General features: G+C 39.4%; 1 protein-coding gene across 1 annotated transcript; it reads right to left on the reverse strand.

The window, feature by feature from the left end:
* Positions 1-47,456: 47,456 nt before the first annotated feature.
* Positions 47,457-118,874, reverse strand: ELL2 (elongation factor for RNA polymerase II 2). Its single transcript, XM_042944046.1, has 12 exons — positions 118,543-118,874; positions 101,349-101,396; positions 76,165-76,286; positions 70,997-71,160; positions 64,128-64,387; positions 60,600-60,724; positions 60,356-60,443; positions 57,950-58,523; positions 55,282-55,348; positions 51,687-51,858; positions 49,568-49,612; positions 47,457-49,477 (listed from the first exon to the last, which is right to left on the reverse strand). Exons 1-12 carry the CDS (start codon positions 118,687-118,689, stop codon positions 49,361-49,363), a joined length of 1,929 nt encoding a protein of 642 aa, XP_042799980.1. The 5' UTR covers positions 118,690-118,874; the 3' UTR covers positions 47,457-49,360.
* Between the last annotated feature and the right edge of the window lie 25,305 nt (positions 118,875-144,179).

Genomic DNA, 144,179 nt, shown 5'->3' on the forward strand with positions numbered 1-144,179 from the left:
GCAACAGCGAACCATGGCCTCCAGGCTGGTGAGGAGCCAGGTGAAGCCAGTAGATCATGAAGGAGCAGAATGGGAGGAATTAATGGCAAAATGAAGATGAAAAACTGGTTGTGGTTAGCAGAGATTAAAAATCATATTTAAATAAAAAAGAAGTTTATGCTCAATGACAGGGAATTCTGGCTCCTGGACACCTGGTGGGTACTTGACTGCATGACTAAATATGAGTAGCTGAAACAAAACAAAATTTAAAAACAACAACAGCAACAACAAAAAAGCAGTTTCATGCCATTCTTGGGAAACCCACTTTTCTTTGGCTAAAATGACCCTACAACGAACTGAGGCCTGAGGTCTGTTTGACCAAGGAGGCAGTACTAGAGGAAAGCAAACCTCCTAGATCAATTAGTCACCAATACGTCAAAATCTTAAATTAATGTTTTCGGATTATCAGATGTACAGCACCTGCCTTCTGTAGCCGTAGAAGCTACGTTCAGGTGTAACCGGTTGTGAAAAACATTCCTGAGCCCTGAGGGACAAGCCCCAAAGGCAGTGAGTCACAGGGCCGGAACCCCTGTAATGGGAGGACAGCTGCTGCGCCCATGCAGAGGCCACTGCTGGGCACAAGTGTATGGAGTGCCATTGGGAAGGACTCGTCCAGAGCGCTTGGGGTAAACCTAAAAGGAGCTAAAACTGGCAAATAAAGATCTGAGCAGACAGTAACGACTGAACAAAATCACCGGAATGGTAGGAGATGAATCAAGAGGAAACAGCTGCCCCTTAGCCCTTCCTTGCCTGCGGGCCCTCCTGTCATCCCCTTCTGCCCTGCATCCTGCCCCACACAACAGCCTGCAGGGTTCAGACTTCCTCCACAGAACATGAGGCTTGACTGGAGATAGACAGCAAGTCTATTTGTAATAAGAACGTTCTTCATTGGGCTTCTGGTTAGTCAATTTTGACCCATCCATAGGCTGGAAGAGGGTGCAGCTGTTAACAATGAAGAGGGAGCTACGTATGTGCTGAGTTCTCTGGAGTCTGAAAACCCAATGGCAGAATCATATATATAAGACAGTGTCTTCTGTACAAATATAAAAGTGTAGGCTATGGGAGTATTATATGTTTGTGTGTGATATATACACATATATATGAATGAGATATATCTATGTATCCTAACATGAAAGATTTCTGAGTGAAAAACATAATCAAGTATTACAAGATGCAAAATAATATCTGTATATAAAATATAAGAAATAAACGATATTGGTGCATGGATCCATCTACTACATATGATGTCAATGCCTAGAAAGGAGGGTCGTAGGATGCATTGCAAATGGTGGGTAGAGTAGCCCACCCCCCTTCTGAGGGGGAAGGTCATGGGAAGGATGGCACAGGTCCTCAGCCTTGCTCTGTGGATGTCTGTATTATTTGAAACTTGTTTCATGTCTTACTGATGTAAGAAAAATAAGGAAGAACAAAGACCAAAAATGAAAACTGTGTGATCACTCTTGAAACCCTCTTGGGAACTTGGAGAACTGAAAGGTGATAATACAGACATGAGGAGACACATCCCACATTTATTAATCACGACTGTGGTGGGAACTGACCAACAGAGGGTCATAAAAGGAAGAGGGAATGCCCCAGGCCAAAATCCCTCACTTCCTCAGTTATGAGGCCACCAGAAAGCTGCGAAGAGGCTAAATGACAAAGTCTGGGTCAAACAGTCAGAATCCCTCAGCAGCTAGAGGGCAGTGGGGAAGGGAAGAAAAACCAACTGCAGCCTTATCAGGACTGTGGAAGAGTAATTTCTGTACAGTTTTCAGAATATGGAATTTTAAGGATTCTCTTTTGGACTCTCAATTACTAAAAAATCGAACTATTTTTAGAGAAGGCAGATTGTCACCCCATGGCTTGCAATGCTGGAGCCAGAACATGAGGCTGTCCTGTGGTCCTGTAGGGTAGGGACAGGTGCCAACAAAGGCCAGTTTGTGTGTGATAGAAATAGCACATGCTCAGAAAATGAGGGTATTTTGTGAAAATGAAAAAATCATCCTGCAAGAGGAAACATCTGAGTCTTGGCTCAAACTACGGTGTTGCATGCGTGGCTGGTCTCAAGGGTCTCAAACAATAGCACTGATGAAATGGCTTGGAGACCCAGCCTTCAAGGCCTTTCTTGTGCTCAGGGTGAGCATCACCTCACTCTAACTGGATTTCTGGGACCCCTCAGGCACACGGAGAGTTGGGAACTGGAAAGGGCTACATGGAAGTCTTCTGAATCCCCTCTGAAAGTCTGGGGAAATGTGCTTGTTAGAGCACGTAGGTTAGAAATATTGGTGCAGAGCATTGTCATTAGGGAAGGTTAGGGGAGGGACCAGCCCTGTCCATTTATAGCAGGACAGAGAGGGACAACTTGAGTGATGTCTCCATCCTCCGCAAGCCTGATTGACTTCAAACCCTTCCTAAGGTCTTCATTGCCTCACGAGTAAATAGTCACATCGTGTCAACAGCAGGGGAGTTGGTGTAGAACTCACAGCTGGCGGAACTGGTGAAGGAAGGGGAGAGAGCTGGCATGCTTATCTGTCTCTGTGGATGTGGGGAGTGCAGCACAGAAGGGAAGTCCGGGCCTGGCCAGCTGGGGAGATGAGGGTGTGCAACTCAGTTGTCGGGACCCTGGATCCCCAGTGCACAGCTTTCTGCAACCCTGCTCTGCCATTTCATCACTGCCCTGCTCTGCCACGTCCTACCTAGCTACCGAAGCAGAAGGGTCTCAGTTTTCCTCTAAAGTCCTAATGAGGGTGACTGGGACCTCCACTTCCAACACCTGATACTGAAAGGGAGACACAGGAGGAAAAAGGGCCCTAACACTAAAAAGGGGACATTGGCATCTAAATGTGTTGCTCTGGAGACTGTGTAGAGCATGAATTCTTGGAGAACATGCACAGAATGTTTACTTGAGGATATGCTGGGGGGATATAGAGGTTGGGATTAGGAAACCAATCTATGGCACTGGTGAAATTAACAGCTTTAGGTTTATATGGGTCTGTCTGCACATAAGATGCACCTGAGGAGATTTAAAAATATACCTGCCTGGGTCCCACCCCGGACTAGTTGAATCAGAACTGCTTGGGTTTATGCTCCCACTCAAGACCTTCCTTCCTCAGAGGAAGACTCAGAGATATGTCCCTTCCAGGAGGCAGGAAATCCTCTTTGTGTTCAGGCTCACTTGCCAGACGTTGGGAAGCTTACCTCCCCTGTGAGGTGCTTTTTTTACAGTGGAAATTTCTCCCTTAAGTCAATAGTAAATTGGCACTAAATTCAGGAAAATGGGTCTCAGCTACCCTAGCTAAGAAGTGCCCTTACCTCCTTGTGAAAGTATCCCTATTTATTTATCGAAAGTATTTCCCTCTTTTTATCGAGCAAAGATTGAGTACATTCATCCAGCATACTGGATTAATAACCACCATGGAGAGATTTTCTGTGGTGCAGTTAACTTCCTTTTCCCCCTTATAGGCAGGACAATCAGGCCTTTGTGTTCTGAGTTCTGGATTATCTTGTCCTGGATTGGGAAGGGGTCAGTGTATGCTCTATTGGGTTTTATGATGGAAGTACTAGTTTTGAAACATTAGGAGCTGGAAAAAGGAGGGGATGGGAAGTGGGCTTTGAAGGGAAGAAGGGAGGGGCCTGGCTCTGATGGCAGGGGGAGGGTGGCAGGTCTTGAGAATTGGGAACCTGTGTGCCTCTCACCATCCAGCATCCTCAGCTGTGATACACCAATGTGAAGTGCAGGAAGGTGGCCTGGAGGTGTTGAGCCCATTTGAGGATGCTACAGATGGAGCCGAGAGCCTGGACAATGTGCAGGGAGATGGGGATGGCTACCACGGTGCCCTCAGGGCTCCTGCCCAATGTTCCTGGATCCTAGAAACTTTAGAACTCTAGAGTTCTTTGATGATCCCAAAGTAGGGATGGAGCAGGGTGGCGGGGGACATCCAGGTTTCATTTTCATTAGAGAAACTAAGCGATGTGGCAATTCTTATGCCCTAAGGTAGTGGGATGATTCCCACCGTGCTCAGAGATTTATTGGTTTACTGGTAGGTCATTGAGGGAGGAAGTTTCCATCTGTGGCTTTAAAAGAGGGGGTAGAATTGACGTTTGATGTGCAGAGAAAGGAGGATGCATGAACAGAGCCCGCAGAGCTAACAGTGTGAATGGGAAAGGCTGGCAGAGGAGCTCCTGGTAGCAGGTGTTCAAAGAGGGACTCTGGGACCAGAAATCTCTACAGTTTTCTGCGGGGTGTAGATATGGAGCCCTCCTCTGCCTCTTCCAGGACATCTTCAGTAAAGTTGAAACTTGTTCCCTAATGCTTTTGTGTGGGCAGCTGCTCCCCCTTCTTCCTCGTTAGAAATGTTTCAAAGTTAACTCTGGTTCATTGCTACCAAAAATCATTTAAAAAGACATGCTTCTTCCTACTCCTGACCCCAAGCCTCAAGTGCCTCTCTCTAAGTGCAACTACATTTCTGGAGATAGTTGTTTATGTATTTTTAAAAAAATTTTTTTTAACGTTTATTTATTTTTGAGACAGGGAGAGACAGAGCATGAACAGGGGAGGGTCAGAGAGAGGGAGACACAGAATCTGAAGCAGGCCCCAGGCTCTGAGCTGTCAGCACAGAGCCCGACACGGGGCTAGAACTCACGGACTGCGAGATCATGACCTGAGCCGAAGTCGGCCGCTTAACTGACGGAGCCACCCAGGCACCCCTATGTATTTTTTTCTTAAACAGTAGCATAGGACTGTGAGTAAGCTCACTGTTCTGCCCTTGCTTGGGTCAGGAAGACTATACTTCTGTCCCTCCAACTCAGCTTTGTAAAGGCTACTTAATTCCATTTAATGAATGAACCCTAACACGTGTAACCATTTTCCTACAGTTGGAGTTTTTGGGTTATTTTATTTCTTGGTCACATGAGTGTGTTCTTTCCCAGAACTGAAAGGGAGCTGGGGTTTTGCACCCACAGTCGGAGGGGAGTCGGGAGCTTGCAGTCAGATGACTGAGAGAGATTAAACTCAGGAATTGTTAATATTGGGGAACTTTGGGGCTTTTTCAAAAGCCCAGGAATTGGAGATTTGACGTCATCTTAAAGAGATCTCAAGAGCTGATTGTTCAGGTTTCTGCTTCCTCAGAATCCCAGAAGTACCTTGACTACCTTCCTCTAACATGCCTGTAGTAGGATCTAGAGGAAGGGAGCTCGCCTTTACATTCCCTGGAACACTTACCCACAGATTCTCCATACAGTTTGATGGCATTAAACATACCTTATTTTTTGTGAACAAAAATACAGCATCTGTTTTAGTGTTTTTATTTATTTATTTTTCTCTGAATCTACCAGTGGAGAAGTGGTCCTTGTGAAGACCTTCTAGTTATTTCTGGGAATCAACAAAGGGTTCTTCACATGGACTTAATAATAAATCCTTTCAGCAGCCACATTGTATCCATGAAAGTTTTTAACCTTCCTTCTGACTCTGGCCCCACCTCTTTGGGGCCCTTCTGCTCTTTTTTTTTTTTTTTTTAAATGTTTATTTTTGAGAGAGAGACACACACACAGAGTGCAAGCGGAGGAGGGGCAGAGAGAGAGGGACACACAGAATCCGAAGCAGGCTCCAGGCTCTGAGCTGTCAGCACACAGCCCGACGCTGGGCTCAGATTCACGAACCCTGAGATCGTGACCTGAGCTGAAGTCAGACACCCAACCACTGAGCCACCCAGGTGCCCCTGCTCTGGACTGAGCAGTGCTCCTCACTTCTGACATGACCTGAAGGCTCAATGCCGGCATGTTCACAGGAGGGGCCAAGGTCCCTGCCATGTCACCAAGCTCCTCGTTTCATCCATACAAGAGCAGAAGTGCTCAGGTTTGGGTGTTGGCTTCTCCCAGGACTGGGTCAGTGTTCATGGATTATGAAACCAAATGGCACACCCCCTCATGACTTCACAAGCTTCCTTTGGGAGGACTAAGTGGGTGTATGCTGTATAGAAACCCACTAAGTTTCCTAATAGTTGAATTTTGAGATGAGTAGCAGGGTGATGCCCCCTGATAGAAACACAATGGAGTGTAGGTCCTCATTCTGACACACAGTAGCCCTCTTGGCTGTTGTTACTCATGGTAGAAAATTCCATTCCCTTGTACAAGAAGAAATTGTTAAGGAAGGAAGTTTTATGTAAAAGAAAGGAGAAAGAGAATCATGCAACCTCCAGTTTTTTTTTCTTCCTTACTTGGTGGAGGTCTGTGGCTATTTTCACAGAAACACTAGGACCAGCTTTAGTTGTTTGCATTTGTGGTGGCGGGAGCAATGCCCTCAGTAGTACTGCAGGACTCCTGGCTGGGTGGACGAACAGATGTTCTGGTGGTAGTCACCAGCATGCTGTAAGGACCAGGAGCATTTCTGATTGGTTGGGGCCCATGCCATCTGAGCTGTTAAATATTTTAGGTATAGTTGGGCATATTGTGAAAATCATATTCAATTTTACAATAGTTTTATAGATGGAAAATAGAAAAGGGGATTTCTCTTGTAATTCAAACTACAGGAAGTGAAGTTCAGTGAAATCCTTTGACTGTTGACAATGGTGACATTGGGGTAAAGCAAAAGACAGATGGAAGGGAAGAGACCACTGGGGACCAATCCAGACTTTGGGACAGTGGTAGTAAGAATTTTGCACTTATCAGAAGGGCACTTGAATGCAATAAGGTTGAGAAACACTCAGTTACATAAAACAGAGGTGATTTTGGCTAGGCATCAGCTGGGGTAACAGGTGGAAAGTAACCTTATTATAATAACCTCTTCTGTGTATGTTGACTGTGGGGGAGGGGTATATTGTCAGACATCGGGATTGAAATCACTCATCCCTGTAACCACTGGAGGTGCAAATGGTGTTCTTGAGTCTGGGGGCTCCTAAGTGGTCTTCCAATATACCCTTGTCTGGTCTTGTCATTCTGTGCCTTTAGGCTTCCATGCTGAAAAGGGGCTTTCTGAAGCAGAGATCCATGGAGGACAGTGCATAGTGGACAGGAGCATGGTTTGAGTGTCAGGCATACCTAGTTTCAGTCCCTTGCCATCACTGACTGGTCATGTGAATTCAGGCAGGTGACTTCATCTCTCCAGCCCCCAGTGTCCTCTTTTATGGACAATATTAGATTGGACAATATGGGATCCTCCCTCAGAGGAGAGGTGAGGATTACATGACATAATATACTGAAGTATTTTCCATAGTGCCCAGCCCACAGTAAGTGCTCAGTAAGTGGTAGCTGGTACTGCTAATATCCGGGGTGGGAGAGAGATTCTAGGGGTTCCACTTTCATGCATGTAAGAAGAGACAGAAATGTTATGAAGGTTCTGGAACTTCTTAAGTTTAGGGACCTGCAAAGGGTGGTGATCAGGAATAATGAGCATGAGAAAACTAAGACTTCTGAATCTTAGCTTGTTTATTTATTTTTGGGAGAGAGAAAGCACTAATGAGGAGGGGCAGAGAGAGGGAGACGGGGTCTCCAAAGGGGGCTCTGAGCCATGAGATCATGACCCAAGCCAAAGTCAGATGCTCAATTGACAGCCACCCAGGCGCCCCAAGACTTCTGAATCTTTGAATAGTTCCCAGTCCTCAGTATATCTCTAGTTCTAATGAAGAAGAAAATCTTGCTCCTCGTCTTCAAGAGTGTCAAAGGTAGCTGGAAAGATGTGTCCTAGGCCCAAAATAAGCAGAGGAAAAAACTCCCAGGAAACAGAAAGAAAAACGAAACAGCTGGTAACCGGGACCTATAGGAAGGAAGAAAAAGTAGCTGACAATCAGTCAAGGCTCAAAATGTGGCCCTGAGGATCTGGTCAGTCTGTGGTACTTCCTGACACAGTGGATCCTGGAAGTAACCCTCCCCGCATGAGCTCAGTCCAAGTTCAGCGCTTACTACAAAAAAACGTTTGTTTAATGATCGCATAGTTGAATGGGCAGGGTAGCTTAGCTAATGGTTCTGTTGACTGCCAAAGGTATCAGGTGTGCATTATCCAATCAGCAGGGGGAGCAGCAGAGCTGAGTAGGTGGTGGGAGTAGCCAGCTGTGGTGTTTGCTTGCTGGGCGTCCCTTCTTCCAGCAGCAGAACCTATCTTTCCCTTTTGGAGAACTGCTCCTGTCCTACTAGTGGCCCTTCGTTTGGGTTCTACCCTTTAAGACTCAGTTCTAGCAGGACACGACTTCTGGTGAGTTCTCAAATCCCACTGTGGGGGTGGGCATGCGACACAGGCTGGCCCATCAGAACCAAACCAGTATGTCCAAAGTGAGGCACGTGATACCACCAGAGCCGATGAGATGCAACTCCCTGGAGCTATTGGGATACAGGTGTTCTGTTCCTGGAAGGCTTTACGTTTGTATACCTCCACCTGTTGACATTTTGCCTTCCCTTCAGGAAAGTCTGAGTGATGATGAAATCAGCCAGAATAAAGTGGAGACAAGAGAGGGAGAAATAGGTACCTGATAAACTTATTGGAACACCTGCCTCTGGTTCAGCATGATCCAACCCTGAACCTTTCCATTGCCTGGGCTTATCAAGTCTCTTTTTGGCTGAAGTTGGTTTGAGGTGGGCTTCTTTCACCTAAGTATAGCAGGAAACTTAGGAGGAACTTTCTGTTTTCTTTTCACAAGGGTAGTAGAAAAGCAACAGGGTCCTTTTCCTTGCGACCTAGATAATAGATTTCCCACCATTTTTAAAGAGTTGATCTTTCTGTGCTCATTCTTGGTTTTCCAAACTCATTTCTTGACTTAAAGTCTTGAACCTACTCTGGAAATAATTTCACATTTTCTAAAATAAGGGGAAACAGAAGTTGGTGAGAATGAGGAAAAAAATCAAACTGAGATAGGTTTTTTTTTTTTTTTTTTTTTTTTTTTTTTTTTTGCCAATGTCTGCTAGTGTATCCACTGCCAAGCCTGGATCAGGGGCTTGATCAAGCTTGGATCAGGTTCCCAGGAAGGAATGTTGCCTTTTTCTTCATTGTATTTTGACAAAGAGTAGGAAATGGCTTTAAGAAAGTAAGTGAAAAAGATGAAAAAGAAAAAAAAAATGCATCTGGACTATGGACATGAGTATTCTGTTACTTTTCAAGATCTATGGCTGTGTGTTTGGGTTTAGTAAGTATGAAATATATGTTGCATCTGAGGCTCCATGCCTGTGTCTCTGCTAAGAAAAAAATGTATATCTTAATTGAACCTGTGAGGCAACTGTAAACTGCCTTTAGGTTCACCTGGCTTGACAAATATTCTTTTTTTTTAAATTTTTTTTGAGGTTTATTTATTTTTTGAGAGACATAGAGAGAGCACAAGTTGGGGAGGGGCAGAGAGAAGGAGACACAGAATCTGAAGCAGGCTCCAGGTTCTGAGCTGTCAGCACAGAACCCAATGTGGGGCTTGAACTCACAAACCGTGAGATCATGACCTGAGCCAAAGTCGGACACTTAACCGACTGAGCCACCCAGGCGCCCCCAAAAATATTCTTTTTTAGCCCGTGGGTCAGAAGAAATTTGGTTCTTTCTTGTTCCTTCTTCTCTCTTTTTCATCATATCCAAAATGTTCCCTACTGTGTGTGACTTAGGGAAGGTTCCTATCCTGCTAAGTGTTCTCATTTGTAAAATGAGAAGTTTGGATTAGACCAGTGGTTCCAGCTTAAAAAGCAAGCAAACAAACAAACAACAAACAAACAAAAACCAGAAACAAGCGTCAGGGTTCTTCAAACATGGCTTGTGCAGAACTCAGCCTTCCCAGGGGACTCCTGAGGTAACTCCTTGAAGCCCTAGGACTCTGAGGGACTGTTTGGGATGCCCCCTCCCCCTAGATGTTTGCCAAGGCCTTTCCAGCTCCAAGCATTACACTTCTGTCATTCTAAGTGCCACCTCCCATGAGACTTCTTTCTTGCCCTGGTCTACGCAGATCACATCTTTTTCTGTGCTGGTGTAGCATTTGGGAGTATAGCACACACACCGTGGCCCATGTTTGTACCCTGACCTAGATATGGAGGTCTGTCTTTTTTTGAAGTTAGTATGTCCTTGTGTTTCTTTTGGGAAGTGGCCCAGAAGTTACTTGAGAGACTGAATGTAATGGAAAGAACTCCAGGAAATGGGGAGAGAAGTTTGTTCACAGATTGGGGCAATCTGGATTTTTGCCTCCTGTGGCAAGCCGCCTGTCCTGGCAGAGGCTGAGCTTCTACCCCAGACCACATACCAGGGCAGAGCAGGGCCATCCTACTGGAGGCCCCCACAGTGGTCCTTTGCCTAGACCTTCTTTCCCTAGCGCACATGCCAGTCAGGCTGTGGTAGTTGGAAGGTCATGGAAGAGCTCTTTGTGAGCTGGTTGCTGGCCTCACCGTTCAGCATCACTGGGCCAGTCCCTGGAGTGGGAGATTAAGTTACTATTGAAAGCATGACCAGGAAGAACAGCCTGGGCCAGTCACTTCTACCCCACCCACCTTAGTCATTTCCTTACCACTGTGGGTAGACGTCTGCTTTTCTGAATAGAGTACCTTACCACTATCGTCCTCGCTCTGGGGATCTGGGTCAAGTTTATCGGGCTTAGAAACATACTTCATAGGGTATATGGTACAGTTTCATTAAAATCTGGCCGTGTCCAGTGTGGGGACTAACCTAGGACGTGGTGAAAGGCAGATGCTCAGGTAGAGACGTTAATGTGTGAGCACCACCTAGTGGTGGTGAAGAATAATGTGTGCGATGAATGAATCTGAGGAATCTTGCCAATGGGTGGATAGTAAGATAAATAGTATTCAGGAATCTTTGATCTGTAAAAACAGTTTTGTTGAGAATATGCTTTAAAGAAAAATTATAATAAGCATACTAAATTATATACACTAGTTATACTAAACATAAACATAATTTTAGTTTTTCCTGAATGATTCCAAAGACATATGAGTGTCCATAATGAAGACCGGTTATTATTATAGAATGCTGTAAATGTAACAGATTGGGGAAAAATATATATAAGAAATGCCATCCCATCTAAGGTTTTATTTTTTAAAAAAATTTTACTTCCAGAAATAATGTACCATGTCACCATTGAAAAAAAGAGGCTTATATAAAGAGCTAAGAGATATTAAAAGATAGATGTAAGATGTAGAACAGTATCAATAGAATGTTGCAATTCACATGGGAAGCACAGAAAAAATATATATGTATAGAAATCCATACATACATATATACTATATACACACACATATATATTTATGTGTATATATGTGGGATTTACAATATATCAATACACACTTGTTTTGTTATCCTGGAAGGATACCTAATGAACCAATAATTGTGGTGGTCTCTGGGGAAAGGAACCAAGGGACTGAAGAAAGGAACTGAAAGAAAACACACACATACATAACACACACACACACACACACACACACACACACACATTTAATTTGTTGATGCTTTGTTTCTTTTATAACTTTTGTATTCTGGCAAGTAATATGTTACATATTCAAATAAAGAAAAAACTTAAATATAAAGTGCTTAATAGTACTTATCAATAAATAGTAGCCATTATTATGGTTATTGGTAGTAGCAGTATTAGCAATAGTCATAATATTGTCAGTTTTCACTTCCTCCTAGAAAAGCTGTATGCAGAAAATAAATCTGATTCTTTGAGCTCTTTGGTTATTTGCATCCTGGAGAAGTGGGATTGAAGATACTTTCCAAGCTAATTAATTCAATTGCCTAGAGCTCAATGTTAATGAGTCTAAGGAAAGGGTTCTCAGTGACAAGATTCTTAATACCAGCCTATAAATGACTATCATCATTTATAAGAGAAATTAGGAGAAAGAATATAGCTGATTCAATGGAAATTCATTGCTCAAAAATAAGTCAAGCTGCCAGAAGCTCTTTTGAAATATTGAATCTTAGAATCTTTGTGTTGTAAAAAGTCTCAAAGTTAATACAGTCCTGTACTTATTGTTTTCTTGGCCATGGAACTCTTTTCTAATGAAATCTTATTCTGCACTCTATATTTAGGTTTGTAACCCATAGCGTTTGCAAGAAGGGAAGCTATGCAGTTGTCTGTTTGAATTCAGTGTACATATGAGGTATATCTTGTGCTGCATCAGACTTTTACAACAAACATACTGATGTATATAATAATTATCATTAAAGTAATTATCTTGAGAGGCACTTCATGTATTCCAATGGCATGTCATTGATCTTTAAAATTTGGGGACTCCTCTTTTGGAATTGCCTCTTTATCAGTTTTCACTGGTGAGGCAAAAATCACATTACTTTGGGCCATACTCCTTTGGAGCTAAAAACTCCGTTATGCAACTTGGCCAACTTTCTTAGTCATCACATTTATTAGAGATTGTTTATTTCTAAAAATTCAATCTCCCCAAATTAGGCAATGGAACTGTTCCTCCAACTCCAACAGATGCTTCAAGAGAAGGAGTTTAAGATGCAAGGAAAGGGATAGACGGGCAAACAAGTGCAATAAATTTCCACTTAGAAGACGTTCCTCATGTGGGGCTTTAAAATGGTGGAGTGGGTAAGTCTAGGATGGGTGGAGGGGATGCCAATGAGAAAGTCTTTAAAAAGAGGAATCCCACTCACTCCTTCCAGATGGTTTTGGTATAATGTGTAAAATTGTAGAGAGACAGAAGATGCAAAAATTAAAAGGCAAATATATTCTTTTCATCATAAAATATTCAACATGAACAAAGCAATTTGCTGAGGTTAAAGGCAGATCTCTAGTTAAACCTAGCATATAGTCATAGTACTAATCACAGTACTTTTTGAATTAATATTTGTTCATTTAGTTTAGGTGGAATGGAAAAATAAGCTTTACAAATATAATTTAAATAACTTGAATTATTTTAAATAAGCAACCTACATCAATAATTGGTTTAGAACTCTGCCCAGCTGTTAAGAGGTTAAGAGTGTGGGCTCTGAACTCCCCATCCAGGTTCAAATTCTTGACGTTGGGCAAAATACTTAACATTTCCTGTGCCTCAATCTACTGCTCTGTAAAGTGGGGATAATAATAACTGCACTATCTGAAAAGGATGCGGTGAAGAATGTAAAGGGAACTCTTCTGCTTACGGCAGTGCTTGCTTAGGAGAGATCACAATTGGCAGTGTGTTTTTCACAGCTGGCTCTGACTAGCTGGAGCTGATAAAGGACCATGACCTTGGATTGACCCTGAGGCATCAGACTTGTGGTCCTAACTGAAGATTTTCCTAAATAACGGGCAATATGGTTTGTTTTAGCTGTGTTTCAAGCCGTGGACTCATTCTGTCCTCTCCAGAGTACTAGATTTCAGTCCTTAGTTAGCAATAACCACATGAATACGTCCTTACCCTCAGGACTTTAAAAGCTCTGACTTCTGGGGCACCTGGGTGGCTCAGGTGGTTGAGTGTCAGGTCATCATCTCGCAGTTCATGAATTCAAGCCCCACATCAGGTTCTCTGCTGTCAGTGCAGAGCCCGCTTCAGATTCTCTGTCCCCATCTCTCTGCCCCTACCCCACTCGTGCTCTCTGAAAAATAAACATTTAAACAAAAAAACAAAACTCTGACATTTCCCTCTCAGTGACCTCTTATTTACTCAGTGAATTTTTTTTCACTAGCCTGTATTCGTTTGTGTGGCAAATCAATAGACTCAGCTTTTATTTTTATCTATTTATCCATCCATCTGTCCGTCAATCTATCCATCCATATATCTATCCATCTATCTCTTCTCCACTTATTCATTACCTCTGATGGCCTTTTTAAAAGAATTTTTTAAAAGATTTTATTTTTAAGTAATCTCTACACCCAAAGTGCGGCTTGGATTCACAACCCCAAGACCAAAAGTCGCATGCTCTGTTGATGGGGTCAGCCGGGCACCCCTTACCTTTGATGGTCTTTGTTTTACTTGTTGACAGGCACAAATAAATTAGCATATGTAAAGCACTGAAATGTGACAGTTATTATTATCTTATTCACTCACTGGTATCTTGTGTATATTATAACAATAACATGTCACTGAAATATTTTAACTCTATCTCTGTACAAGTATACATGAATAATAACACAGACTTTAGATGATAGAATGTTTCTAACTCAAATTTGTAAGTATGATGTGGTATTCGGGAGCAGGAACAGGAGCCTCATTTAGCATCTAGAGAAATGGCTAGTAAGATTTTGAGTCTGACCGACCAGTGGGGATGAGGCTTACACATTCAGGTCTAAGTTCAGGGTCAGACACTGACCTTCAAAAGATCTGTCATTCTGATTCTAACTTACGGGTTTTTGAAAATTATCTCTGAACTCTTTAAAGAAACAGGGTTAAAAGGCAGTTTGTTGGTATACAAGCTTCTACAAAAAACCTGTTTCAAAAGCTCAGCATATGCGTGCGTGCACACAACATAGCCTTAGCCTTTTGCTGTAGACTCCTAGCACAGCACACAAGGACATGCCTTTGTTACCAAGGAAATGACTGTTTCTCGGAGCGAAGAGATATTGAGGACACTTCTCAGTAAGTGATACAGAACAAGGCCCTATTATTTCCTAGACCTGCTGGTTGTTGTAACCTGAAGCTCTCTGTCCTGTCCCTCTCCACCTGGCCCATCAGTGCTATGGTGGCAGCAACCAATCCTGGCTTTCTTGGTCAAGTCCACCACATAGCTGACAATCCACCTTCTCTTCCTACTTTCTCAGGCAGTTGTGGCACATGTTTAAACTGACTAATGAAGAAAGGTCTTAGGCAATTTTGAATCAGTCTCCGAGTGTGGCAGAAACTTCAAACACAGATGTGGCCAGGGTCACTGACAAGGTCAGGACTCTAGATGCCATTGCCTTGTGGTCAGATAACCTGTTTCTGCATGTCAGGTATAGGACCATTGGGGACTGTATGACAAAGACGATAATAGGGACACTCAGGGACATCACAAGCTGGGAATCAGCTTTGCCTCACATGTGAGTTCTTCTGCTTCTAATGGTCCTTTTAGTTGAAATTAATTATTTGGAATCTGCACTTCCTGACAATTGTTCACCTGACATGACTGCAGCTCCTTTCCCCAGATCAACACTGGAGAAACCGTAGAAGCAAGAAAGAAACAGATTTTTAAAAATTATCAGGAAACCACCCGCCTCCATAGTCTTCTCCTGAGGGTGTTGCAAATGGGAATGAATAGGAGCAATGGTTCTAGTGCTTGGGGCTCATCACCTCCCCTTTTCTTTTCTTTTTCTTTTTTTAAACATTTATTTATTATTGAGAGACAGAGACAGGCAGAGCATGAACATGGGAGGGGCAGAGATAGGGGGAGACACAGAATCCAAAGACAGGCTCCAGGCTCCAAGCTGTCAGCACAGAGCCCGACGCGGGCCTCGAACTCACAAACTGTGAGATCATGATCCGAGCAGAAGTTGGACACTTTACCGACTGAGCCACCTAGGCGCCCCGTCACCTTCCCTTTTCTTTTTTTTTTTTTTTTTTTTTTAATATATGAAATTTATTGTCAAATTGGTTTCCATACAACACCCAGTGCTCATCCTAAAAGGTGCCCTCCTCAATACCCATCACCCACCCTCCCCTCCCTCCCACCCCCCATCAACCCTCAGTTTGTTCTCAGTTTTTAAGAGTCCCTTATGCTTTGGCTCTCTCCCACCTTCCCTTTTCTTAAATGCTTTTCCTGATGTGCAGTACCAGAGAGCGGCCGAGTCCCCCTTTCAATATAAGCTCAAAGGAAAAAAAGACCAAAACTGGACAGTACATACTACACAAGGCAAAAATATTAGAACAAACAGAATGAGGATATAAAATGAGGTTGATGTAAACATCCTGAAGGAAATGAGAATATATTAGTAATTTGAAACAAGCATAGGAAATCATAATAAGAATCAAGTGGAAATATTATTTTTTAAAAAGTTGAAATAAATAACACAATATATAAGACAAATAATAGGATAACTATAGTTGAAGAATAAATTAGATAAGGTTAAGGGAACTTTCCCAGAAGGGAGGAAGAAAGGAGAGACAACAGTATGAAAAGAAAGCTAAGATATAAGGAGGAAAGAAGAGGTGCTAATAACATCCAGATCACAGGAGTCCCAGAGAAAGAACTAAAAACCAAGTACAGGAAATATTTGAGGAAGTGATGGAGCCACATTTCCCAGAATTAAAGAACTTTAAAGGTTCTCAGATTGACTAGACTCGTGGGGTACCACACAGAGAGAAAGAAAAACCCATCCCTACACAAATTTTAGAGCAATTAAAAGTTTCATAAACCACAGGAAAGTCTGAAAGCTGCTAGAGAGAAAGCAATCATCTTGTAAAGGAGCAAGAATCAGATGACAACAGATTTCTCACAACAGTACTGGATATAGTTAACAAATGGAGTAACCCACTGCCAACTTAGACCCTTGTATTCCAGCCACATTCAGATGGGAGGGGATTTTCCAAAAGAAGGAGGACATTCAGATCCTGGAGGAGGGTGAATGACAAATGTCCACTATGGTAGCTTTGGCAAGTTTCTTTAGCTCTCTGAGCATCATTTCTCTAGGAAAGACAATGACCCTGTGAAGTCATCAATCCATCCATCCATCTATCCATCCATCAGCACACATTTATTGAGAGCTGTTCTAGTTATCTATTGTTTTATAATTACCCCAAGGCTTAGTGACTGAATCAACCATTTTATTATATATCATGATTTTATGAATTTGGAATTTAGGCAGGGTAAGCTTAGCTGAGTGATTCTTCTGCTCCATGTGGAGCCAGCTGGGGTTCTTTGGGACATTCAGTTGGTGGCTGATCTGACCTGGATAGTTCAAAATGGCTCTGTTTGGAAGGGGTGGTTGGAAGGCTGGGATCATTTGGGCTCATCTCCCTCTCCATGTGGTCTCCACATGGACTGTCCAGTAGGATAGCTGCATTTTGTATGTGAAAGCTCAGGGGTTGAGGACACCAAGTTCTCTCTCTCTCTCTCTCTTTTTAATATTTTTAAATGTTTAATTATTTTTGAGAGAGACAGATAGATCATGAGTGAGGGAGGGGTAGAGAGAGAGGGAGACACAGAATAGGAAGCAGGCTCCAGGCTTCATGCTGTCAGCACAGAGCCCCGTGCGGGGCTCACATTCACGAACCATGAGATCATGACCTGAGCCAAAGTCGGACACTTAACCAACTGAGCCACCCAGACACCCCAACACCAAGTTCTCTTTAAGGCTAGGCTTGGAGTTGGCATAATGTCACTTCCACTCTACCCAGTTGGTCAAAGCACAGGCCAGCCCAGATTCAAAGAAAGGAGAAATAGACTACATCTCTTGTTGAGAGTTGTCAAAGAATTTGCAGCCACCTTTAATCCATTGTAAGAACCAACTATGGACCAGGCATGCATAGGCCATACGAAAATAAATAAGACATGGCTTTGTCTTCAAGAAGCTCATAGTCACAGTTACATGGCAAACAAAACAAATGAAAGTAGTAAATGAGATCAAAGCAAAGATGCATTGTAAATTGCAAAACACCTCTACTATGAAGATTTACTCTAAAATAGGATATTACAGACTCCTCTAATGCTCTCTAATATCAGTTACCATTTCTTGACTGGTTTGCCAGGAATCAAGAACTTAGCTAAGAGTTTTCCCAGCATAATTTTCCCTACCTCTCAAAAGAACACTTCAGTTACAAGTTGTACACAGTAGAATCAATGCTTCTTGCTTAATTACACATCTTGAGATCTTGTTAGATATCAGCACCTATCACTCTACTGCCCATCAACACCATTTTATAGATGCTTCTTAAGATGCCCAGACAGGCCTCTGGCTACTTAAGGAAAGATTTTCAATTCATAGTGACTCACCCAGCTAATCTCTCAAGGCTCTGTTTCCTTCTTCTCAAATTTTTTATTTTATTTTACATTATTTTAAAGTTTGTTTGTTTGTTTGTGTAGAGAGTGCACACAAGGGGAGTAGAGGTAGAGAGAGGGAGAGAGAGAATCCCAAGCTGGCTTGTTGTTGTCAGTGCGGAACCGAAGCAGGGCTCAGTCTGCTGCCCTCTCCTGAGCTGCGAGGCAACAAATTGTAAGACTCCAAAGCTGACAGAGGTGAAGACATATTTAAAGGTCCTTGTGTTTTATTAGCAAAATGTATTAAGTTCCTACTGTGTATAAAGAACTAGACAACAGAACACTTGGAGCAAATACATTTTCTGCCACAGAGACTAGTCACCCAGAGAAGATTTTAAAACCATACGTTTGTTTCACCTGGTTGACAAAGTGATACATAATAAAAACAGACAAAATTGTAATGTAGAAAATTTGAAGAGTGAAAACAAAAAAGAAATTAGTCATAATTGCATCATCCAAAACATGGTACTGTTAGCATTTTGATTATTTCCTTCTGGTTTTTCATTTATTTGTTTTTAGTTTGTTAGCAAAAGTAATGGACTTCATTCTTCAGCACTGTTTTAGGGTCACAGGAAAATTGAGCAGACTTTATAAATACTTCCCATATATACTTCTTCCCTGCACACAACTTGCCTCATTTGCTTTTATAATTGATGAACCAATATTGAAACACTATTATTAACTGATATCCCTTTGTTTACATTAAGGTTTATCTTTGTGTTATAGGGTTCCGTGGGTTTTGACAAATGCATAATAACATGTATCCACCATTACTGTATCCTACTCATTAGGTTCACCATTTATGTTTTGTACATTCACATGCACACAGCTGTTTTTCTCTGCTTTTCTGTCACAGCCTGACACAAGCCTTCCTTTACACAATGGCGCTTCTCCTCTATGTGGTAGTAAACTCTCACAAACATCGCAGAGTATAGCGGCCTATACTTAACCATTCCCCTAATGGTGGACATTCATGCTGCTGACAGTTTTTCAGATGTCATAAGGTATTTTAAAATCAGCTCATGGAAATAGCTTTCAGGATGTAGATAACATTTAGAAAAAAAAATATTTTTAGAAAGAAACGTGTTGTGTGGCATCTCCCGGCACCTCCTAGACAAAAGGTTTTTGTGTGAAGGCTTGAGGCCTGTGCCACCTAGAGTACCAGCGTCCTCCTGCTCGCTGCTGGAGTGTGGGGGGCGGAGGGGAGATGGGGAGGATGGGCCTCGTTAGGAGGCCAGGGAGAGAGAGACTAGCTGCGTCTTAGCACCCCGTTTCCACAGTGAAGCTCAGGCTTCTGCATTCACTCCCCTCTCACCTTTCTCCCTCCAGCGCTCCTCAGAGCCTTCACTATTTTCTTTTGCTCTTAGGACTGATTGGCCTAATGGGGAAATAGCACTGGGGTTGGCAGAAGCGACCTTGGGCTGTACAGGACAGCTTTGATGAGCGTGTCAGTCTGGTGAGCTAGCCGGGTCAAACTGCCTCACAGAAACCCCAAACTATATAACTCCATCTGGAAAGTTTTCACCAGAGGGCAAAGCCTGCGAAGGTAATATCCCTTTACTATTTCTCATAAAAGTGCATGCCAGAAATAATGAGAACAAGTTGGGTTTTGTGTGTGTGTGTGTGTGCTTTGTTTTTGTTTTGTTTTGTTTTGTTTTGTTTTGTTTTGTTTTAGCTGTGGAGCTGATAACCGTACAGCTATATCTGCAGAGCCCTGGAACATAACAGCACTTGCTCATACACCAGTTCACATTACCCGACAACAGTTTAGCGTGGTGGAGGTCATTACTGCCACTTTACAAAGTGAGAAGCTTTGGTGTATCTCAAGTTCTCAGAGATGCCGCCATATGCCGTAGGCCGCCCTTCACGTCTATCCCACGGGTTCACAGCTGGTATGTGGAGGAACTGGAAGCTGAATCCAGGACAGTGTTTTCCTCGTCCGCCCCAGCTACCTAAGAACGGGGCAGGCCACCTTTCATACCCAGGGATCCTATTCCGAGACACGTGTGCAAGCCCCAACCTAACAGCCCCCACAGGGCACCGAGAGCCACTTTGAGAGGCCTTGTTTGTCTTTGCCCTGGGAGTCTGGTCTGTACCCTGACCTCTGACCTAGAACTATTTGTTCCAACCACTCTTAGTCTGTCATCCTGGCTCAAAACAAAGTGAGAGAAAGTTCTCTCTTCAAGCCCCGCTTTCATACTCAAGGGGTCAGTGAAAATGAGTGGTGTGGTCATGTGGCTGATGAGTCATTTTGGCCCTGAAATACCAAGTTAAAATATTCTATAGTTCAGGGCCTATCCGGGCACTAACAGCTGGGGAGCAGTAAACATTAGGAGCATAGTCTTTGGGCCAGAGAGACGTGGGCTTGAGTCCTACCTTTACACCTCTGAGCTGTGTAACCTTAGGCCACTTAAACTCTCTGGGCCTCAGTTTCCATATCTGTAAAGCAAGGCTAAGCCTCGTGCTTATCGTATAGAGCAGTTTCCACATCCGCCTCTATCGTATAGAGGATTACATGAGGGAAAACAAGGTAAAGTACTTAGCCTACTGCCTGGCATGAGTAAGCCCTCATAATACTGTTTTTATTATTCAGTCACCAGGAAAACCCAGAGGAATCAATCTGTTGGGTCACAGGTGTTCCTAGAACTGTCTGCAAACACTTCCACGTTGTCAAAGCAGCCCTATTCTTCACGAAATACCTTTGCTTTTGTCTTTCAGGCCTCCTGCTTCAACAAATGTCCACGGTTTTAGGTCAGTAACCTGTAGGTAGGGAGATTCACCTCATAATTGTGACACATGTGAGTTATATCTCTGAAGCGCCAAAGAGGTTCTGGCAAAAACCCACACATGCAGGTTTGTCTGAGTTTCCCGACATACCCATTACCAGCCTGTTGGAGGTGGTTGAGGTTTGATCGCTGGCTTCTTCCCACAGTGGGCTGGAGTTTACTTCATGTCAGAGTCTGCCCTTGATTTCCTCCCCCGTGACGACCAGTCTTGCCTGGCCAGGGGGATTGTGACAGTCTTTGCTTCCATGCGGGTGAAGTCTTTTGAAAAGGGAGAAAACTCATTAGTTTGCTGTCATCCTCAAATGTGCTTAGGTTATGAGTAATTCTGCCACGAGAGCCAGGGCCCTGGCCGTGCACTTGGCTGAGACTGTTTTATCTACTTGTACAGGGTGGTGGGAGATTAAATGGGATAATTTACGAAAGAGTGTCTGTCCACTGTAGACTTCCCTACAAATCCAACGAGGAAGATGACGATGATCATGCTTTTCCCACCTCTGAGAGATCACCTACAGATACCCTCAAATGCACAACCACACTGTATCTAGACACACATGCGTGTGCACACACACCACACTGCATTCTATAGTGAAGAAAGGATTGCGTTTGCCCTTGAGGACTGGTTTGGATAAAGAGTGCATATTTCCGCTAGTGTTTCTATTCTCCTTCCCGTCAGGCCTGGCTGCTGCCTCAGAGCAAACGGGGCACCGACAGCGCTCAGGTCTCCGCGGTCAGCTCCAGTCTGCTGCTCCATCGACCGGCGTCCAGCAGGTGGCGCTGCACCCCGCGCGGCCCCAACCGGCCGGCCCACGCTCCCTAGGAGGCCCAAGAGTTCCTGGGAAGTCGGGATGTGGGTTTTCGGCGGACTCAGAGCTGCAGCCACGGCAAACGCAAATGCTGACACACCGGCTTGACGAGGGCCTTTGTCAGAGGCACGGGGGATCTGGCGTCACCGCACAATGGAAAACAAAGTGCTTTGCCTGCCTGGCCAGATTTTACATTTGCTCACCATTGATTCTGGGGCATTTACAGGCAGAATGAGTTCATGTGAAATTTCAGGCCCTGTCATGACTCAGATTCACTTTCTGTAAACCAGAGTCAGCATTACACTTCCCCTCATTTTGGGCCATTACTTGAACTTTTAGGAGACCCATTGTATTTGTGCTCACTGAAGAGCTTTGAGGATTTCCTAAGCACTTTTATTTTTTTAAAGGGTACTTTCATTTTTTAAAACCATCTTGGGGCAGATATGTATTTTGAGATATGTCACTCTTAGCTCCAAAAATAGGTTTGCCTTGTATATTATTTACATGTTCAAAAGTGTGCCATTTAGAAATTCAAGTGAAACTTGCGAAATACTATTCTGGCAGGAAGCCCAGGAGGGGATTGTTCTCCAAGATGATGATTTGGTTGGTGCAGGAGCAGGAAATGTGGGTGAGGAGGGAGTGAACTGAGGGGACCTCCCAGAGCTTTTTTTTTTTTTTTTCTACACCTAAAGAAAAAAGGTAGATGACTGGAGTTGATCTGTTCTGAGGATTATGGCAGAATTTTGGTATTGGGGAAAAGACCCAAGATGGGGTTAGTATTGGAGAGAGAGAACAGACCTGAGAGGATCTGAAAGGGGTTGAGCAGGTGATCTGGGAGCCTATAAGCCTGGGTTTACAGCAGGAGAAGCACCTGAAGAGAATTAACTTGAATTAACTTGGGAGGAGGGTGGCACAGGAAAGCTTTTCACCTTCGGGAGAGGGGTGGGAGCAGCAGCAGGGCTGGACAGGAAGGTACACTGGGTAGCATCTGGGCCATGCAAATGTGATTCTCTTACCTGCCTCTTGCCAGCATGTTGCTCTGACTCTTCCTTCTCCCACATAGAGGGAAACCAATTCTGGAGAAGTTCCCCACATCCTCATTCTTAGTTTCAGCTAATTGTTCCTCCTGGATTTTTCCTACCCTGACCAATCCCCTTTCACACCTTTTACACCTTGTGTAATCTCCAATCTCATTGTTCCCTAAAAATTCTCCTACAGAAATCTATATATCTGGTTAATTTTGTTGTGCTTTTATTTATGTTTTTTTTTTTTTTTTTCCCCTGGTTTTGGGTTCTTGTAGGTTTTTATTGAGAAAAATGATCTTTGGGGACTGGAAAAGGTAAGGGAAACCCTGGTTTCTCTTGAGCTCCCTTTACCTTCCAGGGCTCCCTGGTGGGGGAGGAGGGAGGAGCTCTCCAGCTGCCCCAAGGTCTACTGCTTTAGTGGAATTGGATAGGGGCCCATGGGAGAGGTGTGAGTGCAAGCGCTGAGCTCCTTTCAGACACGAGGATGTGGATGTGTCAGGTGAGTGAGCAAACAAAAACACAAACACTTTGAAAACCAAGTCCAGCAGAGTTTAGCTTGGTCCAGATAAACTCACCCCCATCCCCACCCCTTAGGGCGCACAGGAAGAATGATGCTTGTGTGTGTAATATATTCTCATGGAGGTATGCAATGTTATGAGTAATTCTTGTCTTGTGATGTCACTTCTATGCTGTTCTTACTCAGAGAAATGTATTGGAGTTGAAGAAAATGAAAGAATTTGGACTCTTTATAAGCGTGTCTGTTTGAGTGTGTTTTATATGAGACAGGAAATAAATGGAGACAGAAACTTTGCTAAGACATGACTGATCCCAATTTATCAGTATAGCAGGTAAGAATAAGGCCAGAAAACAACAGTCACCCACACAAAGTACCATGCTTTTGTGTGGCATTTTGTAATATGTGACCTTTGTAGAGTAAATAGGTCAGGCAAATTCACATCATTTTGGAGATGATGAAACAAAGACTTTTAGAGGATTTATGTGAATTTTTTAAGACCATGGTATGTCAGAAGTGCAATGGGGTATTTCAGCTTCTGATTTATGCCTTTAAACACCTCTTACCCTTTGGGAGGTGAGTGGGGAAGACCAGGTGCAGGTGTGAATCGTGCCTCATTCCATTTTCAGAGAGGCTGAGGTCAGGTGTCTCCTACAAGTCAAGAGGGCTTGCCAAGAGGACGGCCATGTTCCCCAATGCTCAGGTGAGCGTGCTCTGAGTGACAGTGTGTGATGAATGGAGCATTTGTGAAGCACGCAGGCAGTAGGCTGGCTAGAATTGTGTTGAGTATTCTCAGGTTGACAGCATTGGTTTTATGTAATTTGAGACGTGTGTGGCATGACAGCCAGGCTTTTATCACTCACCCCTTTCCCCTTCCTGAGAATTGTTTGTGTTGTTGAGATTCCCGGTCTGTATTTTTAGCATCTGATTCTCCATGGTTGCTCAAGTATCTGTGGCCATGTTTTACTGACTCACGCAGATGTCCTGATGCCCCCGATAAAACTGATGACTGCTGAATGGAAAGCACTCCGCGTGGAAAGCCAGGAATTGTTCCCATAGCTTGCCTTATTAGTTCCAGCTGATTTTTCAGAACAGGGTTTGCAGAGAGCTTAACTTTGAGAATTAGAGTTCTGTTAGCTTTCTTCATGCTAAATTGGGGGGGGGGGGGAAGAGGTGATATTCTGGGGTAAAGCAAAAGGGATTGGGCGCAGCAGATATTCATACAGCATTTCTTTCAGTGTCCCCTCTCCTTGCTGCTGCTTTTATGCCAGCTGGAGTTCCCCAAGCCCCGCGTCTGTGGGCAAGACTACATGGTGAAAGAGCTGAGTCACAGCTTTGCTTCTCTATAATTATAAATTTTTATCACCTCATCTGACATAGAAAGGGTGTTGGTTGTAAATGAAACACACATTAGGAATAAGCTCTTTAGATATAGCAAAAAAACAAAAACAAACAAAATCCATACAAAAAACAGCTTTCACAGAGTGAAGGGTCTTCCCCGCCGCCCCGGTTGTTAAGGTCATGAAGAGACAGAGGAGTCATTTCTCCTTCTCACCCATGCAATCATGAAAATTAAAACATCAAAATAAGCAACACTATACATTTCTCATCAAACCCTCTTCTAGTTGTTTTGTTTAATGTCCTCAGTGCACATGCCTGGATAACCTACCATGCCAGCTGCCACCACCCCATCTTTTCTCCCATCTTCTTTGCTGTTCTCACCGTCTCTCAAGACCTTATTCAAAATCACCTTCAACATGAAATCTTGTCTCCCTAGGAGATAATGTTTTATGGTACATTATTGTGCTTCTGAATCTTAAAAAATTGTTCTCATGTCATTCTCTGTGTACATCACATCTCCAACAGATTGGAAGTTCTTCTAGAGTAGAGGTAGTGTCTTCTAATGTCTTATTATTATTATTTTTTAAATGTTTATTTACTTTTGAGAGAGAGTGTGAGTGGGGGAGGGGCAGAGCAAGTGGGGCAGAGGATCCAAAGTGGGCTCTGTGCTGACAGCAGACAGCCTGATGTGGGACTCAAACGCACAAATCACGAGATCATGACCTGAGCTCAAGTTGGGCAGCTTAACTGACTGAGCGCCCAGGCATCCCTTCTAATGCCTTTTTATTCTCTTTGTGTGTCTTCCTTCCATGGGGCAGTCTGTAGTATGAGTAGCATCCAGTCTCAAATGTCTTTCTTTTCCAACTTAGACCAATCAAGATGCCCCCTAGCCACGCTGAAAACGAACTCCTTTGCCAACTGTGTGTGTAAACAACCCCTGAAAATAGCCAGGACATGCAAACCAGTGAAGTTTCCTATTCCACCTCTACCCAGATATGACCTTGTTGATACCATCTCCTGTTAGATGGCAGATATGAATGTTTCTATTGCTTGGTTGCTATTTGCTACACGCTTCCTGGACAGGTTTCTAGGTAACCTTAATGGCTGTGCTTCTGGAGAAGGAGGAGTAGAAAATAATTCACCTCTTCAGTAAGTGGTTGTAAAAATATAACCGCATTTAAAAGCTTTTATAGAGCAGCTCTCTTCTTCCGGTGGCTGAGGCCCTGTTAGCTTTGAGATAGGAGCCCCCATAGTGCTTTGTTCTTGGCAACCTCTGACTAGGACAGAAGGCAGATTTAAAGGCCAGAAGGATCGATTTTTTTTTTTCAGTGGAGGGCTTTCCATGAGGGGTGTGGGAGAGGAATCACTCGGGGAAACAGTGGTCAGTGAGGCTTATTCTCTATCTGCTCCTCATTCATGTGTAAGGCTGAACAAGCTCCTTGTCTCAACAAGTGAGTCCCAGACCACGGAGGGAAGCAGTTTATCCTGGAGGTCCTAGGCTGACGGGGGACCTGGATGGTAAGAGGTAGGGACTGCCACAGCCTCTCCTCCCACTCACATTCCCATCAAAACTTGCAGGGCGAATGTCCCCAAATTGCATGTGTGTTCTGCTTTGATGTGGCCACAGTGTGGCCACCCAGGCTTACTCCAGTGCAGCTGGATCCCATGGTTCAAACTAGGCCTGACTGTCCAATTTTGGAAACTGGGAGGCGTTTTCCCGTCTGTCAGGACTTGGAGTTTACCATCCCTAGAGCATTGAGTAAGAACCTCATGTTTACAAAATCCCCAAGCCCCATGATTTCTTCCTGCCAGGTCTGGAGAACAAGTAGGCACATAATGTCAAGTAGACCTTGCAACTGCTGTCCCTTCGTACCTGCCCAGCACAAAGTTACCAAGGAAAAAATAGGTATAGGTGAGGTGAGGGATGTACTTGTTTGAGCCTTGAAAATAGAATTTTAAAATTCTCACTGAAAAGTCCCTGGATTTTCTGCCTATAATTTTATTTTTTCCAAAACTATTTCTAAAAGCCAAATATAAATCGAATTTAAAAATGTACACTGTATTTTAAATGCTTTGGGTAATGTAGGGTTTTTTTTTTTCTTTAAAAATTTTTTTAATGTTTTATTTATTCTTGAGAGAGAGAGAGAGAGACAGAGCATGAGCGAGGAAGGGGCAGATGGAGAGGGAGACACAGAATCCAAAGCAGGGTCCAGGCTCCGAGCTGTCAGCACAGAACCCGACGTGGGGCTTGAACTCACAAACCATGAGATCATGACCTGAGCTGAAGTTGAATGCTTAACCGACTGAGCCACCCAGGCGCCCCCTTTTCTCTTTCTTTAAGAAGTGCTATTGTGAGTCCTCTAAACGATGTACACTCTCAGGATGCCTCGGTGGCTCATTCGGTTAAGTGTCCCACTCTTGGTTTCAGCTCAGGTCATGATCTCATGGTTCATGGCTTCGAGCCCTGCATGGAGCTGTGCTGTCAGCATGAAGCCTGCTTGGGACTCTCTCTCCCTCTGTCTCTGTCCCTCCCCCTCTTGTCCTCTGTCTCTTTCAATAAATAAATAAACATTAAGAAAAGATATATACTCTCCATATGATTTATTTATTTATTAATGTTTATTTTTGAGAGAAGGAGAAACAGAGAGTGAGTGGGGGAGGGGCAGAGACAGACACACACACACACAGAATCCAAAGCAGGCTCCAGGCTTTGCGCTGTCAACACAGAGTCCAACGTGGGGCTGGAACTCATGAACCGTGAGACCATGACATGAGCCGAAGTTGGATGCTTAACTGACTGAGCCACCTAGGTGCCCTGTCCATGTGATTCATGTTTTGTACAAATTTATCTATATATTTTTAACACATTTTTTTGAGAGTGAGCAAGAACAAGCTGGGGAGGGATAGAGGGAGAGGAGGAAAGAATCTTTAAAAATTTTTTTTTCACGTTTATTTATTTATTTTGAGAGAGAGAGGGAGGGAGGGAGAGATTCCCAAACAGGCTCCATGCTGTCAATGCAGAGCCCAATGCAGGGCTCAATCCCACAAACAGTGAGACCATGACCTGAGCTGAGCTCAACAGTCAGACGCTTAACCTACTTAGCCACCTAGGCACCCCAAGGATGAGAGAGAATCTTAAGCAGGCTCCACACCCAACCCAGAGCCCAAGGACTTGGGCCTCAATCCCACAACCATGAGGTCATTACCTGAGTTGAAATCAAGAGTCAGATGCTCAACTGACTGAGCCACCCAGGCGCCCCTCTCTATTAAAGTTTTAAAACCAGGTATTCCATATTTGACAATATCTAACAGCTACTAAATCAACCCCAAATCTTCTCTAGGTTTTTTCACCCTTTGGTGTCACCTTGAGCAGAAAACCACTTTTTCAGGGCAGCCCTGTGCCCATCCATATTGACTCTCATGGACATATTGATCATGAGCTTTTCCACCATAATGTGCAAACTGCTTCTCATGGTTTACAGAGAGCTTGGTTACATAGCACCTCCTAGGTCTTAAAGTTAAAAATATCAATGTCCATTTTATATAATGGATCTTGTGGGACCTAATTAAAATATGCACATAAGTCTTTTATAAGACATGAGAGGTAGGGGTTGTGCAATGTTCTATCTGTGAAGACGTAACCAGGTATATTTTGGTGCTCATCAACTCCATGAAGATAAAGATTCCAAACAACCACCAAAATATCATTTGGCTTTGAACATTGAAAGTGGTGGGTTTCTATAATTTCCTTAGATAATTGGGGCCACGCAAAAGTAAAACAACAGGAGCTGAAAAGTTCATGTTAAGGCAGATTGAGGCTCACAAAGTCCCACATTTCCACCAGGAATAAATTCTCTGAGTCACATTAGTATTGGGCAGAAGATGTACTAAGGGGGGGGGGTGCAAAAAAAGGACTGTAGGACACAAGGAAGCCTAACGGCTTTAGAGTCCCCACAAGTAAAAAATACTAAGATTTATTCTCCTCTCAGGAAAGTGGGTGATGGGCATTGAGGAGGGCACCTGTTGGGATGAGCACTGGGTGTTGTATGGAAAGAGATTTGACAATAAATTTCATATTAAAAAAAAGATTTATTCTCCTCTCACCCCACCATATATATAAATATATCATTTGAAGTCACGTCAGAAACGCAAAAAAATTCTCCCATGGTAATCACCTGGTTGATTAAAATGTTTTTAATTCTTCCTTTTTCTCTGAATTGCTGCCACCGTCAGTACGTGCTTGGTCCGCCTGTTAGCTACCTTAGCACACTAGCAAGGTGGGGAGATGAGGAGAAGGGCACCTATGGAGGTGGTCATTTGACAGAATGTAGGGCTCTAGCTGGAGTGTCATGCTCCTGCCCAGCCATGGGGCAAACAGAATAAAGACACGGCCGGCAAGAACTCTAGAGTGGGTGGATTTCAAAATGTGTAGAATAGGTCTCGTAGGTCTCAAGCACTGGGTACTTAGTTTATAATTTGCACACATTCATTTTCTGGCTGGAAGGCTGGAGGCAAACAGACAGCTCATTAGGAAAATAACTGAAGAGCTAAATATAATGGAGGAAGTAGGCAGCAGGTCCCAGACAGAAGAGCATGGCTCACAGTCCTTCACGGCAGATCAGAGGCCAAGCCAAACCAATGTGTCTGTCCCTCAAAGGTCAACACTCTAGGGCTTTGTCAGACCAGGAAGGGAACAGAGTTTCAAAGGGCCTTTTGTGGAACACACACAGCTCTGGCCCCTGAGATTCAAATCAGGATCTGGAAACCTGTGTAGCAACCACTCACATGCACACTGCTTAGAGACCGGCAGGGCCCTCCAACCTCCTTTTTTTTTTTTTTCCTTTATATGCACACCAACTTTCCCTGTAGTTGGGAAAGAGATTAAAAAACAAAACAACCAAAAGATGAAGTTATTTACTTATATTTGAATAAAGTCAAAGAATGTTACATAATTTTTTTGGATATTATTCAGAAAACTATATAGGAAATACTGTATATTTAAAAACCACTGAAGACATTATTATTATTTGTATCATAGGTCATATTCCCTAGTGGGTAATACAATATACATATATTATGTTCCAATACATATAAGTGAAAACCAAACCTATGAATAGATAAGCAATAAACTTGTTAAAAATTGAGATACAACTTAAAGTAGATTCTAAATGGTTTCTTTTGCTTTAAAGCAGTTTCTTTTGCTTTAAATGGCCAACATTGCTTCTCTGTCCTCTATCTTGAGTCAGTGTTAGAAACATTAGGAAGTGCTTATGTTTACTGTTTTGCTTCTGAGTCTCATTTAGTTTTCCATTAGTACACAGTTCTTTGTTTTGTTCAGTTTTCTAGGGCAGTACCCTCAAGGGCTCTGGGCTTTTCAGATTTGGGGTTGTGTGGAGAAGCCCACACCCCGAGAGTGGAAAGCCTAGCCCTCTGCTCTGGCTGGTGCTCTACTTTCTAATTTGGGGTGTGTGGCTGGTTCCTTATGTTCTCTGATATTCAGCTCTTGTAACTGTTTTTGGAGTTGTTAAGGACATTGAACCAAATAATGACCATATAAACCCTACTCACATGTAAATTATGTGTTATTCTTAGTAAAGTTTCTATTTTATTCCAAGACAAAGAGCCACTGGTAGTCATTCATTTGTTATACAGTTTATTCCTATCATTCATTTTACATGCTTTCCCTTCTATTTCTGTCCATGGTTCCCTTCAAATTTTATAAGTTTAAAACGATGTCGTCATTATTGAATCATGACTCTGAGTCAGCCACTGAAAATATGAATCAGCTGAAATTAAGGGAAGAATTATCTCAAGTCCAGTAGGACCTGACACTATGGAGTCAACTTCTCTTGGAAACAAAGAACCTTCTTTCATTGTAAAGTTCTAACTGAAACCCTGAGTCAAAGGAATAAGCTAGAACTTCTAGGGCCAAGACCAGGGAACTCAACAGGCAATAAACAAAGAGCCAGAGGAATTTACAAATAGCTGCAGAAGGCAATTTTGAACCTGCAGGCCTAGTAACCTATAATCATTCCTGAAGACAAGAATATCATAATCTCAGCAAGCTGAATAAAGGAGGCCAACCAGCAAATCAAGCCTATGGTTATGCAATAGCTTGCCTTGCAGTTCTGAAAGCTTGCTGACGGTAGGTTCTCTTTCTCTCCACCCTTTCATTGAAGTTCCTTGACCCAGGAGAGTAGAACACTTGTTAGAAGCCCATGTCTAAATCAGATTTCTTCAGCTTTAGTCATTATCATTTGCCATGTTTCAATTGAGATGATGTATTTATAAACTAGCAATTCAAGTTCATCTGTGAAACCCTGGCGCATGAAGTCTCAATCTTTGATTTTGAGCCATAGTCCTGTTGGGAAGTCTTGGTGGAGCCTATGGACCATTCCTCAGAATGATGTTGTTAAAAGTACAAAATAAAATAGGATGCTAAGGAAACAAATTGTATTGAAGAATATTTTAAAAAATCATATGTGAGACAGTAATATAGATGCTGCTTTATTAATACATTAAATAAGATCTGGTGGGTTTAGTAAGAATTGTACCTTCAAAGTGTTGATGGATATTAATGATATTTCAGGGTACTGGCAAATACTAATGGTGACAAAGTCATAAGGAACTATTGTAGTTTGTTACCTATCTTAATAATTAAAAGAACAGCTAAATTTCAGTTATAGGGTAATGAAGATAAATAAGTGGGTTTTTCTTCCCCCATCCAAATTTTTAGACCCCTTAAACTCTATCCCAAGAGCCCCTTGGGTGTTTGTGGACCTGAGGGTAAGCAGCCCTGCCAGAGGGGTGTCTTTGCTGCTGATTCAAAGGACAGACTCACGAACTAGGAAGAACAGCTTTACTTAAAATCTTCTTAGTGTATCTCCTTAAAAAACCCAACTCTACCAGCTGATTCCCAAACGTCATACTTCTGTTCAATGGAAAGAAATGAAAGTGAAATTCATTTGGTAAGTAGAATATATAATTATTTTGTGCTTTTACTATGGTTACCAGATATCCCTATAACAGGTAGTCAAAGTATTAGACTACTTGACAAAATAAACTTTCAGGGCCATCTTGACTTTATTTGAGGGCTTCCAGGCCCCATAGGAAAGCTGAGGAGATTAGTACAAACATGGGCTGACAGCCAGACAAAGGTGAGTGAAGGCCCCAAGTAAAGATCTGACGTGAAAGTAGGAGCCAGAAGAGGCAGGAGACATCCGAGCCCAGGCATCGATAGGAGCCCAGGCTGGGCAGAGTCTTCTAGAACTCCAGCTCCCAGGCCTGGGCAGCCACACAGTGTGGGCCAAACAGACATTTTTACCAGTTTCACAGTGAACGCATTTATAATAATTTCCCCAGCGTGAATGGAAATACCACATGAGTAGAAGTAAACACAGAACCTGCCATTTCTTGGTTTGGGAGCATTGGTTCTTTTTGGGGGTGGGGAGCCTAAAAGGAGGCAAATATGTACTAATATCCACAATTTGGCAATATACATATAGTGTACTTAAGGCACCAGAAGGATTTAATAGATCCTAGAAATAATATGTTCTATTTCATCTTTTCAGTGATGTAGTTTTAAATTTCAGCATTTTTGTTTTAGGAGATGTTGCTACCATGCTTTCTCTTAATGTGCACATCTTTTGCAGATTAGCATCAACCAAATTTCATATGCATACATAAATACGTATGTACATAAAATATGTATTATATATGCACATATGTATATGTATGTATATCTGTATAGTTTAGGGTTTTTTTTTTCTTGTTTTCTTAAGGGTATTTATTTATTTTGATGGAGGGAGGGGCAGAGAGAGGGAGACAGAGAATCCCAAGCAAGCTCTGTGCTGTCAGTGCAGAGCCCCATGCAGGACTCAAACTCCTGAACCATGAGATCATGAACCGAGCCAAAGTCAGATGCTTAACTGACTGAGCCACCCAGGGCACCCCTGTATAGTCTTTGTATGTGTTACTAGCAAATACCTGGAAAAACATCACTTTTAGCAAATAAAGGATAGTAGAACAAAGGGATGATACCTGAGCGCTCTTGTTTGTTTGTTCCTGAGTCACATGCACAGTATTTCCAGACATATGTCTGAGAGGGTGACACATGCTTTGATAAAGGTTGAATCAAAACCAGATGAGCGAACTGTTATGAATAGAAAAGGGAATTCAAGTTGTGTAGTAGGTTTAGGAAATTGTGAAAATAACTTCTAAAACGGTAAATAATGTGTGGCCTAGCCAGTGGACAGTACTCGGGGTGATGGAAGGGCTGCCAGTGTCTCCAGGAAGTGGACTCGTTTGGCCTCTGCCGAAGGCAGAGATCTGGGAAAGCTGGTGCTCCTCTTGAGAAATGGGTGCTTTGAGGGAGCAAGGAGGCTGCTTTCCAGGTTAGCCTAGCTGTCGTCTGTGTGCTTTGTTCAATGCTGCGTCTTTCATAGCAGTCTCTGTGTGCCCCATGGCATTCTCAGAGTTTGTTTTGGTTTCTAGGCTTCTGAGAAGTGGCGTAGTCCCACTTTGGTCCCAGCTTGGTGGTTTAGTGTAAGCTCTCTCCAGCCGTGTTTGCACCATCCTCTGCACTCACGTGTGGTGACACTGGCCTCTAGAATCCTCTCGTTTTCCATTCTCTGTACAGAGGGCTAATGGTTAAAGTTCCCGCCATGGTTGTATCCAGGGATGGAATTTCAAAATCTAACTACAGAAAATAGACCAACATGAAGATTCCCTAGAACTCATCTTTGCAGTGTTGTAAATGGAATTGTGACACATTTAGGGCCCCTTGCTGCCATGAAGAATGTATTCCCTGCTTTTCTTTATAGAAGCTATTTCCTTCCTGGAACATTTGAAAAACCATTGCACACAGCGTTCTGGGAGCTGGGGGGAGGATTAAGAATGACCTTTAGCGGAGGAAAGAGGCCGCTCAACTAGAGGAGATTCTGACCTATTTTTCTTTTTGTGTGTATAATGTTGCATGTCTATGGAAAACACTGGCAGGGTCCCAAGGCAGCATCAAACAGACTCTAAATATTCTCAGCGAAATGGCCTCCAGTCAGTACAGAAATTGTCTAAATACACAGCAGGGTAAAACCCAGTTCAAGTCAGTTAAAGGTGTCTCTCTTTCATAGGGCTGGGATTTCTTAATAAAGGAAGGAGCATAACATCAGGTATACATTATGATAATACTATTTCCTTACACTGTTTATTACTTAACAGTTTGTGGAGCACTTTCATGATGGTCTCATTTGATTTTTCAGAGATAGAATTAATAGAGCAATGATATAGTTAAGAATTATGCAATTATATGGCAGGCAGGTATAATTAACAAGGGGTGAGAACACTCATTTAAAAAAAATCCTCCCATGTATTAAATAGTTCATATAACAGACATGGCAATTAAGGGGTGAAGCCTGATAAACAGAGTTAATTTGGCCAGAAAATAAACATTTATAAAAACTACCTGCTGTGAGCCAGGCACTGTGAGGGGATGTTGACATGCATCATTCCACTTGGTCCTTACAACAGGTTGGTAGTATTGGGTATTTTTACCAAAGGCAAAACTGACAGAGGAGTTTTTTCACTGAGAGACATGGTAATTGTACGATTTGAGAGATGAGCCTGTCTCTGTAAAACTCCAAAGCACATTGTCTTGTCATCACGTCGCCCTACCTCAAGTTATGTAGGGTGCATGTTGCTTATCAGTTTTTCTTTCCCTTTGATTTTTGTCCTCCCTTCAGTTGACCTGGATCACACTCTTCCATAGGTCCTGTCATCATCATGACAGCATCATAATAATAGTGATCATTCCTTGGCCTTATTTAATGCATCTTACTATTGTTACTTAGAGATTTCTCATCTTACCATGTCATACTGTAGCGTTCCCTGAAAGAAGGCCTTGAGTCTTATTCATTTTTGTGTTTTAAGCAGCATCTTACATACTGTTCTGCATCTAGTATTTACTCAATACATTTGTATTCTAAGTTATTTAGTGGTGTAAATGACTCATGCCAACGTTACATTCTAGTCCTATTGATGATTTGTGCTGGGGGCAGGGAGCCTTCAATAAGCATAATAAATGTTTAGTAAGTGATTTTGAATGAAACTAAGTAAAGCAAAATGCTCATAATCCAGGGAGCCTGTTAAGCAGGGAGTTTGGGGCGGGGTTGGGGGCGGGGGGAGTGATCTAGCTAAAAGATGATGGTGTAAAGTTGTGTGTTCTGTAAACGTAACCCTTCCGTGAAACCTACAAAATGGATGAAGTTAGACTGGATGAAATTTTGATGGGAAAAATCCACCTTAAGTAAAACTAGGAAATTGCTAAAATCTCAAATTACATTGTCATCCAAATATGGTGAATCTGGACCAAGTCAAGGGAGACTGGAAAGAGCCGAAACACACCTTTTGGGTTCTAATTAGGATTCAAAGTTTTCTGAAAACAAGTGATATCAGGGTTTCAGGTGATGCTCTTTTACTCAGAGCAAGGACTGAGGGTGTGGATGGGGTACAGGAGAAATCCAGACCGTCCCTTCAGGGGTTTGCTCTACAATGCAGAGAGGATGGTCAGAGATGGAAAGGAGTTACTGGGCAAGACATACTTATTTCCCAAAGTAGAATTCCTCTTTAGGAGGTGAGGCAGGAAGGATGAAAAGGTGTAAGTGGCAGCCAGCTTTGTGGTAGTTGGTTGATTCAAACAAGCAGCTATAGATAAACATAAATAACCCAATAAAAGGTTAGAGAGCTGGGAGACTCCACCATGGTCTTTATATTTTGCTTGAGCAATCTGCTCACCCGAGAGGTCAGAGAACATTGAGAATATGGCTAAAAACTATTGAAACCCAATAAAAATCTGATTTGAAGCCTGTGGCTGTTCTAGCTAACCCCCTGACTCTTCTCCATAATTAAAAGAAATAGCAAGTTCAGGAGAGAACAGCATTCCTTTTAGAGCAGAGTCTATGTTTTCAGGTAGACTTAGGTCCATTAATAATACCAAAAACAAATAAAAATAAGGAACAAAAAGGAGCAAAGAAACTCAAAAATCAGAAGGCAAGTGAAGAATACTCTTTAGAAGAATTATTGCAGCAAACCAAAGCATTTCAGATGCATATTTACCTGCACCCTGAAAGAACTTTTAAAAATACACAAGGTCTTTGTGAAATAATTCTAAGGTGAAATATAAGATCAATGAAGAATAGGCAAAAGAAGACAGCGTAAGCTAAGAGTGATGAAAGAAATGGAAGATAATAAAACTATCCTAGAAATGAAGATCACATTAGAATAGATGTTTGCTGAAAACATATCCAGTGATGCAGAGGTCAGACTAAAGAGAATAAAATAGCATTTATGGGAGGGATTGCCAAATAAATAAAAACTAAGTAGATAATGACAGCCAGACAGCATATGGGATGATGGTGTTCCTGAAGTAGAGAACAGAACACATGGAGCAGGAAATAAAAATATCACAAATAAAATGAAATAAAACTCCAAGGAAATAAAGCATGATCTGACTCTGTACATGGAAAGAGATCTTAAGGGGAAAAATACTCGTAACAGAATAATCAACACGAAGATACATAGTGAAGCTACTTGAACTTTAAGGACAGTATAAGAATCCCATGGGCATCTTGGCAGAAAAAGCATGTTTCCTACAAAAGAGGGAAAGAACAGACTGACCTCACATTTCTCAGTAGAGATATTTAATTAGGGGAAAAAAGTGCACAACAAAATCTGGTTAACCATGAGATGACTCAAAAAAAAAAAAAAAGTCTCAGGAAAAGGTAAGGGTGAGAGTCAAAAAACTGAAGTGGACCCTTAAATCCATTTAATTATAGAACGGAACCAAATGCACACACTTATGTTTAAGAACACAACATAACTAATGTAAATCCTAAACATAAAGTATCATATAAACATATAATAGTCCAAAATTGTCAGTATGGAAATTTGCTTTTTGCTTCTCTCATTCATAGCATGGAGATATAGTTACCATCAAAGGTTGTTGAACTCAAGAAACAAAATGTACTTGATGACTTTTAGAGACTGATGTACAATATTTAAATTTTTTGCACTTGTAAATGATTCCTGAACATCCTCTGAACACTCTTTATGTTTTGTGGTTCTCTCATGCTTAAAGATTTGGTGAGTGAGGTAAGGTAAAGTAGGGATATCAGCAGGGTTACTGACTAAAATGTCAAACTGTTCAGTTTAAATGTTTCCATTGTGGGTGAAGATTTCAATTTTTCACTATTAGGAATAATCCTGAATCTCACAGGTGATGAAATCACAAAGTTAGGGTATAAGTGCTAGGATACCATGCAGCTGTTAAAAATAATGAATTTAGCCAACAGGGACTAACATGGAATGATGTGCAAGTAGGGGTTACTGAATAAAAAATTAAGTGGCAGATTGTAGTTTGCTATCCTATTTGGACAGAAGAGAGAACTGTGTATGATACTGTGTGTGTTTAATGGCTCTGGAGCTTGAGGGAGATGAGTGAGAACAGGGGGCTTCTGCTTTTTATTTACTATGTACTTTTGGAAATTTTTGTCAAGAGGTGAAAGGACTTTTTTTAAAAGAACAGATAAAAAGACAAAGGACATGTGTTAATTTGTTATTGGGTGGCCATAACAGTCATGTTATGAGTTAGGAAATTGATTTGCTTAGGAGTGTCCTTTAAGATTCTGTTCCCACTGCTGGGGGAGACGGGGGTACTTAGTCTGGCTATGAGGGAGGGCATCCCACCGCCCAGTAGAACACAGGAGAAGGGGATGGTTACAGTCATGGATGGGAGCCTGGGAGGGCTGCCCGTCATGTGGAATGGCCTGAACTCAAGGGTGGTGTTAGCAGAAAGGGGCATTTTCATAGCAGACTGAGGAGACTAACCTGGTTGAAGAAGCCAAGGCAATGAGGAACACCTGATTCAGAGTGCAGCGAGGGGAATGGAAGTTTCACCCACTGTAAATGGGGGTTTACTTCAACACTCTTACAGGGAAACTAAATCTCAAGGAAGCAGAACACGAGTTGGCTGTGAGGAACCTTGTTGGGTCCCCTTAGTAACTAGGTAAGTCTTGAGGGTCGGCACCAAGTCCAAGAGGGCAAGCCCCTGAGGCAGGAAGTGGGGAACAGTAAAGCAACCAGATTGGCATTCTTGTCCTGGTGTTGATAGAATGTGACCCCTCTAGGCCTGTTTTTTCTTGGTGGGATATCCCACCTCATGCTACAAAGGTTTAAAGGTAGGATTGAGAGTATGTGCAAAAATGCCTGGAAATGGCACAAAGCAACATAGGCTGTAAAATGGTCTCTCAGAAAACATCTACCTTGCTTCCCAACTTTTGCTCATTTTGATTACCAGAAGTGCTCTTTTTTCAGCTTCTCTGACCTTTTGGCCTCTTTCTCCACTCCTCTTGTTTCGGTTTCCTCTCTGCCCACCAATTACCTCCTTAGAATCACACCATACAGATGGTTTGCCTGGCTGCTGGTGGCAGAGAGAAAAGGCTGGCTGTTACTTCTTTTTCTCAGAGAAATTGCCTCTGGCTGATAGGGCTCTATCCCTGTGGCCAAAACTTCTTGCTGTAACCCCAGAAACCTCTATCAGTGGAGGGCACTCACCAATCTTGGCTCTCTGTGCACTCATTCTGCACTAGCAGAATTCTCCAACCTCAGGGGAGAAGAAGGTGGTCTGGCTAATTCCTGGGTAAGATGGTTACTTTCCTCCCCAGCTTACACTTTGCCATGTGAAAGCTCTTGGGCCCGTCTGAGATCGACTGGCCACTAAACTGATATGGGTCTATTTTGGAAACTTTCCTCAGAACTATTAGCAATATGAGAAGGCCACCAGATAAGAACCCCAAGTACGAAAGTGCCTGAGATAAGGCTATAACCTCAAGTGCTTGGACCTGAGGAGTGAATTGCATCTGGGCTTTGTGTCCACAGAAATGCTTAGTAAGGGTGAAGCAGCAATTGAGAAAAGTTCAACGACAAAAAAGCAAGACCCTAAATGGCTTTTGTTAATGAGAAGCGATTTGGAGGAACATGCATTCAGCGAGTGGTAAAGGCCTTCTTCTCAAGGCCTTGCCAGCGTGTTCTCTCTTTCTGGTACAGTCTCCTCTCATCCTGCTTCTCCTCATCCTCCAGGTATTAGCTTCCATGCCACCTCCCCAGGGAGACCCTGCTCCATTCCCTCATTGCCTTATGCCCCCTCATTATTCATTCTCATAGCTACCCTTTGATTTTGCAGCATTTACCACAAGTGGAATCAAATAATCTGTGTCATTCGCATTGGTCTGGTTCAGTGAGAGATTCCCAGCACCTAGCACAGTGCCTAGGTGCACATAAATATTTGTTGGGTTAATGCACTGGGGCCATGACTGAAAATCCACACGCACACATAATAGGGTTGAACATGGGACTCCTTCTGACAGCTTTGGTGGAAGTCACAAGGCAACAACAGATTGCTGTGCACCCACAGCTGTAAAGCATGATGCTACATCACATATGCAGGGCTTGCAGAAGTTGTCAAAATACCCAGTTTTGCTCCCCTTAGCTTTTGGCTCCTCTAACTGGCATAAGGGCTTTTAGTTGAGAAGTCAGCTGATGTGAGAAATCCGAGGGCTTCCATAGAGGGCTGGGATTGTGCTTCCCCTTACCACAGGTTAATGATAGCAGCTTCCTGAAGACCACTTGGATGTTGGCATGGATATAGAGTAAAAGAAACCTGGTGCACTGCTAGTGGCAATGTAAGTTGGTGTAGCCACTGTGGAGAACAGTATGGAAGTTCTTTTGCAAATTAGAAATAGAGCTACCATATGATCCAGCAATCCTGCTTTCTGGATATTTATCCAAGGAAATTAAGTTCTCAAAGAGAAATCTGCACTCCTATGTTCACTGCAACACTATTCACGATAGCTAAGATATGGAAAGAAACTAAATGTCCATAGATGGACGAATGGATAAAGAAAATGTGGTGTGTATGTATACACATCACACACAGGAATATTTCAGCCTTAAAATGAAGTCCTGCCATTTGCAACAACATGAATGGACCTGGAGAATATTGTGCTAAATGAAAAGCCAGAGAAAGACAAGTACTGTATTTTCTCGTTTACATGTGTAATCTAAAATAGCAAAACTCGTAGAAGCAAAGTAGAATGGTGATCACTAGGGGCTGGTGGAAGGAGGAGATGAAGAGGCGTGATGGCCAAAGGGTACAAAATTTCAGTTATGCAAGTTCCGGGGATTCACTATACAGCATGGTGCCTGTAGCTTACAGTACTATATCATATACTTAAAATTTTGCAGGAGGGTAGTGGCACCTGGGTGGCTCAGTTGGTTAAGCATCTGACTCTTGACTTTGGATCAGGTCATTGTCTCCTGGTTGTGGGACTGAGCCCTGCATTGGGCCCCGTGCTGGGCGTGGAGCCTCCTTGGGATTATCTCTCTCCCTCTGTCTCTGCCAAAAATAAATATTTTTAAAAAGTTCCTAAGAGGGTAGATCTAATGTTAAACATTCTTGCCACATACACAAAAATAATGTTAGTAAAGGGTGTGAGAGGAAACTCTGAGAGATGATTTGGTATGTTTGTAGCCTTGATGGTGGTGATGGTTTTATAGGTGTATCCTTCTCCCCAAACTCACTGAGCTTTTTACCTGTCAGTCATATTTCAATAAAGTGGTTTAAAGACACAAACAAAATCCCTTATTTGTGATTCCTCAAGTTTGGGGGACACAGAGGCTAGTATTTGCCTGAAAAAATACACAAAATGCCCCTAAAGCAGGATGGAGGATGCATTTGGGAAGTTGCTGCACTCTGAGGGTGGCAGGCCCAAAGTGCTAATTTTTGTTTATGGCTGGGGTGGGAGGGTGGATGAGACCAGATGGAAGACTTCTAGTTGCCGTGTTGGTGTGGTTTAGAATGAGGCCATAGGCAACTGGCTTCCTACCTGAAGAGGAAGGTGTGTGTGTGTGTGTGTGTGTGTGTGTGTGTGTGTGCGCGCGCACGCACGTGTGCAGGCATGTTTGCGCACACAAGCACGCTCTTGGAAAGGCTGGCTAAAGAGGCCCTGTCAAAACCTTGCAAGGCTGGAGGGCACCTTCCAAGGTACCTGGGATGGGTTCTGATGATGCCTGTAGGAAGTCAAGTCCAGGTTCGGGAGGTGCTAAGATCTCTGCGGCCCTTAACTCTCCTCCCTACCATCTCCTCCATCAACCCTGGAGGTGGCTGAGTGGTGGGAAAGTAGGGAGGGCAGCAGGAAGCACTTGGCTTCCAGCAAGCCTAAGCTGGAAGAGGGGAGAGGCTTCAATTTTAAATGCATTTCAGAGTTTTGGCTGTTACAGAAGGCTGGACTTAGTAGTTACTGAAAGGAAACTGATTCGAAGAGTGACCACAGGGCTTATCAAGAGCAACTGTCCTGGAGGGATTGAGATCTGCCAGAGATTTCCTCCCTGAAGGCAAGGAAACAGCTGCCGGAGTGTGTTTGCAGGGGCATGTGTGAGAATACATAGTGTTGCTTTATGATTGCCCCACCCGGTCCCTCTCATTGAATGCACCCATCTCTCTTGAATCCTTGCGCAACTACGGAAGATAGGTACTATCCTAATTTATCAGAGATGTTGGAAGGGAGATCTGGGGAGTAGGCAAATTGCTCTGGGTCACAGGTTGGTGAATCTCAGATCTAGGACTCTATTCTTTACTCTCTATACCACAAAGCATTTTCAACTTCCCGCACTTTCACGTCTTGCTGACAGGTCTTTGGTTCTGAACTCGCTTTCTCATCTATAAGCCAAGTCATCTGTAACCAATGACAGGAAAATGCTAAGATGTTAACAGAAGGGAGGAGCCATAATAGTTCATTCAGGCAAGAGCAGTGAATTAAGAGAAGGGAGGAGCAGGTGAGGTGGTGATGACTGGTTACCAGGGCAATAAAGACTTGTCATCAGTGGCAGAGAGAGGAAGGAAGATGGGGGAGGTGAGGAGGTGACTTTGCCAACAGTCCCCAGTGTGCTCTTATAGCTGCTCTCAGCTGCACAGTTCTGTGGCTCAGGTGGCCCCAAGACCCCTGGAGACCCTCTTGGCACTACTTTGACAAGGATGACTTAAATGAACTCTGCCTTTGAGAGGAGAAGGAAAAGCTTCCAGGTGTAAGAGAGTCTTTTCCATAGCAGGCTTTTCCCCAAAGCCTCTTACCTGAAATGAACTGTGCCAACCCGCTCTGGCACCTGCCTGGGCAAGAAGCACTCAGGCTTACAGACAACAAGGCTCTTTTTAAAACTCTCCTGTATGAAGACAAATGGAAGAAATAATTAATAGAATATTCAAAGTTAAGCTCAAGTTTGGAAGAAGTGCATCAGCACTAAGTTACTGGTAGCCATGTTGTTAAGTGAAGCTAACTGACACTTGGAAAGATTCACAGAGAAAACTTACTTCACAAGGCAATAACTTGTAGAGTCTTGAAAATGTTCTGGGCTGTGTTTATCATACATAGGGGCTCAGTCACAGTGATACAAAGATCTAAATGAACCTAATAGGATTTTTAGTCCTGCTTTTAGGCTGCTTGTTTGTCAGGTATATTGTAACAAAACTTTGCAATCCAAATAAAAGATGGAAAGACATAATTAGAAAATAGTGAAAAATATATAGAAAACTTACTAGGTCCCATGCACCATTCTACCTATACATTATCATAATCCTCTGATGTAGGTACCGTCCGCTTCACGGATGGGAAACAGGCTGCAGGGCTTTATAAATTTGCCTGTGGTCTGTAGTTTGTGAGTGGCAGACCAGGACTCTAAGCCAGGCTGTCTGGCTTGATCGCTCTGAATCACATGTGTACGGTGTGCCTTGTTTGGTACTTTATGACTCTTTGTATTGTTGGCCATTTGTAGCTATGGGCTGCTCTCAGTCCCTCCCAAGGAAGAGTGTATAAGCTCCTGGGGTCTCATCCTGCTCTGTGTGGCCGTCATTTAAACATCTTCGTTTCATCACCTATGAAATCCAGACAGTTCTGGATGCTGTTAATGGGCTCTGCTCGTTCTATCATTACAGGAATCCCTAAGTCCTTCAGTTGTCCTCAAAATGTCTATGCTTGGAAGATTACAGAAATGCTAGGCATAAAATAAGTGTAACCAAATCTCATGTCGAATTTAAAGAAATGTCAGACCAGAGTTGCTTTAATGAAGATAAAAAAATGATATATAACATCTGTAGACTGCTGTCCTCTACCATGTCTTTGACAAGTGGGAGAATAGCTATAGAAAAAATATAGTAGGAAATGAAATCAGAACCTGTCAGTTATTATAAATAAAAGTAACTTTTAAAATCAGTTCATTTTATATTACAAACCATTATATACTGTTGAGATGCTTAATATTCCAGAGGTGACTAGAGGTGTGAATGCCAAAGTTGGAAAGAGACATCCCCTATGCAGGTGTCCAGTTTGTTAAACATGACAAAGGGACTCTCAAAGTAAGGTCAGTCTGCCATTGGTAACTAATTCCTAAATCACGAATTTGGGAGATATGGCAAGGCACATAGACCTAACTGACACAGCAGACTCTTGTAGTAATCCAAATCCTCTGGCCATGTTAATTTTAAATAGGACATATATGAATAGCCTGCCTCATTTATTCTTTGAATAAATTATTATTGAACACCTCCTCTGTGCCAGATCCTGGGCTAGGATCTGGGAACAGCCTAGAGAACAAGATAGTCTCTACTCTCTTGGAACTTATTTAATAATACAACTAGTTGTTAGTTATAATTGTGATAAATGCCACAAAGGGGAAGTAGAAGATGAAAGAGAGCATATACCATCATGGCCTGAGTTAATCTGAGATAGGTTGGGGAAGGCTTCCTGGAGGACGTGATGTTAAGGGGAGATCTTGAGTGTGGGGAGGACTTAGCTAAGTGGGGAAGGGGTGGAAGATGGACCTTGTGGGACAGAAGGGACAGCAAGTACTGAGTAAGGCCTTGGGATAGGAGGAGCACCTGAAGGCAGGTCTGTGTGGTGTTCAGAGGGTGGGATCAGCAGGTGATGAGGCTGGCGAGGTGAATCACGCTGCCTGTTGATACCACGGTGGAATTCTGTAAGCCCTTAGGAATCCCTAAGTCTAGGAAGGCAGATGGCCATTCCTCTAGAAGCCCGAGCTTTAGAACTCAAGCGTAGTGGCTAATCACATGAGCTCATCTTTAGGAAGCACTCTCCTACATTTCACAAACCCAGAAATGGAATTCTTCTTCATCTACAAATACCCATATTGCATCAAGGATCTAATTACAGTAAGACAAACCAGCCTGGCTGGCCAGTTGAATTCAGTAGGCAGGAGTTATAAATGACACATCTCTATTGTCATGCATAGCAGAATCATCTGACCCCAACTTGAGGATTGAGCAATCATAAAATAACAGAGCTACTTCCTGCCACTGCCAGTCTCCTGTCCCAATCTCAGAAAGGTAAAACCAGTGGAGCAGGTCTGCATAGGTCTTGGCATTCAATAAAACAAACCCCAAACACTCCACCTGGAAGCCTCAAGCCTCTCTCTGCCTTTGCCCCCACTGTAATCAGTTGAAAAGGACTCATTCTTTTTTTTTTTTTTTAATTTTTTTTTTTAACGTTTATTTATTTTTGAGACAGAGAGAGACAGAGCATGAACAGGGGAGGAGCAGAGAGAGAGGGAGACACAGGATCCGAAACAGGCTCCAGGCTCTGAGCTGTCAGCACAGAGCCCGACGCGGGGCTCGAACTCACGGACCGTGAGATCATGACCTGAGCCGAAGTCAGACGCCCAACCGACCGAGCCACCCAGGCGCCCCAAAAAAAGGACTCATTCTTACCAGAAAACTAATACTCCCACAAATTCTCCCTATTGCCTTCAGCAGACAATCCATAATTTAGATGGCTGTTTTTCATGGAACTCCCCTGTGCTTTATAAACAACGATGAAGCCTCTTCCATGCCCCAGTAAGAAGGCATGTTTTCACTTTACCTGAGGAAAGGGGTTAAAAGACAAGTAGTGTTAAATGTCCAGTGGGGGAGGGCTACGGACGCAATCATAACATTGGGGACCTCATTTGCTTGTGAGGCTCTTTGTAGACCTAACCAGAATCACTGCTGGCACCGACCGACCGATTGTTCTAGGTTTTCATATCAGCGTTTAGTTGAGGATTTCTTCCTTTCCCTCCTATTATTCCTTCAGAAAATGTGTAAAACCTGGAAGTTAAAGATCTAGCTAGGAGAATATCCTTATGTCTAATTCAGACTGGTTAGCCTCTGGAGCAGGAGTCTGTTACTGAGATGGCTTTTTTTTTTTTTTTTTTGAAAGATAGTGAGCACAACCGAGGGTGGGGCAGAGGCAGAGGGAGAGAATCTCAAGCAGGTTCCACACCCAGCACAGCGCCTGATGTGGGGCTTGCAGGCTCGATCTCACAACTGTGAGATCATGACCTAAGCCAAAATCAGGAGTCGGGATGCTTTAACCAACTGAGCCACCCCGGGGCCCCTGAGATAGCTTTTTACTATGAAGAAGAGATAGTGTGATTCCAGACCCTGCCTCCTGTCTCCACCTGCACTGTCCCAGTCTCCTTCAAATAGTCTGTTAAGACTGCACACATTCAAAAACAAGGGAAACATACTTTTTCTTAAAAAGTACTTGGCCTTCCTTCACATTTGCCATTTCTGACAAAATCAACTTACAGACAATAATCTACTAGATATTACCCCACCCCCCACATTCTAGTCTCCTTTGAATCAAGAGTTTGTCTAGCCTGTGTGGTGTCACTGGAACGGTCACTTTGTGAAGCTCATTGTAAGGTACCAGCACATGAGGGGCAATATGGAGAAACGGTTAAGAACGCAGATGCCAGGGTCAGGTTTCCCAGATTCCACTGTTTACTAGCTGTGTCATGGATGAGTTTCTTAACTTCTCTAAGCCTCAGTTCACTCACCTGTAAGATGGAGATAATAGGGTTGAGGTGAGGAGTAATGGGACAATGCACGTGTAGGAAACGCTTAATCGGTACATGATTCTTGTTCTCCAAGTAGATGTTGCCTCTGGAGGGCATGCCCTACACTTTGAAAACAGGCAGGTCCTGGAGCAAATACCCTGCCCCCACTTCCTAGAGTCGCCAACAAGAAATAGCTCTGTCCCAGGAGGATCATTTACATTAGGGCATCAGAGAGCACTCTGTTAGGGGTTTTTTGTTTTTGTTTTGAAAGATAAATTTAAGAGCCTTGAAAGGAGACAAAGGAAAAACAATTCCCAGAATTGCAAAGTTAACATTTTTATTGAACTGAAATTGGTGTAGAACAAAAGGGACCACCACAGCTGCTGAAAAGTCCTTGTGACATTTTATCTTTGAGGGTCCTAACATGGTTTGGGTGGAACAACTGAGAAACAGTGTGTTACGTGTGTGTGTGTGTGTGTGTGTGTACACACACACACACAGAAATACTTAGAAATGAGCCTCACATCCTTTTTTAGTTTTGGGTTACAAAGAACAATGATAACATCTTCTGTTGCCTTCATTTAGTAGTGTCAGTTAATATTCTTTCACAAAAGGTTCCTCAAAATGCTGGCTAGAATTTCCCCCCCATCCGGTACACATAAGAAAAGGATTCAGTAACACTTAGGCAAGTAATAAACCATAAGAACTTCAATAGTAGTAAGGGCATATACCACGCATACATGACTCAACACTCACACTGCCAGAAATACAGTGAACTGGCTAAAGAGTTTCAGCCAAGTTCCAGAAGCAGAGAATGCACTAGTGGAAGGGGTAAGGCAACCAAGGAGAGTGTTGGAACTGATGGACCACTTGTGTCTAACCATTTCAGCATCTTGCTTCCAGCATGCAAGTATCACATTTGTTTTACATCATGAGGTGAAATGCTTTAAGGGAAAAGAAAACTATAAAGTTTAAAAGATCAGAGATGAAAGGAAATGAATACTGAATTTTTACAGTCACTGTGCATGGAGCAATGATATAAACTGACCACACCAATTATTTTTGTGAGAGCAAGTATTGAACCACCATCAAACTCAAGAGTTGGAAGTTACCCCCAAGTATTCCAAGGGAAATAAATAACAAGATAGGAAACAGAATCCCTGCTTAAAAAACAAAACCACATCTAGTGAATGTTGCTTTTGGTTTGTACTCAGTCAGCTGCTCATTCAATCTGGAGTTAATCTGGTGTTGGTAAAAATTTCCAAAAGTGCTTCAAATTATTTTAGATGAAATGTGACAAATGCACACACACGCGCACACACACATACACACACCCCTCATTCTCTCATCTTGATAATGCTGTTTTATACTTACTGTGTCTCTCAAAACAACTAAATAAATCTTTCCACTAGAGTAACTGGTACTAAGTGGCCACTCATTCCTGTAGCAATTATTTGAGGGAATCTAAAAATCTTGCAGTAGATAAAGGATGACTATAAATATTTTACTAGGCTCATGGCCATCTTCAAAATAGCAGATTCAGAGATTTATAGCTCAAATTTGCGCCGACAAACACACATTTTGCAAGGATCTGCCCAATGTATATAACAAATATCTAAATTAAGGCTTTTATAGGTAGGTGGTCAGGTCTGTGAATGTGCAACGCTGGATTTTCATGACCTATCTCCAGCTTCCATTATCACCCAATCTGTAAACCAGAAGATGTGCTGTTGTGGGTAGGTGGGAGCTCCAAGGGCTAACAACCAGGGAAGGCTTGTTCGTAAACAAGATCTGAAATAAGAGTTGGCAGTGAAGCAATTGAGAGGATGCCTCATATCATGTAGAGGGAAGAGTGATTTGTACCTGCTGACATGGATAGGCATGAGATTTAGAGACCTAAAGGTTTAGTGCCATTACTAAACCAATGGTCCTCACACTTTGACTTGCAAAAGTCACCTGGAGCATATTTAGGAAAATGTGGATACCTGGGCCCTATACCCAGAGATTCTAATTTGGGTGATGCAAGTGTTTGTCCAAGTACCTTGCTTTTGAAAAACACTGCTCATAGCAAATAGCAGCAATCTTTGATTAAAAGGCCAAGATGTCCAAGAAATGACACCAGTGAGGTCATTACCTATAGACAAATCCCTCAGGAGACTCCACCATAATATAAGGAACACATTTATTCCCATTTCCTATCTTTTTTTAACTCAAAGTTTGAAATCAATGAAAATTTAGTAATGATTGTACCAATTCTGAGGTAAAAGGAAGAGCACCAGGGATCTCAATGCTAAAAGAAACCAATTCTTTAGGACGTCTGTGCTACAGAAAAATCAAATTCCTGTAGTAATGTTACAGAGTTATAGTGTACAGGGTCTTGTATCAGTCTTTGTATCGTCTTTTACTTCTGCATACATTTCTATATTATCTACTTTTTCCAGTTAATGTTTTAGAAGAATTCAAAGAGAAAAGTTCATCTACATGCTCTCAGGTTCTCTAGATACCAACATTTTCTGGTTTATACCGATACACAACAAAGTTACTTATTTATTTATTTATTTTTTGGATGCTGGAGACAAACATCTTTATTAAAGATACTACCAAAATTTTGGCAAACATTTCAAAACAGATTTGTAAACATAATGCTTCCCTTTTCAACTGGCAGCACTTTGAAAAGACAATACGATAAGACAACACAACTTGAATCAACATTAGTTCAAAATCCTTATATTTTTGACCACATAACTTATGTTCCCACATGATAAAACAAATGATAGTTTAAATCAACGTCAACAGATAAACTCCATGAAATGAAAGTTTGTGCTGTTTGATGAATCACAGTATGTTATGGTTAAATATATCTGCTCTTTTTTATATTCCTGGCTCCCAGGATGAAAAAAAAATCTTTAAATATACATTTCATGTAGGTAATAGCTTCTCTGCATATCTCTCTTCAAAAAATACTTTATAGCAGTATATAAATAGGTTACCTACATGTTTAATTTTATAATTTTGCCCCAAAACTATAGATCTGTTTCATTTTCATAACATATTGATTTTGCCCAACATTAATAAAGCTGACAAACTGTTGAAATGGAAATGCTTTTGTCTTCCACGATAGAAGTAGCAATTTGACAGAAAAAAAAACAAAAACAAAAAACCCTACAGTAACACTCGTCTGTTGTTTAACCTGAGCGTTTGGCCTACTGAGAGTAGCAGCTTTTTTCCTCCATGCACGCTCACATCCACACCACCTCTGCACACATACTGGTCGAGCACACGCTTTCAGACGCTGGTAGGCCACAGTATACTTCCCATTGCTCTAACCAAGTGGGAAGTAGTGTAGCTAATGATTAACCACACTATGTACACAACTAGCAAACACCTTAAGGCAACCATTGCAATGGGGGGTTAACTTGCAGGGCGGATTTACTGTTCTAGATCAAGTCAGCCTGTATGTACATATGTGTGCATATTTATACACATACACATACACCTTTCTATTTCTTAACCCTCCAAAACAATGTTTTAAATTTTTTTTTTTTGTATTTTGTGCAAATTTCTAAATATTCTACCATTTAAGGCAAAGAGTTTGCATTAAGAAAGGTCAGAAAATAGGCTTATGTTTATCCAAAAGCATTTCACCTTGCACATTACTGTTTTTTTTTTTAAACACACATAACTTTGAAGTATGGACATTGGATCCCCAATATCTTAAAAAAATCATTTCTAATGACAAACATAAGTTTTTAAGGAAAAGAGCTGATTTGAAGTATAGACACTGGATCTCCAATATCTAAAAAAAAATTATTTCTATTGACAAACATAAGTCTTGGGGGTGGGGTAGGCATGGGAAGAAGGACCAGAAAAAGCAGCTTCAAAAATGCAGGGAAGCAAAGTAAAATGGAAAAAAAAAAAAAAAAAAAAAAAAGTAAATAACTCAAGTTTACTAATACTGAAACTTTCAACAAGCAAAGTTTCATTTTTTTAGCATCTTAGAGCAACTCATTTGGAATTTTAAATAAATAAGCTTAAGTTTATTCACATCTTCTGGTCCAAGCAGAGATCTAGTGCCATGACTCTGCTTGCTGTTGGTCAAATTCACCTATTAGTCTTTTGATGTGAGCCAGCTTGTTATGAAGATACTCGCATCTGTATTTTTCTTCATGATAATTGGGACTGGACTGCAGAGGAAACAGACGGGAGGAATTAGGTTGCAGAATTTATAATACTGCCCCAACTACGGGTCAGAAACCCACAGCGATGATTCCTACCTGCTTGATCTTCTGATATTCTTGTAAGACTTCTTCATGAACATTCTACAAAATTAAAAATTAAAATCAGAAGGGAACAATTTTTTTTTTTTTTTTTTTTGGCAATATAAACAGCTAACACACATTCAGCAAGGGTGGGGAAATACTGATGATGGGAATGTAAATTGGTACGCTCTTTAAAGAAGGCAATTGGCAACTGCTATCAAAATAGCAAATGCAAAACTGACTCAGCACTTATACTTCTCTTTCAGATTTGCTTGCTCCTGAGTGAAATGCTGCACGTAGAAGGTTATTTGCTGCAGTACCGTTTGTAAAGCAAAAGACAGTAAAGAAAATTTAAATGTCCATTAATCCATACAAAGGTATACGAAAAGGCCATTAAAAGGGGTAAGTGCTTCATGTACTTATATAAAGTTCTCTAAGATGCATTATATTGTTTAGTGAAAAAAAGCAAAGTGCAGAATGACTTACACATTTTGATATCATTTGTTTGAGAAGAAATATAATACATTCTAACAACTTCCTTCTAAGATGCACGTTTCCTCTCATTTTAATGCAATCAAATAATGTGTGACAGTTTAACTTACTGGAACAGAAGACAATATGTACATATTGTAACTGATGACATCTTAGATTCAATTACATATAGCACACAGGTGAATTTGCTTGTGTATATACATGTGTATATACATCTTACACACACAAACCTCTGAAAGAATGCACTGGAAACCAGTACCATTGATTGCTTCTCAGGAGGGAAATTGGGTGGCTAGGGAAGATGGCTAATACTTATCTAACCTTATGTACTATGGACTAAGCAGTTTCCAAATACTTACGTTTATTCTGCACAACTCTATCTAATCACTTTATTTTATGGATGGGGATTCTGAAGAAAGTTAGGTAATTTGCCCAAGGTCACACAAATATTCAATGGTAGAGCTGGGAATCAAACCCTGGCAGTTTAGCTCCGTAGCCTGCTCCTAACCACTAAGCAATCCTTGGAATTACATTTTAGTTTAAATATAATCATGGTACACTGGTAAATAACTACATGTTAAAAAAAAAGAAAGAAAGAAAGAAAGAAAGAAAGAAAGAAAGAAAGAAAAAAAAAAAAAAAACAAAACACCCCACCATATCAATGACCTCTTGCACCCTCAAACACAAATTCCTCTGGCAAAGTCTTCCATAACTCTAGGCAGCCTGTTTAAAGATTAAGACCCACTAATGGAAGGCATGGTCTTTAGAGCACAGATGCTCTCAGGTTGTTTTGCCAATTGTGGGAAACCCATTCACGTTCTCTCATGTGGGTCCCTGTCAGAACAACAGTTACTAGGCCAGAATGAAGGCATCGTCTATGGTTGTGAATTGTGACAAATTTATCTGGCCTACATAAGGAGGGACACATTCATTTGTATTAATCCTTTTGCTTGTAACTATGAGAAAGAACAACCAGTATGTGGGTCTGGCTTTTACTGGTTTGCCAGCTATGGTAATACTACTAATTAAAGTAGGGAAAGGAAAATGGCTTAGTATCTGTTAACAAATGTCAGTCTTTGGAATAGCTGGAAACACCAAGCTTTTCTTCACTTAAGCCCCAAATCTCTGTGGTATTAAACCCTTTTTATATGTTATGTCTATATCTTCCCTATTCTAGGCCAGATTGAGTTTTTTTCTAAAAAAACATAGACTTGAAATAGCAATTTTTGGGAACAGCACAAGATCTAACAGCTATGGTCTGAGTTGGCAATGCAGTTAAATATTTCAATGAATTCCAAATCAACTTTTTTCCTATTTAGTTGTGTTTGCTTTTTACCTTGATACTCTATTATGTTATAGTAAATACATAAGCCTCTATTACATATTTTATACATATTATGTTATATAAAGTTATTTTCCACTGACAGAAATACAGTTCGTTGTGTTTACTTATTTTAGAGAACTATTTCAAATACTGTATTTAGTTTCCTAGCTAATTTTCAATGAAGACCAAAAGCTGCAGAGAGGCTGGTTTGCCAGAGGACATTCTCCAAAGGCCAGTGGGATGCCTGGGGGTGGACCGGGTAGAGAACAAAGAAGGTAAAATATGGAAGTGAGCCTGTCTAGGAGCAAACATGTTTACCTGATACTCTTTTGAGCCCGGAGAAAGCCGCTTTCGTTGTGCATCAAGTTTGATAAATCGTCTAGCTACAGTCTCCATCCTGGCATGCAAGGCCCTGTATTCATCATATTCAGCATTGAAGTCATCCTTGTAATTCTGGCGTTGCTCATAGGAGACGATAGCAATGTATTTTCTAATAAGAAAAAAAAAATATATAAATGGAGAGAAACTACAGAATAAACATAATGCACAAGTCTGACATTTAAAACAAATATTTAGAAACTGTATCCAAGCATGTTTCCCTGGATTGAAAGTTGCCCTGCCACTGTTTGCTGCCATGTCACTCCTTCAAAGAACTTTCAGGTGAAATTATCCCACAGGAGAGCTTAAGATGTTCAGTGAAGGAAAGTTAAATGTGAAAAGAACACGGTGGCAATGGAATTGAAGTGTGACTAGAAAACAACGCTTATACAGATTTAGCTTCCTAAACCTTTCTCTATCCAAAATAATTCACCACCACTCTAGCGGCAGAGGCCAACCCATCTGTTCCGAGTCACACGGAAACAGAAGGACTTGGTGGGTAACATGAAACCAGGAGAGTGTCACCCAGTCACTAAGTAAACGCTGAAGTCAAAGCTCTCTCTAGTTGTGCGGCTAAGAGGAGGTCTGTCTTTTGGCCGTTTACACCTGCTGCCAGTAAGGTGCCTCAGGCTTGTTCCCTCTGCCTCTTTCCTCCCATGTTTGACTAGGCAAATGTATAGAATACAAAAGGGAATGAATAATTTTCTTCTTTTGAAATGACAGACTGGAAGAAAAAAAAAAAAGAAAAAAGGGCATATCTCTCTAGGTCTTTTCAGCCCTAAAGGGTCATATTCTATGTAACTGAACGTCAGTGTCATAGTATTATTCTAACTTAGTTTCTTCACGAATCTATTTTACTTTAGGGTGTAAATACCTCTAGGGAACTGGTGAGTGAAGGCCATTTTCCCAGCGTGTCAGTTTATTCAGTGGTAAGCAAATTAAAACATCATTTTAATATTAAAACACAGTATTATTTGCTTGTGGCTCTGGGAAGTGGGATCACACCAGGGGCTGGCCTGGGTCTCTGTACTCTGTGTTCCTGGAACGCATTCCATGGAATGCTAAGTTCCCTTGACTTTCTGAGATAAAAACTGACATTCCAAAGCAATTCCATCAGGGGCAGGTGCTTCAGCACTCCCGGACATGCACAGATATTCTTAACTGTGGGAAAACCTTGGAGTTCAGTCCTTCACAAAAATGGTTTTAGATAACCTTACCAGTTTTATTTAAAATGAGATGGCACAAATGTCTGGTTGGCAATGTGAGAAAAGTGATGCAACTGAGCACTTAATGTCCTCATTAATATTTTTATTCATGCCAAGTTAGCCTCTGTGGAGGTTCGGTTTCTAAGTGTGAGGGAGACAGCACTGGTATGCTGATGTCTCTGATGTAAGAAGAGTGTGGTGAGCCAAGCAGTGACGCAGGGCTGTCCTGATGTCACAGCGGAGGAAGCCCGGGGCGGGAAAGAGCTTCCTGGGGACAAGTGCAGGTAAGCAAAATGGCTACACTGCTCAAGAAACTCTGGCTTAATGTGTTCTATGAAATATCCTGCTTTCTCAAGATCACACACAAGGCTACACCCTCAGTATTTTATTTAATAATTTCCTTAGGGAAAAACACCAATCTGGCCAACAGTTGTGTTGCTATTATAGAAGATTATTTGGTTATATTGGCACTTTAATGAAAGGCATTTCACTATTTTTAACAAAAATTGTTATGGTTCTACAGCTGGCTCTAAATGCAATGACGGAATAAAATTTTAAAGGGTTTGGATATTTCACAGCCACAAGTAACAAAAGTATTCTTATTATATAAAAATTAGGGATATTGTGGTTTAGGTATGAATTATTCAGAGGCTGATCATTAAGGTTTTATTGTATGTCTTTTTGGTTTTCTTAAGAAACAGCTTAAGTTCTGTAATTGCAGTGATTTTTCTGAAAATCCATGCTTTCTCACCATTTTAAGAAAATTGGCTATAATCATATAAGACAGTTTTGTGACAAAATAAATTGCTTTTACTTTAATAAATTAAGCAAACAATTACACAGGTTACATACTTTTGTGATTTTTGAGAGCCAGAAACGTGACAAATGTGCCAAAATGCACTGAGGCAGATGCAGTGACCATCCCTTAGATTAGGATGTTAAAAACCACTTTTTAAATATAGAATTAACTGGTTAAGTTGACAAAGCACAGCAACATCCTGAGTGCATGAGGAAAGGGTTAGAATTCTTTTTTAGCCTCCCCACACGATTCTGTCACATAGAACTAGTTTACATCACTATTACAAAAAAGAGGAATTCAAAATCCACCACAAGAGAATAAGAGCACAGTCCTGCAGTTGTCAACGGAGGGGGCCGACTTCCGCAAGACTTTTAAGAAGTGGGTTTGCAGTAGAAGAAGCGAACCCCCTCATCAGTGGAGCCAGACGCTATGCTGTCCCCCAAGCAACCTTCCCTGGGCCAGCTTGGTGGTGGCCACTTTTCAAAGCTCCCCCACGCCCCGAACTCTAAAACCATATACCACCTCCGATGAGAGAGTGCTCGGTATGGTTTCTTGGGTTCTTTTTAGTCAAGAGATGATAACCAGCATTATGGTTTCATGCTGTATCATTCCCCAATAAGTATAGCTTTCACACTACTGTTAAGCAAAAGTAACACATTTTAAGTATATTCTTTACTCTGGAAATCAACATTTTGTGGTATACGGAATGCTAAACAGCACAGTTTAACTTTGTCCACCATGAGATGCTAATAGAGAAAAAACGTTCATACAGCTCAGAGTCCATTTTCCAATCTACATTCAAGTTATTTTGCACACTTGTTCATTTTCAAAGCTATCTGCAGTCAAATCTGTTTGTTCTTCCACTCTCCATTTTTCCAGGCTCTTGCAACTTAATTATTTCTTCTTACAGAAGCCTTTGAGTCTATAAAAAAGCTAGAATTATGTCTACAAGTTATAATTTTTGTGATAACCAGTTACAAAAATGTCCCCAGCTCAGCATTTAGCAACTTGTTGTCATAACGAGAAAAACATTATAACTGGTACTAAAGTGAAATGATCTGATTTTACTCTTCTCTCCTTTTAAAATTAATTCCATGGCATAACTTTATTTAAATGAAAATCAGTCTATCTCTACTTTGTATTAACTGTGGAGATTTAAGCACTTTATCAGTAATAAACTCTCTCTTTGGGGCAACAAGTGAATGTGCATTGATAGACTGTCAGCTTTGAAGAGTCAGACCCCTGAAATCTTCCATAATCAAATGCCTGACCTGGCTACAGAACAAAGGACAGGCTTCTCTATACTTAAAGGCCACAGAGCAGAACTCAGCGCTGGGGGGAGACACAACCTGCTTAGGCAGACAGGGGTGGATTTGGGACGAGCAGGCTTAATGGCAGCCTTTCAAATGCAGGGGTGGCTCTGGGACTCTATTTCTGGAACTTCTTTTCTCATTTGCAAATTATGGGAAAAGAATTTGCAAACTTTCTAAAATTAAACAGTTCTCTCCCATTGGCAGACATCTGAACTTACATCAAATAATCTGGGAGTTCAATTGTTGAAGAAGGCTCCGTGGAGGCAGTGCAGCCCTCTTTAACTCCTACAAAGAAAAAAAAAAAAAAAATCAAGCTTTCACCCAACAGTATGGTTATAAAATGCCTATAATTCTAAAATAGATCAGAAACATCTGGAACACTCTTCCTCAAATTCTATTCTTCCATCTCAATAAGCAACAGTGAGCAAGGAATACAATTGCACACGAACAACAGAGGCCCTGTGAGCAGGGCCAGCAGAACTGACGCCAGGCATTGAAAGCGCCCTGGCTACCGCAGTGTCTGCACAATAAAGGAATTCCGTCTTAACCCAAGGTCAGTCTTCTATTCTTTCAATAACAGTTGTGGCATCTGCCCAGCAATTCAAAGACTGTGCTGGCAGATGCAGCCACACAATGGAAGATACAAATTTTACATCAACATCTACTTTTCATAGGATTCGAACAAGGCAGATGAGACAATGAAGTCAGGTAGCAGACCGCTTCAGTCACTGTATTTTATTGCTACCCTTTTTGTATGCAGACAGTGGAAGGGGTAGGAAGTTTTCCCATATGGGTTTTGAAGTAATTTAAAATAAGTCATTACTGAACACCGATGTACACTCCTTTGGTCTCTTATCTCTAAATCTCATATTACTACACAGATTTGTTTAAAAAAAAAAAAAAAAGACAAATAAAGTGCCAGTCATTCATGGCTATGCTATGAAAATGTGTAAAATCCCTCACTCAGGATTCTATTTGTTTGAACACAACCAACATTTCCTGAGGGTAAGTTTAGACTTTTTATTAGGGTAACTTTTTATCATTCAAACTAGAATTAAATTAATAACTCACATCCTAACCCTGCCTGCTGGCAAAATGGACATGTTCAATATAAAACAAAAGTGAGTATTTGATAATTCCTTAGTTCAACATTTTAAAAGACCAAGTATACGAAATAAATTATGCAGACTCTGTGGCCTTATTGTTGTGTGTGTGTGTGTGTGTGTGTGTGTGTAGACTTTGAGACTCCCCCCACTCCTTTTTTTTTTTTTTTTTTTATAATAGCCTGAGTCTTAAAGGAAAAGGCATTAAGTGCATGTCACCTGGCTTCTTCTTTGCCATAGATCTAGATAAATTCCAACAGATTCAGGGGATGTGGGTCTAGATCTATCCTCAGTTTGTGATAATCTCAAATGGCTTTGAAAGGTACTACATCCTTAGTGAAGGATTCAGAGACTCAGTCTGTTTCTTCAAGTCTCCAACTCTGAGAACACTCAAACTTTGCTGTACATCTCAGCATACTGGGATCCAATCCTCCCAGCACTAGCCTGACTCAGGATCACCATCTCAGCATTGGAAGTGTGTGGACTGGGATATACCCAGGTATACTAACTCTGAACACAAGGTGTTATTACTGCTTGCCTCTTCCTGACTTGGCAAATTTAAGTACAACAGTGTTTGAGGGAAAAAGCTTACACCTACCTTTTGGGTCACTATATAGTATCACACCGATCTAAATATTTCAACAGATAAGCTGTGATGTGCAGTATAGTCAATCCAGGTCAGTGAAGGCACTGCATTTTACTATGCTGCAAAGCTCCTCTCATGTGGTAAAAAATGGTCAGTTAAATCTAAGAATTACAGACTTCCAGTATTATGGGCAAATTACAGAAAGGCAACACTCTTTAACCTCTTCATTAAAGTAACTTTTCTAAAGTCATATTTTCCTCGAGAATTTTGCTTTGGTTATGCCGAGTTTAAAATTGGCAGCAATGCTAAATGAGGGGCTTGAATCTTGGAATGCTGTTTGGGGAACATTAAGGTTTAGAGCACAACTTTTTTTTTTTAAATAAGAAAAATATAATTTTGTTACTAGGTGTTAAAAATCATTACACCTTAGGTAAGTGGTCTTCCTATGATTAGTTTTTCTTTAGAAGTAAAGCATTATTTTAAGCTTCTTTGCATCTCTAGGTTATCTGGCTTTTTAAGTTTTCAAAAGCTTGAAATGGTTAAATTTTACTAGTGCTAGTATACTAAAACAGTGTTCTCAAAATTGAAAAAATAATTTCTTAAGCTCTATCAAGCAAATTGCCAACAGCCTTGCATAAGACAAATTGCTTGCTTTCCCTCTGAATAAAGATGATGTTATGGATCTACATATGCAATCTTACTTTGCTGGTTTTATAAAGAATTTGACATTTCCCCTGTGTTAACATTAATTAAGGCAGGGGTGACCCTGTTTCTCTGGCAAAGAAGGAAAAGAATTATTTTTATCGCTAATTGTGTGTCTGGTAAAATTAGTTCACGAATGGCAGAGAATAGGTCACGTTGAGGTTGTGCAATACCCTGACAGTTATGGAAAAGAGCAACAAAGTCTACCTTTTAAGAGGGGGTCTCTAGAGGATAACAGTCATTTTCAAATGTTACCATGTTATTATCAAATTTAGAAACTATGTTTAATAGTTGGTTAAAAAGAGACCAAAAATTACTGATGTTAAATATAAGAAAAGAAAAATCTGCTCCAAAGCACAACACTAAGATTATTAACACAAGGTCATTTGACAAAAAAGCATTACTAATTATATAAACAGCATAATGTCCCTCACGATAGTCTGCTCTGCCCGATCATTTAACACATGTAGTTAGTTTTACAAATGTAAAGTGTACCTTCATTGGAATCTGGACTGGAGTTGTTCAGCTTGGCAATTTCCTCTTCTTCTCTTTTAAGGTCCTCTTCCTTTTCTTCAGTCATCTCAATGTCGTGCTTTTTAATTTGGTCCTTTTCCTTGTGTTTTTTAGACTTCTTTTTGGACTTTTTGTGAGACGTTGAATGGGTTTCTTCCATAGGCTTTGGACACTTTAGTAGAACTGAACCAGGGGGTAAGGTTTCCAGAGAAGTCCTAGAGGTATATTTGTCTTGCTGGTCCTCATAGATACTACTGTTTTGACTAAAACTGTCAACAGGTAGGTCTTGAGTCCCCCGGCCTTCTGGAGTGCTAGGGGAATTGGAGTTAGAATTTACAGTCTGAGGAGGGTTGGAAACGGGCAGGTGGGTTGAAGGCAGTGGTGGAGGGGTAGGGATGGCAGCAGCTGCAGGAGGCGGCAGGAGGCCTGCAGCAGATTTTTCACTCGTGGGATTCAAATGACCATTTAATGTTGGCGGCACTCTATTTGTCAGGTGAGATATTCGAGCTTTCTTATTCATTAAAGGATCAATGAAATCTGAATCTAAAAGCCGTTTCTGTTGGGGAGGGGCAGAAAAAAAAAAGAGCCACTTTGCATTAAAACTCAATACGTGCATCATTGGCTACCATATGAACAACTGTACTTATACTTTCTGATCATATAGCCCCACCCTAAGTTCTTCGAGAGACTATGCCATTTATGTGGACTGTACCACTTAGGAGAGTACTAAGAAGAGGTAACCTTCTTCCTCAGAGGGCTGTGGCTGACCTAGTTATATTAAAAGAGAGGAAGGAGAAAGCAGTTTGTACCATTTCACTCGGTGAGGACTAAGAAGGGTAGGTAAAGGGCAACAAAAGCCTACACTTATTTAACCTCCTCTAATGTGCTAACATGCTCTACTTATGAATATTTTGGCTGCCATTTATTATTTTACCTGTCTTAAAATGGGAACAGCCAGCACCTTGAAAGTAATTTCTCTAAGTATCTCTATTATTGCTGAAATGCTATTCAGTTTTTTTCCCTCTAAATATATCTCTTCATCAGATTGGAAGGTAAGTTTTAATAACTAGTCCATAAAAATGATATGGAATTAGTATTTCAGAAATTTAAAAAATTATGCTAATACTATCCCAATCCAGCAATAACAATATTTAAATTAAAAAGGGAATTCAGATAGTCGAAAAGTACAAAGCATACATCCAATGTAATAATGTGGCCTAAGCTTCACCTTGAAAAAAAGTAACAGTTAATCATCCCATTAATTATTCTGTTTCCAATTTAGCACCATTGATTTGGCAGCCATTACATAATTAGATTACAGTATAAATAACTTCATGGCAGTTGGCATTAAAAGTGAGGATTCTATAGACAATGTACATGCAAGGACAAAATTACTTTTATTTTGTTCTCCCTCTGTTCCTCACAATAGGTTTCTAACAGTTTTTGACATGTGAGTAGCCTTTTGCCCACAGCAAGCTTACTGTTGTCCACACATCTGTCCTGTCTCCCGAATCCTTGGGAGGAGGGTCCAGAGAGAGGAGCACTGTGTGAGCAGCACTGGGGTAGATAGGTTTGTCCCACTGTCAATCCCCAAATCAGGGAAAGGGAAATAAAGAATCTTTTGGGGGAAATTTTAAGCTGGAAGGAGTGAGGTCTAATTGGAATATTCTGACTGGGATTTAATTGAAAAATACGTTAAGGACACACATGTATGAAAAGGACAGAATTTTTTATTTGCTTATTTTATAAACATTTTTCCTTAAGAATATTTTTCTGGAACATGTTTCAGGTAGTATTAAATGCCTCCAATTTTCTTTTTTTTTTTTTTTTTTTTTTATTTATTTTTGGGACAGAGAGAGACAGAGCATGAACGGGGGAGGGGTAGAGAGAGAGGGAGACACAGAATCGGAAACAGGCTCCAGGCTCCGAGCCATCAGCCCAGAGCCCGACGCGGGGCTCGAACTCACAGACCGCGAGATCGTGACCTGGCTGAAGTCGGACGCTTAACCGACTGCGCCACCCAGGCGCCCCTGCCTCCAATTTTCAATATAATCTGAGACTGAATACAGGACTGGGTAAGTCTTCTAGGTAGTGACCAAATAAAAAAGTAGATAATCTTATAATAAAATGGAAACTTCAAATATGGAAAAGCAGAGTAGATATTAAACACTTTGACAAGCAGTGCTGTGTAGTGAAAAAGAGGTGTGGGCTGTGAGCCAGGACCTGAATTCTAAACAGAGCTCTGCCATGATCTGGCCGTGTGACTTTGGGTAGGCAAGCTGTGCGGCTTCTCTGGGCCTCATTTCTCTCATGCATAGATCAGACCACGTGAACTAGCTGGTCCCTAGAGTTCACTTAGGGGCTATGGTTATGTAATTTTAGGAATACCTGAGGAGAAGATGCAGCATCTCTACTAGAACATACAGGAGATTCTGAACGGCTGGTGCTGGCAGCATTCTGAGATGGATTTAGTTTTCTGTAAAGGATACATACATATGTTCCAGTTATGAAGAGAATTTTCAAATGTTCATGATAAAAAGCTTACCCTTGCTTCTCTTTTCCTTCTCAACACTAAAATAACAATAACTAATATTATCACTTACTTGATCGGTTTCAAAGAAGAAAAATTTACCTTGAGAGCACTGACTGTAATGACCGTCTGTCGATTTCATTGTATCCAGGCCAGTCTTTTTGAAGTTCTTTAAAAACATAATCCTTTAAGGTATACGAGAGGTCCTTAGGATTCAGATTGGCTACCTGGCACATAGTGTGAAAACAGAGCATTAGCCGTTTTTGCTATTTCCTAACCCGAAACAGGCAACATTTTGCATTTACACTGAAAACAACTGTACCAGTTGGCTACAAAGGGACTGCCAGTTTTGCATATGACAGGTCTCAATAAATGCTGTTTGACTTCATTGGGGAATTAAAACTTTATATATGCAGCTAAATATTTTTTCCCTGAATGTCCACCACATGACATTTCTATTCAAACAGCCTACTGAGGCAAAAAGTGGAGGAAGATTTATTTATTTATATATATTTTTTAAGTCAAGTTTTTCTAGTCAAAGGAGTTAGATTAACAACTTCATTATTTACTTCTGGCCATTAACTCCCGTTACTTGTGAATCACAGTAAAAATCTTTGATCATTTTTATTACGTACAAACCAAACAGTGCCCAAATGTTGGGTTATAAACTTTCCCTTCAGCAATCAGCAGAAATTATCTCCATAAATAGTATCAATTCTGATGCCCTTGTCTGTCATTTCCTTGGCTTGCTAAGCTTGCTTCTTGTAGTTGCCAGATCTCCTGAAGAACCACTTATTCAAAGTCCTTGAAATTCCCGAAAACCAATAAATGGAAACGTACAGCAAAATAACCCCCAAATTACTGTTATTAGTCAGCTAGTTTATTATCAAGTGTAATCTCTTCTTATTGCTTAACTGCAATTCGTACAGTGTCCAGGCCTAGATTCCATCAACAATACAAATGTACAGATTCAGGTGCCAAAGCAAGAGTCATGTTTAAGGCTGGTGGAAAGTTAATCCTCCAGTTATTTCCTACGGAAATGTTTTTTTTTTTTTTTTTTTTTAAGTTTATTTATTTTGAGAGAGAGAGAGAAAGTGAGTAGGGAGGGACAGAGAAAAAGGGGGACAGAGGATCCAAAGCAGGCTCTGTGCTGACAGTAGACAGCCTGATGTGGGGCTCAAACTTGCAAACTGCGAGACCATGACCTGAGCTGAAGTCAGACACTCAGCCAACCAACTGAGCCACCCAGGTGTCCCAAAAATGCTCTTTTTAATAAATTGACTTCTTTCTGTGTCTTTTTAAAGTACTATCAAATATACTATGATAGTTTATGGTTTTTTTACAGCTTAACATTAATCTAACATTAATACTGTTATAAAGTAGAAAATGGTAGGCTTAAGATTCAAATTTGCAAATAAGATGACACAAAACCAGATTTCTCAAAGTGGAAAAATACAATGCTTAGCTTTTTCCTATTATCCTCAGGACTACAGACTATCCTCAGGTCCTCATAATGGGACCTTCTCCTGCTTTCCTCCTTCTCCCATTTTGTCTTTTTTGTGCACTCTTCTATATGCTGGAGTGCTTAGGACCTATTGTCTGCCTTGTATTCTTCATTGTCATCATTATTTCATTCAGCCTTAGGGCTTTCTTCTTTGCTTTCTTTCATCTCTACAACAAACATGGGCCTGGAACTCATGACCTTGAGATCAAGAATCCCATGCTCCTCCAACTGAGCCAGCTATAAGGCTTTCAATAGCCAACTGATATACTGCTATCTCCTAATTTATAATTCTACCTCCAATTGTTGTCTCAACACCATGGCCTTATATGTAACTACTAAACATCTATCACTATTGGGTTATGGCTAACAGACATCTCCTGAACAGAAATCCTAGTGCCCCTCCATACACCTGTTCCTTTGCCATCCCTCCCCCTCTCAGTTAATGGTCAGTATCCATTCAGTTGCTCCATTTAGTTGGTCTGGGTTAGAGTGCAGACACTGGCATTTTTTAAAAGCTCCCCAGAAGATTATAATGTGCAGTTAAGATTATGCTCTAGATTCTGCCAAATGATTAACATAAAGACACTCATGTCCCATTTGCTGCTGAATTAAGCATACCTACATTTTAATGTACTTATGTCTATACGTATAAAGAATCACATAACTACTGACATCAATAATACCCTCTGTGTGAATGAATTGCCTCTGCCACCATTTTACATTTTATCGTATAAACTTAGGAGGTAATTTACAACCTCCCTGGAGATTCAGTCACCAGATATTTTGTGATATGTAGCCTGAACCTCCCTCCTTCCCCCCCACCAAAAAAAAAAATTAAAACACACACACACTCTGACACTCATTCATTCTTTCACCCTGTCTTTTGAGCTCTTAAAACTGCTATGTGACATATGGATTTAAATTAAGTGTTTCCAAAAAGTGCTCAAACAATTTAATAAGATCCTTGAGAATGTCCAAGATACACTGGGGGTTAATTAACCTAGAATTGGAGATTTTGGCTTTATTCTTTCATAATATTTAGTATCATGACTTGAATGTAAGAGAATAGATGAAAAAATGGACTTAGAAGTGTCATTCTTTGAATAATAAATGAAAACCTATAGGTTTATTTTTTTTAATGGTGAAATTTAAGAACTGTGGAAATGTTACTGCTTTAGAAAAAAAATCCTTTGATTTGAACAGTAATCAATATTTATGACCCCAAATCAATATGAAAAATATAGCAAGTTATAGTTTGACAAACTAGTGACATCAACAAAATCTATGACCTACTTTAATACTTAAGCTTGTGATTATAAGGTAATTGATCAAAGGTAATACTTTACATATTCATATCCCTTAATAAAGACAACTGAATGATCTCAGCACACTCAGTGGCAAAAAAAGGTAGAGTAAAAAGCATGCAGGGCAAGACACATTTGAAACTATTTAGTAGGTAAACATATTCTAGCTTATACAAACCAAAGACTGATAAGAATAAACCATACAACTTCACCTATATAACAATAAAAATTACAGCAGTACTTTAGTGACTCAAGACCAAAATCAGCCAACAAAAACTTCTTACCTTTTTGGGGTGCCCAGGTGGCTCTGTCGGTTAGGCATCTGACTCTTGATTTTGGCTCAGGTCATGATCTCACACTTCATGAGTTCAAGCCCCGCACTGGGCTCTGCGCTGCCAGTGCTGAGTCTACTTGAGATTTTCTCTCTCTCCCTCTCCCTCTCCCCTGCATGTGCATTCCCTCTCTCTCTCTCTCTCTCTTTCTCTCTCTCAAAAATAAATAAGCTTAAAAAAACTTCTTTTATAATGGAATTTCAGAGCAAAATTTGTTTAACCCAAATGAAGATAATGACTTGAAACTTCATTTTTAAAGCTTTTTTTAAGCTTCTAGCTTATAAGACCTACTATAAATGACCACATTTCAATGAGCTTTTCATTAGGTGTTTAAAACAAGATGGCTTAATATTCAAGAGTTATAATTCACATACCATTGAACAAAATGATCCTGAAATTTCTCTATCTTAAATAATACTAACGACAAGCCTTCTGAAATGAACTTCTCAACAAGAAGGCACACAGAAGGAACTCTCTCCGCGTGTCTCACCTGTTGCAGAATTGCTCCAAGGGAGTTCTTGTCTTTCTGATTGACACCATCTTTCTGCAGTCGAGCCAGGAGCTCCGGTTTCTTGTAAGCCTTCAGTGCCAGTAAGTGAATCACCCTGTCCCTATACGGACGCTGAGAAACACTGCTGCCTCCGTGAGTCTTTCGAATCGTATTTGCAGGATTCATGGGGGTTGACCGTTTCCTCTCAGGCACTGCATCTGAAACAGCTTGAGGCGCTTTCCGAATTTGCACTCTTTTCCCTAAAGTCCAGTGGAAATGACATTGTTACACATTTGTGGGTAAGATTATAATGAGCATCTCAGTTTCCTCAACTCTGATTCAGGTACTTATTCATTTCTGGAGGGAATTATAGGCCACTTTGTTTCAGTTTTTACATTAAAGAGATATGCAAACAGAAAGCTTTTTGAATAAATGGCTAAGATTATGGATTTGAAATTGTCTTGATAGAAGCATTTATTGGAATATATGTATATAGAATCATTCTGTCCATTTAGCTACATATGGATATTAATTAGTAACACAAACTGTAGCAAGTGGTTGGGAATTTTAAGGTTGTAGGTAGTTCATGTTAAGTGCAAATAAAGTAATTTCCATGCTTACCCATGCTATTTACTGACCTTATTACATATTATATGTACATTTTACATATTATATACATATATGTATATGTACATATTATATGTCATTTCTTTGGCAGAAATGAATATAACAAATGTGAAATGTGAGCAATACCTGTTGTATCTCACTAAGAACACAGTTTTGGCTGAGATGAAAAATTATCTTAATCTCACAGATTCAGGGACCACAAAGAGGGGAGTCAGACATAATTTGGGGTCAACATTCACAAGGGCAACCACAAGACATACTCCTTTTCAATAGGCCATAACAAATTTTAGGAGTCAAAAGACAACCAAAACCAACAAAAAATCTCAGAGGGCCAGACAAGCAGATACCTGCTCTGCAGGGCTGAAGCTACACAGGTGAATTAGAGGAATGGAAAATGGTAAAAATGAGGCCTTCCCATCATTCCTGCCAGGCGAGTGCCATTTGGTAATTAACCCACTTTCTGCTTAAACTTAACACTGAGAAGTGGCAAATGTTTCCTTCTAGAAAAACAAAACCTGGTAACAATTCCTTGTTGAAGAAAAAATTAGAATTGAACTGCTGTGTAAGACCCTCATTTTATCATTTTTGAGGTGGACTCTTATAGCACCTTTCATACACTCTGAACCTCCAACTCTATGCCATGTGGTTGGGGGGCGGATATTAGTAACATATAATGTAGGACAACTGCATTAGGAACAAGACTAGCAACTAGAAACAGCAGATAAGCAAAAGCAGTCTCTTAAGTGCTGCAGTCTGGGGTGAAAACAGCTTAATGGAGCAGGAGCAGTACTGATAGTAACTCTGTCCATGCAGGGGTCCTGAGGCCTGGCCAGAGGGGCTGTTAGTTTGACACAATCCTATGTAGAATAGAGGAGAAAGGGTGAATGATCTCACTGGCTTTTGTATTTCCCTACTGCCTGGACATAACAAATTGTAAATATCAGATCAAAATATTGCACAACAAGAGAACTCAACATTAAAGGAGCACTACTCAGTGATAAGAAAAGCTATTAAGGTGCAATTAGAGTTTTGGAGATAGATTTAGATCTGGTTTCTGTATTTTTCTTAGAGACAGATCAATGTCAGATGGGCAGGGAGCTAATATTTATCATGAACCAATTATGTGGTGGGGGAGCACTATACTAAGACCTTTACACTCATTAGATCTCACAATACAGTAACCTGATGAAACAGGCATGGTCCCACTCACAGATGAGAAAACTGAGACTTTCAATGGGATAAGCTCAAACGGTAAAGTGCTCACTTAACATGTGGAAGGTTCTGTTATTAATTAGTACCTAAGTTTTCCTACATGTACTTCTTTGTGGGAAAGGTATTATGAACAAATGCCTAATGTCTGCCATTGTTTGATCTTAGGCTGTAAACTCCCTATGGGCAGGGCTGTGGCTGCTTTGTCCACTAGCAGACCTTGATTCAGTATTTGATGACTAGCAAAATGTCAATGTGAATGACAGCAAGAGAGCAAGTAGACAGCAGAGAAGCTGGGATCAATGCGGTCTGTATTTTCCCACACTGCCAGGATGCTAGCATATGAAGACACACTAAAATTTCTAAAACAGCAAACATAAACCTTCCAATCTACCACTTCTTAGTTATAATCGTATTAACAAACACTACTGTTCCTTGAAATTTGAGTAGGAATTTGTGGGGAAAAAAATCCAGGGTCACAAAAGTTTAGAAGTGCTATAAATCCCACACTCCTACCCTACCCTTTGTAACCTGTTTAGCTTATACTTCCCCAAACAAAGCTGACTATGGAGCCCTGCCCACCACTCTTCTCTGGGGAGGTGAGTGGACAGAGAATGTTTTTTAGCTGGGCTCACACACACCATGATTGGTCACTTAGAATGAATTCAAGCCAGCAAGGAAGGCAAATAAAAACAAAAAGTGACAGTACTACCAGTGTTTTCCAGGCTGCCCTACCTCCTCTGTATGTCTGACCCACCTTTGATCCTCAGTCTCCAGAAAGCCCCAAAGTCTCCTGAGTTTGCCCCTGCCCCTCCCTGAAGTAAGCATAGGGCAGACAAATAAGGGAGACTCTCTAAGAGGAGCATGGGTATGATGTTTGACCAAAAATTAGAATCTGGTCTGGGATATGACAGCAGTGGAGTCTCACCTGGGGCCTAATGCTAGGCTGTCACTGGTACATGAATCTCCTACCCCTAGTACTTCACCTTTATCTCATTTTTCCTTTATTTATTTTTTACTTGTTATTTTTTTTAATGTAAACTTTATGCCCAAAATGGGACTTGAACCCAGGACACTGAGATCAAGTGTTCCATGGTCTACTGACTGAGCCAGCCAGATGCCCTGTTTTCCCTTTGAACAGCCACTTGTGGGGTAACCCATTTCTTTTAAATACTAAAAGAACAATAGAGCCACACTAGGCTACTGAGTTTCACACAAAGACTGCCGCCCCATCAATCTGTGCCTATTTAACCAGGAAGGAGTCCTCTAGTTCAAGGTAGGACAGGCTACAGATGAAGAAAACATCAGTACTCTAAGTAGTTACAGAATTGAGATGCTAAAAAGAAAAGCAAGAAAATGTCAGTTCAAAGTGGGCAGAAGAAAGGCTTTATTTCTTTACATTTGCTTCAGAAAAGCTCTTTTAATAAAGCCCATGGGAGAACTTAATTCTCTTCCCAGACCCAACTGCTAATCAATTCCCTAGGCTCCTTATATAAACAGCAGCAGTGGGTCTGATAGAGTTGGGTAATCTGGGACTATATCTGAACTGCTGTTTCATAACAAGGAGTCTACTTCTAACTTCTCCATTTAATATGAGATGGTGAAAGTATTTATCCCTTTGTCTAACGGCTGTGAGTAAACAATCTGAAAGGAAGGTGTTAAAATAGTACATCAGAAGGAGAGCAGGGACTGCCATCTTCTGTAGTTGTTTTTCTGTTCTGTGGAACCTGATCAGAAGCCCTGGCAACACGGACCCAATGCTTTAAAAACACTGGCAGGACCTTGATGACGGGGTGACTGTCATGGTTAAATACATAAGCCAATGCAATGGAAACCATCTCCACATTTGGCATTTATGATCACTTCTTCCAAAGGTTTATTATTCAAATATATATTCGTAATGGTCAAAAATGTTATAATTACAAAGGACTTTCGATGTTATCCAGTTGAAATACCCCTTATCTAATAACTGAGAAAATTAAGGTCCACGGATGTTAAATGATTTGTCGAAGGTCATTCAAACATGTACTACATCATCAAAAATAAGCAAGATGAGGCAGAAGTTGGGAAAATTGGAAAAAGAATCCTAGAAATTAGGTTGATTGGGTTATTTTATACACCTAAATAAGTATTAGCATGTATTACCAATTGACAATTCAATAACATTTCAGAATTTAGGTACAAGTCAGTGAGCAGACTTATTAGTAAAATGGAAGCAGTGATTAGTGATTTTGTTTTTTTTAAACAAAGGGAAAGGATTATGACAACACAACAATGCTCACCACTGATATAAATGTCATGACTAGAAGTGGAAATATTCTGAAGAAATACTAATGATGTTTTCTAGGTTAAAGCCTCTCCTGCTCCTCTCCAGGCAAAATAGATTTTGGTTTTGCTCAGTCTACAAGAGGGTCGCAAAAGCTTATATTTTTGGGTGACTAGGCCAGGTGACCCCTAGGGGCAGTCTTCACCCTCTTACACTGAGCTTGTGGCCCAATTCAGCTGCCAGAGGCCTGGCCTGGCACTGTGCCACCACAGCCCCTCAATGAGACTAGCATTATTCCTATTTGTCCTCCACCCAGGCTGACGCTGTTGAAAGAAGCCTTGTTCTGCAGGTACTTCTAAGGTGGCAGAGGTGAGCTTCTGTTATCATTTTATATGATATATTCAATTATGAACTAAAGGAAATAACACAACGTGTTAAGAGGCCAAACCCGTATTTGATATTTGTTGACTCTAACTATGTGATACGTAAAATGGAGAGGCAATGATAACTTCCCTTATGGGGTGATTTTGAGATCTAGATGAGTAACTACATGTAAAGAGCTAACCAGTGTCTTTGCATAGCAAGTACTCCATAAGTACTGGGTACTGTTAGTATTGAAGGGTGAATGACGAGCATTCCAAAGTAATGAATGAGTCAGTTTGGAGGTACTGAAAAAGGCAGGAAGACACAAACTGAGCTGCCTAAAAGAAAGAAACATGGTAAAGGACTAGCAATGAATAAGATTAAAAGAAAAAGGTCAAAATATACCATAACAAAGAAGAGTAAAAAATTAAAAAGTTTTGAATTCTGAGGTGAGGAAACGGAGGCAGTGCAGAGGAGGCAATAAAAATAATTAAAGAGTTGGGATACAGGCCATCTTAAGAAAAGTTAAAAGGAGCTGGGGTTATTTGACCCAGAGAGTAAAAAGCTGAGGAGGTTAATGACAAGATTTAAGACCAGAGAAGAACACTGTACTGTGCTGGCGGGCCACCGGGGCACCGAGGACAAGCAGAGTGGAGCACGTAGGCTGGCAGATATCACTACAGGGCTCTGTGGGGCAAACATATGTGTGTGCAGAGGGAGGCCAGCTTGTCTGAGAATGGCATGGATGTAATCTGGTTCAAATTTAAGCTTAGATAACCTCAAATTTTATGTAGTCACTCCTGAAAAATGTATGTAAGTTATCTGTAATGCCTATAAGAAACCCTGCAAGTTCTAAAATTCCTTGAAGGGTATGGTTTATGTGATTTTATGTGTTGAAAAGTCTGCTGTGTAACATGCTGTGCAGATAAACTGTATCTGACCCTATCAAAACAAACAAACACACAAACAGAGGGGACACCCAAGGATAATTCTATGGAAAGGTACAATCACTGCTTATTTGCAGACTTTGGAACAAATCAAGGTAAAGTTTTTCAGCTAGTTCCATTGAGAGGGAAAAAAAATCATTTTGATGGCTTCAGTCTTCTTTTCCTTTGTCAAACACACCAATTTGATTCACTGTTTATAAATGGTGGTATTGGACAGAGTAGAAAAATATTTCACAGTTTGTACTTAAGTGTGCCAGATTGTGTGTGTTTTTAAAACAATTTAAGATTTAGCCTACTACAGAGAAACTTAATTAAGTTACTTGTGAGCATAAAGAGAAAGAAAGGAAGTTGGAAGTTGTTACCTCACTCAGCAGGAAAGGGAAGGTGAAAAATCTCACTGCTGGTAACTTAGTGGGTTGGGAATGGGCCCCATGGGTACAGATACCTGGGGAATCCATGAATTGTTGTTAAACCAAACTAAATGTATCTAAGCTAAGCACCAAATCCCAAGAGCACTGGCTGTGTTCCAAAGAAATACTTATTAAAGACACCAGTGGAGCTTCTCAAAGCTGAATGTACTGTAGCTGGGTCAGCAATGGGAAAATGCAGAAGTAAAATTAAACCAAACCATGGAAAGATGTTAATTAAAGAATTTGGTTATTCAAGAGACTCTTTTTGTGTGCACTTACATTTCCAAATTAATATTCTTTCATCATTTATGTATGGTGACTTATGTCATTAAACTGACCAAAGCCTCAAAGAGCTCTTCTTCACTCCTGATAATTCTCCCTATTACTGTTAATAGTCACTGTCAATCAACTCTTTAAAATTGTTAGGGTCACTGCTCATAAAGGAGAGATTCATCTTGCTGGTCTGGTCCTACTTCCCTTCATTCTGATGGATATTTGTGTGAGCTGATGATAAAGATGATGGGGCTGGGGCAGACTCTTAATTAATGGATACATGAGGATGAGAATCCATAAACGGCATCACAACTGAGGTACCAAAAAGGCATCACCCTAATGCTTTGCTATAAGCACATTTTATATTTTGCAATAAAAATTCCTTGTGCAAAAGATCCTCTGAAATTCTACCAATGGATTTTACTGTAAAAATAACCCTACAATGCAAAACAAGACCTATACTGTCCATCACTGAAATGACATCACCCAGTGTCAAAGAAAACACAATGGTACCACTATTATAACCTCAAAAGTAACATGGCCAAATCCCAGTATTGTGAAATAATAACAAACAGCTAACAAAGGATTCAGGATTTTCTACCTGTTGAACTTACTATCAGTGTAAAGAGAAGAGAGGATTTTTGACCATGTTATTTAAAATGTTCTAGAAATGAATTCTATATTAAAATTAAATTAATATTACCAGTATTTACCTACAGTGGTCTTGAATTATTCCAATAATTCAATGAGAAGGAGAATGATATCTATACAAACCTACATATGGTCCACCGGGTTTGATAACTTTTGTGCTTCGGTTGCGGGATTCCTCCTCTGCCTGGGTCATTCTTTCTCGTGTCATCTGATACGAGTCATTCGTTGCACACACTGTAATTTTATCTTGTATGAATCCCAGGCAATTGAGCTGGGAGGCTCCAGAGCTGTCAAGTAAGACAGTGGCTTTGTTAGAGACATCCCTCATTTTGCACACTAAAAGCAAGTGAGAGCTGTATAACCCTAAAATCAGCAGCCCAAATAATAGCTTTGCAATCTGGAAATAACTAATATTAATAACTTAAGATGTTGAAATTTAAAATATTTAAATTTCTCTCCTTCATTTCATATCACTTTTTTTTCATAATCTGAATAGAACAGGTAAAATGAACTCTCAGATACCAAATCTGTAAAATTCTGAAAAAAACATTAGTATTTATGTTAAAGACCAGAGTCTCAATGAGCACTGTAGTTCTGTCATTTTTAAAAAAAATTATCTACCACTGATACGAAAAATGTTTAGTTTACCCCTATAGAAACCATAATATGCATGCTTTAGAACTAACTAGAAGACACAGACCTACTGTAATGCTTTTTATTTTCAGTAAGATAATTAATTTTAAGACCAAAATATTGTTCAACACTGGGATTTCTTATTAGCCCAAAGATCCTAAACATTTGTATCCTTCATATTTACCATTTTGTTAAATCTCTATAGAAGATGACTTATTTGTATGGCAAATATTGAAGAACATTCTGGACAAGAGGCTTTTGCAAATATTTTTTTGAAAACTTTTATTTAAAAAATCATGCATATTAACACTGGCCTAGAAGATGGCTCTGTTTCAAAGTATTATGGCAAAATTAGGGGATCACGGTAACAGTTATACTGGTATTTTAAAAAGAAATTGCTATGGCCTTAAAACAGACTGGAATATAGAAGTAATAAAAAGGGGCGCCTGGGTGGCACAGTCGGTTAAGCGTCCGACTTCAGCCAGGTCACGATCTCACGGTCCGTGAGTTCGAGCCCCGCGTCGGGCTCTGGGCTGATGGCTCGGAGCCTGGAGCCTGTTTCCGATTCTGTGTCTCCCTCTCTCTCTGCCCCTCCCCCGTTCATGCTCTGTCTCTCTCTGTCCCAAAAATAAATAAAAAACGTTGAAAAAAAAAAATTAAAAAAAAAAAAAATGTCACTATAGCTCTGATAGTCTATTTCCAAACTTACTTGGAAGCAGATTTGTTATGATGTCAAGAAATAGGATTAATAAAATTTTTATAAATTGCGAGTAACTGTACAAATGTTATTTAAAAAAACAAAACAAAACAGTTCCTTCATCTCATAAATATTTTTTAGGCAGGGACTGCATGCCAGGCAATGTGTAAGGGACAGAAAGAGACAGGGACTAAGACAGATGTGGTCCCTCCTTCAAGGAGCTCTCTAATGAGTGACAAGGATGAGCACACTAGAAATTATGACACAGTGTGATAGATGCCGGGACGGGGGCGGGGTGGGGGGAGAGACAGGGAATCCCAGGAAGGTACTTCATCAGGATTGTGGGCAAGGTGGAGGCTTTCAAAAGGAAGTGACGCCTTTAGAAAGGAGGGGGAGGGGCAGGGAGGACACAAGTTTTCTGGGAGTATAACCAACCTGTGCAGGCCCAGGGGGAAGTGTGGAGAAAGTTTTCAGTTTGGCCAAAGGGAGTTGGAAAGGACAATTAGAGATGAGTCTGAAGAGGGCATGAGAAGTACGTCATATAGGGCTTTGGAGGTCATGGCATAGATTTTGGATTTTATTCCAAGAAAACAAGAGGCTGAAAACAGGGGAGAGAAAATATCTCATTTGGACTGTAAAAAGATCAATCTGGATGAAGAACAGATTGGGAGGTAGGGGGCACAAAAGTGAATGCAGGAGACCAGTTAGAAGTCTACTGAAGGATTACTGGCAAGCAGTGAGAACTTGAACCAGTGTAGGGCAGTGTGAATGCAGAACAGTAAAGATAGTCCAGACAGTGACGAGAGGCAGAATTGACAGGATTTGATAAGTGATTAGCCACAGGTAGAGACAGAAGTTAAAGATCATACCTAGGCTACTAGGTGTGTGGAGCTGCTATTTATTGAGGCACTGGGGTAGAGCTACAAGAGAGAAAATGAGTTCAGTGTTGGACATGATGACTTTGAAGAAATAAGGCAAGGTCTCAGGAAGGAACCAACTGTGAAGAACACTAACATTTAAAATAATCAAGAGGAAGACGAAAAGATGACCACAGGAGGCTGAAAAAGTATAACTGAAGAGGTAGAGGGAAACTCTAAGAACAGTGTGTCATGGAAGCCATTGGAATAGCATGTTTCAAGAACCAGAGAGGTCTACAGTGTAACATGCTGGCAATGAGTCTAGAACAATAGGAACCAATAAGCATCCAATAGATGCTTCTCCGGTGGTCAAGGCCCTGTTGGGGGGTGCATGTTTCCACTGAATGGTGTGGAATGAAGCCAGATTTCAGGTACACAGTGAGTGGGAGGGTGGTTGTTTTTGCTCTTATTTTCTTTTTTATGAGAAAGACTTGCACATGTCTGAATGCTGAAAGACCAGTGAAGGGAAGTGAAGGAGGGAGGAAGGTTTAACTCTCAGAGAAAGTGGGAAGAAGAAGAATAAGTGAGAAGAAAAACTACAGTATGAAGATCTGGTGACAGGAAGTTTGGATTTCAACATCTCCCACCAAATTATTTAAGTAATTTACACAGTGAGAATAAGCTGAACCTACTGCCAATCATGATGAAGTTACAGCTTATACCAAGTAAGAACCAGATCATTACATGAAAACACAGTAGAGCTAAACCCTGCAGGCAAGAAGGGGTACTCTCTTGTAGAACTGTCCACTCATCCCTTTTCAACTGAGCTACCTTAAAAGTTTAAATACTTTGACATACACATGTAAACATTCCTAGAGTCTTTCTCTAGCCTAGCTCACTGTTTCCTGTAATAGAGTGTGTATTACTGTTCAAGAGGCCTGTGAATGGAGAGATTTAAGGAATTTTTTAAAGGTTATTTTGAATTTTAGATATGATTAAAGTGAGGTTCAAGGAGATGTAAAAACAAAGAAAGGAGATTAGTTAGTATCTATTTTGTGAACATCTACTTATAGCATTTAGTTTGAGCTCAGCCAGCATAGTAAGTCTAGAAAAGGGGTATAAGGAAGCCTCTGGGCTGGAGGAGGCTGCACAACTACAAGAGAGACAAGATTCATGGGAAAAATAAAAATTCAATTCAACAGAAAAGGTGGAACAAAATTATAAAAAAGTTTGCTTGCCAGGGTGAGAACTGAAATCTTCAGTGCTTTTGTTTTCATAGTGGCAAATTTCAATTTATACCCATACAAGACCATTTTATAAAGCACCTTAAACACTTTCATAGTTGGATAATACTTTATAAAACACATTTGGATCATACTAATGTATTTGACCCAATTTTCTCACAATAACTGTTTCATTTCTCTTGCTGCATCATGTAAGTGATGTAAGTGACTTTAACTCAATTCTCCAAACAAGCAAGGTAGAAATAAATACACAGGGTATTTATGATCTGAGGGAGAAACCATATTACCTATGATGCTATCACTGGTTTTGAAGAGGGGACTGTTGCTCAGAATTCCTAATGGGACATTTAGCTGAATTTGAGGTCAAAGTGTTCTTACTATAATAAAATTCTCTAAAGACAAGCATAATAGGTGATATCACCACCATTAGAAATCAGTGCGCCTTATGGTATGTAAAGGACACTGGACCAGGAGAACCCAGTTCTCATTCAGCCTTGTCATCAACTAACCACCTGTCTAACTGTAAAATCGTCATCTGTGGAATGAAGGGGCTGAACTATACAATCACTCAGGGCCCTCATACTTGATGCTTCGGTCATCTTTTACAATGCTGTCCTATAGCACTTTCTGCAATGTTGACACTGTTCTGTATCTGTACTGTCTACTATGATAGCCACGAGCCATGTGGCTATTGAGTTATAATATGTGGTAAATGTGAGGAAAGAACTAAAATGTCGATTTTATTTCATTTTTATAAATTGAAATGTAAATAGCTACATACAGCCAGTAGCTATCACAGTGGACAGTAAAGAAAGATCTAGATAATTTGTAACATATACAATTTATACCAAAGAATATATGTTTGAGGTGGGCAACTTTTATATAGCAAAATTAACATATACTCAGGGAAAATAGCATATTAAGATAGAATAGAAAGTTATTTAGTACCCTAAATGGGAAGAGAAATTTAGAACTCTTTCAGTGAAATGTCTTATTTTGTATCTCTGACTCCCATGCTCCCCTGGAACACAGCTTTCTTTTCCTCTCTCCCACGCACAGCAAGCGCTTACACAGTTTCAAGTACTGCACAGAGGAGAGATAGGCATGGATGATGTCCTGGGGCACTTTGGGCCAATTTCAATGTTCTCGGGATGTTGCGGGTTCTAAGGCCTTGTCTTTATCCATGGGCAGAACAAACTCTCCCTCCTCAAGGGGCACATTCTTTAATCAGAAACAACCATAGCAAAGAAGAGTCAAACAAGTAGCTTATTGTTTACAGAAGACCTGAGTAGATAAGGGTTCCATGGTACCCTGGGATATATATGGGTATATATTCTTGTCTTCCTCCCTGCCCACCCCCCCTTTTTTAATTAGAAGTGACTGCTATCCTGGGGTTAATTTCTAGTTTCCATTATGTTGCAGCATAAAAAAGTTTGAAAATCTATCTTAAAACAAGGCTTGTGCAGGCAAGAAAGAAAGGGATATGTATTTATTTTTTCCCCCCTCCTTTATCCTTGAATATTAATATAAGCCACTCTTAAATACAGTGAATACAAACTTTAAAAAAATGCTTAAACTTGTTTTGAATTAAAAAATGTTTTATAGATAAAAAATCTATACCTTAAAAAATCCCTGAGAGCAAGAATCTTAAAATTTTTATAACTGTATCCACAGTGACAAATGTAATTTGTAGCACATAGGTGCTCAATATTTCTTAATAAATGAGCTCTGTAATTCAATTCAATAAACATTTATGGAATGGCTATTATAGATTTTATTGTTTAATTAAAAAAAAAAAAAAAAAACAAACCTCTCAAAGAAAAAGTATTCTCCCTTCAGCATACCTTGACATGTACTTACCTGGAAAATGTTTGCTGGATGCAGTCAAAACTGCCCTGAGGGTTGTCCTTACCCACATTTGACAAATAGAAGTTAAAGGTATGCACTTCATTGGGGGGGTCATTTTTAGGGATTTTGACAAGCTAAAGTGAGGGAAAAAGAGAAACACCTCAAATTACAAATTTGACATACCATTATCTGATGACTGACTTAACTGTTTTTCAAGTGACATCCATTTTATAGGCAAGCCCTCTTGAGCATTTAAATTCATAGCATTTAAATCACCAAATCATTGAAGGAATCTAGCAAGTATGCCTGTAACTCACCACACTCTTATTTCCATTTTTCTACCCTTAAGTATCAGTAATCACTTCTGCTCAATAGTTTAAGAGGAACCATCTTCATTTCAAACTAGCAAATGATTACAGTTCACAAGAAAGAGTTATTAGTGAATTTGCTAAAAAGCTCTTCCTCTTTTGTGCTACAGGTTCTGTCTGGCTGGCATGCCTCCTTGCTGAATATCTTCTAGATATTTAAATAGTCTCTGAGACAAAATCTATATTTCACTCTTGACCCTCTTATTATATGCACATTTAACTTTAATTCTTGCTTGAGTAATATTTTTGAAGAATAACTAGCAGTGTAAGATGAATGCCATAATTACATTCACACCAAAATGCAGATGGACGTTTCTCCTTGCCCTAAGATTCTCTTACTCATCCTCCTGTTTACTGAACAGGGTTGGCAGCCTGGAGAGATGCTTCCGTAGGGCACTCCAAAGCTGAGCCCCACACAACACTGTGGAAAAGGCAAATGTTTTTATGCTCTTACTCAAGGTCTAATTTCTCTATTAGACGGGAAGCCCAATTAAGTGAAGGGATGGGGTTGCTCTAGATCAGTGCACCCCTGTATTAGGCACATCATCCTGGTACATGGTAGGACCTCAATAATCATCTGTGAACAAATGAACTGAAAACTTCTTTCAAATGCTCCACCCTTTCCAGCTCCTAAGACCTTTCTTACCTTGGTTTTGCAGGGGCTACCATGGTGTTAAGTGATAATTATAAAAAGGATTCGTTGGTAAGAATGAGTAAAATATGACTTCTTGTTCTCCAGCCCCCAAATACACAGGGTTGTAGCAATTTAGTAGAAAAGTCGGGGGCGGGGGGAGGAGGAAATACTTTTCAATTCTCATTCTTTTCCCCCAAATTTCCATTATAGTAGATTAAGACTCAGAACTGGCTGCCAGAGAGATAGATAGAGGAGAGAATATTCATGAATGTGCTAGAAAGATAAACACGTATAACTTCTGCTTGGCTCTGGAGGACACTGACACTGCAGGCAACTCTGACTTCCTCGCTCTAAAAGACTGATAACTTTTGACCGACAGAAAAGAACCTGGAGGTAAAAATTCCAACCCCCATGCTACCAAAAAAAAAAAAAAAAGTAAAGAAAGGTAAAAAGGGAGATAATTTGTAGTGTCTAGTGCATAGTAGATATGCAATAAATGTTTGTTGAAGGAATGAATGAACGGCAATAAATAAGTCAAAGAAGGGGTGCCTGGGTGGCTCAGTTGGTTGAACATCTGACTTTGGTTCAGGTCATGATCTCATGGTTCTTGGGTTCGAGCCCCAGGTGCTGACAGCTCAGAGCCTAGAGCCTGTTTCGGATTCTGTGTCTCCCTCACTCTGCCCTCCCCAGCTCACACTTGGTCTCTCTCTCTCTTTCAAAAATAAATAAACATTAAAAAAAAAAAAAAGTCAAAGAAAAACATCTTGACAGATGGGGATTCAGAATACTATGTAAAGTCTGAGAGGCCAAATTTTACCAAAGATATTGAGTACTACATAATAGTACTCCATAGAGCCTCCATCATCCATGAATTTAAACTATCTTTGACTCCTTATTATAAGTTAGTTCCAGTTGCTAGGGTAATAAGCTTCTACATTTATTATCTACTCTATAAATTATACCTTTTTGGGTCCCTAAAGTTACTTTTATTTCTCAAACTTTCCCCTAGTTCTAAAATGTTGGAACCTGGTGAGCAAGTCTTAAATCTACCCTGTAACTACTTATCAGGCTGTCTTATTGGGTATGCAAACTGAATGCTTAGCTGGTACACATACACTGGTGAAATAAAATGCAATGTTTTACTTCTTAATCCTATAGAGGTGTGGGAGAGCAGGAGCCAATGGAAAGCTGTGTGAGACACAAGGGAACAAAAAGTCTGTCCTCAGGCTAGTGTAACAGCGCTCACTGATGTCTGTCTGCTTTTATTTTTTGAGGAACTGCAGGGCTGTTCTCTGCTGGGATAGAGAAGGAATGTGCACTGTAGCTAAAGCTTCCTTAAAGGCCTAGGAGAGAAGGGGGACAGGTAAAGAAGGTGTGAACACTTGAATGGAATGCCTTCTCCAGCTGTTAATTCACTTAACTTCCATTCCCCTTCCCTGTTAACCCTCACAGAGATGTGCAGAACCTGGCTGGGGACACTGTCACAGTGGCCGCAGGCTCATCTCAAGGCCAGGCTGTGGTTTCGCTTTAGGTCTAAGGTCTTCGTTCCTGTGCAGCTCAGGTCTAGAAATGCAGGAGTACTTCACCCAGCAAAGTATGGAAGTTTGTCCCTTTGGGGAGATTCTAAATTGCACAGTTTTTTCTATTTCTCAAGAGTGACTAGACTTTTTACTCAAATTCTACAAATGTTCAGTATTCTTCCACTAAAAACGTTTTACCTTAAGGGAGTCCTTAAGCTCAGACACCTATGAAACACAGCATTTTAGGAAAGCCCTTAACAAACCTTTATATTACTTAAATGTAGGGTTTTCCTTTCTCATCCTCTAAACCACAATTCTTCTTAAGTAACACTTAACACTTTTTAAGGTAAAAAATGATCTATATATTAAACATTTTTTTTTAACACACACAGTGTCTTCTGTAAATCTGGAAGGTTCAATAACAAAAAAAAATATCTCATATGGATCAATTACTGTGTACACCCCTCAAAATATTAGGGTCTGGCTTGATGGTGGGCACAGAAGGCTTTCATATTCTCTTTCTTTAAAAGTTTCTTGAATAGATAAAAAAACCTATAGTCATTTAAAAAATATAAACAGAATAGGAAAGAATCAGATTAAAAAGAAAAGCATACACAACCCATGCTATACATCCACTGAAGATTTTGGAAGCGTGTATTATGCATATATCAGAACAGTTGCTCCCAACAAGGGGAAATTTTGTCCCCTGGAAACATCTGGTCTGGGTTGGTGCTACTGGTACCTCCTGGAGGGGAGCAACATTGTCTGACACCCTACAGTGGACAGGATAGCCCCTACAACAAAGAATTACCCAGTCTAAAATGTCAGTATGGCTAAAGGTGAGAAATTATGGATTAGAATTCTCAGTGACTTTTGATTAATGAAGTAGAAGGAAAAATAGTATCTTAATAAAATTTCCTAATCAAATGGCGGGGGCCATTTTAACTTATTTGAAACACTATTTTTTAAAAATTCTGATCAGAAGACAGTGAAAGGCAAATAAGTGCACCTGAGCCATATTTAAAGTATATTTAGTTAGAGAATGAAGATTTAAATACCTACTGCAAATTAATTTCTGCAACTTCTTCTAAACATCATGAAGTCAAGCATGCCAAATAAACAAATCTTTTTAAAAAATATTTATTTAGAAAGAGAGCATGCGTGCATGTGCACACATACACACACACATGCGCGAGTGGGGAAGGGGCAGAGAAAGAAAGAATCTCAAGCAGGGTCCATGCTCACAGTGCGGAGCATGATGCGGGGCTCGAACCCATGACCCTGGGACCATGACCTAAACTAAAATCAAGAGTCAGACGCCCAAATGACTGAGCTACTCAGGCACCCCAGATTAGCAAAAGTCCTAATGGGAGTTATTAAAACAAACAAACAAACAAACAAACAAAAAAAGTACTTTTGGAATGCCTACTTTATTATTTTATTCAATGTTTATTTTTGAAAGAGTGCAAGCAGGGGAGAGGTGGAGAGAAAAAGAGGGACAGAAAATCTGAAGTAGGCTCTACACTGACAGCAGACAGCATGATGTGCGGCTTGAACTCCGGAATCATGAGATCACGACCTGAGCCAAAGTTGGACACTCAACTGACTGAGTGACCCAGGCACCCCTGGAATGCCTACTTTAGGTATCAGTAAAAAAAAAAAAAAAAAAAAAAAAAAAAGTTCTTACAAAGAGATAATAATTTACTAAGAACCCTCAAAATGTGAAAGGATAGCTTTGGAATAAAGAAAATGAATCTCTGTAGTGATGGTCTCTGACAATTCTGTTCCCCTAGTAAGTTCCAAAACCTTCGATGGCAATCAATAACGCTTAGAAAAGACTGGTATAGTTTTCAACTTTGTTTCAGAAAAACAAAACAAAGACTTATCTGGAGAGTGTTTGTAGTCCTTACCATTCCTCCTTATTCATACATATATCACACATGTAGATAACATTCTCAGGCTGCTAATTACCAGAGACAAGCAAGCTTTATCATCAGTTCTTTGTAAGAAAGGGAGCATGATGGAGAATGACAGAGATTCAACAATCTCTCCTAACCACTATTCCACTCTGTGGGTGTATTTCTAAGTGAGCACTGTGCAGATGGGGGCAGGGGCAGGTCTCTGGGCAAATCACATTCACTTTGGGACTGGGCTACCATCATAGGAAAAGAAATACTGATATCTGACTTAGAAACAATCTTGGAAGAACATCCCATCGTGTGATAGGAACTTCTCAGTTTTAATTATAGTATTTTAAGCTTTTCCTACAGGTCAGTGAGAATGCCATCATATTTAGGGACACACTGGGTCTATGTGAAATTTTTAGCTAAATGCCTTAAGAATGAAATACTACTTAATAAGTATCAAAGACTATGATTATAAACAGTTACTTATTCAAGATGAAGAATATAAAAATATACCATCATTTTCTGGGCAATTGGAAAAGTAGATTCTAATTTTCATTCCAAAAATGAGGGGCTGAAAATCAAAGGCTTGGGACCACAGTCCACAGCCCTCCTTCCAAACTCCAGTCTGTCTCTGATAAAAAGCTACACAGAAAGTTTCAGGAAACTTTCAGACATTTATAATTTACCTAAACACTGTATACCAAGATGTATAAGTCAAAACTTCTAATTATTCTGAGATACAAGCTCAGGCATATAGCAATGGAATACTGTCTAGAAGGTCATTTCAACATCAAGTCACAGACCTCCTATTTACATAAAGACTATAACAACAGTAGCACAATCTGCACACTGCTGCAAATTACTCATACAGACATGCTAACATCTGCTTAAAAGCCATTGATACCTTTACTGCAGAGGTTTCTTACCCTTAAATCAAACACTATCTACTTGATACTGGACTGAGGTACATGCCAGATTAAAAATGGGACCATCAAGGGTTTTTGTTGTTGTTGTTGTTGTTGTTTGTTTGTTTGGGTTTTTTTTGGTATTCATTTAAAATGAATGCTTTGTTCTTTTGTGGGTATTAAAAAATGATTAAACTTACAGACTTTCTGAATTTTCATATCCAACCTTTTCTGCTAAAGTGATCAGAAAAGCTCGGTAAGATGCTCATGAGCCAGCAGTAACACACTTGGATTTGACAGCTCTTGGTCCTTAAAGGAAACCTATAGTTCTGGCAGGGCTTTGAAATAAGTTAGTTGAATTTCTTCATTTTAGAGATTAGGAAAACAGAGACGCTCAGTGATTACTCAAGATTATGACTATTTAAAATTGTAACCCTTGTACTCCTGACCCCCTGATCCTGCTCCATGTTTGCCTAAAACACTTGGTGACTGTACTACTTACAGATTATGTTTGTCTTTCTCCCCGACCAGAAAATAATCCTTGGAAGGACAGAGCCTTCTGGTTTTTTTCCCTGAATATATCACCAACATCTCAAACAGTGACTACTACAAAGTAGTCGCTCCATACATGTTTGTTGAATGAATGAAAATGCTGATTAATGTGTGAGCCAGGACTAGAACTGAAGTATCTGCTTTCTTTTCACCAATATTTCCAAAGTAGGCTGAAAAATTTCCTTACAAGAAAAAGGAGTTATATCCTGAAATAAATTTGGGAAATGCCAGGTTAAATAAAATGACTTTCTTTGTTGTAGGTCCTTTCACACTGAATAATACTTTTCCATTTGTAGAATCAACCTCCTCCATTTCTATAGTATCTCAGGGGAATGAATAGCTTATATTACTGTTACATTACTAGTACATCTATTACTTTACTATATATAAACTAATATGTTTTAGCTTGGATTAAAAAAATGCTACAAATATTTAAACATTAGAATTCTCTATTCTCAAACCCTCTTAACGATTCTGTGATTTCCTAAAAATCTAGAAAATTCAGTTTAGTTAGAGAAATGTATTTGCATGTACTGTTCCAGAGTTTGGGGGCAGAATGAATAATCTAGAATCAGAACAGAAAATAGAAACCTCAACCTGAAAGCCACAAGTCTTATTTTTCAAGCTAGAGCAGCAGTTATGACTTGAGGCCTAACATTATGGGTTTAGGGAAGGAAAAAAAGCCTGTCAGATCAGCCCAGATGTGCAAACCAATGCAGGGGTGGATGTGGGGGAGCAGAGATGGAAGGGTATCTTTCACCATCAATTGAAAAAGTTAAGTATTAGGGAAATCAGTAAGAACTAAATATTCCTACTGACACGGAAGAGCAGGAGTTGAAGAGGATCCCACACGTACTAGATACATCTGAAATTTCCACATGATAGATACTGTACTCAGGATAGTAGTGAAATATGCTAACTTTAGCACAAAGAGAAATATTGGTAGTTATCCAAAAAAATTTACACCAGGTAGCAATTAATATGAATAATTTAGGACAAAATAAATCCATTTATTTCCTGCATTCTTCCTCTTTATCAAGAAGTTATTATGGAAAAAAGTAAAGTGGAATAGTTTTCCCTATTATTCTTCATATAGCTCCTTTAGATCCAGTATTAGAATTTCTTATAAAGTTCTCAATGAAAGGGTAGAGTAGGCCAATACTGAACTTCTTTGTTTCTGTTACTTCTGTGGGATATAGTCTTATTAGAAAAATCGTTTCTGAGAATTGCATTCTCATCTCTAATGTATTCTTTTAAATTTATAGCCATCATGGGAAAACATCACTGATAGCAACATTTCAAAACTAATTTTAACTGGTTACAGGATGATGGTGGTTTGGATCAGGAGATGGGGAGGCGTGGAGGTATTCAGGATACGTTTTGCAGGTAGGTGAAACAGGATTCCTACAGCTATTGAGTGCGAGGAATGAAAACAAGAGAGAAATCAAGGATGACACCAAGGTGTTTTCCCCTGGAAGAATAGCGTTGATTATGAGTGTGCATGTTGTCTGTGTATGTGTGTATATGTATATATAAATGTACACACACACACACACACACACACACACACACACACACACACACATACATACAGTATCTTGGATATGATGATGAGTACCCTTAATATAACTGAATTCATACTAGTTAAGTACACTAAAATACAATTAACCACCAGTAAAAAGAGGCTTCAAAGTGAGTTTTGCTATGACTCATTTTGTAGCTTCATGGTTAGAAGAGACCAGGTGGCTGGGTATAGTAGACTGGTACCTGGTTATTTCCAGGAAAAAAAGGGGGGGGGGGATGACAGTTATTGGCAGGGGAAAGACACAAACAGCAGGTACTAGAGTTACTGTATCAAAGAAAAGGTATACAGACTATGGAGCATAACAGAATAGAAATTTGGATTAAAAAAATGACTACAAAATTGAGCAAATGCCAAAGCTTTTAGAAGGAAAGTGAGAGAACCACTGGGAGAATCTGAGAAGTTTTTTCAAACTTCATGGCTGGGCTAATCCACAAGTCTGTCTTTAGCAACAAAAATTAAAATGTCCCACTGAGTTCCATAACTCTTATCATGAAACTGTTGTTCACTTTATTTCCTTTCTAAAATTTATATTCTACAGAATCAAAGTGTATATAGAATTCTCACTCTATCCCTAAATCTGTCCACTCTCCCATGCTGTTTATCTCCCAGTTAAAAAACCACCATTTATATAGTTACTGAGGTTATTGGCATCCTAGGGAGTCAACTGACTCTTCTGTCACACCACCCCACACCCCTCAATATCCAGATAATCACACATCATACTGCTTTCACTTCCTAAATGATCTCTCAAATATATGTCCTCATCTCCTTCCTCTGCTTTGGCTCAATATCACCTTTTACTTGACCTTGTCTTTCAGCATCTATTTTTGTCTGTTTTTGTCTTGTCTTTAACCATTTGGCTGCCAAAACTACCTTCATAAAATGCCAATCTGACCATGTCATTTCCAAACATTTATTTCTTCATGAGTCTCTGTTACTATTTATCTACCACCCAGTCTGAGCTCCTTAATAGGATATATGAGGTTCCTCCCAATAGACCTAGCCCTCACTCTCCACTTGTGTATGATATACCCACTTCTTGCCTAGGCTTGTGCTAAGATTCAGCTCAGGAGCTCTTCTCTCAGGGAACCTTTCCTTTCCCAGTGAGGTTAGTTTAAAACTCTTTTTCTGGGTCCCCATAACCCCTTGGGTGCACCTTTAGTGCTGCCTTTACTACACTGCATGCATAAGTATTTGTTTATATGTCTTCTTCCCCACCAGTTAGTTGGGGGCAAAGACCATGGTCTTACTTTCATATGTATCTGGAACACAACAGATACCTAATAAATATTTTTGGATTTTTTTTTTTTTTTTTAAGAAACTTGGGAGTAGATTACATTCATTCAGATGAAGCCTTATGCCAGGGATACTAAAAAACTAGAGACGTATCTGAAATAGATCACTTAAGAGTCTGTGGAAAACCAGAGGTCCCCAGAGCAGGCAAAAACAAATAACAAAATGAAAGGCGGAGGAAAAAAAAAAAAAAAAAAAAAAAGTCCCACACAGCTGTGTGCTGTGTGGTACAAACGTCAGGATGAGAAAATTTCTGACCTGTCTTGGTCTATGTTTAGCCCTGAAACCCAGACCAAGTGGTTGCCTGGGTTTGTGGAACTTAAATTTACAATATACATTTCTTTTTTAAAAGTATTTTCATCTTTATTAAAATACTCACAGAATACTCTGCCCTCACTGAATTCCATTTGAAAATATGAGTGTTTTTAAGACCATTTTGCATTTCAAAGGACTTAGGGAGACTACACTAAATAATTCTAAGTTTAGTAATTCTCTTGGTCAAGTAGAAAGCAGAATTTTAATTAAAAAAATGATTTGTTTCTTGGAAACAAAGCCCAAACTTGAATTCTACAGGGAAAAAAAAAAAAAATCCTAAATAAAAATGTCAGTTTCCAAATTCACTGCCAATCTTCTCTCCTTCTTGCTCTCCTGGAGTCTTGAGGAAAGCACTCTTTGCATATGCCAGGAGGAACTGCTGCTGAGTGGAAGTTAAGAATAGAATTCATGCATGGCCATCAGCAACAGTTGTGTAAATTTGGGGGAGAGACTGGTACCTGACAGATGTGAATCCTCAAGATTAACATAAATTGCTAAAAGTGGCCTAGGCCCTAGATTTTGCAAAACACATGGTATTATCCCAAACCAGTCAAAGTTACAATGAAAACTCATTAAATTCAATAACATAAACAGTATCAAATTCTGAGGAATATTTTCATATAGATTTGGAAGTATATTCAATTCTTAAATCTGTTTTTCAACACCAACAGTAATCACACTTTTTTTTTTTTTTTAAAGCTACCAAATGCTTTTTCAAAATAAATCTTACAGAGAAATCTACCATGTATTACAAAGAGAGTCAGCACTGCTCTGGTAGAGGAAAGGGATGACAAGGGACTGGGACTGCTGAGGCAGCCACTGTGGTGACATCACAGAACCCCCAGGCTCTGGGGGACCGAAGACACAACATCAAGGCTCTAAGCTAAGGAAAAAGAAACAGCAAAAAAGATGCACAATAGTTGGGGGCTATAATTTTATTAATTACATTTTAGTCACATCTTAAATGACACTTAGAAAAGAGTATACACAAAATATGAACTTTTATGTGCCATATTTTGATGAGAATTAGTGCCAAATATTTGAAGGATACCAAAGATAAAAATTAGTGTTCTGCTGCCTTGTTCTCTTTTTTCCTTTTTAAAATGCTTTCTTTGGGGCCTGGGTGGCTCAGCTGGTTAAGCATCTGACTTCAGCTCAGGTCATGATCTCCCAGTTCATGAGTTCAAGCCCCACGCTGGGCTCTGCACTGGCAGTGCAGAGCCTGCTTGGGATTTTTCTCTCTCCCTCTCTCTCTGCCCCTGTCCTGCTCTCTTCTCTCTCTCTCAAATAAACTAAACTAAACTAAAATAAAATGCTTTCTTTATTATTGGATCCCTTTGTATTTCCAGTTCTAAGCTGGGTCTTCCTCAATGGCTTAAGAAGAGAAGAATGAGTTTGCACTGCTCTCTTTTCCTCTGTATGTATGTATCTTTTACATACAGAATAAAAGAAAAGAGAGCAGTGCAAACTGGCCATATCTAGCATGCGATATATTCTGGAGCAGACTGCTCAGTTTCCAACGTGGGCCCAGATTCTACCATCTGTGTTACTTTGAGTAAATAGCCTTATTCATCCCTTGTTTCCTCATCAGTAAAATGTGGATAATGATATTATTCACCTAATAGGACTGTCGTGAAATCTAAAGAAATAGCCCTCCTCAAGGTGCTTGGCACAATGTCCAGTATGTGCCTCAAAATGTTTGCTCTGGTGATATAAAGACACTATTGGGGAGCTCCCGCTCTGATTTTCGCTTGTTTGATTCAAACACATATGTAATGATGTGTTTGATTTTTAAAGTAATGTTCAAATGGCAAAGGACCAATGATAAGTGTCCTATGGATAATCAAATATTCTGAATCCTCAGTATTTACAAAAGTAAGGGATTAGAAACCTTCAAGGTCAAACTTTAGTGTTAGCTTAAATAGAAGTCAAGGAAACTATCTGGGAAAACAACAAAAAGACTAGCAAAATTTCTAAATATTTCAAACTCAAAGTACAGAGATATTAGGTACAAGAATGAATAGGCCACAAAAAGGTGTCCATGAAAGGCTGAAAAATTACAGATACCTGGTGCTAATCTAGAAGGGGAGCAAACACTTTTCCCAAGTGCCCTACCTATAAAAAAATATGCTGCCTTCAGAGCCCTAGATAGCAGCTACAGCACAACAAAGAAACAAAGAAAACAGAATTAAGAGTTCTCATGAGGACCAAAACTTTGTGACTTTAAAGCATTCAATCTTCATAAATGCAAACAATATTTTAAAGTTTGTAGGGATTTTTAGTGTCAAAGCTACTGGTAGTCCTAAAGATGAATAAAGCCTATATAGTATTTTAATTTTTATGGATGTCTTTTCAAACAAGTACCCTGAAAATACATTGCTGAGATAGGGTCTATTTCATAAAATTTATTTCTGTTCAGTTTTCATATGTCAATTTCACATGCTAATTTTCTTCAGGACTATAAAGGAAATAAAATGATTTGGTTTAATGGGTATAAAGCTATTGATATATACAGTGCATCAAGAGCTAAGCTGAATTAGAAACTGCAGTTCTAATCTCTATGACACTTAGCAGGTCTGATGTAAATAAGAGAACATTTCAAATCTCTTAGATCAACTCTAGTGTGGTTGTAAGAAATGCATGACTAAAAAGATTCATTTTTAAGGATGGTGTGCTTGAGCTACTGGCAAAGCCCTCAAATCTTTGCCTTCAAATAAAGGAATATATGTTGTCAAAGAAAGGGCAAAGATTTACATATAGACAGCTAATTACTGTACTTAGATAATTCGTAGCACAAATGTGTTTAATTATCTTCTAGATGGTTATGTGATTTTGTTAAGAGGCAGAATGACACAACACAGGCTCCTCTAGAACACTGAAACTGTTATCAAGTAGCAAAATATTTTATCCCCTTGCTAATAATTCACTGCACTGACCCATTAAAACAAACAAAAAAGAAAAGCATGGGTTTCATGAAAAAAGTAGGTTTCTTGAGAAGTCTGTAATGTTCTTTTCAGGAAGATAGGCATCTAATGATGAGGATGAAAACTCAAAAGCACTAAATTATGAGGACTATCAACAGTGGGAAAGAGAAACAGTAAAATAGCAAAATATATACAAAGTTAGAGAATTGAGTAATTATTTTTAAAAGTTAGAGAAATAGAGTATTTATATTTCAAAGAAAGTCCTTGAATTACCAAAATAAAATTACCAAAATAAAAAATTTTCCCCACTATATTGGGAAAGATAAATAATATAATGAGTACTCAAAACCACTCCTAGCAATATCAGTGGAGACAGTAAAACATATGACAGTATTTCAACTATTTCTTAAAATATTGCATTTTACCTGTGCCAGATATTATCAAGCAAATCACAATGTCAAACACTTTTTAAACATTACCAAATGATTATTTTTGAAATTAAGAACATGTATTCAGTATTGGTAAGGGAAAACACCTTGTGACAGGTATTTTCAAACAGCTCTGGAAATAAACAGCAGCAGCTTTTGGGGGAGAGAGGGGAACATGTGGTAGCAATTTAGCAACAGTTATCAAAAATTTTAAAAACATTCATACGTTCCGACCCAGTAATTCCGCAACTAGGGATCTAACCTGAAGAAATCATTAGAAATGAAAATAAAGATTTACACAAATTGGTTATCAAACCATTACGGTTGTATAGAAACTATATAAGTAATGGGAGAATAGCTAAAGAAATGTTAGTTTATCTATAAAATGAAACGTTAGGTAGCTATTTTTTTTTTTAATTTTCAGTGTTTTTATTATTTTTATTTTTGAGAGAGACAGAGTGTGAGAGGAGTAGGGGCAGAGAGACAGGAAGACGCAGAATCCAAAGTAGGCTCCAGGCTCTGAGGTGTCAGCACAGAGTGCGATGCAGGGCTTGAACTCAGGAACTGTGAGATCAGGACCTGAGCTGAAGTCAGATGCTTAACCGACTGAGCCACCCAGGTGCCTCTAGGTAACTATTTAGAAGTAACTTTTCCTATTTCGTGACATAGGAAAATGCTCCTATGTTAAAAAGAAAAAGTAGGATATAAAAAAGCAGCAAATACACCGTGACTACAGTTTTTTAAAACTTAGGTGTAAATATAAAAAAAAAAAGACTAGAAGAAATCCAGCAACACCAGCTCTGTTTTTCATTGTTAGGACATTTACTCATCTTTGTCCTTGTATGTACTTTACATACAATCCTAAAATGTGCATTCATTTGTTTTTCAATCAAAAAACAATAAAGACTGCTTTAAAAATAATTAGATTTTAAGTTATCACAATGACATTTGCCCTTCATGACACTATCACTTTAAATATATTTTTTTTAATTAGAGATTTTTTTTTTATAGAATTAGAAATTGTGAAATGTAAGACTATCCAAAATTAATCCTGAATACATGATTATCTTATGCTTCAAGTTCTCTATGAAGGAACAAAACACTACCTTCCTTAAAAAAAAAGATAAAACAAAATACCAAGCCTCCCTAGAACAAACTTATGAATAACTGTGGAAATGTGAAAAACGGAACATTGTTAAGTACCATCCCTCATTCCTAACCTGTGAAAACTGACTTGAATGAATTACCAACACAAGAGAAAATTAACAAGCATTCAAAGAATTTCTTAGTATTAATTAGTAGAGTATTACCATATTTATGAATATGGCTATGCCTTATATTCTCAGTCCAAAATAATATATCCCCAATATTAATTTATTGAATGATTAAACACTAAGCTGTGTAAATATTATAAAAGATTGCCCCTTTCCTCTATGGCTACTATAAGTACCAACCCTCTAATAATACTACGGGCCCAATTTAGTTATCCTACTGCAGGTTTCTACTGCATTCTGAGTTTATTACCTAAAAATCCCTAAGGATTTTATCTTTTTAAATTCAGCTGACTGCTACTTTTCATTCCCATAATTTGTCCTTTCTAGACAAAACCTATTCCTAGGGCATGTCACAATACTACTGCTCCAAAATGTCAACTGTTAACGCCAAAAGAAAAGTGGCCTTTCCTCCCATACCCTTGTTAACACCAATAAGTCAGCTTGTACTTTCTTTCCAATGGGGAGAAAGATCACAGATGGAGAGAAAACTTTCTTTCTCTATTGATAGATGACAAAGCAACTCTATCAAGTAGTTGACAAGCAAGATATTTAGCTGGTGTCCAGCTATAGATAACTTTTCAAGACCTGCCTTCTTTATTTTCATTGTCAACATGTTTTTTAAACCTTTAATATTCAGCCTTTCTCCTAGATTCTTGACATATTTAAACTTGGCATCTCAAAACATTTATGTTTATAGAGTGATTAGGAAATACAAACATATATATATATATATATCTATATATATATATCTCATGTAAATTATTAGCAATGACATTTTGGTGTAGAGCATTTCATATTTACTTTGTAGGTTTACATTTGTGTTTATGTATTTAAAAAAATAGTATATATAGGATATGTTATTACCTACTGATTAACTAGGAAGATGAAATGACAACTTAAAAAATTTCTTACCTACATACATGGACAGTCTTGCCATTTACCACTTACATGTTCTTTTATACCCACTAGGAAAGTCATATAGCCCTTTAGAAGGGTCTAGAATAATATGGCCTATACTTAATTTTTGGTATTTCATTTTGGTAATTTTTTTGTTGCTACCATAAATGAGATCATTTTTATGTTGAAATTCTAATGGCTAGCACTTAGAGAGGCCAGTGATTTTTTTTAAAATTGTATTTATCATTTATTGGGCATGTTTCATGTGCCAACACATTGCTAAGCTCTAACATTACTGGACAGTGGCCTATGTAATTTATCTTTAGATGGGAGATAAGGCCAAAGAAATGATCCAACAAATAACAGGAATTTCAAAATCTGCACTCAATTACATGCCTTCCTACTAGCCTCCATACACAAACCTTCTTTGCTCCTATCTAATGCCAATCTCTTCTCTGAGCTACTATCTCTCCAACCTACAAAGGGGCACTGCTCTAGCAAGTCTTTCTTACATTATCAACTTTTGCTTTCTACTAGATCATTCCCATCCATTTACAAATGTCCTGTTCTTTCTTCCATTTTGAAAGAAATGTCTCTTCGCTTGAGCCACCCAATGGTTTTAAAAGTTATTTCTCAAGTGACTACTTTACTGGAAGAAATCCTTAAGTTTTTAAAGTTTTTTACTTGGTGTACTTGGATTACCTGCAGTTACTGGCAAACTTATCGATTATCCATGGCTTTTATTTCATTTTCTTTTCCATTACTGAGCATTCTCAGAATAATGTTATATTACAGAGAGAGTAGTGGGCATGTGTACTTTATTGCTAACACTAATAAGGATATTTCTATTGTCTTATGACTAAGTGTGGTAATTGGCTATTAGTTTGATAAAGATATTTTTAATAGTGTTAAGGAAGAATTCATTCTATTCTCTACTTATTGCCTTAAATTTTAATTCAGATTTAATACTGAATTTTTATCAAATGCCTTTTAGTATCTGTTGAAATAGTTCTGGATTTTCTCATTTAACCTATAAAGATGACAAATCACATTTAAGGTTAAGGATAATGAGAACAAACTATGTATTATTTGTTTCTCCAAAATAAATATAGCTTGAGAGTCATGAAGTTTGATGATAAAATGAATACCTATGAAGTCACTGCCCAACTTAAATACATTAGCAATGATCTATCTAACCATGTGCTCCACACTTATGCCTGCCTTTCTCTATCAAAGGTAACAACTACTCTAACTTTTATGATGATCATTCCTTTTTTTGCTTTCAATAATTTTATCACATGTGTGTATACTTATACAACATATTAATTTTGCTTGTTACTAAGCTTTATAAACATGCTGTGATGCCATCTGCAGTCTTCTGCCCACATGAGTTTTTTCTGTTGTATACTCTTCCACTGAATCAATATGCAGTTTATCTCTATTAGTTTGCCATTATTCTTAATTAGTGTGAACAAAATTTGGCAAAAGGAGCTTCAAATTCCCTAAATGTTAATAATTAAAAGTACCAACACACATAAGTATTCGTAAGTTAACCAGTATTTTTAACAGTTAAAAAAAAATAACTCTTTAAATATAGCTTTGTACCAGAATTCCATCTGTAAATACACCTTTCTTCCTTCTTACTACTGAGTTTCCAAGTATAATTAAATCCTATAAAATGTCCTTTGGAGTTGTTTCTTGAAAATCCTTTTGTTCCAAATTCTCAGATGCCACTGATTCTTGGAAAGCTCCATCCTGACAGAATGAGGTATGGATTATTACCTAAACATCTCACGTATAACATGTCCCAAACGAAACATACCCCCTGTGCCTCCTGTCTCAATCTGGTTTTTTAATCTATTTTGGGTTTGTAGAATAGTCCCATCATCCAACCAAATATTCACCATAAATATGGAGTCTTGACTCCTGCTTTACTTCCTTCCCAAATAAAAAGAGTAAGCCAGGGAGGTACTGAATATGCATGTTACGATGTAAGTCTGACTACATGGTTCCCTGGCTAAAATTTTTAAAAAAGAGGATAATCTCCTGCAGTGCTTTTTTAAACCATAGACTGTGACTCACTGGCGGGTCATGACATTAATTTAGTGGATTGTGATTATGATTCTTTTAAAATGAAATAGAATAGAATATATCAAACTACACAGATAATAAATATTGTGCTGTGAAACTTCTGTTTCAAGTTAGGTCAATGAGTACACCTATAGTGTAAAGGTTCATAATGTGAAATGTTTTTTCTTACCATGAATTGTTTCTAAATATGTTTGAAAGCAGTGACTGCAATAGGTTCCACCCAGAAAATAATGAAAACTGTGAACCTTCTCCTGAGAACTGAATGTACATACACACCTTTACATACACATATTTTTATCACATTCTTCATTATAGTGAACGTAGCTATCATAAGAAAGCCTAGGGAAAAAAAATTTTAAAGTCATGATTTCCAGACCTCATCACAGACTCAGGAAATTTTATAAATAAGAAGCATTGATCTCCAAGGTAAAATTAAAATTCTTTAAGAAGGTGGGAACATTTGATAAACCTGTTTACCACTTTGCTCATGCTGAACTATTGGACTGAATGGCATTTTCTTCCTCCTCTGATCAGCCAATTCCTGGTAATCCTTCAAAGCCCAATTCAAACATTATTTCTTCTCTGAGACCTTCCTGACTTTTGCTCTTCCTCTTGCTGGTTGGGGAGATGCTCAACAAATGTTTACATGAATGAGAGAATGAATAAAATGCTTGGTAAACATTTATTATAAGCAGGTGAGGATCACTGTAGTGATGAGAACAGGCTCTGGAATCAGATGCTAGAGTGGACTGTAGGCTCCTTTATTCACTAATTTGTGTGAACTTCAAAAACTAACTTCAGAGCCCTGATATGTATACACACCAGGAAAATGAAAGTATCTGCTTCACAGCATTCCTGTGAGGATTAAACTAGAGTAATATATGTAAAGTGCTTAGTATAGAGTACTTAGCACTAAATATTTATTGTAATAAATATTAATTTTAATTGTAATTATTGAAAAATAATTCAAATATAAATTTGTTTTCAAAACAAATTACTTTTATAAAGACTTTTAGCTTAAAAACAAATTTGAGATTTTAGCTTCAAATTTTTGTTCCTTCCAGTTTAATTTTTTTTTAAGTTTATTTATTTTGAGAGAGGCAGAGAGAGTGAGTGCATGCACAAGTGGGGGAAGGGCAGAGAGAAAGAGAAAGAGAGAGAGAGAGAGAGAGAGAGAAAGAGAAAGAAAAAGAGAAAAAATATGTAGGGTTCGATCTCAAGAACCATGAGATCAAGACCTGAGCCAGAATCAAGAATCAGACACCTGACAGACTCAGCCACCCAAGTGCCCCCGTTCCAGTTTAAATCACAATTCAAGAATGGTTGTAAAAATATACTCTTCCCTGTAAATTCTCCAGATTATCTAACACAGGGAGCTAACCATGGAAGCTAGTCAAGGGTGGGGTCAGAAGAGAAAACTTTTGAAAAGATTTTATTTAGATAAAATCTTATCACACAACACACAGACACTAAATACTTCCACTGCTCTGCTGTAATTCACTGAGTCTACAATGCCAGCAATTGTAAGACGATTTATGATTTTATGTGCTACCACATAATATAAAATGCTGACAAACTCTGACACAATACTAAGATGCCAATGAGATGCATTCCAATTCCAAAGACATTAAATGTTAAAGAAAATCTCAAAACACTGTTTGAAATAAGATCTAGGGCTTGGACATATTCTACTAAATTGTTTTTCTTGCTTATTTAAATTTCGACTTTTAAATAAAGCTCTTATAAGCTCATCTTGTATGCCTAGAATAGTGTCTTGAACATAGTAAGAGGTCAAAAGATATTTAAGTAATGCTCATGATCCAAATTTAGGGGTGGTTTGGCTGTAAGAACCACAAGGTGTTATAGAATGGCAAAATATTATTTTCCAGGCTTAAATGAGTGCTATTTAAAAAAAAAAAAAATTAACGTTTATTCATTGAGAGGCAGAACATAAGTGGGGGAGGGGCAGAGAGAGAGAGGGAAACACAGAATCTGAAGCAGGTTCCAGTCCCTGGGCTCTCAGCTCAGAGCCCGACTCAGGGCTTGAACCCACAAACTGTGAGATCATGGCCTGAGCTGAAGCCTGATGCTAAACCACTCAGGCGCCCCAAGTGAGTGCTATTAAAGTGACAATTTCTGTAACATAGGTGACTCAACTTCACAAGTTTCAGTTTTTGGTGGGAAACAAAAAGGCAAAGCCATCAGTGGCAGATTTTATTGACAGCCAGATGATGTCAGTTAGGAACAAGAGCTGGCATTTCAAAGTCCTATTTACCTTTGTCTACACAGTATCTACTGTGGTGCCTGGTACACAGTGAGTATTCATAAATACTTATTGAATGCAGACAGTAAGCTTAACTCACTGCTAAGAATGCAATTTATGGTATTTGTGGCTGCTTCAGATTTCAATCATAGTTCCAATTGCTGCTTTCCAAAGTAACTGCAGTTTGGTGAAGGACACAGCAGAATGCCTGCATTCCTGTTTGTCATCATATTTCGGGAGGCTTGTCCTGCTGTAGCCTACATTTGAGTCTGTGTGAGGGTGTGGTAAGCAAGCACTTCGAGATAGTTTCTGCACGTACCACAAACAAAGTCAAAGTCATCTTCCCACCCTCTGCCATCTTGCACTCTTCCAGAGCAGGGGATGGGCCTGGTGCCTGGTGCCTGTAGTGTTAGCCAGCCATCATGTGAGGCATGGATGGTGAATTTAGCTCACTGCTCTCCTTCTTTAGAAACCCTGAAGCTAGTTCTTATCTAGAAGAAAAGGAGGGCAGAGGTGTGGCAGCATAAAATATACAAATTGGTCAATTTACAATAGCTTCAAACTGTGTCTGATTCAATTATTGCGTGAAATAAAATAAGTTTCTACAATGTCAGCCCATATTCCTGGTGAAATGAGATTTTATATAGGTATATGTTTTATGTCATATATTATATGATATGCAAAATTATAATATGTTATATATAATATAATCTTATATATGGAAGTTAAATATTTCTTTCAAATTAAATTATTGTATTAATGTCTTAGTAAATTAACACATGGTTGAAGAGTTATAATTCAATCAAACATTAAAATGCTATCTATTCATGTCAACCACTGTAACATTAAAAAGATTAAAGCACAACTGCCATTACAAAAAGATATAATTTTAACATCCTTCTAGTATTAATTACACTCAGAGCTGAGTGTATAAAGGTAGTTGTTAGTCAGCAACCTTTGAGCAGACTGACTAAACACAACCATTGGCCAAATCAGTGGGCTAGCCAAACCAAAAACAGCAGGGGAAAGCAGTCAGAGTACAGGCGTATCATCTAAGAAGGAATGGCAGTGTTGGGGATTTATTTTTATCTCTGCTGCTGTTTCAAACGGATAGTTATCTCTGCTTCCCAGGTAGCAAGTACGTTAGAGAAGGGTAGTTTGCAGAAAGCATTTGTAGGTGGGTTGAAATTGCCTACTAATTTCAAATACTGTATAATTTAGTTTTTCAGACCTGATCTCCCCAGCCCCGCAAAGAAAAATAAGCAATTGACAAAGTATTTCTGAATGCTTACAAGAAAAATGCAACCCTCTGTTCTTTAGGGTTAATGACTCTACTGCAAGAGTTTTATAGCATTATTCAAGCCTTTAAAGTTAGCAGTTAAATGCTGATTTAATCTTCAGAAGGTCACAGTGCCTTTTGGAAGACATACATTTAAAACTTGTTTGGCTGGCTATTCCTTGTTCATTCCTGGAAACGCATGTGTGACTCACTATTTTACAGGAGACACTACATGGTACTTACAGAAAATATTTTCTATTTTCAGGTCTCCTCTTAAAAATAATTTCTAGGGGCGCCTGGGTGGCTCAGTCAGTTAAGCGTCCAACTTCAGCTAAGGTCATGATCTCACAGTCCATGAGTTCGAGACTCGCATCAAGCTCTGTGACAGCTCAAAGCCTGGAGCCTGCTTTGGATTCTGTGTCTCCCTCTCAATCTGCCCCTCCCGTGCTCATGCTCTGTCTCTCTCTGTCTCAAAAATAAATAAAAACATTAAAAAAACATAATTTCTAAATTATGTATGCTAAACTAGCTTCTATTTTCTAAAGCCTCTGGGACTGCTGATTCTGAAGTAACCAATTTTATTAGAAAATTTTGGAACATTCTCACAACAAATACTGAAGTCTGGAATCCTATTTACTGTGACAAAGTTAACATTATTTCTTACTGCCCTGGGGTAGTCATTCCCTGGACATGAGTCCCTGAGGCTGCAGCCAAGTGCATTCTGCAAGGCCACCAAAGGCCCATGGGATGTGGTCATTATTTGCCATTGAAAACCTTGCCATTTCACTTTTTATCTGAATGATACCACAGATTTACCTTTTTATGTATATGTACATAGATTTTAGTAGGCCCTCAGGAATTTTACATACCTATCACCAGGATGTGATATTTTGCATTTAATGAAATCTTTGTTTAAAATGCTGATTCATACCAATCAGAAATATACACATAAGCCTTATTTCCGACAGTACCATTTATATAGAAGTTCTGAATGGAAGGTTCTGGATAAGTCCTACATTATTAATTCTTTCCTGAGTATTAGTGTATATGTGTTTGTCAGACTCTGAGTTCCCTGAGGGCAGAACCCATGTCTTACACATCCTTGTATCTTTGCACACTAAGCACTTAGCAAAGTACTTGGCACCAGTAAGGACTGAAAGAGTGTGCAGTAAATAAGAAATAAATAGCACAACAAACCTTTTAGCACAACCATTGATTAGAAATGTGTTTAAAATTAGGTTAGCACATAACTGCATCAGTGACAACTGCCATCACTTAAAATCATGAGTTCAGTTGCTCCCAGTGCCTTTCCTCTCAAAGCTGTACAGTATACTGGGGAGAACTTCCCCTGATGGTGTCAAGACATACACCGTAACTATGCTCTGTCTCTGTTGCGTCTTTAGACAAGAAACTTTCAGCAAACATAAAAATACAGAGTGTAGTTTTTAAAATTTCACTGGAACAAACACTTTTGGAAATTTTTCCCCTGCTACATTTGCAGAATCCAGCTAAAATACAAGATAACTGTATTTCTATATTTCTATAAAAATACAAATGATTTGTATTAAAGCTTACCTGACAATCAGGAGATGGCTTTTGGAAACCAGGTACATTACACCAACACAACTCTCTGAACATTATAACTTAAAACACCTTATTACTATAGCCCATGTGAATCTTTCCTGCTACCTTTTCTGTTCAATTAGAATAATCTGTAGAAATTTATAATCCTAATAAACCTTTAGTTATGAGTTTCCTAGGTATCATCAGAACTGTGAGGATAATTGGTTGATCCATACCCTTCAGAATCCACAAGGCATTTTTGGCTGATTTATTCAGCTCCTGATATTTATGAGTTTAGAAATCATACTCAACTGCTCCCATAGATATTTCCTCATCTTTCTGAATCCAGAAAATGCCTTCAATGACCACTCAATTTACTGAGCACCCTCTTCCACTAAGAGAAAGGGGTGAGATGGATTGTGAAGGACACAATTTACATTTTTTTATGATATAAAAGCTGCAGGCCAACTGTGGTGATAAAAATCTAGGTAGTCAATGGTTCTCAGCATTTTCACTCCTTAACAGCATACTGCTATAGTTTGTTTAATGTTCCAGGCTACATTTATTTAGAGGAAAATTCAACCTTAGAGAACATGTTCAGGCACAAAAATAAATATGCTTAAAAGTTAACCTGCCAAGACCTAAATTCTGACCTTCTAAAGACATTACCGAGGCAAGAAAAATCCTATAATTAGTTACTAGGAACAGCAATAGCCACGCCGTGCTTAGCATCAGGGAAACGAATTACTCTTAACACTAAATGTTCACTTTTGAAATGATGTTTTAACAGTACTTCAGTTTTAACAGTACTTCATATGTTTCAAATATGCATACATATGACACTACCATGATAGTTCATGTCTATTTCCAATCACATATGATGTAAAAAGACTATAAATTTCTTAGATTCGCCAAATCCTTTCTAGGAAAACTTTCAAAGTTTCTGAAACACTGTATTAAAATATAACTAAAATTTCTCATTACGAAAAACTATCGTTTGTGGGAAATCTAAATTTAAACCTTCTTAAAGCCTTCTTAAAAGTTCTAAATATTTTCCACATAGGAAAACTGTAAGCATACTTCTTCAGAGCTTTTAAAGCAATCAGCACAGGCAATGTTAAATTATCATGGCTCTCGAGAATAACAGAGGAGCACTGTACATAAGACCCTCACATTTGTGGCTCTGCGTACTCCCTGTAGGCTGTGCCAACCCACTCTCTCCCCTGTAATGACTCTTTGTTTTTACTAAGTCCCAAAAGGCTGGTGAGAGCTCTGCAAAGAGAAGGGGGGGAAGGGTGGATGGAATGCAGCTGCAGGCTCAGAAACAATGCTGAGTCCATATATTTTGTTCCCAGTTAGAATAATAAAAAGGGGGCCATGGGTGGAGGTAGAGGGGTAGAGGAGACAGAAAGCAAAGTAAGCAAGGTAGGACCAAGTATTCCATTGCTCTCAGTCTACACCCTCCTGCACCAACACCCGACCCAATCCAAAAGCCATTCATTTGGATTAAAAAAGCTTATTTGTTAAAATTCAAACACCATTAAGATTTAAACCTATCAGTCATTTACATCTAAGTTATCTTTATCAGTGAACTACACCCAGGCAAGGAATGGAGTAAGGAGAGAGAATGGAGCTAGCAAAGATACACTGTGGAAGCCTGGACACATGAGACAGGAAAGCTTGGGGGAGGCAGGTAGAATTCAGAAAAGGATGTCCAAGTTCTCAAATAAAAACAGCCACTTTTGCAATGGTGCCTGGGGCCTTTTTGGGGGCAACTGGGATGCCAGAAAAAAAAAAAAAAAATTCTTTTGAAGACTGCTAAAAGCTGCATGTGCCTGAATCAAGAGTTTGGAAGGCTGCACATGTTGGTTCCTCATTATTCAGTCTAACTTGATGCCTCCCTTCTAAGAAAATGTTCTTGTCTTGCACTTCCCTGGCCTTCATGTTCTGATTGGGAAAACAAGGAATTAAGGGAAGAGGCTGATCCCAAACAAGGTAACAGCTGCTAGTGAGGGAAAAGCAGCTCAAACATTACTCTCTTCTCCCAGGTCTTGCCCTCTCATCTCAGATAACCTTTTATCTGAAAATCCTTGGATCCCTCCAGGGCTCACAGACTGAGGCTTGCCTCTGGAACACCCTTTCAGATATTAGTGATACCATTAAATTTTGTGAGAAAACTTAAGAAGCCTTAAGTAAACAACCAAAACCAATACCTCAAAAATAGAGTCAGCAGGTGCTAAAAACCACCTATGAAGCTATAAAACAAAATTCAGAAGAATGCTGATAGTAATTAGGATCCTATTCATGAACACTCAGTTACTAGGCAGAGAAAGAAAAACAAGACTTCATTGTAAAGCTATCATGTAGAAGCAAAGCTCTGAAGTCCACACACAAACACCTCCTTGAAGTTAGCATTACTTAGAAGTACTCTTAGTTGGTATTGAATGATATAATTAATCTCTTGACTCTTGAAATGTTTTCAAGTTATAAAGTTTAGAAAGACTGTATTTACATTGAGTTTTTGCATTTTGTGACAAACAAAAATTCACAAATGTAGATCTACAATCTATTTATAAATGTAGGAATACGATCTCTCTCCCTCAGCTTGCACTTTTTTTCCACAGCTCTAAAATCCATTTACAGATATTCCAAATCTCCATACTATAGTCAATATATAGACACAAATTCAGAAACACATATTAATTTAAGGGAATGGATGATTGAGTCTTTATTATTAAACATTAATAGTAATAACTTTAAAATAATACTGATAACACTCCTGTAAAGTTTATCATCCAACATAAACATAAAATTCATAGATATATTTTATTAGGAGTTTATTATGCTTTTAAATGCAACAACAAAAAAAAAGACACAGTACTTTGCTTATTCTGTGTACTGGAAAAACTCAAATTTCTTTGTACATTTTGTTTCTTAGTATGTATAATCCAAGAAATTAAGTCTACAGATAGCAAAAGTTCACTAATAATAGCAATCATGTAATCAGAACTTGCCTGAAATTAATTCCTCTTATGTTCGGTCAATTGTGGTAAAAGAAACAAACAAACAAACAAACAAACAAACAAACAAAACGTTTCTCATAATACTGACTCATGTGTTATACTTTGAAACAAGGTAAAAAAAAAAATCCTATTATTCATGATTTAGGGGGGAAAAAACTACTCTCAATAAGTCTCTGAATTATTTTTTAAATAAATCAAGAAAAGATAATTCAAGTGTATTAAAGGTGTCAGAAATTTACATTTAGTCATGAAGTTCACAAAATATGAGTGATCTTATATTTAGAGGCACAAATGAAAACAAATTTTAAGAGTTTCAATATAATAGTATGTGAGAAGAAGATTAGATTTTCTTGCTACATCAGTAAGAGTACTCACCCCTTGGAGCCCTTGGAACTGAATTGAAGGTCGAAAAGGAATTAAATTCTATTAAAAGAAACATAAGAAAAAAACAGGTCAACCTTGGTTATTGTGTCACAGAACTAAATGTTTAAACTTTAAATCTGTGTATCTGGTCAGTGCTATAGTCTGTGAAAGTATCTTTTCATTATATACTTAGTTTACATATCATCATATTAAAATGCCTTAATGAACAATACCACACACACTGTTGACATTTCTCTGAATCACACAACCACAGGTATATTTTGGCAGTGTAGTCAGGTTTTTTTAAATGACTGACACAATTTGGCAAAAAATGATGGCTACACTAACTCAATGTTACATTAAAAAAACATATCTTGCTTAGTTTCTAAATATGTTTTTAAAAGGGGTAATGAGAGGGAAGAGCTAATTGGAAGAACTTTATAAAACTCTAACAGGATGCTATAAATGTAAAATTGAAGTATTTGATAATGAACTGTGGTTCCCAGGCTCTCACAATTTACCAGAGGTTAGTTTCTACTTGAGGGTCAAACAGATGACCAGTTTTCTCACAAGATTTTCACCAGGAGAATATAATTTCTAGAACAATTTTTTTTATGAGCTTTGTCCTCCTCATAACTTTAATATTTTATCATAGAGTTGTGTATTTAGAAGAAATGCGGTAATTGTGAATATCTGCTGTAGTCTCAGGCACGATTTCCTGTATCCAAAGTCACCAGTATGTTTCTCTACCGGAATGCTTTTCTGCACTCCTGTGAGGCTAGTTTTAATTTCCTCCTTGACTCTTTGCAACCCAGAAGCTGTCTTCAGCTCACCACTGGAATTTGAAATTCTCTATCAATGTCATCAGTTCTTCTTGGTCAAACAAATGCTAACTTCTCTCAATTTTCAAATCGCTCACTTCTCTTTTGGAGATCACAACTTCCTTACACTTAGAGACACCAGTCCTCCTGGTTCTTTTATCATGTCTTTCATTTCAAAAGCAGTACTCTTTGCTTTCCGCTTTCTGGATCCACTCTCCCTCCTGGAGGCTCACCTCACCTGTTTGGCGATGACTTTGAATCTCTATTCCTCAATTCTCTTCTCTCCACAGCCTAGTACTTATCACTGCCCAGGAACATTTTGCATTAGAAACTCTTAATAACAGCAACACTGGCAAACTAACTTCCCTTCCCCAGCCCTCCCTCAACCAAAATGGCACCGGTTTCCTACTTTTCTGGCAAGGGTACTTCTATCTTTTTGGTTCTCTGGGTTCGTAACGTTAAATTTAATTTCTAGTCTCTTTTCCCTCACCCCACCCATATTCTATTAGGCCACTATACACTGCTAGAATTACAGAATTCTGAATCATAGATAATACAGTCAAGGCGTATCCCCCACCAGCCCTGCATCCCATTCATTAATAACTAAATTGGCACCAGAACCCGGGACTCAATCCTATTTTGCCAGGCTCTTTTTCTTCTACTACCTTGTGCTCCACACACATCTGCTATGGGAGATTCAAGAGTATGAGGGCCCATTCCTTCATGCCAGAGTTCACAATTTAGTTGGGGAACATGTGAGAGAATGATTAAATACTAGGTTAAGTACCACTAAAAATTCTCAAAAAAGGAGAAAAGAATATGGGTTAGAAGAAATACTAGAAAAGACAAAGAGCTTATGGAAAAGATGAATCTTAGTAGCAATTTTGAAAAAAACAAATTCAAGGAAAGGGAGTGTCCTCAACAAAAAAGCAAGGACACAGGAATGGATATTGTGTGAGCAAAGGGCAGGTCTCTGTGTGTATACAGAGTTCTTTCACACTTGAAATACAATACAAAGGATGAGAATTGGACCTGCCTAATCTTTCCTTGACCTCAAAATTTGTCTTCAGTTTTAGCTTCTATACACTACAGAATAAATAGGACAGTAATTTAAATTTCAGATCTCAGGATTTCAAAAGGTTTATCACCCTGTGAAATAACCCTGCCCTAATCTCCTCTATTACTCCCTCAGGGATGGTCTTTAAGTCTTGCCTTTGACAAGATAAACAATTGGAGGGGCTTCTAATTTTTGGAATAACAAAGTGAGTTGCTGAAAGAAGTGTTTCAGGGAAAGCAGCTCTTTCCGTCATGTGTAAGAAAGAGGGAGAGAGATGGATTGAGGCTAGGGAAAAAGATTAGACATCAGTTCCAGGGGATGCTTTATTTAGAAATACTCTGGTGATAAAGGCCTAAATTAGTATGACTTCATCCACAGCAAACGAGATGGTGGAATGAGCAGACTTTCCCAAGGAAGAATGATAAAATGTGCTGAAAGCTTGAATATCAGGCACCAAAGGAAAATGAAGCAAAAGTGGCTTCAGGGCTCTGAATAATCATCTCTGGCCAGTCAGCCCCAAATTGCCTCATATTAGGCTCTTAGTCTCTGCTTTGAAAACCCCTGGACTGTTTCAGGTCCCTACCACTGAACACCTAGATAAAGGCCTTCAATTCCTTCCAAATGCTGCCCATCATTCAAAGAACTAGCAGAAGCTCTCTGGGATACCATCTCAGCATAGCACACAGACTGCAGTGGGTTCCTTCTCAGTGGGCTCTATCAAAGCAAAGCAAACTCCTCCACTTGGAAAACAGCCTTTCCATCTACAGGACCAACCAGTTTCATCTTCCACTTCCTCTCAACTGTGCCTCAGCCACTTTTCTCTTTCTTTTTCTAAGATTTTATTTTTAAGTAATCTCTACACCCAACATGGGGCTCAAACTTACAACCAGGAGAGCAAGAGTCACATGCTCCACTGGGCACGCCAGCCAGGCACCTCTTCCCCTCTATTACCTCCTTCCTTTCCTTCCAGATGGCATGCCTTCCCAAACACTGTTTTGTCAATCCATAGTAATAACGTATTTAACATTCAAGTTTCAGCTAGGCCTTCCTTTGGATAAATCAGGAATCAAAGACTCAAATGTATTTAAGGACCCAAGGCAGATAAATGTGGAAGAGACAATGTCATGCAACAAGGAGTGGCAAGTACCGGGAGAATAAATGCCCATCTCAGAAAGGATTCAAATTTTAAAATGTTAAACCTTTCCCATTCAAACCAAACACTGATGCCACCATTTTGCTAACTCTGAAATATGCCCACTTTGAGCTAACTCTCATAAGCTGTTGTTTTTCCAGATGCCTGTGCCTAGTAGGGTTCCAAAACATTGGGGGGTGTATTATTTTCATAGGCTGCTTTACTCCTGGTTGTTATGATACAGAGGAGTCTAACACATATTTAACTTATATGTATTTACATTATGCTCAGCTAAAAAAAAAAAAAATCTATTGTAAAATCATTTTGGCCATGTTCCTTTTATACTACTTTATAGCAGTATACTACTATACAGATATATTTTACAGGTTACTATTCATGATTATATAGACAATACAATCACACTTTACATCCATTTGGGAACTTTCAAGAGTAATTTTGACTTTAACCAGTTTTTGTTTCAGGACTTGAATTTAGAACCTAACCTCCTGACATACTTATAGTTGTATCTGTATTGTATGATTCCTCAACAGAAATGATAACTTTCGTTTAGTTTTGTAATGTGTTGGGCAATTTTTATAACCATTGTCTCAAGTGAGCCTCCTAAAATCAGCCCTGGGTGGTAAGAAAATATCTTTGTTACCCATTTCAGAGGGAGATAAATGAGTCTCTAACAGGTAAAGGGCATTACCCATGGACACCAACCTAGTGATTAGCAAAGCTGGACTTCAAAGCCAGTCCTCTGAATCCTAAATACAGAACACTTTCCTTTCCTTCTCTTGTCTCTGTTAACAGGTTACCTTCCAGTGCCGAACATCTAAAAATTCTTAAATGCTCATTCAGTTCTGGCATTTTGTTTCCAAGGAAAATGAATTTCATAAAATCATTAAAATTTCCAAACTTCAGTTTTTTTTTTTTTTTTTAATGTTTATTTATTTTTGAGAGAGAGACAGAGCATGAGCAGGGGGAGGGGCAGAGAGAGAGGGAGACACAGAATCCGAAACAGGCTCTGAGCTGTCAGCACAGAGCCCAACCATGGGGCTCGAACTCACAAACTGCGAGATCATGACCTGAGCCGAAGTCGGACGCTCAACTGACTGAGCCACTCAGGCACCCCCAAACTTCAGTTTCTGAATAAAAACTAACCAATAATATTTTTTTTGCCATAAGGAACATGTATAATAAAGGAACATATATAAATATGTGTTATCATTTTTCATTTAAAAAGTAATAAAACCCTCATCTATGGGATAGTTATGGGTGCTTACCCAAACAGGACAAACTAAGGTCACTGTTACTGAAAAATTCATTTAAGATTATCCAACAACCCAGAGGAGAAAAATACATAAAAGAAAGGCCAATGCATTATTGATTTTAATCCTGATTTTAGACAAGAAGATGCTACTAAGTTACCAGATGTTACTAGCTCTTGAATGCTTTGAAAATGCAACAAGAGGAGATAGTTAGAACTTTATACCACTTATTATGTATGCATCTGACCACTTGTGTTAATGGGATAGCTACCAGGAATAAATTCTAAAATTCAATACCATTATAAGTAAAAGTCTCATGCATGTTAGTTTTTCTAAGTGTTCTTTAGCCTAAGTTTAACTGCACAAACATGACCTCAATTCTGTTTTAAAAGATAAAGCAATTACAGGTGATAAGGCATGTTTTAAAATAAATGTTTAACTTACTAAGTACATTCCCATTACAAATGAGTTTCAATAAGGGCTTCAACTTTTGATTTTTAGCTTTTATTAGATATATACACCAAGTAGCTCATTTGAAAATCAAGTAACTCTAGAGTTTAATTGAATAGTGGTTGAGCTATAAGTAAGAAAGTGATCTGGTATCTTCACTCAGTCAAGAAACAACATAGACTGAAACTGGCTAGGGAAACTCCTTTAGACAAATGGTTCAACAATCTCATAAAGGTGGTGTTTTGTAGTCAAAAGGTTTTGTTAAACTCGTAGTTGTTTCACTGTTTTTACAGCCCCTTGAATTAATCTTCTGTACTTCATAGGAAATGTAGGACGTTCTTAAGCATAGACTAGAGTGTAGGCAACACTAAAATGCTCAGAAGTTTGGTTATACTCTTGACATCTGCCCATTACAAGCCAATTCTAGTGAAACAAAAACTTCTCTATGACCAAAGAAATCTATGCCCATTTATATCCAGAAACTATTCCTCACAATATATCAGGACTATAACAGTAATATGTAATTTCCTAAGTAATTTTATTAAGGAACCTTAATTTGCTGCATAATATTCATTTCTGACATGATACTTAGAGGGTGGGAGAGAAGGAATAAAGCTAAGGTTTTTTGGATTGCATAAAACAAAGTTTTTTATCCTATAAAAGTTGTTATAACTATCTCTTCATTTTTTATATATTGCTTATTGACATAGACAAACTAAATCTATGGCTACTTTTACTCTATCAACCACTGTTGGTTTTGTGAATATGCAAACATAACAAATAGCATTCTGGGCCTAGAAAAGAGTGATGATTTCTCTAAGAAACACATTATAGAGACCTAACTCTATTCCCCTGGGTTAGATGTCTACTTGAAACATCTCCAGCTTTCGTTCTGAACCCATTGTGGGTCTCTGACTTAACTGAAAGTTAACTTCAACTTTTTAGCAATCAACAGACATTTATTAAATACTTGGTATTTATCTGAGTGCCTAAGCTGCATTACAAGTCATGATAAAGATAGTGCAAAAAGATTCAAAAGTCAAATGTAATTTCGGAACTTTGCCCAAACCAGAAAACTTTCTAGAAATGGTGTCAAGTGATTATTTTAAGTGGAATTGCTTATAGCTACTTAGTTACTGTTTATTGAGTGCTTAAAATGTGTCAGTCACTATAATCATTTTTACTATCATCATCAGGAATTCTAAGAATACTTTTGTGGGGTAGATACTATTATTTCCAATTCTCAGTTAAGTCCTATGAATTACCAAAGGTTACATAGCTAGTGAGTGGCCTGGGACTCAAATACTGGCCAGTCTCAATTTAAGAAATGTGCTCTTACCTACCACTTTATACAGTAGCCTCTCTTGCCACTTCTTGATAACAATGGTTACATAAAATGTGAAACATCTAAAAGTTAGAGAATTAAGAATTGATAATAACTGATAAGCACTGATAGATTTTTAGTTTTGTACTACAGCTTAAGGAAAATACCAAGTACTTGAATTTGGTGTCACTTATACAAGTAAATAAGAAAATGTATTTGTGATTTTTCCTGGGATACAATTTATATAAAAGATAATTTTTCTTTCCTAAAAGAGGTACTACACCATTTTAAGAACTTTTTTTTTTTTTTCATTTAGAAAGTCATTTTATTCTGGTCTTTAAAACATCACCTTACAGAGAAACCAAAGACTCTAATAATTATATTTTAACCACTGTAATTAAAAAAATATATATATATCTACGTGGGGACAGAAGAAAGAAAACTGGAGCTAAAGCAGGAACCAGTGCAGGAAATCAAACACTTGACCCTGAAGAAATCCAATATAGTTAGCACTTGTCAAAAGCTGGTAATGTTTAGAAAGATACCATGAATGTAAAATTTACTGATAATCCAAAGCTACCTTAAATAAACATTATCTCCTTCTTTGCCCCCAATATTTTATTAGATGCCAAAAAAGAGTCACCAGGCTTCACAAAATCTAGTATTTTGCTTGGTGAGTCAATCCAACCTGACACATATGAGAAACTTCTCTGCAGATCTGGAAGAACAAGATTAAAGTGCATGTGCAATAAAGAATAATTTATTTCTGGTCATTATAGCATTGAAAAGAATGAAATATAAAAGGATTGTCAAAACAGTAATGAGAAGAGGTCAAAACCTAAACTAGTGAACACAATCCTTGTCTTTAAAGACAGCTTCTGGAAAACTGTAGTTATCTGGTGCCGGCCAAATTAAAAATATATATCTTATATTTTACTATTTCAAACAGTTATTAAAGAAACATAGAAGGCAAATCTAAACTGAAGAACCAGTTAAAAAGTTAGTTACTGTAACCAGCCTTTAAAACACCAATACTTGAAGCATAATATCCCATTATCTTTTTCCAAGAAAGTCTGATGTAGGCTTTGTGATTATATAAAAAGCTTACGTGTCAAATCTGACTATAAATGCAACTGAAGATTTCTTCCTTGGGATCATGATCTCTAGAACATTAAGTCTAAGCAGAAGCAATAAAATAAACTTGGGAGGGAAGACTGAGATTATTTTTAAAGTACTAGAAATTTATAAACCATCCAAAACATCCAAATAAAACATCCAAAACAAAGGGAGCCCTAAGAAGGCTTGAAACCAGGAAACTACATTTTCATATTTAATGTTTTTTTGTTTTTGTTTTGTTTTTTTTTTTGAGAGGATGAGTAAGTGGGAGAGGGCTGGGAGAGAGAGAGAGAGAGGGAGAGGGAGAGGAAGAGAGGAAATATTTTCAGAAAGCTCCACTCCACCCCCAGCACAGAGCCTGGATCTCACAACTATGAGATCATGACCTGGGACAAAATCAAGAGAATCAAGAGTTGGACGCTTAACCAAGCCACCCAGGTGCACGCATGCTTAATGTTCTAAAAAGATCACTCTGGCTGCTGTGTGTAAGATGGACTGTGGGGGTAAGAATGGATACTTGGGGGCTGATTGGAAGTCCATGGTGTTGGTCCTAAGAGAGCACAGTGGCTGAGACTAGAGTAGTGGTGAAGGATGGGGTTAAATTTTGAAAGTTTGGAGATTTATAGGACTTGTTGATGAATCAAATAAGCCCAGAAATGAGAAATCAAGGATTATTAGTTGATTACTAGGCAACTGGTGACAGGTGCTGCCACTTACTGACATGGGGAACACTTCTGAAGATGTAGGTTTGAGGAGTGAAAGCAAAAACTGTGTTTGGATTTGTTAAATTTGAGATGTCTCTTAAACTTTGATAAGGAGATGAGGTGTTGGAAGTAAGTGCCTGGAGTTGGAGGAAGGTCAGAGCTGGAGATAAATATTTGGAAGTCATTAACATATGGATGACATTTAAATCTATAGGACTAGATGAGGTCACCTATAGAGAATGAATAGATAAAGAGGAGGAAGCTGGGATCTCCAACATTCAAAGACCAGTCAAACAGGGGATGGCCAGCTGAGACTAAGAATGGGCAGGGCGGTAAATCAGTTTCATAACAGGAAGGAGTGGTTAACAGGATGGAATGCTGCTGAGGTCAGGTAAGGGAAGAACAGAGAGATGTCCACTGATCTGAGCAACAAGGGACCTAGTCAGGTGTAATCTTACAGGTGTGGTGGAGACAACCCAAAGTGATGGGAGGTAAAGGAGCAGACACTGCTTTTCAGATACATCCTTAAACATCATCCTTCTCTCTTTAGGTGTCCCCTTGAACACAGACTTTATTGCAGTTATTTTTTCACATGTCTGTCTGTTTCTACTAAAGCACAAGCACTTTCTTGAAGGCAAGGACCATCAAGGACTTAATTGGCTTTATATCCTCACTGTGTAGTTGTGTGCCTGGCACGACTTAAAATTTAAAGTGTTTGCTAAATGAATAAAAAAAATTTGGTAATTATAATTCTGACTCCTATCTCTTAATCTTTTATTAAAAAAAACTTAAGACACTCAACTAAGTTTCTACTATATGGATGTATTTTCTGTTTCTCTGAGACATCATGGTTTCTGATAATGGAAACCAAAAAACAATGATACTAAGTACAAGTTATTTTAAAATAGGCTAACACTTGGGGGTGCCTGGGTGGCTCAGTGGGTTGAGCTTCCGACTTTGGCTCAAGTCATGATCTCATGGTTTGTGAGTTCGAGCCCCAAGTCCGGCTCTGTGCTGACAGCTCAGAGCCTGGAGCCTTCTTTGGATTCTGTGTCTCCCTCTCTCTCTGCCCATCCCCTGCTTGTACTCTGTATCTCTCTCTCTCAAAAACAAAAATAAACATTAAAAAAGTTTTTTTAAATATGCTTAACACTTAACTTTCCAGATAAGCCTATCTAGATCCTGAAGTATCTCAGTGAATCTTATCAAAAGTTTAAGCCTGGCTTCACCTTTGAATAAGCTCACTGTTGAGGGGAAAAGTCCTCTAGACAAGATTACCTCCATGAACCATGAACTAAGCACCCATACCTAATCCATTACAATGTATAGGTATAAGGAAAGCTTTATGTAGTAAGGATTATTTTTTGTTTTGTTTTTCCACAATGACAACAACAACAAAAAAGAAGAGCATCAAAGCACCAAAACGGAAATGGAGACAATCTGAAAGAAGTGAAGACACTGACTCAAGGCCTTCAGAATCATTTCAAAATGATGATTGAAAAGTAAATCCAGGTACTTTATACACAGTTTCTTAATGTTTCAATAATCACTAAGGACAGAAACCAGAGAAGGTCTGATCTTCAGGTTATAATCAAATTCTATTTTCATATTATCTGTGCTTGATGATTGTCTAAGTGCAATTAATAGAGAAGGTTATTAAATAAAGGAAATGCAAACAAAATATAAATACAAAATTATAAACAAAAAAATCCCTTCTCAAAACCAAAATTTCTTCCAATTAATACTTTCACTTTCCTCCCGAATATCACCAATCCCATTGTCATCCAAATTTCCATCCAAATGTCAGAGTTTATAGGAGACATACAAACAATATGGCATTGTTCTAGTCTAGCCTCAAACCCCCAAATATACTTCTCAAATATAAAACACCTAATCAAATCTAAGTCTCTTGGTCAACAAACAAGAGACTGAATGAATGTTCACTAAAATGGTACTCATCATATTTATGGCCCCTGTGCCCAACCCACTGTCCCAACTGCTTCTGATTTCTCCTTTTTCTACTAAGAATACCGCTGGTGATGATGGCTAGAAATCTCAATTCAATCCTATTTCTTTAAAATATGTTAAAAGTCTATAGATTCAATTCATCTCTAATGTCTCCCACAAGCATCCTACTTTAGACTCCAATCATCTCTCACCTGGACCACATAATTCCTCCTAATTTGTCTATTTCCTTCCTGATTCATTTTATATTCATCATGTAACACTGAGGACAGAATAATCCTAAAACGCACCTTCAAAACACTTTAGATTTCTACTCAGTGTCTCGTTAGTGTTGACAGAATAAAATTTAACCTGCTCCAATCTCCCTTTCCTCTCTTAAATCCAACTATATTTTTCTCCTATATTAACTTCGGGTTAAGTGGAACACAGTATTCCTTGGGACTCTCACACCCTACCCTAGCTTTTCTACTGCTGTCCTTTCTTTGCCTGTGTCATTCCCTCTGCTGGAGATATGGTCCCTCATCTAGTCCCTGCCTTGCTAAAATCCTTTAAGACCTGAGGATGTTTTTTAGACCAATAATATGTAAGATCATCAATAAGAAAAACTTAGGCCATTTGTCTAACAATCTGGTTACTATATAACTGGTAGTCAAATGCTCTGACTGTAGAGTTCAATTCAAGGTGCTTAATAGGACTCATGAATCTTTAAGGAGCATATAGCCTAATTAATAAGATTCTCTCTTTTTATGTCCTATATTAAACTGCCAGCCATGGAAATGCTAGTTTGGCCTTTGCTGGCAAAGTATTGTGGAGGCTCTTAAACCAGTTTTTCCTACAGGTTTCACATGGCTCTCAAGGGCCGTAATGCCATGACAGAAATTATAGATGGGTAGATAAATTTGAAGGAAGGGAGGGAGCAAAAGAAAAGAAAGAGCAATTCTCCTTGGTAAATTTGACCTGAGTTATATCTTTTTTTTTTTTTTTTTCAGCTTCAACTTGGCTGTGGAGATAAGCCATTAATTTACTGTATTGTACTCCAGACCTGCTTTTCTACATTTTTGCATTAAGTCATGGAAAATGTAGTATGGATCTGAGGTAAGCAAGAGAGTCAAATGTGGGGTTATATACACACTGTTTTCTTTATTCTAAAACTTAGTTGATTTTAAATGCAGAAATGCCCATATCATCACATTTTAGGAACATCTTCTCAAATACTCTAAATACATTTGGCCCAAGTGGGCAAATACATTGACTGGACACCAGTGCCAGGCTCCTGAGCCACTCTGTGGTCACTGCAAATTGTTAAAAATGACCTAGCATTGGTTAGGCTGAAATTCTAATTTTCCTGATTTAATCACAAATTACCTAGTAAGCATTATGAGCATAGCTTTCATAGTTTTTTTAGAAGTGCAAATGGAACAAATGGAAAGGCTGGATCTGGTGATTGTCTTCCATAAGCTTTCCTGTAAATCATTCCAAGAATTCTACACCCCTTTCCTTTTAAACTCTTTTCTTGAACATGTTCCAATCCTTCACATATGTTCTTTCTTTCTCCTCCCAATTCTGGTGCCAAAGTTCCCTGTCTATCATTTTAGGCAATCTGGCTACTGCTTTCCACAGGGAAGAGCACCCTTCTTTGCACTGAGTACCTGATCATTTGAATAAATGTTTTAAACACCGGAACATGAGGTACAAATTTGACTTTACTGGATAAAAAGCACTTTAAAATCAAGTTTATCCTGAAGATGGGTCTAAGTTAAAAGTAAGATTAACTTTTTTTTTTAAATCTTTTTTTTCTTTTTAATGTTTTTTTGAGAGAGAGAGAGAGAGAGAGCGCGCGCGCGCGTGGGGGTGGGGTGGGGGGTGGGGGGGAAGTACAGAGAGAGAGGGAGACACAGAATCTAAATCAGGCTCCAGTCTCTGAGCTATCAGCACAGAGCGAGATGCTGGCTCAAACTCACGAACTGTGAGATCCTGACCTGAGCAGAAGTTGGAAGCTTAGCCAACTGAGCCACCCAGCCCTTAACTTTTTTTTTTTTTTTTTTTGAGAGACAAGAGTGTGAGTAGGGGAGGGGCAAGGAGAGAGGCAGACACAGAATGTAAAGCAGGCTCCAAGCTGTGAGCTGTCAGAGCCCAATGAGGGACTGGAAACTCAGAAACTGTGAGATCATGACTTGAACTGAAGTCGGACGCTTAATTTACTGAGCCACCCAGGTGCCCAGATTAACGTCTTAAAATAAAATCTGGCTACACATAAAAGTGCAAGAAGAGGTATCTGATAATGCAAACCTCTTTGTTTTAGTTAATAAACATGTCCAATGGCAGTGGCAGTTTGTGCTGGCAGTTCTGGATGCTTGAGCAGTGCTTTAAGAACAGCGTCTTCTATATTTATAAGGAAGATTACTGAATACATACACACATACTCAAAACTGTTTGAGGACAGGAAGAAAAATGAATAAGGAAGAAGGTATAAGTTTTTTCTGTGCCTTAAATCACAATGAATCAAATGCTAAAAATTTCACCTGGTAGAAAGATAGGCTAGGAGAGAAAATCACCTACCTCATGACCTATAGAATTAGTGATTTTAAAAGATCAAGTAATGCTTGATCTAAAGGGAGCAATTGTGAAGGACAGTAACTTTGGAGATTTGAATTAGACTTTATGCTTTGACTGGCAATAATAATATCTGGTAATACTGAGAGAGACTGAGTTCCTCATGCAAAATTAAATGTAAGTGTATTTGTACACATTTTCAAAGCACTATCATTTTCCTAGAAGACACTTACCAAAGAAGGAAAATTCTTTTAAAGCCAATAATTAGAGTTGACAAGAGACTGTGTTAACAGAATCCTCCTCAAACACTTCTGCTTTCTTATCTTTAAGCACAAAGCATGAAGAACGCTTGCCCCCAAAAACATCTATGCAAGACTTTTTATGTAATAGTTAGGTAAACATGATGATATTATTTGAGCCACCATCTTTGAAATTTTGAATAAACATTTTTAAAAAATAAACTGACAGGCTCAGCAATGACAGAATCTGATAAGAATATTTTGATAAGATTTTTGTTACTATAAATGTCAGCATATGACAGCTACACATTACTGAATTAGCTAAAATATATTTAAAGTTTGGGATTTTAATTCTAAATGCAGTTTTAGGATACATTTTGGAGAAATATGTAATTACAATAATATATGTCCACTTAAAATATGTAGTGCTTACACAAACCATGTAATCAGAAACATCAATTTAGAATGATTATAAAGTGGTAATATGTGACTTTATTTAGTAACTTTCCTCTCACTTAAAACAATCTACAGTTAAAAAAAAGTACCTTTGCAATATATCCTAGATATCTGTATTAGTATGCCTAAATTTTCTTTCTTTTTAACATTTTTAAATAAACAATCATTTTGAAACTGTTTCACACTTAGTGGAAAACAACTTCTAGGAGGTATTTACTCCAACTAAAACTCCCATTGCTAGATTCAGTGTCTCTCTCCCCGACTCCAGTCCCTGTTTTGAAAGATTCTCAAGTTAGCATTTTTCATTTCTCTAAAAATAGATAACTTGAATAATGATAGTCAATTACATTTGATTGTCTTTTGAAACAGTGAGGAATTGTTCCCAATCGAAGATTGTTTCCATGCACCCTAACAATTTCGTATACTTATTCAATTCAATTATATCTAAAGAACTTCTGTATTCTGCTTAAATCATAGTTTACTAAAATCCATGAATTTACTTCCCTGAAGTCTTAGGTCAAGTGGTTTAATTTATAAGAGTAAATCTAGTGTGCAAAATAATTTGGATAAAAATAACTTTCTGATGCTTAATTTAGGAAATTGTTGAAATTTCTGGCTCTTGGAAAGTCATTAGAAGAGGAGGACTAATAGTCATAACCTTGCACAGGCCAAAGCCACTTGGAGGCCACTTGTCAAGCACTGAGCATCCTCCTATCTGAGCACAAAAATGGTGGGCACAGTTTTATATGAAAATGAAAGCAATTTTCCCCCCAGAAGGAATTGGCTTGATCACCAGAAACAACTTCCCACTTAGCCAACAAGTGTCAACATATTTCGAAACAGCTGCTACAATTTCGAGTCAGGAGCTCCACTTCTGATATGGATATAAGGTATAAAGACCAAGTAATTTATCCTCCTACTGTTAGATAAAAGTCCAGCCAGATCCCTACTGCCAGCAACTCCCTGATGGGGGAGCCCTGGTCTGGCCTAGCGTGGAGGAAGGTCATGAGAACACATTTGTAGGAGACCTGGCTGAACACACCAGAGGATCCTGCAGTAAGTACCAACAGTGTAGTCACCTGAAGGGTCCCTCATTTCTTTATCTTCAGTCTCTTCCCACTTTTCAACCACCTGGGATTAACATTCTTACCCCGATTCCTGCTTTTCCAAGCCCCTTACAAAGTATTTGTAGCTGAAATGACAGTGAGGCCTCGGACAGAAGCTGGTTAAGTCAGAAACAAGGCAGTGTCCAATTGCAAAGGCCAAGTCAGTTTATTTCTTCCCCCTCTCCTTGCATGCCACTGCTTCCACCACCAGCCCTTCAGGAGAAAAGGATTACCAGGACTAACTCAATCTGCCTGGCTCTAACCTCAGAAAGGTGGAAGGACTTGAAAAAGTGTTCTCCGTCTCCCTTCTCTGCTCCTGTACATATTGATCAGACCCATTAATCTGCATGCACAGAGATGGAAAAAAGAGAGCAATAGTAAATGGCAATTGAAGTAGTTAGCAGCAGAAAAAGTAACTGACTTCCATACCTTTGGCTATAAAAAGTAAAAAGAAAAAAAAAAAATCAAGAACTAAGTGGTGGGTCCCGAGAGAATTTTTGATTTCCTGTTTCTTGGAAGACACTGGTATATAAATGTGAGGGTTTCTGGAGTCAAAGGACTCCAACCTTAATCCCATGCATGTAAACACTAAGGTGTACGAGGCAGAAATGAAGGTAGAAAAAACACTCCCTTCCTGGGCCCCAGCAGTCATGCAGATCATTGAACACTGGAAGCCTCTGGCACCTCACATTGCTGAGCACCATCCCTTCCTGGTGTCGCTCTCCTCATCCACCTCTTCCCTACCAAGTGTACAGAGTCTGTCAATCTTGCTGTAATCAAATGTACAATTTCCCTATTGTTCCCCCAAGGTGGATGGTGGCCTACTGTCCTCATAGATGAATCTCCCTACCCTCTATGTGTCAGTCTTTTTTTTGACTGGAAGTTGGCCTTCTCCTGCTGGCTTCTTCCTCTTCAGCCTATGTGTTTTTCTCTTTACACCCCTGACCTACCTTCTTCCCAGTGCCGTTCCTTCCCACGCCCTCCCTTTGGAACTGGCAAGCTTATCTCTCCATCTTGCAGGGCTGAGTTTCTCTCCATTGTCTGCCTCGGTCCCTCTGCTCGCCTATCTGGCTTCCCCCCACATGGGCCTCCCACTCCATGCTAGTTGCTGGTCTTTCCTTACAGGTATACCAGTCTGGAAGCAGTTATTGACATATGAAGTTTTGTATTTCTTATATCTCCTTGCATTCCTATTACTGGCTGCAACTATCTTCCCAGCCACAAATGAGACTCTTTTTCCCTAGGATTTCACAGTGTGTAGAAAGGTTTCCCCCCCCCCCCCCGCCACCCCCTACATGCACCCTTCCCTCCCCTCCTCAGTCTGAGTGTTTTTCACCATACACTTCTCTGGTGGATAACACATGGGCCCTGAAGTGTACATCCATGTAACCACTCAGTTCTGTCAGTGCCTTCCTGAGCAAGCTCACCTCTGTGAGTCTCTACTGTTCACACCTATACTACCAAGAGTTCATGTACTTCCCAAGCTGTTCACAACTGTGTGCTTCCCCCTGCATGCACCCATGTGTAGGGGGCTTCTCTGAAGATGAGTGTCCCCTTGGCCAGCTTCACAAGCTCCCACTGAACCACAGGGTTCACACCTCCCTTGCAGTTCTGCTTCCAAAAGCTCTGCTTTCCAAATTCCTTCTGTGTATTCCTTCTATGTATTTAGTGGGAGCTCAACAGATGTTAATTCTGTTCTCCACTTTTATCTGAACAACTATATGCGTCCGGGTATCCCTCTGGCCCTCTGTGCCTGTTTCAGTTAACTGAAGCAGGTTTCCTTGGTATGGAGTGGGCTATTTGTCAGTATGCCCTGTGGGTTCCATTTCCCTCCGATTGTCCCTCCCCTCAGACTAAATGTTATCCATCTCTCATATCGTATATCCTTCCTTTTATACATCCACACACAGTACTGCATGCCCATAAACGGCTTCCCTATGCACCCTGGGTTGTGGCACGTCTTTTCCGTGTCTCTCTCCCACTTTTCCCCCTCCGCCCTAACAAGAAAACGCGTTTCTGGTTTGTACTCCCCAATTGCGGTGTGTGTGCGGCTACGTGGACCTTAGCTGTACTCGAGTTCCGTGTGTAAACGGGTATCTCTACCCAACGCGGTGTGGGGAGCGAGACAGGGGTCTCTGCCCAGGGTACAAGGTACCTTTCCCCCACCCTCACCCTCGATCCACGTTCCTATCGCCGGGAGTCAACCCGACACCAGCGTGTCTTTTGGGTACGAAGAGCCTCCGCGAACCTTTGTCTTGTTCCTGGGTGAGCGCTGTGTGTGTGTGGCTCCCTCGTACACGGCGTTGGTCCCTCTTTGGGAAGGCGAAGCGCCCGTGTCCCCGAGTTCCTGGGAGTGCAAGGTGTGACTTCCCTTTACCCCCCGTAGGCGGGGTGTCGTGTCCCGTCCTTTGGGACTACGTGGTGTGCCCCCTCCCTCAGGGTGTGTTTGTGTCCTCAAGTCCTTGCGAGTACAAGGTGTGTCCCATCTCCATATGCGGAGCTGCTGTGTCCGAGTCTCTGCGGATCCGCGGTGTTTTTGTGTTAACACCCAAACGCGGACGGCTTATGCCCTCCGTACTTCGGGGTTCGTTACTGGTACGCCGCACCCGCTCCCCCTCCCCCGCCACAGACAGCGCAGTCATCTCCCTTGTCTCTCTGGTGCTTCCCTTCCTCAATGGGACAGAAAACGCCAGGAAACCCGCGGGCGCCGTCGGAAAGTCCCGCAGCAGCCGCGCAGCCGAGCCGAGGCTGCGGCTGCCTCGGCCCTGCCGCCAGGGGCCGCCCGCCTGCCCGTCTCCCAACGCTCCGGCTCTCGGCCGACCCGGGACGGCGGCGTCAGCGACCCTACCCGGCCCTGCCCAGCCTGCCGCCGCGGACGCTGACGGCAGCTGAGGCGAGCCACTGCTCCGCGGCCCCGCGCCGGTTGCTCGGAGCCCAGGGTGGCGCCACCGGGAGGCGACGGGCGCCCTCTCGCTTCCTCAGCCCTGCCGGTTGGCCGGCCGACCCGCTCACCTTGTGGCTCTGGTAGGTCTCGAGCGCCCGGATCGCCGTCTCGGTGAGCTTCACATGCAGTACGGTGATGTTGTCTTGTCCCAGCCGTCCGCACGACAGCCCATAACGCTGCTCCTCCCGCAGGCCCGCCGCCCCCCCTGCCGCCATCTTAAACTCCCAGGGGTGCGGACGCCGACGCCGCTCGGGCTCTAGCCTCCACTGCGGCCGCGGCTGCTAGGGCTTCTGCAGCCGCCGCCACAGCTACGGCCATCCCGCTGCTGACGTACTGTCATATACTGCGCGCAGCCAGACCTCCGGCTGCCACCGCCGCCACCCGCCCCACCCTCCGGCCCGCGCCCCGCCCCGGGCTCGTCTCATTGGCCTTGTTTCCTCACAGAACCTCCTTCATTGGCCGTCCTCCACTCTCACGGGGGCGGGGCCCAAAGTCGCTGGAGTTTTGCTCCCGGGACGGGACGTCCGAGGTGAGCGGCTGACGTCAAGGTGACGCGCCAATTTAATCACATGTGACGTCACATTTGGACCTCTTGGCTCGCTGGCCGCGATTGGTCAGGCTGCCTTCGGGGATCCCTTGTTAATTGGGTATTCACTTTGCCTGGCCTGGTAACCTAGAGTCGGAGCCCCGCCCCTTAGGAGGTGGTAGTGGAGAGTCGGGGGAGTAGGGGAATCTCTTCCTCCCCGAGTGGTCCTTGAAGAGGAAGGCCCCCACCCCAAATGTGTGGCCAAGTAAGGACTTCGTCCCCCGACGGTTGCGGAAACTTGTGGAGCTGGGTGTGTGCCTGTGAGGGCGAACAAAGTAGGCGGGGTCACTGGAAAGCATCTTCTCAAAACTCAGTTTAGTGCCGTTGAGCAGATGGAATTGAGGAGAACGCCCTTCTTCATTTCACCCTAACCTTGAAATTAGTGAATCGACCCTAGGCTTTAGGAGTTGTGCTAGAATATATGTAGCACCTTAATTACAACACCATGCCTAAAGACTTAAGTGTCTTTGGCGTGGTGGGCACAATACTATAGAAAATTGAACTTCTAGTTCTTTCCCAGTTTATGCCGGGTTCTAATCCCAGAGGAACATATACCGCATCTCTGGAAGTCGCCATAGGGACAGGGTTGTGCCTTTTTATGGAATTTGGAGTATCTCCTTTCAAAGGACCATTTAAATTAGACCTGGGCTGACCTAAATTAAAAGATACATCTACAGCTGTCATTTTTCAGCTTTGTTTGAACTCTGCCCATTTTATTCCACAGGGATGTGGGAAAACCTAGCTAGAGCTTAAGCAATTGGAGGTTAAGTAGAGGAGCTGGTGGTGTGAGGGTGTGCGGAGGCTGGGCATACTTTTCCGTTCCTCGCGGTGCTCCGTGTGTAGGCGTGGCTAAAGCAGGGAGCCTGATCCAGAGCCCTCTTCAGGCTCTGTTTGGGTAGACTGACAGGCTTCCTGTCGGAGAGCAAGAATTAACAAGGTGATGTGAAACACCAGATGAAAACAAACCATTGAAAGAATTCAAACCGTTAAAAGGCAGTGTAAAAATTTTACTTTAAAAAAATTGATAACGGTTGTTGTTTCCATCAGATTGTAAAACCTTATTGTGTTTTATAGGGATTCCCCAGAAAAATTGATAGGCAGTTAAACAGTTTTTCCACCCTTTTAAATTGGATAAGGCTGTGATTTTCCCGAAAGATCCAAGTGGGAGTTTTTCATGATTCATCCCCCCACCCCCCACCCCCCACCTGAATTAATCCCTTCCCCAGCCTACAGGTACATTGCCTTTTGATTCAGACCTTCAAGCATTGAATGTATGTAAAATGAATTACAGAACTAATTCTCCTTCCACAGAGTATAGGTTAAGTGGAAACATCTGTATTAACTGTTGGTTACATCACAGGAGAGCATTTTTAAAATTGACTTAATTTCAACCCAGTAGAATTTGCTAGCTGTTAAGACATGATTAACATTTATTAATTCAGTTTACTAAAGTGTAAATTATCTTAAATTAATTGAATAGAGAAATTAAGGCAATCACCAAAAATAATTTTGTATTTGAATTATTCTTTTCTCATGTTTACTTTACTTTAATAGGGAAGGACTGACCACATATCTAAAACCTTAATTATCCGGGGGGGGGGGGGGGGGGGGGGTGGAAATGAGGGGGAGAGATTTGACCAGAACAAGGAGAACCTGTGTCTCACTACTTTTCTGGTGAAAGTGGGTAAATCCCTGCCCACATGTCATCTTGGCCTCTTGTTACTCAGGACTTCTGATGACACACAGAAGGTGGTGGAAGATCAAGGGTGATTTTCACTGTAGTTTTCAAATGTCTGACCTGCAGCACCTTACCAGTAACTGATTTTATTTTTTTTCTCTGTTGCGGTAGGTATATTTTTCTCATAGCCGATTTAGTAGGTAACATAATATTTCACTGTGTAATATCTTATTATTAAGATATTAGGAATATGTTATCACTTATTATTAGTGAATTATTGTTTGTTTATATTTTTCCCCTTTTGAGCTTTTCAAATAAGGAAGGAAGCGATAACCATGTACAAAGTAATACAGTAATCTAGTACTGTGTCTCTTCATTGTGTAGTACCATTACGCTTACCTGAATCAGATGGGCAAGCTGATAAGGGTAATTGTTTTGGGGGAGGCGGACTCTGATAAAAGTTGCTTTTTGGGAAGTTTTCCAGTTTATAGATATTTTCTGTATCATTCAGAGTAAATAATTAGCAAATAATTATTGAATGCCAATTAAGTGTAAAATGCTGTCGAGGATTTAAAAATTAAACTGCATAGTCTTTTATTTAAAGGAATTTTGTCTCTAAATCTGGCAAATGGACCAATGCACTCAAAGCAAAACAATTGAGAATTAGTAAATGCTAATTTGGGTGGTGGTGGTGGTGATCAGTTCAAAAATTCAAAGAAAGAAGTCTGGAGTCAGTGGAACTTGAATCTCTCTATAGGGCTGAGTAGATTCTAGATAAGAAGACCTGGTATAGATGGGGAGAGGCCAACTAAAAATTATCTTAATGGTAATTCTAGTTGAACACATTCATATTATGAGTGAGGAAACTGAGATTTTGTTTATTAAAAAGCACCCTATTAAAACCTGGAAAGGTAGGTCTGAATTGGCTTTTCTAGTCACTATATATACTAAGTAGCTCTTTGGGGTGCCTGGGTGGCTCAATCGGTTGAGCCTCCGACTTCCTCTCAGGTCATGATCTTGTGGTCTGTGAGTTCAAGCCCCGCATCGGGCTCTGTGCTGACAGCTCAGAGCCTGAAGCCTGCTTTGGATTCTGTGTCTCCCTCTCTCTCTGCCCCTCCCCCGCTCATGGTCTGTCTCTCTCTCTGTCAAAAATAAATAAACATTAAAAAAAAAATACACTACATACCTCTTTGGAATTAATAACTGAGAAGAAATAAATATTATATGATAATTTAGTGCAAATAAAAGGCAAAAAGAAGTAAACTGATATAAGGCCTGCTTCATTTGTTGTATTTAGCGTACAAAATGGAAAAAGGTCAGGGTGCCTGGGTGGCTCAGTCGGTTAAGTTTCTGACTTTGGCTCAGGTCATGATCTTGCAATTCATGAGTTTGAGCCCCTCGTTGGGTTCTGTGCTGACAGCTCAGAGCCTGGAGCCTGGAGCCTGCTTCGGATTCTGTGTCTCCCTCTCTCTCTACCTCTTGCCTGCTCACACTCTGTCACTTTCTATCTCAAAGATAAACATTAAAAAATATTTTTTTTTTCAAAATGAAAATAGGACTGTGAACATCAAAGTCTTTGCTCGTCTTGAAATGCCAGGCCATGCCTCTTTCCTGATTGCCATGTATTTAATGACCATTTCTTACTTCTCTATTGGAGCTGAGATCACCAGTTCAGATGCCTTCAGGTGTTACTAGGTTCACAAGATAAATGAAGTGGACCAGACAGTACCACAGGGACTGAAGGTGCTGGACTGTGGTGAGCTAGGGGTGTTGAAAGAGTTTAGCAGTTTCCTAGTCCAGCTGATTTTTGTAGGGTGAACATGAAGGGGCCCAGTGTTGTCCAGTTTTTAAAGAAAACTTGAAAATCTCAGATTTTTATGTGGGCTTTCTGATTTCTACTTGTTGGCACCTACCTGAAATTTTCCATAAACATTTTGTGAATATTTAAAAAAAACTCTTTGGGCCTCAGGTAACCCACAGCTTTCTGGTTTTCAACCTTTGCTTTAATGATTTCCATTGCACAAGGCCATTCTTTCTTATACCTGTCTTGGTAGTTTTGTGAGTGTTTCTTTAAGGTACCTATAAAACATTTCCTACTAATGTCTTAATATAATGCGTGGGCTCCTGTTAGGAAAAGAGAACACATAACCTTATAGAAATACAGCAGAGGAGCTCTCTGGAAGAAGAATTTCCAGGTGGAACTTCTTCCCCTTGGAATTCTCTCTCCTTGATGCCTCATGTCCCCATTATGTTTGACCTTTTACCATTACACTGCTGTCCTTTCAAGGACTTCCCTAATTCTGTGCAAAAAGTCTCTTCCTATCCTTAGACACAAGTGAAGTAGGATCTCTATGGTTTTAAAAGAAATTCACTAAATATTCATGGAGAAAGTGAAATACCTACAGGAGAGACATAAATATTTGTTGCCTAAATACAGATTTTAAGCTAAACAATTACTATATCGCATGTGATTATTTTCTACTCCACTCCATTTAAGTGTAAGAAATGTCACATTGTGTTGCTTATCATCATCATCATCATTGCTAAATCTGGCTCTAAGCCCCCCCCACCCCATCTCACTGTGTGGTAGAACAATAAATCCACAGGTGTTACAAAGGTCCCAGAATATATGGGGAAGACTATCTGGTCTATGTCTATCACTGCTGACGTAATTCATGAGAAGCTCAAAAATTTCCCTTCAGGAAGGGTTTATTGGGTATGATCTAGATGGAAGGAACCAGATGACCTGAATTGAAACTGGGCTTATGTAGCAAACATACTGGTTTTACTTAGATTGTGTATTTGTTTGGCAGTTGGGTTGAGGGTGGCACTGATGGAAATTATAGAAAGGGAGACTGAAACTCTAACTGCTGCTTGGCACAAAATATATATGATGATGGTCCATTTGATTTTCGGGAAGGTATGTGCATCTGGGAACCTTGCTGAGACTGGCAACTTTGGGGGACCAAGTCTAACCTGCTCCTGGTGTGGTCTTTCTAGAGGAGCTGAAAGAGGACTTGGGGTGTAGTCTTCCTGGAATTGGCAACCTTTGCCCTTCCTCATCCTGGGGGAAGCTATTTAAACTCTAGACTTGTACCTCTACACTCTCTTAGTCTCTAAAGTCTTTTCCTTCTCTTAGGACATTAGGGTTCTTCTCAGAAGTTGTGATGTGGGAGTGAGGAAAGTACCCCTCACCACACTTTTATCCTCCCCTCCAGTTCAGATCCCTTCTTCTTGGTGGAGCTGAGTAGAGAAGGCTAGGTGGGCAGAGCTGTCACTCAATCTTCCAGATATACCAAAGACAAAACTCTGGCTTCCTGAGAGGGCGATGATCGGTATTCACTAATACTTCTTTGGCCTGCTTTCCCTCTTTGTTGCTTGCCTTTTCCTACTTGAAAAGCAGTCTCAAGGAAGTTGTATGTTCTTTGGAAGCAAAAGACTCAGAGTTAATTCTCCTGCACTCGAGGAAAGTTCTCCCCTCCCATACTGATTGAGAAACATGTCCTGTCCATAGAACTGCACACTATAGTGACCAAAGTGTCCCTTTCTTGCACATAAGAGTTGTTTTTATGGCTTTTCAATGCAATTCAAGATGCCCTGAAAGGTGTCAAATAAGTTCTGAAAAGGGGAAGGGTGATAGAGTGACCTCACAATTCTTATTGTTTCCATGTTGTTCTTACTAAAAAGGAACACAAATGTATACCTGAATAAACTGAGGAAGTAGGAAGACCAGAGGAGACAAAACACCTCTTCACCTTTTCACTTTTAAACATGCTAATAGTGAGCCAGATGCCATCAACATGAAGAACAATATTGATAATTAATAATAGCTTATTTTTTTAAGAGTTTGATTTTAAGTAACGTCTACACCCAAAACTCAAACTCACAACCCTGACATCAAGAGTCATATGCTCCACCAACTGAGCCAGTCAGACCCTTCTATAATAGCTTATTCTTGATGGAACTTTACAGCTTAAAAACAACAAAGTTCCATTGTGTTTTTGAATTCTCTCCCTATTCTGTGAGGTAGCCATTGTTTTATATATTCATTTTACCTTTGAGGTACCTGAGACTCAGAGACACTGTTGGTTTTGTTTTTGGTCTTGAAAGTAAAACTAAGTTGAAGAGGGCATCTTTTGGGATGAGCACTGGGTGTTGCATGGAAACCAATTTGACAATAAATTTCATATATTTAAAAAAAAAAAGAAAGTAAAACTAGTCATTTGAGTCACCTACCCCCCACACACAAACATCAAATATCATATTAAATAGTAAGATGGCAAATAAAGTTATCAATTCATCTTAGGTTCATTATAATTAACATATTGACTTTACTGAGATTTATGAAAACTAATTCTATTTTTTTGTTCAGCATAGATAATTTATGATATATTAAATCTCAGTATAATAAATATGCATAGTATGTGGATGCCCATTTGAAAATGCTCATATTATAATTTTAAATTATAAAGGTTTACAGTTGTTATATCTTTGTTTTTATTGAATGTTGCTCCTATCTATGGTTTATTTGATAATGAGTCTTTGTTGAAAAGCACAATCCCCAATAATATCACTGTTCCCATGGGAAAATGATACTTTATGACCTGGTTTCTAGAACATGTTATGGCGAAAAGCACAGAATAAATATATCACACATATAAATTCAGAAGGCTTTTTGTTTCTACTTAAAGAATTAGAATTGCAGCTGCCTTGATTCCATTTTGTTTTTAATCAAGTATCATATTTATCATCTTTGATCTTTTGATCTGTTGTGGCCTACTATTTTGGGAGCTTTTGCCATTGCTTTGGATTTTGGAAATTTAAGAGTCAACATGACCCTTACAGGATAAAATATTTACAAAATTAGAAACAAAGCAGGGCAAAGTATGAAGATGAGTGTTATTAGATGAGAAGTACCATAAAGGCACTAACTCAGTGGTATAGGAAGTTCTGGATTGCTAGAACATATTCAGCTTAGGTGTTGGTGTTGGGTGTTGGGAAAAGCTTCATGGAAAAGTTAGCTTTGGAACATCAGAGATTTGTAGCTGTGATAATGAGATTATTGAAACATTCCTTTTTTTTTCTTTTTTAAAGATACTGGCTCCTGTTTTCTTTTTAATTTTTTTTTTTTTTAATATTTATTTATTGTTGAGAGACAGAGACAGAGTGTGAGCAGGGAAGGGACAGAGAGAGAGAGAGACACAGAATCTGAAGCAAGTTCCAGGCTCTGGGCCGTCAGCACAGAGCCCAATGTGGGGCTCGAACTGACAAACCGTGAGATCATGACCGGAGCTGAAGTCAGACGCTTAACCGACTGAGCCACCCAGGTGCCCCTGAAACATTCCGAATTTAGGGATCTTAAGAATACTGGTTTGCTATCACAAGGTGTTTTGGTGAAAGACTGTAATCTGGTTTAACTGATATACAGGGCATATGAAAGCCGTTGTGACAGATGCAGATAGAAAGATGTGTTGATGACAGATTGTGAAGAGAGTTTTCATTATTGAATTAAGTACTATGGAGCAATGCAGAACCATTGGCATCTTCTGACCAGATAGTGATATACTCTAATCCATAGGTTAGGACTATCCAGATGATAGCAGTATGATTAATGAATTGGAATGGGGGAATACTGGAAAAAGGAACCTAAATTAGAAAGGCAAAAGGTAATGAGGCCTATGCTAGGATATTGATAATGGGAACAGAGAAGAGAAGAAGGATATGAAAGACTTTCTGAAGGCAGAGTTGACTGATTTGACAGCTTTATTTGGGCATGAGAGGTGAGTGAGCATGAGGAACCAAAAATAAGTAGTAGCTTCAAGTTTGTTTGCTAGAAGATAGTATTGATTTGAAAAGAAATAAGGAAATCAGAAGGGGGAGCTGATTTAGGTTAGAGGTGGTGGTACAATATATGAGTGAAAATGTTCAGACATTTGGAATTGTGGGCCTTAGGCCTCGGAGTCAATCCCACTGAAATAATAGTAAGAGTCATAGAACTGGACAAGTCTTCTGAGGGAAGTTTTGAGGAAAGAGGAGGAGAAGAAAATGAACAGGAGAGTGTACCCAAACTACACCTACTATAAGGGCTGTACACCTCTTTCACATTGAGAATCACAGCTATGGTGGGCCACTGTTACTGACAGGAGTATTTAATACCTATGATATGTATGTATCCCTGTATATATTTCCAAGATTTTCCCAGTAGTACCATCATTCTCAGTCATTTACATTCAAATGTATTTTGGAGTGGGAAAAAAAAAAAAGAGGGTAGGAAATTAACAGGTGCTTCTCAGGCATTGCGCTTATTTAGGGTACATCCATGGGAATGTGTTGACCTTGGACACTTTATCCATTAGATATATTATGACAGAAAGTAAGTGTTGTAGGCAGTAATGGGGTAGTCTGAAGGCACATTGATCTGAAATGTACAGGGAACATGAGATGATTGAGGAGAGAATAAGCAGGGCGACCAATGATCAGAGGTGGCTGTATATATCATTTGGAAGGTGAAATAGAGTACTATCAGTCGAATAATGACAGTGTGAAGCTGAAGTGATAATTTGCAAAAAGAATTTAGTAAGAGGTCATTGCTGTTGGTAGTAGCCACATACTTATTGAATAAATTTCGCTGGGTGTACATTGTACTTAAAGTGATAATGCCCCCTTTAAGTTGTCGGAGCAAATTATTTTAATGATAACTTATTAACAGAAATGTTTTTGTTTTGTGTTTGTGATCTTGAAAGCAAGGCCATTAAAATTAATAAGATAAGTTGCTCTCTGTTTTTGATTCTGTCCTTCTAACCTTTACCTTGAATAAATCACTTCTCTAATGTGTAAAATGATTTAGGTGATTTAAATATGCTGGGTATTTGAATTGTGATTTATCTTCAGGATTTCTCAATTGAGCCAACATTAAAAAATGTAAAAGATATAAGGTATGATATGATTTACCTGCCAAAGAGTTTTAGCCTCTAACAGGGATATTCACATTTCTTAAAAACAACAACTGTCCAGAATGTTAATGATTTGTTATAACTCTGACTCCTGGTGAAAATACTGGTACTACAGTCAGTGGATTGTATCAAACTTCAATAGTATAGAAAGCTAAGCAGCATGATGTAACTTTGTTAAATGTTGACAAATTGTACATGGAAGAAGAGGTCTGTCCTATGTAATTTTCACTTGGTCAGTATCTTTGCTTCATTTTTAGGTTCCTGAACCTTTAAAAAAAAGTTTTTATTTTGTGATTTAAAAATTAACCTTTTTTGGGTGCGCCTGGGTGGCTCAGTCAGTTGAGCATCCGGCTTCGGCTCAGGTCATGATCTCACAGTTTGTGAGTTCGAGCCCCGCGTTGGGCTCTGTGCTGACAGCTTGGAGCCTGGAGCCTGTTTCGGATTCTGTGTCTCCCTCTCTCTCTGCTCCTCCCCTGCTCGTGCTCTGTCTCTCTCTCTCTCTCTCTCAAAAATAAATAAATAAATATTTAAAAAAATTTAAAAAATTAACCTTTTTTGTTTTACATACTCACTCTAAACATATAGGTTTCAACAGATAGATGTTATTTTTTAATATTTGCCAAAAAAGAAACATGTCATTGGAAACTTACTTTAAAAATAGAAAATTTGAGGGTTTTTTTTTTTTTTTTGGTTTGCAATGACAGATATCTCTGAAAGTTTACTGTAAAGTATTCAAGTGTTAGTTCAGAATAAACTCTTTAAAATTTATTTTTAATTTACATATGGTAAAATTTGCTTTTTTTTTTGTACATTTGACAAGCAGGGCAGTTCTGTCACCCCCAGAAAACTCCCTCGTGCTGTTCCTTTGTAGTCAGACTTTTCTTCTTGACTCTTGTGACAACCACTGATGTGTTCTCTATCCCTATGGTTTTGCTTCTCTAGAATGTTGTATGAATGGACTCATACAGATGTAGCCATTTCAGTGTAACTTTTTGCACTTAGCATAATACATTTGAGATTTATCCATGTTGTTGCATGTATCTGTAGTTTGTTCTTTTTTATTTACTGATCAGTATTTCATTGTATGTATGTTCCACAGTTTTTAGCCACTAGTTGAAAAACATTTATTTGCATCGTATTCAGTTTTTGGTGATTTGGAATAGAGCCACTATAAACATTCACAAATGATTTTTATGTCAACATAAGTCTTACTTCTCTTGGGCAAATACCTAAGAGTGGAATTAACTGCATATAGTAAGTGTATATTTACCTTTTAAGAAACTGCCAAACTGTTTTCCAAAGTGGCAGTACTGTTTTGCATTTGAGTTCAGGTTTCTCTGCATACTAACCAGCACTTGGTATTGTTAGTCTTTTGGTTTTAATTTTAGTCATTCTACAGGGTCCATATTAGTATCACGTCGTGGTTTAACTTGAATTCCCCTAATGACTAATGATGTAGAGCATCTTTTCATGTGCTTATTAACCATCCTCATATCTTCTTTGCTGAATTGTCTTTTCAAATATTTAGTCCATTTTTAAAATTGGGTTGTTTGTTTTCATATTTTTGAGGTCTGAAGATTCTTTATATAATCTGGATATAAATTCTTTGGCAGATAGGTGATTTGCAAATGTTTTGCTCCAGTCTGTGGCATATTTTAAATTATTTTAAAGTGTCTTATGCAGGGGGGCCTGGGTGGCTCAGTCAGTTAAGCATCTGACTCTGGATTTCTGCTCAGGTCATGATCTCACAGTTTGTGAGTTTGAGCCCTGTGTAGGGAGGGCTCTGCACTGACAGCGCGAAGCCTGCTTGGGATTCTCTTTCCCTCCCTCTTTGCCCCTTCCCCGCTCATGTATAAGCATTTTCTCTCTCAAAATAAATAAATAAACTTAAAAAAAAGTGTCTTATGCAAAGCAAAATGTGTCTTTATAGGGCATTTTTTTTTTTAATTTTGATGAAGTCCAGTTTATAAGTTTTTTATGGATAGTGCTTTTGGTGTTATATCTAAGAACTCTGCCTAGCTAAAAGTCACAAAATTTTTTGCATCTATTTTCCCTAATGTGTTATAGTTTTACATTTACACTGAAGTCTGTAGCCCATTTTGAGTTAATCTTTGTGTAAGATGTGAGGTATATGTCTAGGTCCTTTTTTTTTTTTTTTTTGCGTATAGATTTGTACAAAGTAGATGATCTTTTCTCTATTGAACTGCCTTTGCATCTATGTCAAAATTAATTGATCATAGTATTTATGATATGGTTATATTTCTGGACTCTCTATTCTTTATTGATCTATGTGTCTATCCTTTTGCTAAATACTACACAATGTCCTTATCATAGCTTTATAGTAGAATTAGCTTTCAACCATCTCTGGCAGAAAGAAACAAGTTCTCTGCAGCACACTAGTCAAATTCCTTTTCAATTTTCTTCCAAACAAATGGATTATTCCTACTATCTTCATTCAGTTTGCATATTCATTATAAATTCAGCATGGGCTGTGGTCATACTTCTTATATCCCTTTCCTAGATAGAGAAAAAGCTGTGGACTATGGTATTCAATTATAGCATTCTCTGCATCACCATCAAACTGCAAAATTTTTAAAAAGAACCATTTTCTATGCTGCTCATCTACAGAAGTTCCCCTGATGGGCTTCCCCTCCTCTTACAAACCCACCACCCAACCTGAGCTGCCTGGACACCCTAACCCCCATTGACAGCCAGCTTCCTGTCTGGTGGAGTGGCGGTTGGTAGAAACCAGCTGTCATGATTCATCCCATTTAAGATTTCTGCCTTTTGAGAAGTGACATTAATAGAGCCAGGCTGAATGATGTCTGATTGAGAGAATTTTATGAAAGAGGTTTGATTTCTGGTGCCTCAGCAATTGAACTTTTTATTTTTTAACAGGTACCTTCCAGTTTCCAGAGTATGTATGAGCTCAGTTAGATAGATAAATGTTTCCATCAAGTGTTTGAACCAGCTGTTAGTTCTTCCTGAAAAACAAACAGGCATGGAAACTTCTGTAAAAAAGTTCTTGCATTACCAATTCTTTAATAGTTACATAAGCTTTTAGACTTCTGATATTCTCCAAAAGGCAAAAAATTCTCTGCCCAAGGTCTTGTTACATTTTGGATTTGGTGAAAGAATTCTCAGGTGCCTAAGGGATAACCTCACATACCATAAGGACATGGCTTTTCTCTTGGAATGCTGAAGCCAGTTTCATGCCTTCTCATTTTTGGGGGGTCATTTTGTCAGTTCTTAAGAACTTCATCTTAAGATGAACTTAAGAATATTATTTAAAAGCAGAATATTTGTTAGGAGGTTGAAGAAATTTGCAACCATAGGGACAAGTTTTTGTGCTAGTGGATCAGTAAATACACTGAAAAGAACAATAAAAGAAAAATAAATGGCAAAATACTGATAAGGGAAAAGTGTACTAGGTTTTATGAGTTACCTAAAATTAACATTATCCTCACTTTTGGGAATATGAGAGAACATGATAATGAAAGAGAAAGACAGTGATTAATTTGGGGAGGTAACAATTCTGATACCAGTTGTGTGCAGGGAGTGGGAAAGAGAGCCTGTTACTGCAGCCTTGTACAGGGTGCTCAGATTTCTGTAGCAGTGCTGTATTGCATCTATACTATATGCTGAATCATGCACCTAAATATGAAAAGTCAAATTGTGGCTGGAATTTTTCTAGTGCTAACAAGTACTGGTTTTCTATAGCCAGTCAAAGTTATGCTAGAAGTAGAACATTTTATAACATTTGGTAGTAACAAGTGATTTTTAGCTTTGGATTGGTGATACCCTAGGGCAGAAGTTATCAAACTTTAGTGTACATAAGAATCCCCTGGGGAACTTGTTAAAACTTAAGGTCCCTGGGCTCTAGCCCTCAAAGGTTTGATTTAGTAGGTCTGGGGAGTGGTCAAGAATCTGCATTTTAACAACAACCTCACTCCATTTGGTACTCTGAGTCATCTCTCAAGAAGTTGCAAAATTCCCCTAGGAAAAAGTATTGTCCCTCAACTGAATTTTTAAAATACTATTTCACTTAGCATAGTAGGTGTTGTGAAACTTAATGACTGAGTGTCAGAGTTCCAAAGAGGTTAGCACTAACTAGTTTAGATTCCCCAGGTGCGAACTAAGATATAACATGCAATGAACAGTGTACACAGACTTAAGTTAGATTTCTTTCAATTAGAAATTATTAGTTACACAATTTCCATTTCCAGGTCATATGTGCCTCCACAGATAGTATTAGATAAGGGAGGTAGACCAGGAATAGATATCTAGGGAATTTCACAAGGTTCTTTATAATCATTTATTGCCTACTGTGCCCTTAATGATGTTAGTCAGGATCCCATTAAATTAACTGTGAATATACTAATTGGTCCCTTGACGTTAGCTAGGGGGTATCAAATTCTGTGGCTCCACCCCATTCTGGTCATATAGGAGACAATGTAGAAATTGTTGCCTGTGTAAGGGTTCTTTTCTTTCTGGGGACAAGGCATCTGTGGGCCAAGAGAGATTTCTTAAAACATAGCAGGCATCCCTAGAGAATCTTCCTCTAATTCAGACAGGCACCTATGACCTACTTTTAAAAGTAATTTGAAAATCCCATCAAACATAAGCAATCAAAATTCAGATTCTCTATCAGTATTCTGTAGACCTAGCATGGCATCATTTCCATCTGCCCATACCAATGGCTTAAATATATTTTGGACAGGGCTTTCTTCTTTGTAGCTAAAACAGAGCATTTCTAGTTTGTGGATTCAAAGCAAGTATACAAACAAATACAATATGATGTAAATTGTTTTTTTCTGTACATGAGAAGGGAATCAAATTTGCTAACTTGGTATTGCAGTTGCAGAATTAAAACACCTAAGCCAGAGCTTATTTCTCCTTATTTGAAGCCTGGAGTTTGGGTTTATAAATGTAACTAGCTTATGTGAACCTTTTTTAACTTTTCAAACCAAAACTGACAAGACAAAGTGTTTCACAGAAACTTCCAGAGTTGGAAGGTACTTTAAAGAACATCCAGTCCCATCTCTTACCTAATTTTTGAAACTTATGTTGCTTGTACTTTAACTCTCGCACTAAATTGTTAGCTTCTTAAGGGGAAGTTTCCTACTCATATGCATTTCTAATCACCCTGAGATTGTTCAGCTTCTTGAGGAGGAAGGCTTCATTTTGCACAGTTGGCCTAAATAAATATTTGTGAATTTGATCAATAAGTTGGCAGATGGGTTTTTTTCTTTCCCTATTTTCCTATTGCACAGGTTTGGCTGCCACATTTGCTCGGTTTAGATCCTTGCGCTGTCTCTTGCCAGGTGTATGACCTTTGACAAGTTACTTAACCTCTCTGTACTTTAGTTTTCTGTAAAATGGCCTTCGATAAATGATAGCATGTTCCTGATCACTACCAGCAGAACTTGCTGTCTGAATTTTAATCATTTCAGGGTATGTTCTGTCTAGAAAATATAGTGGGAATACACAAGTTACCTGAAAGCTGTTGAAAGTATGAAAAATTAAGAGTTACAATTATTCAGTATGTACATACTGGATACACTTTATTAGGATAAATTCCTCATGATTGTAAGTCAAGGCACAATTGTAATAAGGAGTTTTTAGGCTGCTTCAACTCACCTTCCTACAACATAATATGGAAATCACTGGTTTAAAAAACAAACAAACTTCATGATTCAGTTAACAAAGTCAAGATATGTAGGCTCATGTAGAGCAGAGGAGCAAATTAATTGGGTGTTTAGAGTCTGATATGTTGTAATGAATTGGGTTATCAGGTGGTGACTTAATTAGGCTATTGAATGAATTAACACCCCTGAAATGTGGGAAATTCGCACTTAGCTTTCTCACTTCTGTCAGGGGGCTGGTGGCAGTATCCAAAAGATCAAGATACATTTCTGAAAAAAATCCAGGTGGTTCATATTACAGAATAGCAAGTATCAGAGGCATTAGGGCCCTATCATGTAATGGTGATAATGTCCCCTATAATATTCACTATGGACAAACTGGGAAAATACAGAGAAATAGAAAGAAGAAGAAAATTAGAAGAAAATTAAAACCACCAGTAATCTCATGCCCTAAAACAACAATTACTGAGAACTTTATATTGAGGAGGGCACCTGTTAGGATGAGCACTGGGTGTTGTATGGAAACCAGTTTGACAATAAATTTTATATTAAAAAAAAACTTTATATACCAGCTCTTCCTAGCCACAATTGTATTTATTTATGAGATTCAAACTGGGATCATTCTACAAATAAAATTTTGTATTTATCCCATTAAACAAACTCACTGAGAGCATCTTTCCAGAAAAAAATACTCTTTAAATTTTGCTTTCTCATTAGTTATATATGAGATATACTCAATAATAGTATTAGTTCAAGATAAAAGATTTAAGTAAAAGGAAGATTGATACTGCCCAGAGTAGAGAAAGAAGAAAATGAAGAGTAATGTGTTTTATTACTGAATATGACTTTTTTATTCATTAATATATTATTTATGGAAATAGTGCTTCAGAGGAAAGTGGTTTAAGTTCACTAGTGACCTTTTAGTGAGTGGCTCAATAAGTAATAATTCTATGAATGGATTAAGGGAGAGTTTAACATATAGCAACTATAAATATAGTCCTTAAATCCTTAAATCATTTCTCTTTCTCTCTCCCTAAACTTATTCCAAAGCCCCACTTTTTTTTTCCCTATTCTGCCACTTAGGAACTTTAATTTTTAAAAGCATAGGAAGTGTTACAGTTGGTCATATCTTTGATTTTAAAATGTAGAAAATATGGAAGCATACCTGGGTAATAGTATAAATACAAAGAATTAGGAGATATGTGCTTACATTCTCGGCATTGGCTTATTTCCATGGTGGAAAGTCTCCTTTAAAGAGAGAGACAGGAAAACATGTTGGTGAGGGATTCCTGGAGCCATCTTACAATAAAGGCTGTTTTGGTACCCATTAGAGTTCACAACTGGGCCCATGCATCTGCCATGCAGATGCTGGCAGTTCATCTTTTGATTCCCAGTGACCTCTGCAGTACTGACTACATGATTTTCCAGGCCTAATGCAAAGTGAAAATATATGGAGTCCCTCTTTCAAAAGACAATAAAATTAAAATATAAAGCTTTTTCCTTTCTTCCACTGTCTTTTTCTCTATCTGTAATGATGTTTTTATTTGTTATTTAATGTTTCATGTCCTTAGGCATGGGGATACTCACCCAGCAAATGCAGATTCTCACAGAGTCCCATTCTGTACCTAAGCATACATACCACCCACTCACTTCTTGGATTCCCCCCCACCAGCCACTGGACTGGCCTATGTCCTGGCAAGAGGTAGGGAAGTCATGCCAAGTATCTCCCCTTCCCCTACGCATGCCACCTGTGGGAACCCATGGTGGATGGGGGACCTCTGAAGGTAGTACAATCTCCATGCTGGAACATGCTGGGTACCTGGATCAGCAGTAGATGAGAGACTTATCTTCCACTTATAAGATGATCACCCCATGGTGCTGTCAGTCTGGAATGTGGATGACTGTCAATAAACCTCCCTGAGTTGTCTCAGGGAGCAAGAGGGCCCATCTGTTTGTGCCCAGAGGGACTGGAGACCAGCAGCATTACTGGATGAGGACCTGGAGGAGTAGGGTCCTGAAGTGCCAGGGCAGCTGAGAACCCATCCCTATAAGGTGGGGAAGTATGATGGTTGGTAAGCTGAGGCTCCAAGCTCCCAGTGCATGCTCTTTAGTCTCTTAGGACTTCACTTAGAAAATTCAAACTCAAAGATAAAATTATTATTTAAAAAAAATTATTTTGAGAGAGAGAGAGAAAGCCCACAAGTTGGGGAGGGGGAGAGAGAAGGAGAGACAGAATCCCAAGCAGCCTCCTCACCATCAGTGCAGAGCTTGGCTCAAACTCATGAACTGTGAGATCATGACCTCAGCCGAGATCAAGAGTTTGACACTTAACTGACTGTGCCACCCAGGCACCCCTCAAAGATAAAATTATTAAGTATTTCAAGGCAGAGTATTAACCTCATGTTGGAGGAAGGTCTTCTAAGCTAATACCCTATGAGGCTGAAATGGCTGCATACCAATGAAGCAAACAGACCGTGAGCTTCTGGAATAACCTTTCTGACACTACTTGAATATCACTTTTATTTCTTATATATCAATGCTTCTAAACTTTAATGTGCATGTGAATAATATCCGAGGTTCTTGTTAAAATGTGGATCCTAATTTAGCAGGTCTGGGGCCTGAGATTCTGCATTTCAGACAAGTTCCCAGTGGATGCCATTGCTCGTCTAGGAACCACCTTTCTACACCTGCCTCCCTTAAAAATATTTTATTTGGAAATTATTATAGACTCGCAAGAAGTTACAAAAATTGTAGACTCCTGTATACTATTCTCTTAACTCCCAATGGTGACATCTTATATGTAACACAAATACAATATGTGATATGACTATAATATAATATCAAAACCAGGAAATTGACATTGGTACTGTAAGATAACAAAAACAATATAATTTAGTAACAAGTTTGATGTCTTTTTTCAAAGGAAAACCATTCATGGATTGAAGGAATACAGTGTCTCACAAACAGTGGAACATCGTTCCTGAGAGATTTGGGGTAAGAGCGAGTTTTATAGAATGTTACAAGAGGCAAATGGAAGCAGGGCATGGTTGGCTAGGATGTTGGGGATTTCCTTGTAAGTCAAACAGTTTCTATTTTCTAGAGTAAGGTAAGCTAGCTAAAGCAGAGTCTCTGGAGGATTGTCATTAGTGTATGCTAAGTTTCCTTGACAGGTGTTTCCTGTGAGAGTAGGCTGACTTAGGTGTACATTCGTGACATAGACTGGGTCACTGGGGTCTCCTCCCTTTTGTTGGTCCTGATATACAAATTTATTTTATCAGTACAGTATTGTTAATTAGACTATCGATCTGGCTCCACTTTTATCATTTTTTATTTGCATATATATTTGTGTGTGTCTGTGTGTGTCTGTGTCTGTACAGTTATAGGTAATATCATTCCATGTATAGATTTTTGTAACTACCACTGTGATCAGGATATGGAACTGATGAAGAAGAATTATTTTGTGGCCTCCCCCCACTTCCCTGAAGATGGCTATAATACATTGGGAATTCTCAATAATTCATACAATAACAATGCCTATTCTTTTCTCATAGTGAGAGTTGTCCCCAGAATCCAACAAACCATGAGGTTGGCAGTTCTAAGTGCGCTGAAGCACTAAGGTGAGGTGAAGCTTTGGGGGCAAAAATAATGTTGGTCATTGGAGGGAAGTATAACATTCCTTGTCCTAGTGCCTTGCACTCATCCTGGAGGGTGCCTTGTATAAACAAAGTCAAATGCAAATTTTGGAGAATCATTTTACTTAAAAGAGACATAAGGAAAATGGGAACCAGGTATACCCAGGAGATCTCTAGGATTCAGTGTGAGAATTGGTAAATATTAATTGATAATGACAAAGTAAGATGTTCATCATTATACTGTTCAGTGAACTTGTTAATTGCTTTATCTGTGCATTAGACAGACTTCAAACTTCACACATCTTTATGATAATAAGCCTACTTCATAATGCCACTGAAAATAAGACTTGTTAACTATGACATGCCTTGTAAATGGAAAAATATATCAGATTTTGGTAAATATGACTCATAATTATCAACTTCTCTTTTTATTTTGGTGGTATTGCCTGGTGGTTAAAGACATTATTCTTATCAACTGTGTGACCTTGGCCAAGTGACTTAACATTTCTATGGCCCAGTTTTCTTATGTCTAAGTTGGAGATGAGTGTAGGACCTATCACATAGGGTTGTTGCACAGGTAAAGCACATGCAACAGTGCCTTGCAGAGTGTAAACACTCAGTATCAGTTAATGGTATTATTATTATTAGGACTAGGTCAGCCTTGAATACCTTCTACTAACAATTGCCTAAGATTTTGCTTCTTTATATCCAAACCACTGACCTCAACAACTTTTTTATATTGAACATGTGTATATTTTTAAGGTTAGAGGTTCTTTTAAATATAACCACTCACTGTACAGACGAAAGTTAAACCTATAGGCTCTGGGTTCAAGTTCCAGCACTTACTAATTGCAGACTAATTGTGGGGCTTAGGCAAGGAACTTCCCTAAACCATAGTCTCCTTATCTATAAACAGGGAGAGTGTAACAGTATTTACCCCATAAACTTGTTGTAAAGATTAAATGAAATAATCTATACAAAGTGCTTGGCATGTAATTAGCAAGTTATTGATATTTGCTGTTATTTTTTTTTATTGATATCTGGTTTTCCCAGTAAGTGTACATGGCCCAGAGTTCCAGAGTTATTGGGAGAGATGATGTTAAACCAAATATAAAAGAGCTTCTCTCCAGCCAAGTGATTGGTCACACCTTGAGGACATAGAAACTGGAGCTCCTAACAGTATAGATACCTATGTGTTACAGAGACCAAGAACTATTCCCTGATATCCATCCCTTTCTCTTTTTTAATAATTGAACTCTGCCCCTTGCCAGATTTAGGAGGTCACATGGCCAGTAGAGCCAGAAACCACACTTCCCCAGCCTGCATGTTTTTTGCCAATGGAATGGGTACAGCTTCTGTACTTCCTGACCAGTTAGTTACTCCCTAGTTCCTTGTGTCCCCCTTTCCTCTGCTGAGAATGTGATAGTGCATGGACAAGGTAGAGGACCAGCCTCTACCATGGAAGCAAGGCCGCACCCTGAGATTGATGGAGCAACAAGATTAATTTGATTCTCTGGACAACTTTATGGAGTAGACCTGCCTATGTCACATTGGTCTGCCTGTGTAGTATAGGGCTGTTAAATGAGAAAGAAGTAAATTTCTATCTTGTTGGCGCTACTGTATATTGGAGTCTCCTGGTTATAGCACTTTAGACTATATCTTAACTCATTTATCATGACCATCTCTAAAGATGTTGAATGATGGAAAATAGGCATTTTAATAAGGTCCCCCAGTAACTGTGATGCCAGCAATCCAGGGACTAGCCTTTGAAAAACACACACTAATGTGCTCTAAAGATGTCACCATGTCTCTAAGCAAAATATAAGTTTTGGAAAGGGGTCTAGAATTTAGAAGATAGGAATAGCCCTTGTTAAAATTTTATTGTACTTGAACTGAAATTTGTTCAAGAATTCTGAATTAATATTCCACCTCATTTTATATTAGCAGTAGGATTACTTTTTAAGTTAAAAAATAGATTTATTAAGTTGAATACCTAAGTTGTTCTTTACATATTATTTGTAATGACCAGGAGAGTGAAAATACTTTGGTATTTCAGGCTATTTGTTGATTGTATAGCATGGATACAAGGAAGAGGTAATTCTATATATGTTGACTAAGGTACCCAAGATGTATTAAGCTAAAAATAAACAAATAAATATTGCAAAAAAAAAAAGCGCCAGACATAAAGAATACATGTGGTTTGACTCCATTTATTAAAAATCTGAAAATAAGAAAAGTTATGCTGCTTACTATTGTGTGCTTAGGCAGTAAAATTAAAAAGAAAAACAAGAATTAAATACTCTGAAAGTCAGGAGAGTGGAAACCTTTGAGAGGGAGAGTGAAAGAGGGTGGTAATTAGGAGGAGTCTAGAGGAGAGCTTCTAAGGGGCTGGAAGTGTTTTACTTTTCTTGTAATTAATTAGTTAATTAATTAATTAATTTGAGAGAGCTAGAGTGCTTGCAAGGTGGAGAGAGGGACAGAGGGGGGGAGAGAGAGAGAATCTTAAGCAGGCTCCATGTTCAGCACAGAGCCCAATCCTGGGTTCAATCCCATGACTCTGGGATCATGACTTGAGCTAAAATCAAGAGTTGGCCTCTCAACCGACTGAGCCATCCAGGCACCCCGGTTTTTACTTTTTAATCTGGGTGGTGGTTGCAAGGGGGTTCACTTTGTTATTTTGCACATTTATCTATGTGTATATTAGATTTCACAATAAAAACTTTTTAAAGCATATTTCATAACTACATTAGGCATATATATATTCTCTATATCTTCATTTACATATGTTGTGTATGTGTGTATGTGTGCACGTATTCCTGTGTACTCATAGAAATTTCACAAAGGATACACGTACACACAAAAGAAAGAGCTATGGGTAATTGTTATTACCTTTGGGTAGTGGGAATGTGGGGTAGGGAACATTTTACTTTGCATTTTACAATTTGCATTTTATTTACTTATATTTTCTTCATAATCATTTGTTACTTTTTAAAAAAATAATCCCTCAAATATTGTATGTGAACATAGATCATTTTATTTTACATGCCACTGTATTATTGGAATTTTGTTTATAATCATGTTACTTTAAAAATTCTTTCTCCAAATTTGCATATGTATACATATGTGTACATTGCATACACATAGTAATACATGCTTGGAGAATTATGACATGATACTTGTAAAACTCTTCACAGTGGTTACCTCTGAGGAGTGCACCTGGGGATAATTAAGAGAAGGGAGACCTTTCACCTTTTACTTTATATAATTCTGGTTCATTTGAACATTTTCTTTTACAGTGAGCATGTGCTACTTTTAAATTCATAGCACACATAATAAAAAAAGTAAAATCTTAAAAAGAAAAAAATGGGGGCGGGGGACACCTGGCTGGTACGGTTGGTAGAGCATGTGACTCTTGATCTCAGGGTCATGAGTTCAAGCCCCACATTGGGGGTAGAGATTACATAAAAAATTAAACTAAAAAAAATAAAATAAAATCTTAAATTTATAGCACACACCAAAGGTGATATATAGCATATTCCAGCATAATTTGTTTTTTAGGCATGGAGGGATAGAAAAAGGTCTACTTAAAAATGTGTCCAATTTGGGGAGAAGGCTCATCTTCAGGAAAGGATATCCTAGAATACAAACCTACATCCCTGCCCATCACACATATGCTAGAGCCTCTGATAATGGGCTAATTTGATGGAATCTTTGAAATTAAATCACAAAGACAGGATTCCTTAAAGGCAAACATGGCTCCTGGTCTGTGGAAAGTATTAGTTATTTGTAGAATTTTTTGGAGAACAGTATCATTTAAACGATATTTCATCCACTAAGGTTTCACTACTTATTGATGCTTTTTTTTTTTTTTTTTATAACATGTTAGGTGTTTTTTAGTGAGAGGATTAAGAGGTGCAGAACATGATTGATGAGATGCAACTGGGTGATTTCTGGAAAAAAACTATTAGTGTTTTAGGCCAGTTAGTATTTTAGTCAGCTTTTTAAAAGCATAGGATACAGGAGTGCCTGAGTGGCTCAGTTGGTTAAGTGTCTGACTCTTGACCTTATCTCAGGCCTTGATCTTAGGATCTTGAGTTCAGGCCCTGCATTGGGCTCTGCGCTGGGTATGGAGCCTACTTAAAAAAAAAAAAAGAGCATAGAATGCTTTTAAATTGTTAATTTTAATTGTTAAATTAATTTTAAACTTAATTGTTGTTAACAATTTTAAATTGTTAATTAATAGTGATACTTATCCTAATTGTTATAAAGCTCAGGGCAAATGATCTAAAAGTCAATAGGAATGACTTAACCAACAAAAATTCACTCAAAGACTAAATGTATTATAGAGAAACAACACTCGTATTAATCAAAGCTCTGATACTGAACTTCATGAGTAACCTTATCTAGATAGATTCAACAGTTTGTTGCTGATAATTAGATAATGCCACGAACGATAATCAATAATAATGTTTTGTTGGCAAAAGAGGCAATCAAATACAGAGATGCAGAAGTGAGCTACTCACTGAAATAGAGCTTCTTTGGAATAATGTCCAACAGTGGTATAAAACTGTGCTGACTAAAACAGTAGCAACCAATTAACATGTGGCTACTGAACACTTGAAGTGTGGCTACTCTCAGTTAAGATGTTGTGTGTCAAATGCACACCAGATTTGAAGACTTAGTTTAAAAATGGATTATAAACTGTTAATAATAATATTAAAATGTTGATAGTGTCTTAATATTGATTACATGTTGAAATGTTAATAATTTGGATCTATTGGGATGAACAAAAATTATTAAATTTAGTTTCACCTGTTTGTTATTTTTTAATGTGGTTATTAAAATTTTTAAGTTGTCAATGTGGCTCCCATTTATAGCTCACTTTTGTTAGACGGTGCTGGTGTACAAGGTTTGAGTTATAAATGAACCGAGAATCAACATTTTCACTTCCCTTACATTTCAGATAGGGATACTAATTCCAGAGAGGAAACACAAAGGCACAAACATGATTGGGCAGAAGCGCGGAATAGAGCTTCCATCTTTTGATTCTCTGTCTCTTTACACAGTTGGCTCCTAATGGAAAATTTGAGGACAGGGAATCAAACTCAGGACACCTACACATTAGAGATCATGTTTCTTTAACATGTGAGGAGCTAGACAATGATTAACAAACAAAAAACAAAACAAAACAAAACATTTCTAAGGACTTGGATTGAGAATAGAGGTTAGAAGATTAACATTCAATTTTACACATCTTTGTGTTACTTTTAAGACTTGGGCATGTGTTACTATTAAGAAAGAAAGAAAAAAGGCTGGGATGGAGGGTGAAGCGGACAGATAAGGTTCAAAAGAAACCATAGTTTGAAATTCAAGTTTGGAGATATTTGAAGTGGCTTTTTCTACCATTATCTTTGTTCACATCTCTAGATGCCGTTGGTTAATTCTTTGTGTTCTTTTTGGGGTGGTTTACTTTTTACATTACTAAAGCGAAATCAACTGTTAGAAACTAATTTTTGAATTTGCAGCTGTAGCTTGAAAAACCTATGTTTTCCCTACTTTTATAAGCACAGGTCGGTGAGAATGATTGGTGATTTTGTTTCAAGAGAATTCAAGCTCTCCCTTCTAAAGGGCACTTGCCAACAGACTAGATGTTTCAGTTTGAAGCCATTTGCTACAATCATCCTTGAGATTTTTGCTCACGGCATCCAGAGCTATTATTTCTAAAGACAGATTCTTAGAACACAAGTTTATTTAGCTTTAGAACATACACAGCCTCCTTACTGGAGCAGCTGTACTGAGTTTCTGAATGGAAGGATGATTTCCACAGTGTATTTTATAGCCACACACCATTCCCGAGCATAATCTAAAATACAGATTATGTTTATTTATACTCCTTTATTGTAGGAGAGAAAGACATACTTGGCTAGTCTGAGGGGTAATGTTTACAGCAGCATTTTCTATTTTTATGGCAGTTTCTTCAGGCCCCTGCATTGTTGACTTTCTTTCTAAACCCCAGAACTTGATTTAGTGGTCTCCTAGCCCAAGACCAGGATAAATGCAGGTTGCCTGTGCTTAACAGGACTCTTGGAGTATGTATGGGTATGGGACAAATTCCTGTTTAACTTTTTGTCAATATTCTCATTTCCTCTTCTTATTTCATTACTTTCAAGCCTTTTAACCCCTGAAACAAAAGATAATCCTGTCCTGGAGACTGATGGGCTCTTTTGTACCCACTTTTCTGAGGCAAGTGCAAGAATTCTAAAGGAACTTTGTTTTTTTAACTGTTGAAATGTTTTTGTTTTAAAGTATAACGTATTTATTTTTTTAACTTAAAAAAATTAATTAATTGGTGATCCATCTCTTGATAACTATACCAAGTTCTTTATTTCAGATGTCTTTTCTATTTGTATTGTACACTAATTTCTTTGTTTTAATTAAAACATTATTAAAAAATTTTTGAGTACAGTTGACACACACTGTTACATTAGTTTCAGGTGTACAACATGGTGATTCAGCATCTCTAGACATTATGCTCTGCTCACTGCAAGTGTAGCTGCCGTCTGTCACCATTCACTATTATAGTACCATTGCCTGTATTCCCTCTGCTGTACCTTTTATTTCTGTGACTTATTTATTCCATGACTGGAAGTCTGTATCTCCTGATCCACTTTACCCATTTTGCCCATCTCCCCTTTCTGCTGGTAACTGTCAGTTTGAAAGGACTTTTTTTGTTTGATTTTTTGCAAGTTATTTACCAAACACATTCTCGGATATCTGAACCCATCTAGAAGCTGAGTAGTCTCATTCTCTTGAATTCCAAACTCTGCATTCATTCATTTCGTAGTTAATTTTAGGCACCTACTATGTGACAGGGTAGGGTTATATCTGTTAGAAATAACCTTGGCACAGTGAAAAATACTGGACAGAGGCCCTTGGACCACTCCTCAGGACCTTTGGAGTGGGAGAAAGGGGGTGGAGAGGAAAAAGTTGACAAGCTGGGATTTCTGAGCATTCTCACCTCCAGAAATAGTCAAATAGCACCTGCAAGCTTTCTCTGCCTCTGGATTGCTGCATGGGGCTTTAAATCACTGGGCTGAGCTTTCTTGACCTTTGCTCACTTGTTGTCTCCACAGCTCCAGAAGCTGGGGCATTTACATATAACCCTTACCTGGGCCCTGGTCTCAGCTCTATCAAAACACCAGCTACTTGAC

The sequence above is a fragment of the Panthera leo genome, chromosome A1, assembly GCF_018350215.1.
Source record: "Panthera leo isolate Ple1 chromosome A1, P.leo_Ple1_pat1.1, whole genome shotgun sequence".
Taxonomy (NCBI): domain Eukaryota; kingdom Metazoa; phylum Chordata; class Mammalia; order Carnivora; family Felidae; genus Panthera; species Panthera leo.

What these genes read in the sequence shown, in the direction of transcription:
- ELL2 (XM_042944046.1), bottom strand. Translation starts at nt 118,689, where the DNA reads ATGGCGGCAGGGGGGGCGGCGGGCCTGCGGGAGGAGCAGCGTTATGGG. An exon ending in CAGTCCAGATTCCAATGAAG is followed by an intron (nt 55,349 to 57,949) that starts GTACACTTTACA and finishes TTTTCTTTGTAG; the next exon opens with GAGTTAAAGAGGGCTGCACT. An exon ending in GAACTCCCAGATTATTTGAT is followed by an intron (nt 51,859 to 55,281) that starts GTAAGTTCAGAT and finishes TTTTCTTATTAG; the next exon opens with AAAATACATTGCTATCGTCT.